Source organism: Rhineura floridana, chromosome 3 (genome assembly GCF_030035675.1).
Source record: "Rhineura floridana isolate rRhiFlo1 chromosome 3, rRhiFlo1.hap2, whole genome shotgun sequence".
NCBI classification, from domain to species: Eukaryota; Metazoa; Chordata; class Lepidosauria; order Squamata; family Rhineuridae; genus Rhineura; species Rhineura floridana.
In genome coordinates, this window is record NC_084482.1 from 210,624,149 (window position 1) to 210,742,332 (window position 118,184).

Here is a 118,184-nt window from a genome sequence, read left to right on the forward strand (position 1 = left end):
AAACCGTTGTCTTAATACCAAGAAAAGGCACTTTAATTTTTTAATCCAACAATCCCCCCTTTCAGCCCTGAGAGAATCTCTGTTCTCTCAGGTAGCTGCATTCTCATGCCTTGCTTTCCATAAAGGCCTTAATGTCATTTCTACAAAATTTGTTTGTGGTTTCCTAGAAACCGAGGAAACAGACTTCTGTATACAGGAGGAAGCAAGCCGAACCAAGTTTGGAATACATTGTAAACAACAAGTAATGAAAAGAAAAAATACTATAATCACATAAACAAATGCAACAAATGCTACCATCTCAAAAGTCATATTACCTTGCCCACTGTTTATGTCCCATTCTTCAAAGTCCAATTGCCATTTCCAAGTGGGAATATCACATTTATCAGTCGCACAGACCTCACCCCTTACTAAACCGCTTATCACCAAGCCCCCCTTTACCTCCTTCAAGCTGTGGCAGGAAGCAAGGGAGACGTACTCCTTAAGTAACAAAGGGGACTCCCGCTTATCCATGTGGTGAAGTGTGTATTCCTTGTTTTTGGTTGCCCCTGTCTTCTGTAAAATCCAGGCCATCGGGGGTGTCAATATAAGAAAACCCCCTACGTCTGTATATATTTTCCTGCATGTGTGCTTCTAATCAACACTAAAACACTAAAGATCTTTCTAAAGAGCAATGGAATTCACGGTAGGTGGGGTGTATCCGCCAAGGAATAAGATAACATTTATGCAACAGCGTTTAACTTTGCCCTTGCTTTTCCTGCGCACAAACCTCTAGAACGCATTACCAGCCATACCAACATTTGGGGTGTGTGAGAATGGGGGTGGGAGTTATAGCTCTTGGCCTTTGCACCTCTCAGATTCCACTTGAACCAAACTGGGGTTAGCCAAGCATTATCACTCCCCCCCTCTTTGAAATGTAGACATATAGTCCTTTCACAGTTCTGCCCCCAGGCTCCAATGCTGACTTCCAGGGTGTAACTGTGCCATATGAGATGGATCCATATTACAAGGGCCAAATACCAAAATCACCACAATGGGGTGCATTATAAGGGTTAAACCTCCTTTGGCGTCCTTACCCCAGCCAAACTGGGAATTCGAAAACATCCATGTGCCTATATCTGTGAGTGCTTATCTATAATGTAAGTGACTGTATGGAAATCAGGTGTTATCTAGAATGTAGCTTGCTCTCCCATTTGTCTAACTGCTTCTAATTGTTTCTGTACATAGGATGAGAAAGTAACTTCTGGAGATCAGCTAGGCAATAACTTAATGCAATGGGTTTGAGGTGTTGAAACAAATCTGGATTAACTAATATTCTCTGGATGATCCATACAGGGACTTTAAATGGAAAATCACATCCTACCATTTCCTTAATACCACAAAGGCATCTATTGAAATGTTAGCATAGGTTGTGTATAGTACTTATCAATAACAACATAATAATATAATAAGATACAATAGTTGAACTTGATTCAATGCTTAGCATGAAAGAGCAATAAGATACAGCAATCATTTTGAGAGAAAAGCAATCTTGATGGGATTCCAACCTATCATCTTCACAAACAAATCCTGGGTGAGAAAATAAACAAATGGGCCAAAACTGTACACTGATGAATCCCAGAAGGGTTTGAAAAGTAAAAACATCTAAAGAACAGAACAGCCATAACATATAAAATATTTCCTAACACAAAACAACAGAACAGCCATAACATATAAAATATTTCCTAACACATAATCCCCCATTTACAGCGAATTTAAACAAGGCCCTTTAAATTATAGCTGCATCATTGTATCCTAACCATTTGGAGTCACTCAAAGAAGTAAAAGGTCGGCTTTGGAGGCGAAATTCGCTTGGGCAAGGGGACCTCCTTAGACACTGATTTCCAAGAGTTGAAAAGAGGGAAAATAAATAACATAAGAAAATAATACCAGAAATTCCCAGAAAAATTTACAACATTCGCTACCAATCAAAAGGAAAACAATAACAACAGCACATCCTTAAAGGACAATGCATCAATAAAATATTACAATGGAAATAAAACGAGTATCATGGTCTTGAATCATACTGTGGGATGGCTTGCACACAGTTCATCCTGTTCATGTTCAGAGGAAGCTGTAACTGAACTTGTGTGTCTCTTGTAGATGCTAGGCAAAGAAACTGGAATAATGAAAAGAATCTTCATTCCCCCCTCCCCCCGAGTGACTGTATAAAAAAATTGCAAACTCGCACAAGGTGTCCGTTTCAGGTTGCTGGCCAAAATAGGCCCGAAAATAGTTCTGTGGTTGGGTAGAATGAAGTAGGCCCTTATGCTGTTATTGCAGCAATATAGGAAAATAGCATGTCAGTTGCATATCGTGTCCTGGAGCAATTCAAGATCTAGTCAAAAATGCCTCAAAAATAAAATCTTCTGTGATATACACGCGAAAAGAAAACGTTCCTTGGGGAGAAAACACTTCAGCGCAGGAAAGAAATATAAAAATAAAAATAAAACACATTCATGGCCACAGATGATGAATGACTTCTGAACAAAAGTAACAAAAACTAAGATATTGTGTTGCAACTATCAATTTAGCAACTTTGTACCTGGAACTGAGCATTCCCATTATTGGTGGAAAAAAAAGAATATAATCAAAGGGATTCAGACAGAAAAACACATAACAACACAACGCATTAGAATTTTGAGTTTCCTAAGCTTCTGGCCAGGTACAGTTCACTGGAAAGACACGCGAATACTAGAAAAACAAAACAAACAGAAAGAGAGAGAAAACCCTAGAGAAGAGGAAAAAAAGTTTCTTCTTGCAAGATGCAAATCCATTTGTAGGAGAAAGTTTACAGATATAGGAAAGGAGAGAAGCCGGCATTGTGATAAGAAGAACATTTTTGTAGCTACTTGAACATAAATTAATAAGGCCTTTGTACAATTCTCCAAATTCCTCTTGTTGGTCATGACTTGGCTGAAAAGAAGAAGCATTGTTAATAAATTCAAATATCACTGGAAGAAATGTTAAACTGAAAGGATTGAGGCTTAAATCATAATAAAATGTCTTTCCGTTTTATGTCTAAATATATATATACTTCAGAGTCAGTTCAAAATAAAAACAATTGTTTCAAAAGGACTAGAGAGAGGAGGGGTTGCATTTACCCTCAGCCTTGAGTCTCAGAGAGTGGGAAAAGGAGGAGGGGTTAAACTGTTAGCAACTAACGTTTGTCAATAAAGCATTACTTAAAACCTTTAAAACCCTTGTTTTCTGCAAAATAAGATAAGCAGGACAATAGTCACCTTTTCCAATCCCTCAACACAGCTCTCCAGCCTCCTTTACGCACCCTCTTCGCAACATGCTATATTCCAACATACTTAAAAGCCTTACCTTCCCTTTCCCTGTAATGGGCACAAGGGGCTTTCTGTAGGAAATACCTAGCTTTACACTTTTATTCTTCGTTCCCTGGTTTTTAACTCTATCCATCCTTACACACATGCTCTTGCCTTCCCTACCTTACTTAAATCACCTTGGCAAATCTATGCAGCAGACAGCAAAAGTCAACACAAAACAATTATTTTTAATTTTAAAAGGAGATAAAACATTACAACAGGAAGGAAGACACACACAAGTAATTTATAGCAGCAAACTGAATCCTAAAACCATACACCCAAACGGGCAAGGTGTGGGATAAGTAAAATAAAGGTAAATTCTCAGCATGAATCAAAATAACAAAGCCATCTGCCTCAGCTGTACCGACAAGGACATAGGATCTTCTCAATAGATAACCTTCTTCCCCTCTGGTGCTGCACCAAAGCGAGACCCCAACCCCGAGATCTAAGCCTCCTCTTGTGGAGGGAAATTCCCTCCCAACAGGAGACAACTATTTAATATAATCAAATCTTGCACAGAGGAATACAGAGAGAGGGAGACGATTTAAAGTTGCATTCATAAATTGCCAAAACATACTTATGCTCTAAATTAGACAGTAGAAAACTTCTTAATTCTTAACACTATACCAGAATAACGAAAAGGAGCTCCAAAAGATTAAAAAATTAAAGATAAACATAAACAAATGAGCAAAACTAAATATTTCAAAACTATACCTCCTTTTCAAAGTGCCAAAAGGAGAACGGAGGAAATTTCCCTATTTCCCATACAAAACAAAACAAGCATTGTTAATGTATAAACAGTTAGCGAACAAGACAGACAAATAAGAAACCCTTAATAATCTAGATTCATGTCAAGTAAGGAGGAAGGGAAGAAGGGGTTATAATTTTTGACACACACCTACACAGAAAACAGACTGCAGCTTTGAAAACAAACCCAGTCAGGAAGAAAAGAAACCCTGATATTCTAAAAAGAATCGCTTGATTCAAATCCTATACTCTCTCTATAAAAAAAAATGCTAAGAATTACTAGAAGAACAGATGGGCAGCGCAGCCGATCCAAGCAGCTAAAAGAGGAGAAAATAAAATCAACATGATTTAAAAACGACAGTAATGGAAGGAAAGTTCCCTTGAAAACAAACCCAGAGAAAAACTTTCATACATAAACTCAAAAAAAAGCTACACGCATACAACCTCACACTTGGGTACCCAACTCATACACATTTCGTTTATGCAAATCATTCCTAATAGCGTTCTTACGTTCTTACTTCCCGGGAAAACACAAGCCTTACACACTTAGGAGCCTGACGGCCGACTCCGTTCCTTTTCTTTCTCCTTATCCCCAGTTAAATCCGCTACCTCTAGAATCACAGTCACAGCTTCTCCTCACCAACCCGGTCTGTAATTTAAAAAAATAATCTCGTACAGGCGGTTGTGCCTGATGGACAAAGACCAAGTCCTTTGCTCTACTACCTCCGTGTGCAAGACCTGTCCCTGGGCGTCCAATCAATGCACAATCAATGGCGTTTCCTTAGTCAATAACCGTTTCTCTTTTTCTCTTTTTCTCAAGCGCGTGACCGTTCCCCCCTGAGGGCCCCTCTCCTGGATCCTTCTCTTCCGGCTCAACACTTGAATCGGAAGAGACTTGTTTCCGCGCCGGCCGAGGAGCCCCGCCTTCGGGGCTGGAAGGTGGCGCCGGCGCAGAAGTCATAATAGAATGACTTAAAATCATTCTTCTATCTGAGTCATCCTCAGAAAAATAACTTGGAGGGGGGTCCTCACCGGTCAAAGATCTGACTTTCAGCATTGTAAAAACCCCTTACTCTAGGACTTCCGGGAAGGGTGACTTCGCTTGTGCCTGCTTTTGGGACGGGCTCCCGCCTCAAAAGAAGCTTATTCAGATATAAATCAGTCAGAACATTTTTTTTTTTTGACTGATGAAATTTCTCCCGGGCAGGGAGAAACGTAGAGATCAACCTCAAAAGCCTGTTTTTGTTGGGAGGACTGGATTTCATTAATTTATGAGATAAGGTCCAGCCAACAATGCCGGACGGACTTCCGAACAAGCTCTATCTGTATAAGCGATACGTTTATCTTTTCTTTAAAGAGAGAACGGACTAACAGGCAAGCACCCTTCTTTCTATTATTTTTTTACTTGGTTTAAATTGTTGCAGCAAAAGGAGATTTGTCAGATTGATCGGCTTTGGAAAACTTCTGGGTGAGCTATAACTCTTCTCTGTTATTCACGAAATTAACAGCTTATCTCTGTTTCTGTCGCAAAAAGCTGTCCTGGAAGTGCATTCTAAAGATAATAAACAGAAGAGGGATTTCTATTCCTGATTTCTATTCCGAGGAATATTATATTGTTTGGGACTATTCTCTTTTTGGTCTATTTTATTTTGACGAATCTGCTTCTTCACGACGCCACTAACTGTTTTGATGCTGGGAACTAAATTTGTTTTGCATTCTTGAACATAGAGAGATAAGGCAGGCTGCTCTGTTTATACTGTGATGTCATCAAGCCTGGAATATTAACCCAATTGTTGCTGAAATAAGAAGTGGTTCTTCTTTATTTTTGTTTTGCTTTGTTTTCGTGGTTTTAAAAATGGCAATCAAGAAAGTGGCTGAGAATCTGGAAGTAACTATGTTTCAGAAAATAATGGATGAGATTGAGATAACGAAACAAACCCTGCGACAGGGTAGTAAGGAGCTGAAAATTGAACTGAGCAAAATGACGCAGGAGCTTAAAGAAATAGGGGATCCTGTGAGAGAGGAGAATGAGATCAGAGATGAGAAAAGAAAAAATAAAGGGAAGATACAAGCCCTGGAGATTGGAACAAATGTGGAATTGGAAAAAGATCTGGAGTTTATGGATTTTAGAAATAAAATCTACTGTTTGGAATTTAACGTTATCTTTGAAGAAATTAATGAAGATATTAGAGATAAAGTTATCAATGGCTTGGACTGGAATGATGTGATGGAGCTTGATATAGAGAAAATCTATGGAATTAACTGCAGCCATGTGACAATGGAAAAACTCTTAAGAGATGAGCCAGTGCATTTTGTAAAAAAGAAGAACACAGATATGACTTTACAACAGTATTTCAGCAACTTATTCAGAATGGATGGCAAGAAAATATTTGGGATAGAGGAAATTCCCATCAGACTCTTATTATATGACTATGGCTACAACAGCAAGATTATTATGGAATACTGATAATGGAAGATTGGACATTGAAATTACTGGACTTAACAGGACTATTGAAGATGGAAGATGGAACTAATAGGGATAATGGAATAATGGCTATTGAAATTATTGGACCTAACAGATTCTGATGAGATGGATTAATCGAAATGTTTATTTGGACTATGGTTATGACAATAAGATTATTATAATTATTAACGAGATGGATTAATTGACATGTTTATTTGGAGAAAAATTGATAGATATATTTCTTAAAGAATTGAAACCTCTCTTTGACTTTTTGTGGAAAGAATAAAGTAATGTTTATGAGATTTGATGATTAATTAAGATAACTACTGGAGGAAAGTGATTTTATAATATGATTTAAGAGACAGGATTATTATATATTGTAGACCTATAACTGATTTGATATGTGACAAATGGGAAGTCAACATTTTATTTTTTTTGTTTAATCATTTTTGTTTTGTTTTGTTTTTTGTCTTTGAATGTTTTATGATTTTGTTTTCTATGTTTTATGAAAATTTGAATAAAAATTATTGTAAAAAAAAAAAAAAAAAGCATTGTAAAAACCCCTTACTCTCTGTACTCCCATCTTCCATAGGAGCCAGAAATGCAATTAATCAGGATGGTTTACCTCAATCCGTTCCCCTACTCTTCTTAAAGGAACGGGTTTAAAGGAGCCACCCTTTGGCCACCGTTCACCCGGTGCCAACACTGCAGTTACCCGCGGCCTCACTACCGCACAGAGCTCAATCATCTTTTTCTTTTTCAAGCCTCTCTTGCGCACAGGCAATTCCTTGTCTTCCCACAGTTTACACATAACTCCCAAAGAGCTGTCCTTTACCGGCATGCTCCCTTTGTTTCCCATGGCGTCTGATAGAGGTTTCCTCAACTGTGCTTTATCCCTGCAATGCCAGTCAACCCGCTTTACCTGACAACCGAGAGAACTCTCTCGTGGCGCCTGTTGTCAAAATAAGGGGTGCAATGGCAATACAGGGGTCTGCACAAGGGATCCCGGACAAGCCCCCAATTTGTTAGGTCCAAACCCAACACGCAAGTTGTCTCTGGCTACCCCAGCTCACATTCACCCGGGAAGGGTGCGGAGTTGAGTGCAAATAACCCACTATCAGAGACCAAGTAATACAGACACAATTCCTTTGCAAAGGGGAACCCAATACTTACAAGCCAAAAGCCTTTCAGAATGGGAACCCCGTTTATTGATACATGAGAGAATATATAGCCTTTCCCCAAAGTTTACAATATTGGGGAGCAGCGTCACAAACTACAAAGAAATATTTGATTGTCACTATAGGAAAAAAAAGAAAAGCAGGAGGAGGAAAGGGGGTGTAGAGGAAGGGCATAAGTGGAAACATCAGAATATCTTTCAGACTATGGGTTTGCATATTTCACACGTCCATGAGATAAGCATTTAGCAATTACAGAACAAAGAGAGATACAGAGGAGGTGCCCCTAGCTGCAACCGGGCGCCCCTCGAGTGGCGACAAATTAATATTGCTATACTTGCATATCAAGACTTACATGTCAAGGTTTATGGGTCAGCAGGGAAACTTTAAGATTTCTATACATGTTATGGTTTGCAACTATATGCAAGGCAATGAGTTTGAATGTGATACAAGAATCAAGGAAAGAGGGAGGGTTTCTAGCTTAAACCGGCTTTTATTCTCTGAGCCACTGGAATGTGAAAAGGTCAGGTCACCAGGAAATAAACCGTTGTCTTAATACCAAGAAAAGGCACTTTAATTTTTTAATCCAACAATAGCAATAATCCATCGTAGCTCCAACTAAATCTTTCCAGTGAAATGGAGATATGAGAACAAAGAGTGATGGCGAAGGAAGCCAGCAGATGAAACCTCAGGTGCCTCCAGGCCCTGCAGGAACAATGCCCACTGTCAGGGCAGGGGGGTTGCCACGGTAACACTGAATGTGACATCATTTGCTGCTGGTATAACAGCTGCCAGCCAGAGGTGTCCAGCCTGGGTTTTAGAGGAGGAGTTAGAGGTGTGGAGGAGAGTAGGAGGCGTTGGGAGAGAGGAGAGGCGGCGTTTGGTTTTTATTTGAATTTTGTTTCTTTTTATTTTGATCTTTCTTTTTATTTCATTTTTTGTTTCTTTTCATTTTTGTTTCTTTCGATTTAATTCTTCTTGTTAGGGTTTAGGGTCAGGGTCAGGGTCAGGGTAGATTAGGGTTAGGAGGGGCGGCTGCGCTCCAAGAGCTTCAGTCATGCAGAAGATGTAAGGAGGGTTTCCCCTGCTTTTCTTGATATCCTGGGGGGAGCGCCCGGGGTCCCTCACGTGGCCTTCACCCCTGGAGGTTACAGGGTCGGTCGTCCTCCTGCTCTGTTGAGTCCAGACGTCCCTCCACCACCTCCTGAGCTGCAGAGACCAGGACGACTCTCCTCCAAAGGCTTCTCTGAGCACATCCGCCCAAGAGGAACACAGCCGGGCCAGAAGAAAGAGCCCCCTCCCCCAACGCTCCCGCCTGCGGTCCTCATTCGGTCCTCTCCCTCCTCTCTTCTAGCTTGACATGCCTGCAGGGTCTCCTGGCGCGCACTGCCAAGCTGACCCCTTTACGGGCGGCTTCCCCCCCCAAGGCGGCAGTGCACCTGCTTCACATGGAGGAAAGGTTTGCTCCTCACATACGTTATTCTACCCTCTTCCTGCTCATCCTCCCGCTGCAACTGTTTAGTCTACCCCCTTTGTGCCAAACCCTCTCAACCCTCTCCGTGGCTCCATCCCTTCCCTCCTTCGGCTTCTCCTCGGACCCTTTGCTGGGCAGGGTCTTGCCATCCCCTGGCTGAGCTTGAGGGGGTCCCCTCTGCTCCCCCCTGCCACCTTCCCTCCCTCAAAGGCCTTCCCTTGGGCTGGGCATCCAACTCCTGTTCCGCCATTACACATCTGGCACCCTCCTCCTTCCTCCTCCCCGCTTTTTCTCTCTTTCATGTGTCCTGTTATTCTGCATCGTAAGGCGGGAGGCGTGTAAAATGGTGCATGGAGTGGACAGGGAGAGCTTTCCCCCCCCCATAATGCTAGAACCCGGTGGGGTCTTCCAGGGAAGAGGAAGGGCGGGAGATTCAGGACACACAAGAGGAAGGACTGAAGGACGGAACTCCCTGCCACTAGATGTGCTGATGGGGGCTGCTGGAGAAGAGAACTATGAAATGACGGAGGAGACTTCCAGCCAAGTTGGCCATATATTCCACCCAGAAGAAGAGACATTGTGCCTCTACATAGGAGCAGTTATTGGGGATCCCAAGTGCGAGAGGGCTCCTGTTGTGGGTTTTGTCCCTGCGGCGTCCGGTTGACTATTGTGGGAACCGACTGCCGGGCTAGATGGGCCTTTGGCCTGATCTAGCAGGGCTCTCCGTATGTGGAAGACCTGAGCCCCAGGTGGCCATCATTGCAGACGCTGCCACGCCATCCTCACCTTCCCCCTCCCCCCAAAAAGGGACGCCTGCTCACCTGGCCTGGCTTCGCGGAGAGGGGCCACTTGCTTCCTCCTCCATGTGAAGCAGGTGCACTGCCGCCTTGGGGGGGGAAGCCGCCCGTAAAGGGGTCAGCTTGGCAGTGCGCGCCCCTCCTAACCCTGACCCTGACCCTAAACCCTAACAAGAAGAATTAAATCGAAAGAAACAAAAATGAAAAGAAACAAAAAATGAAATAAAAAAGAAAGATCAAAATAAAAAGAAACAAAATTCAAATAAAAACCAAACGCCGCCTCTCCTCTCTCCTCTCTCCCAACGCCTCCTACTCTCCTCCACACCTCTAACTCCTCCTCTAAAACCCAGGCTGGACACCTCTGGCTGGCAGCTGTTATACCAGCAGCAAATGATGTCACATTCAGTGTTACCGTGGCAACCCCCCTGCCCTGACAGTGGGCATTGTTCCTGCAGGGCCTGGAGGCACCTGAGGTTTCCTCTGCTGGCTTCCTATGCCATCACTCTTTGTTCTCATATCTCCATTTCACTGGAAAGATTTAGTTGGAGCTACGATGGATTATTTACTATCGAAAGGCCTCGTTCCTAGTTCCTAGCATTATGGGGGGGGGGGGGAACAGCTCTCCCTGTCCACTCCATGCACCATTTTACACGCCTCCCGCCTTACGATGCAGAATAACAGGACACATGAAAGAGAGGAAAGAGAGGAAATACACTGAAGAACTCTGTAAAAGAGATGCCAGGATGACAGATTCATTCACGGAGGAACCGTATGATGAAGAACCACAAATTTTAGAATGTGAGGTGAAAGCTGCTCTTAAAATACTTGGAAGAAACAATTCACCAAGAATAGGTGGCATATCAATAGAGTTGCTACAAGTTACTGAGATTGAATCTGTCCAAAGTTTGACAAACATCTCTCAAGAAATATGGAAAACTAAACAATGGTCCACAGACTGGAAGCGTTCCATATACATCCCAATTCCAAAGAAAGGGGATCCCAGGGAATGCAGTAATTATTGAACTATTGCCTTAATATCCCATGCAAGTAAAGTAATGCTCAAGATTCTACAACAAAGGCTCTTACCATATATGGAGCGAGAAATGCCAGATGTCCAAGCTGGATGTAGAAAGGGAAGAGGCACCAGAGATCATATTGCAAACATATGTTGGATACTGGAACGGAACAAGGAATTTCAGAAGAAAATCACCCTGTGCCTTATAGTCAGTAATATTTCCATACCCAACATAGATTACAGCAAAGCCTTTTACTATAGATCATGAAAAACTATGGAATGCGTTAAAAGAAATGGGGGTGCCACAGCATCTGATTTTCCTGATGTGCAACTTATACTCTGCACAAGAGGCTAGTGTAAGGACAGAATATGGAGAAACCGATTGGTTCCCCATTGGAAAGGGTGTGAGATGGGTGTATTTTATCACCCTATTTATTTAATCTATACGCGGAACATATCATACGGAAAGCAGGATTGGCCCAAGATGAAGGAGGTGTGAAAATTGGAGGTAGAAATATCAATAATTTAAGATATGCAGATGATACCATACTGCTAGCAGAAACCAGTAATGATTTGAAATGAATGTTGATGAAAGGAAAGCACAAAAGCAGGACTACAGCTGAACGTCAAGAAGACTAAAGTAATGACAACAGAAGATTTATATAACTTTAAAGTTGACAATGAGGACATTGAACTTGTCAAGGATTGTCAATACCTCGGCACAGTCATTAACCAAAATGGAGACAATAGTCAAGAAAATCAGAAGAAGGCTAGGACTGGGGAGGGCAGCTGTGAGAGGACTAGAAAAGGTCCTCAAATGCAAAGATGTATCACTGAACACTAAAGTCAGGATCATTCAGACCATGGTATTTCCGATCTCTATGTACAGATGTGAAAGTTGGACAGTGAAAAAAGCGGATAAGGGAAAAATCAACTCATTTGAAATGTGGTGTTGGAGGTGAGCTTTGCGGATACCATGAACTGCGAAAAAGACAAATAATTGGGTAGAAATAATTAGAACAAATTAAACCAGAACTATCACTAGAAGCTAAAATGATGAAACTGAGGTTATCATACTTTGGACACATAATGAGAAGACAGGATTCACTAGAAAAGATAATAATGCTTGGAAAAACAGAAGGGAGTAGAAAAAGAGGAAGGCCAAACAAGAGATGGATTGATTCCATAAAGGAAGCCACAGACCTGAACTTACAAGATCTGAACAGGGTGGTTCATGACAGATGCTCTTGGAGGTTGCTGATTCATAGGGTCGCCATAAGTCGTAGTTGAGTTGGAGGCACATAACAACAACAACAACAACAACTTTAATGTTTCAGACAGGGAATCCTTCCCAGCCCTACCTGGAGACGGAACCTGGGACAGCCTCATGTGCTAAGTTCAGCCTGACCCAAGTCCCAATCCTGACGTGGAGAAACTTAGCAGGGTTTTTTGCTGCCCCCTCCCCTCTCCCCCCTCCCCTCACGCAAATCGGTGCTGCAAACTTGAGTAGGTGTCAGTGCTTTTGAAGCCATCCGCAAAGACCCGAGGCAAAAAGGCCCGCGAGGCTGTGCAGGTGGAGAGGGGCAGGGGCAGGAGGGGGGAAGGCCTCCAATGGGTCCAGGAACAGAGCTGTGGCTCCTAGAGAGGCAGCATGTTTCAGAGGAAAGGGGGGAGAGAGAGCATACAGAAGGGGAGGGGGGCTCTTCATTCCTGACCCGGGAAGAGGAGGGAACGACAGACTCGCCTGTGGGATCGGCCCTTCCGGATAAGCCTCTTTGGGGCTGGGAGATTTCTCTGCCGGTTTGTTAAGGCTGCCAGGCTCTGGGCAAGGCTGCGACGATGTGCTAAAGCTTTCTGCCGGCATTTGCCATTAAGAGGAAGGAGGAGCGAGAGAGGATTTGATTTTTCCCTTCTGAATCCACAGGCAATGAAGTGGGGAAGGGAGAACAGGGGGAGGGAAAAGGAGGGGCCTTGGGGGAAAAGGAGGGGACACCCCCCCAAGCTCATGGACAGAAAGTCCCACCCGCGGCATCCGTCTCCGGCAGGGAGAGCCGCTGCCTGTCAGTGTCGACAGCACTGAGCTAGAGGGACCCCAGTGGTCCGCCTCCTCAGAAGTGGCTTCCTAGATTCCCTGCCCCCTTCTGCTGTAAAGAGCCCGAAGGGCTGCAGGGTCCCCACTGCAGGGTCCTTCTTTTGAAGCCCTCCTGGGGGGAGGGAAAAAGGGACCGCAGGTGTAGAGGAAGCAGTTTTATTGGGGGGCACTTCCTGGGGGTGGAGCTGGAAAGGAAACAGCCTTACTGGGGGGGGACTTTGGGGGAGAAAAAGGGGGTTTGTTGTGATGCCTTTGGGCCCCAGATCTGGAGGAAATACATGGGGTTAAGGGCCTTCTCCAGACCTCCCCTTGGGAATCTGCTGGAGGGGAATATCAAAGCCCACCAGAATGGATCTGGGCTTCTCTGGCAGGCTTGGCCCAGCGGAGGGGCTGAGGGTCTTGCTTTGCTGGTGCTGCCTGCCGCCCTCCTGCCCAGCTTCACCCCTTGCCTTGGGATCACCCACCTTGGCAGGAGGGACTCTGGGTGCTACAGAGAGTCCAAAGTACAATGCCTAGTTGGCAATGCGTGCAACAACCCTGTAAGGTGGGCCTAGATGAATGGCTGGGTATAATGCAGTGGTTAGTGCTTGAGGGCCGCATTCCAGCCTGAGGGCCACGTTCTTTCAGGACCAGCTTGCCAGTGGCCACTTTCCAATGGTGGGCAGTGCCAGGGTCAAAAATGGTTGGAGCGGAGCATTGGAGGAGACAGCAGAGTACTGCACTTGCACTAGACTACAGAGTAGAGATGTGAAGGCTTTGGGGGGGGATCAGAAAAAAAGTTTTTTTCTCACTGGTATTTTTTCTGGGCATTCACATCTCTACCAGGGAGACCCAGAATTAACCCCCCTACTGGGTCCCTGTCCCGGGGACACAGCTTCCTGGGTCACCTTGGGCCAGTGATTATTTCTGCCTCTCTCACTGGATTGTTGTGAAGTTAAAGGTGGATAACTTTATCTCCCACTCTAAATTCTGGACATCCACTATGTGTGACCTTTCACATCTGTGCAAATGTTTGTGTGTGTCTTATTATTAGAATTACTTCCCATTTAATACTGAACTATGTGCCAAGGGCCCAGGTTCAAATCCCCGCTCAGGAGTGAAATTCATTTGTTGACCTCAACCCAGTGACAGTGTTGTCATGAAGACAAAGGGACAGGGGATCAACCTATATTTCCCACTGTTAGCTCTTTAGAGGAAGGCCTGGGTAAAAAAACCCCATGAAACACCATAAGATATGAGGGTAAAATGTAATAATATACATATATATGTAAACCTCTTATCTCAGTCACCCAGACTACAACCCTATAAGGTAGGCAAGAATGCTGTTAAGCTTTGAACCACATATATCCCCTGATCAACTCTGAATCACGTTCTGGAACTTGGTGGCCTCCAGAGGTTGCTGGACTACAGCTCCCATCAGCCTCAGTGAGCATGGCCAATGGCCAGGGATGATGGAATTTGTAGTCCACAACATCTAAAGCAGGTGTGAGGAAGCTTTGGCCCTCCAGATGTTGCTGAACTACAACGCCCATGATCCCTGGCCATTGGCCATGTTTGCTGGGGCTGATGGGAACTTTAATTCTGTAAAAGCTTCCCCTCACTGAATCTAAAAGCTAACTCAGATTATTAAAATAAATAACAGCCATTCGCCCAGCTCTTTCTGAAGTAAATGTGTTGCAAGTAGTTCCAACACTTTTCATTGCCCAGTGGGCTGGACTGGGTTGAATGCAGCTCAGTATTCCTCTTCTACTGTTTCCGATGGAAGTGGTAGAGGCTTTCCGCATCCCGAAGGAGCTGCAAGATGGAGCCATTGTCCTCATCTGCTCCTGCCTTGCAGCATATGTACAAAGTGTACTGACTGCTAACTGTCAGGGACCTGATATTTGATTGAAATGCACACATGTTACATTTTTATGACAGGCTTATAGGACTGTGGGGTTGGGATGGATGATATCTTTGAGTCCCCTTTCCAGCCTCTGATTTGGAATCTTTCTAGGGTAAGTTGTAGGCAAAAAACCTGCTTCACTAGTAAGACTAGTTCCTTTCATAAGCTAATGGGTCCAGCCAGATTTGTCAAGTGGTACCCATTAGCATGTGTAAAGATTTGGCAGTGGAGCAATGTGTTGTCATAGGAACTCTTGCAGGATAGAGGTGCTCCTCCCCTGGCTGGAGGCTCCCTCATCCTAGAGCTGAGAAGTGGTCTGTGGTAGAGTTAGTCTGAAGCGACATTGAAAGACACAGACACCTGCTGTCTGTGCTCAATCCCAAAACTATGGCTTTGGGGGACTCCTCTAGAAACCTGATGGGGAACCAAGATCTGTTGGCCTGTTAATGCTGAGAAGCCCTCCATCTTACGCTCAGGTTGTATAAATGTGTAAATGAAACCATATATCCTAAAGACACCAGAGTCTCCGCTTACCTGCATTCCAGGGAAACCAAACCCTGGGTAAGCAATGGAGTATCTGGAGATCTCTCCCCTCATCTTGGAGATTGAGATGTGCTCAAAAATATGCATGAGACATGATGAAGGGGGCCCAATAACACAGCCTGAAATGGGTGACAGGTTGGAGGAGAGACTCCGTGGTGGGCAGGAAGGAGAGGCTTTGCAGAAGCCAGATTGGAGGAGAGATGGGAGGGGACCGAGGTGGCTGGGTTGACTGGTGGTAACAAAGGAGGTGAGACCCCCCACCCCCTGGCATGGAGGACAGTCTGGAAGAAAGTGGGGATGTCTCTGAAAGAGACATACCGACCAAAGGTTAAGGCCCTGTTTAGGTCGGGCATCCAGAAGCAAACAGCATGAAGGGAAACATCCGAGGAAAGTGACATGCCTCATATTTGATTATGGCCTTTATCTTTCCGCACAGCCTTTGGGCCGCTTGTAATATTTACACCCCTCATCTCCACATTTGTATGAAGGAGAACATTCCTCCCATCCCCTATTGCTCCCCACAGGCTTTTGAAAGCGGTTCCCCATTGTGGCAAAATCTGTGAGAGTCCCAGAGGTGGCCTAGTTGACAGAGAGGACAGCCCAGGTGACTCCCCTTTCTTCCCCACAGGCAGCGCAATGGCCTCAGAGGCACCGTCTGGATTGTCTTTTCCTTGGAGAAGAGTGGGAAGAGGTGCAGGGCGGACACCTCAGGTAAGTGAAAGATCTCTGGGGTAAAGACAGAGAGGACAGCCCAGGTGCCTCTCTTTGGGTTGGGTGGCATGGAGAGAATCTGCCTTTTTGCCTCTACTTTTAACGCTACCGAAGAAGAGCCCTGAAGCTGGACCAGCCAAAGGCCCACCTAGTCCAGCATCTTGTTCTCACAGTGGCCGACCAGGTGCCTACAGGAAGCCCTTGAGCAAGCAGGACCCGAGAGCAACAGCGCTTTCCCCTCTTGTGATTCCCAGCAACTGGTATTCAGAGGTAGAACATAGCCGTCAATGCTAGTAGCCCTTGATAGCCTCATCCTCCATGAATTTGGGTAATCTTTTAAAGCCATCCAAGTTGGAGGCCATCACTGCAAGATCTCAAAGTGGCCTAGTTCTAGGGGCTGATACATCTAACAAAAGCCCTCATGCAACTACCCTGTGACCCCGTCCCCTTTCAGACTGGGAGAATGGAGCATGTTGGAGAAATTACATTTTCCTCTTCTTCCTCTTACAGGCTCCCTTGACCTTTGAGGAGGTGGCTGTGTATTTCTCCGAGGAGGAGTGGGCTCTGCTGGATCCTTGATAGCCCTTGATAGCCTCATCCTCCATAAATTTGCCTAAACTTTTAAAGCTGTCCAAGTTGGCGCCTTCACTGCAAGAGCACAAAGTGATCTAGTTGTAGGGGCTGATAAGTCAACAAAAGCCCACATGCAACTGCCCTGTGACCCTGTCCCCTTTCAGACTGGAAGAATGGCGCATGTTGGAGAAATTACATACAGTAGGGCCCCACTCATATGGCGGGTTATGTTCCGGACCCCCCACTGTAAAGCAAAAACCTCTGTAAAGCCCGGAAACCGTCATAAAAGCGGAACAAGCGCCGTATGAGTGGGGCTTTAGTCTAATTGCATCTAATTGAGACTGCTGTATTAGCGAATTGCTGTAAAGTGAAGCACTGTAAAGCGGGGCCCTACTTCTTCCTCTTCCAGGCTCTCTTGACCTTTGAGGAGGTGGCTGTGTATTTCTCCGAGGAGGAGTGGGCTCTGCTGGATCCTGAGCAGAGAGCTCTGCATAGGGAAGTCATGGAGGAGAATTACCAGACGGTGGCCTCTCTAGGTAAGGGCACTCTTTGGTTTCTTCCCTGATAAATGTGGAAGGTGTGAATTTAGTATTTGTGCCATTGAACCCTGCACTGCAGGGATGTTGTGATGGAAATGGGTGTCTGGAGCTGAGTGGGAGAGCACCTGCTTTGCATGCAGAAGAATCTTGGTTCAATAGCTGGCATCTCCAGTGGGGAGTGGGGGAATGATGAGGTAAAAGGTGGTGAGAAAGATCTTTGTCTGCCTGAGATCCTGGAGATCCCGTATTAGTTGCAGTAGACAAGGCTGGACTAGATGGAGAAGGACTCTGACCTGCTATAATGCAGTTTCCTACATTCCGGGGGCTTTTTGATCATTCCGTGCATCCCAATCTGTGCTTCCTAATATTGGAAATTGTTCTACAGTGAGAACTCTGTAATTGCAAAAGAGACAGTGAATCCTGAGGATAGCATCCCATCTGCATCATCAAGCAGTTTGGAAGCAGCAGGAGATAAACACTTAGACAGTGAATTCAGAAATTCAAGCAGAATCTCTGACAGTGAGACAGCACTATTAAATTCTGATGGAACAGCAGAGGGCAGTATTCAAGCCTGACCAGATTATTCTATAGTCTTAGAAGATTGCATCATCTTAGAAGGGGGCGTGGCTGTGAACGGACCCTATATTTGTGAAGTTGCCTTCAGTCTTCCCTTCTTAAGGGTAAACACGCCCAGTTCTGTCAGCCTCTCCTCAGTGCCTGTATCTATGATCTTCCCCACTGCACTCCTCCCCCCCGCTGAGTGACTCTCAGTCTCCTACCCCAGTCTCCCACCCTGCAGCACCTTCCTTCCCTGACTCCCACTCAGGGAACCGTCCAGCCATTCTCATGAGGGTGCCGCATCTCTCTCTCTCACTTTCACACAGACACATACACGCACACACCATTTGAAGGGCACCCCTGGCATGCTAACTGGGACAGGAGGAGGGACAGCTCCCAGGGTGATTTTGGCTTTCGGTGTGATAACATGACACGGCCCTAAACAAAACAGCTGCCTTTGGAAAGTTCTGCAGTGTCATCCCCAACAGGCTTTTCAAGCTACGTTTTATGTCCAGTGAATGCATGTTTGCAAGAGGCAGACTCATCCGGCTGGGTCCACAGGGTCCTGTCCTATTCATGGGGTGCAGGAGTTACACAATCAAAACTAGACCTCTTCTTACCTTTAAATGGCTCTGTTTGAAGTGGCCGAATATTTGGGGGTCAAAAGTAACTAGTCTTGTCCATTTCCTTGAAAGGGTCGTACCTCTCTTCCTGTTGTGAAGAAGGAGAAGATCCAGTGATCCAGGATCCCAAAGAAGTGGAGACATCAGCAGGTAGATGCTTAGCTGTGTTGTGGGGCCCTTTTGGGTCTGGGGTTTTTCAGTTCCTGTGTGAAAGCAATGATGGTGGATTAACCCATCAGGATGGCAGTTCTACTGGAGGACATCTTAGATGTTTGTAAGAACGTTAAGAAGAACTTGTGGGATCAGGCCAGTCGCCTATCAGATTGAGCATCCAGTCCTCACGGTGGTCAAGCAGATGCCTATGAGAAGTGCGCAATCAGGACCTGAATGCAAGAATTGCCCCACTGAGAGCATAGTGATGGTCTTAAAGGGGCAGAGTCCTCTTTGAACCAGCCTCCTCCCTCCTTTAAAAGAGCGGTGTCTAAAGGAGGGGGTTAGGCTGCTTCAAAGGCCGCTTTTGCTGATCCACAAGAGGACCTCTTATTCCATGACTTGTAAGATATTCAGGAGGCTTTGGTGAGGAATTTTGTCAAAAGCTTTTTTACAGCCCAAGTAAACTACATCCACTGGATCACCTCTATCTATATGCTTATTTACACTCTCTAGGAAGCGAGACAGGATTTCCCCTTGCAGAAACTATGTTGAAACTACACTAAGCCTTGTTCCTCTCTACTCTTGGTAATTTTATCTTTAGCAAATACTTTCCTCCAGTTTTCCCAGGACAGACGTTAAGTTAACCGGCCTGCTATTTCTACGATTCCCTCTGGATCCCTTTTGAATAATTTGTAGTACATCGGTCATTTTCCAGTCCTCAGGCATGCAGTCTGACCTTAAGAAGAAGTTACTTTTTGTTAGCACATCAGCAATTTCACATACGAGTTCTTTGAGAACTCTTGGGAGGAAACTATCTGGACCTTGCGATTTGTCAGTTGTTGTTTGGTCAATAAGGCTTGGATTGTCATCTCTCGTTACCATTATTTGCCTCAGTTCCTCAGACTTGCTTCCTGCAAACGTTGTTCAGGCACAGGGATCTGTCCTCATTTGGAACCCTGCAGAGCAGCTGCCAGCCAGTGTAAACAGTACGGAGCTAGAGGGTCCCATGGTCTGATTAAGCATGAGGCTTCTCACTGTGTTCCTATATATCTATATGACCACCACTTTCGAATTCATAGAAACAAATGAGCAGTGAGCACTGCCAAGTTTGCCTCTTCCACAGCCTTGCTGCCCTTCTCTTCCCGCTCACCCTGTTGCTTGTGGCATATTATTTTAGAAATGTATAATGAAGTTGTGTTGCAGTAGGAAGAAAACCCAGACACATCTGGGCCTAGTGACATCAAGTGGTATGCGGAGCAGAAAGGAATTCATGCTGTTGGATGACACTGTAGGATATTCAGGGAAACTTTGGTTCAGCTGGGCATACAGGGAGAAATGGGGAGAATTGTGGAGATATAAACGTCCGAGAGGCAGCTAATTGAGGTTGACTTGTGATGAGATCCTTTGTTTTTGACTTGAAAATCCAACATATATTTATTTTCTCCTTCCTCCCCCTCAGCAGATAATTGGCAGAAGAATGAGAATTATACGGAACCACAAAAGATGTTGTTATTGGTAATAGGAGAGTGTGAATCACAAAAAGAGGTGTTTAGATATCATGGGGAACCAAGAAAGTCTGAAACAAACGAATCAAAGAATGGGAGGAAGAAATCATCTACTTCTCAGCTTTTGCTTCGAAGAACCCACACAGGGGAGAAACCATTTGAATGTATGGAGTGTGGAAAGAGCTTCAGCCGTAGAGGTCAACTTACTGTACATCAAAGAACCCACACAGGGGAGAAACCATTTAAATGCATGGAGTGTGGAAAGAGCTTCATTTACAGTAGTGAGCTTTCTGTACATCAACGAACCCACACAAGGGAGAAACCACTTAAGTGCATGGAGTGTGGAAAGAGCTTCAGCTGCACCCGTAACCTTACTAGACATCACAGAAGGCACACAGAGAAGAAACCATTTGAATTCATGGAGTGTGGAAAGAGCTTCAGTGTGAGCAGTAATCTCACTGAACATCACAGAACGCACACAGGGGAGAAACCATTTGAATGTATGGAGTGTGGGAAGAGCTTCAGCATGCGTGGTAACCTTACTGTACATCAAAGAACCCACACAGGGGATAAACCATTTGAATGTATGGAGTGTGGAAAGAGCTTCAGCCAGAGAGGTCATCTTACTGTACATCAAAGAACCCACACAAGGGAGAAACCATTTGAATGTATGGAGTGTGGAAAGAGCTTCAGTGAGGGAGGGAAACTTACTATACATCAAAGAACCCACACAGGGGAGAAACCATTTAAATGCATGGTGTGTGGAAAGAGCTTCAGCTGCAGCAGTAGCCTTATTAACCATCACAGAAGGCACACAGGGGAGAAACCATTTGAATGTATGGAGTGTGGAAAGAGCTTCAGCCGTAGAGGTCATCTTACTGTACATCAAAGAACCCACACAAGGGAGAAACCATTTGAATGTATGGAGTGTGGAAAGAGCTTCAACGAGAGAGGGAAACTTACTATACATCAACGAACCCACACAGGGGAGAAACCATTTAAGTGCATGGAGTGTGGAAAGAGTTTCACCTGCACCCGTAACCTTACTACACATCACAGAAGGCACACAGAGAAGAAACCATTTGAATGCATGGAGTGTGGAAAGAGCTTCAGTGTGAGCAGTAAGCTTACTGAACATCACAGAACACACACAGGGGAGAAACCATTTGAATGTATGGAGTGTGGGAAGAGCTTCAGCATGAGTAGTAGCCTTACTGTACATCAAAGAACCCACACAGGGTTGAAACCATTTGAATGTATGGAGTGTGGGAAGAGCTTCCGCCGTAGAGGTCATCTTACTGTACATCAAAGAACCCACACAAGGGAGAAACCATTTGAATGTACGGAGTGTGGAAAGAGCTTCTGCGAGAGAGGGAAACTTACTATACATCAAAGAACCCACACAGGGGAGAAACCATTTAAATGCGTAGTGTGTGGAAAGAGCTTCAGCTGCAGCAGTAGCCTTATTAACCATCACAGAAGGCACACAGGAGAGAAACCATTTAAATGCATGGAGTGTGGAAAGAGATTCACTGTGCACAGTAACCTTACTGAACATCACAGAACGCACACGGGAGAAATCATTTAAATGCATGGTGCGTGGAAAGAACTTCAGCTAGAGCAGTATACTTACCTTGTGAGAACAGAAACAGGGCTTTACTCTATACTCTATACAATCCTCTGTTCCCGCTGCACTTGCCACCTACTGGCTGAGGCTGGTGTGTAGGAGTGCCTCCTGTCTCCCAAAGAAATGCCTTTTAGAACAATTACAGGCCCCATCCCTTGGTTGCTGGATAAATTTAGTTATACCTATTCTGGCTGCTTATGGGATTAACATGGAAATTCTACCTTCTCACCCCTCTCCTAATGCGAAACAGCTCCTCAAAGAAAGAATCTTTTTCTACTCTAAAAGATGGGACCTCCACGCAGCTACCCAATCATCTTTCTCTACCTGGTTCTCCCTGTATAAAACTACCTTCGGCCTGGAGAAATACTTTTCTTTCCTTACAGTTCCATCTTTGAGAAAATCTTTTACCGCCTTACGTTTGCAGTCCATGCCCTCGACTTTCAGGGAGGGGAGGTATGCAAATGTTCCAGTCCATCAAAGGCTCTGTATCTGCCAAAACGATGTGGTTGAAGATATTGTTCATTATTTACTAGGCTGTCCCTTATATAAATCTCGAAGGCGGAAACTTTTCTCGGCTATTCCCCACCTCCTGTGAAATAGACCCCCCTTGGAACAAATATGCAGTTTACTTGTGGGCAATGACATATTTGTAACCACTCAAGTGGCAAAATTTGCCCTAGCGGCAGGGAAAATGAGAACTAGATATCAAAAACATTTAGTAGAAGCCCCAATTTTATCCTCATTTTAGCACTTTTTGTTTGGTCTGATAATTTTAATTGAAATGATTTTATATAATCTTCTATTTGCTCTTTTCCCTTGAATTTTTGTAATTTTTAACCTCGAAATGCTTATATATATTCTCTGTTTCAACTGTCCTCTCTTGAAATTCTTGTATTAATATTTCATTGTGACGGCCAATGGCTATGAACAATAAAAGGAAACATACATACTGTACATCAACGAACACACACAGGGGAGAAACCATTTATGTGCATGGAATGTGGAAAGAGCTTCAGTGTGAGGGGTACCCTTACTAAACTTACTATACATCAAAGAACCCACATGAGGAGAAACCATTTAATTGCATAGCTTGTGGAAAGAGCTTCAGTGTATGCAGTAAGGTTACCCTACATGAACGAACACACACATCGGGGAAACCATTTAAGTGCATGGAATGTGGAAAGTGTCATGAATCGATCCCGGTTCAGTCCCAGGACTCAACTGCCAAACCTAGGGCAATTGATCCTGAGAAGGCACAAACATCAGCCCTACGAGGTAGGTAGACTGCCACCACCCCTTAACCTGGTCACCCACTCTGGGCCAAGGGGAAATCCAAAGTGCCAGGAATGCACCTGCCAAGGATTCCAATCAACAAGAGCCCAAGGTGCACTCCTTGTCTTGGAGCCTTAGGCAAAATGTCTAGGCAAAATTAGTTTGCGACTAATTGGGCAAGGTGCTGGATCTAAAGCCAAATCTCCCCTACGGTGAACACACACTGGTAAATAAGAGATAACTTTATTAAATAAAATATAAGTGCACAAAAGTAGCAGCAAAAAAAGTTCCTTAAAACCCACACACCCGAGGGCTACGTAAAAGAGAGAGCTACATTCACAAAACAAAATAAAACTGTCTGGCCTAGTCTATACTTACAAAGAGGTAAACAGCAAAATAACTTCATGGTTCCACTTCTCCCCAGAGATGGATAACCTGCATAGCAGATGAAAGATGGTACCCCACAGAGGTAGCATCAGCAACCAAAAAGGGAACAGTGGTGAACAAAGGCTAAGGTCTGGATCCTGTTCTTTTGTGGAAATGCCCAGCAACAGCCAAGATTTAATTAGCCAATCGGGGCTTTTTGATGATGAAATCTGGAGCTTTTGTGCCTCATGATCACGCACTCATCAGCCTTCCCAGGCCCGTGGCCTTGGAGTGGATAAATGTGGAGATGAGCTGTGTAAATATTATAAGCGGCCCGAAGGTGGTGCGGAGAGATAAAGGCCATAATCAAATATGAGGCACGTCACTTTCCTTGGCTCTTCCCTTCATGCTCAGTTTGCTTCTGGATGCCTGACCTAAACAGGGCCTTAACCTTTGGTCTGTAAGTCTCTTACAGACCCCTCCCCACTTTCTTCCAGACTGACCTCCATGCCAGGGGGTGGGGGGGTCTCGCCTCCTTTGCTACCTCCAATCAACCCAGCCACCTCGGTCCCCCTCCCATCTCATCTCCAGCTTCCGCAAAGCCTCTCCTTCCTGCCCACCAGAGTCTCTCCTGCAACTTGTCACCCATTTCAGGCTGTGTTACTGGGCTCCCTTCATCATGTCTCAGGCTGGAGGGAGTTTCCAGCCAGGGGAGGAGGGCCTCTATCCTGCCAGAGTTCCTGTGACAACACATTGCTCCCTGCCAAATCTTTACACATGCTAATGGGGGCCACTTGATAAATCTGGCTGGACCCATTAGCTAATGAAAGGAACTAGTCTGACTAGTGAAGCAGGTTTTTTGCCTACAACTTACCCTAGAAAGTTTCCAAATCAGAGGCTGGAAAGGGGACCCAAAGGCATCATCCATCCCAACCCCGCAATCCTATAAGCCTGTCATTAAAAATGTAACGTGTGCATATCACTCAAATTTCCGGTCCCTGACAATTGGCAGTCATTACACTTTGTACATATGCTGCAAGGCAGGAGTGGATGGACAGGAGTAGGTTGTTCATGGCAACCAGGAATATGATGTACAATATGCCAGTGCCTTTTAATGCTGTGTTGTAATATGTTGGTAACATGGTCAAAAGTCAAATTGCAGTTTAAACTATCAGGAGCTTTCTGTATCGTTTGCTGTAAAAGATCAGTGCATTCTCTGTAGGAAACTTTCTTGAAACTTTCCTCAACAATGTTTCTAGGATAACCCCTCTTGTATAAATGATTTTTCAAAATAAGGGATTGCTGTAAAAAATATTTTCCAGAGGAACAATTACATTTGATCCTTAGAAATTGTCCATATGGTAGGTTCTGCCTTAAGGGTTTTGGATGGGAGCTGTCAAATCTTAGATAAGTGTTCTTGTCTGTGGGCTTCCTGTATATTGTGGTGCACAAATGATCTCGTTTCCTAATTAATAAATCCAAAAAATTGACTTCCATGCTATGGTGGAAATTAAATTGGATATTGGCACTCCTGCTGTTAACCCAATCAAAAAGTTTTTGTAGATGTTCAACTGATCCCCTCCAAATCAGAAACACATCGTCTATAAATCTCTAACACACGAGCTGTTCAGAAAAGGAATTCGATGACATAGTGACATCATAAGAACATAAGAAGAGCCTGCTGGATCAGGCCAGTGGCCCATCTAGTCCAGCATCCTGTTCTCACAGTGGCCAACCAGGTGCCTGGGGGAAGCCCATTATTTGTTGTATACCGCCCTGAGAGCTTTCTGCTATAGGGCGGTCTAGAAATGTAATTAAATAAATAAATAAATAAATAAGCCCGCAAGCAGGACCCGAGTGCAAGAACACTCTACCCTCCTGAGGCTTCCGGCAACTGGTTTTCAGAAGCATGCTGCCTCTGACTAGGGTGGCAGAGCACAGCCATCACGGCTAGTAGCCATTGATAGCCCTGTCCTCCATGAATTTGTCTAATCTTCTTTTAAAGCCATCCAAGCTGGTGGCCATTACTGCATCTTGTGGGAGCAAATTCCATAGTTTAACTATGCGCTGAGTAAAGAAATACTTCCTTTTGTCTGTCCTGAATCTTCCAACATTCAGCTTCTTTGAATGTCCACGAGTTCTAGTATTATGAGAGAGGGAGAAGAACTTTTCTCTATCCACTTTCTCAATGCCATGCATAATTTTATACACTTCTATCATGTCTCCTCTGACCCGCCTTTTCTCTAAACTAAAAAGCCCCAAATGCTGCAACCTTTCCTCGTAAGGGAGTCGCTCCATCCCCTTGATCATTCTGGTTGCCCTCTTCTGAACCTTTTCCAACTCTATAATATCCTTTTTGAGATGAGGCGACCAGAACTGTACACAGTATTCCAAATGCGGCCGCACCATAGATTTATACAGCAGCATTATGATATCGGCTGTTTTATTTTCAATACCTTTCCTAATTATCGCTAGCATGGAATTTGCCTTTTTCACAGCTGCCGCACACTGGGTCGACATTTTCATCGTGCTGTCCACCACAACCCCGAGGTCTCTCTCCTGGTCGGTCACCGCCAGTTCAGACCCCATGAGCGTATATGTGAAATTCAGATTTTTTGCTCCAATATGCATAATTTTACACTTGTTTATATTGAATTGCATTTGCCATTTTTCCGCCCATTCACTCAGTTTGGAGAGGTCTTTTTGGAGCTCTTCGCAATCCCTTTTTGTTTTAACAACCCTGAACAATTTAGTGTCGTCAGCAAACTTGGCCACTTCACTGCTCACTCCTAATTCCAGGTCATTAATGAACAAGTTGAAAAGTACAGGTCCCAATACCGATCCTTGAGGGACTCCACTTTTTACAGCCCTCCATTGGGAGAACTGTCCGTTTATTCCTACTCTCTGCTTTCTGCTTCTTAACCAATTCCTTATCCACAAGAGGACCTCTCCTCTTATTCCATGACTGCTAAGCTTCCTCAGAAGTCTTTGGTGAGGTACCTTGTCAAACGCTTTTTGAAAGTCTAAGTACACTATGTCCACTGGATCACCTCTATCTATATGCTTGTTGACACTCTCAAAGAATTCTAATAGGTTACTGAGACAGGACTTTCCCCTGCAGAAGCCATGCTGGCTCTGCCTCAGCAAGGCTTGTTCTTCTGTGTGCTTAGTTAATCTAGCTTTAATAATACTTTCTACCAGTTTTCCAGGGACAGAAGTTAAGCTAACTGGCCTGTAATTTCCGGGATCCCCTCTGGATCCCTTTTTGAAGATTGGCGTTACATTTGCCACTTTCCAGTCCTCAGGCACGGAGGGGGACCCGAGGGACAAGTTACATATTTTAGTTAGCAGATCAGCAATTTCACATTTGAGTTCTTTGAGAACTCTCGGGTGGATGCCATCCGGATGCCATCTTTTTCAAATGATTCCATATACAGATTGGCTATTTCGAGGGCCATGCGACATCCCATGGCAACCCCCTTAATCTGCCAATAATACGAATTACCAAATTTAAAATAATTTTTACACATTGCTATTTCTGCCAATGTGCATAGAAAATAGGTAGGGGGGTGTCTGTCAGTGCGCTTCTCCAAAGTACGCCGAATGATGTCTAGGGCTTGTTCCTGAGGAATATTGGTGTAGAGAGATCTAATGTCCATAGTCACCAGGATGTCCAAAGGTTCTATAGGGGTGGACTGTATTTTGTTCATGAAATCTGTGGAGTCTCGTATATAAGATGGAATACTGGGTATAAATGGTTTCAAAAAATGATCGACAAATAGAGACAGAGGTTCTAAAATGGAATTACTGTACAACCTGAAACAATAGGACAACCAGGAGGAGGCATGGTACCTTTATGAATCTTAGGTAGGGTTGTAAAACAATGGAACCCTAGGATTCTTATTAAACAGGAATCTATACTCATCATTGGTGATGTGATCCAGGCTAAGACTTTCCTCAAGGACAATTCTGATTTCATGAGCAATGCTGGAAGTAGGATTGTTAGAACATGTCATATATGCTGTTCTGTCTGATAGTTGGGAAAGAATCTCCTTATATTGTTGGGCATACTGAATGACTATGGCACCACCCTTGTCAGGCCTGTGGAGAGCATGCCCATCTCTTCTGCACGTTTTGCAATGAGTGCAACATCACAAGAGCCCTGCAGTTGGGTCAGGCCAAAAGCCCATCTAGTTCAAGACCCACCTTGAACTTGATGATGAAGACACACACACCCTTGATGGTGATGATGATCTGGGTCTGGGAAGACCAATCTATGCACTCCCTTGTCATGAACAGATCACCACCTGGTCAGGTTTAGGCTGACAGGGACTCCTAAGCTATGCAGGCCTTGAGGAGCTAAGGAGAAAGGTCTGCCCCTGGAGTCTGATGGGTCTGGATGCTTGCCCGACTGCTCTGGGGGATTTCATTTGCCACGTCAGCAGGCCCTTCTGCCCAAGATCTGGTCCATCCCAGGAAGAGAAAAACAGTAACAGAAGTGGCTGTCACAAAATGACTCCAGAACGTCACCTTGTTTGGGTAAATTAGGGGTGCCAGTGATGCGCTGCCAGAAAATAAGAAAAGACATAAATTTGCATAAAACCCACACTTTCTAATTTATATGCTTAGATATGAAAATTTAGAAATAACTAGATGTCCAAGGCAGCTAAAACCATCCTTAACATTTTAATGCAGGTATGAAAAATTTAACAACATATCCTCCAAATGCTGAAAATGGATAGGTAATTGCCATAGAGCATCTGTTTTGTACACAGAAGGTCCCAGGTTCAATTCCCCCCCATCTCCAGGTAGGGTTGGAAGAGAATCTTCTTTGAAATTCTGGAGAGTCGCTGCCTGTCAGTGTAGGAAATATTGACCTAGATAAGACCCATTGTCTGACTCAGTATAAGGAAGCTTCCTAGCCTCCTAGACAGAAAATACAAATTGTCTTCACCAAATTGCAGCACTAGCTGGGAGAATGAATGAATAAACAAGGCTGGCCGCTGGCTGCACAACTGGGGGATCAAATGTCTCCTGCTGACGCAAAATCACACCCATCAGCTTCACGAAAGCTGAGGAAGCGAAGGCAGGCACCTGCGCTAGTTCAGCCTGACCCAAGTCCCAATCCTGAGGTGCTGGATCATTAAAGGCAGGAGGATCTTATTAGGGAGAGCAGAGAGCTGAAAGGGGGGGGGACAGAGCGACATTTTTTGCCGCTGCAAATGCTCACCTGCCCCCGCTGCAAACCTCAATGGGGTCCAGAGTGTTCTTGAAACCAGTAACAAGACATGAAGCAGGGGGAGAGGGGAAGGGGCGGGGTCCCCTTGCAGCTGGAAGGAGGGAGGAGGGAGGGAGCCTGGGAGACGCCAGCCCCACTGATCACCCCCCTCCCCCAGCCCCACTGATCACCCCCCTCCCCCAGCCCCACTTATCTACCATCGCCAGCCGCCAGACCCCTTTCAATTCCAGACAAAGAGCAAAAGCGGATCCCAGAAGTGAAAAAACTGCAAGGGCTGCCCAGTATGACGGGGGGCTGGCCAAATGTACCCCCCAGGAGCCCCAACGCGACAGAAGGGAGGATTAAACTGGCGGGAAAGAAGAGTGGCGGAGAGGGGGCCAAGCCCGGAGGGGGAAGGAGGTCCTGCCATTCAGCCCTCCAATGTTTCAAGGAACCGAGATCTTGCTCCTAGAGAGGCAGGAAATTTTAGAGGAGGGGGGAGAACAATATTGAAGGCGAGGGGGTAGAGAGGTCTCCCTTCGTCACCTGAGGAGAGGAGGAGGAAGAGCGCAGACGACGAAGGTGCGCCATGCGGGGGCGGGAAGAGGAGGGAGAGAAAGGATTTTCCAGGGAGGGTTGAGACAGGCCGCCTCCCCCCCCCCCTTCGCTCAGGGAATCTTTAGGCGAAGGACAAGCATCAAGGCGCGTGGGGGGGGGCTCTCCTGGCCTTCTGAAAAGCTTCGAGGCAGAGGCTGCAGGAAATAAAAAAATGACCCCCCCCTTGGGAGTGTGTCGGGAGGAGAAGGCCACAGATGGGGGGAGGTGGAGCTCAGCTTCTCCGGCAGGCTTGGCCCAGCGGAGGGGGCGGAGGGTCTGCTTCTGCTGGTCCTGCCCAGCTTCACCCCTTGCCTTGGGAACACCCGCTACAGAGGGTCTAAACTGTATGATGCGTAGTGGACAATGCTCACAACAACCCTGTGAGGTGGCCCCGAGTGTAACGCTCAGCACGTTCAAAGAAGCTGAATGTTGGAAGATTCAGGACAGACAAAAGGAAGTACCTCTTTACTCAGCGCATAGTTAAACTATGGAATTTGCTCCCACCAGACGCAGTAATGGCCACCAGCTTGGATGGCTTTAAAAGAAGATTAGACAAATTCATGGAGGACAGGGCTATCAATGGCTACTAGCCGTGATGGCTGTGCTCTGCCACCCTAGTCAGAGGCAGCATGCTTCTGAAAACCAGTTGCCGGAAGCCTCAGGAGGGGAGAGTGTTCTTGCACTCGGGTCCTGCTTGCGGGCTTCCCCCAGGCACCTGGTTGGCCACTGTGAGAACAGGATGCTGGACTAGATGGGCCACTGGCCTGATTCAGCAGGCTCTTCTTATGTTCTTAATGCTGTGGTTAGTGCAGGCGGGGGAGAGCTTCCTCTCTGGGCTCAGCTATGGCTTTGAGGGACTCCTCTAGAAACCTGATGGGGAACCAAAATCTGTTGGAATGTTATGCCGAGAACCCCTCCATCTCACACTCAGGTTGTATACTGTATATATGTATGTGAAACCATATATCCTAAAGACAGCTCAGGCTCTGCTGACCTTCATTCCAGGGAAACCAAACCCTGGGTAAGTGGTGGAGCCTCTGGAGGTCTCTCATCACTCAATTGGGGTGCCTGCAAAAAGATGCATAAGACACAATGAGGAGGGTCCAATAACAAAGCCTGAAATGGTTGACATTTTGAAGGAGAGACTCTGTGGTGGGGATATCGATGTGAAGACCGGGGAAAAACCCAGAAAAAATCAGGAAGAATGGTTTTTTCGCATTTTTTTCCAAAGTTGTTTTTGGTTTTTTTCTGAAAAATTGAAAAAAATGGCATGTGTTATTTTAGCATGATGAATAAAATGTTTCATTGAATCTGCTTGACACTGGAGGACTAGCGGAGACATAAATAATTTTCTTTGTTATTAAAGTTGATAGTTTCTTCTGTATTTTTTTAAAAAATGTTTTTTGCCTGCTCCTCATAAACGGGCAAAATGAAAGAGGTTCCTTACAGTTCAGGATCTTGTAGATCCATTTGTTACAAAAAAAAGTAAAAATTTTAAAAAGTAAATTCAGTTTGTAATAATTGTTTGAATAAAATGTACTTTTAATATACCAAATGTGATAATTTTATGCCAAACCAACTTGTACATAATTACATTTCATGTTCATGAAGTAACAAAGTGACTTTCAATCTGTAGAATACATAGCATTTTTTTTTAATTTTCCCCAAAATTTCCATTTTTTTTCTGCCATGTCTTCAAAATTTCCAGAAATTTTACATCTCTAGGTGGGGAGGAAGGAAAGGCTTTGAGGATGCCAGAGTGGAGACAAGATGGGGGGCAAGATGGCTGGCTTGACTGAGGGTGGTGAAGGAGATGAGACCCCACCCCCGCAAGGAGGACAGTCTGGAAGAAACTGGGGAGGGGTCTGGGAGAGATCTAGGGCCTAAAGGTTAAGGCTGTTTTTTGTCAGGCATCCAGAAGCAAACTGAGTGTGAAGGGAAACAGTTGGGGAACTTTTATTTTTTTAGAGCCTTTATCATTCCGCACAAGCTTCAGGCCACTTATAATATTTACACCCCTCACCTCCACATTTGTATCAAGGAGAACATTCCTCCCACCCCCTGTCACTCCCCTGCAGGCTCTTCAGAGCTATTCCCCATTGTGGCAAAATCTGTCAGAGTCCCTGAGGTGGCCTAGTTTATCCCTCCTCCTTCTCATCCTCCATCTCCCTCACAGGCATCGCAATGGCCTCAGAGGCACCGTCCGGATTGTCTCTTCCTTGGGACACAGTGGAAAGAGGTGCTGGGCAGCCACCTCAGGTAAGGGACAGAAGAAACAGCCTGGGCGCATATCTCTTTGGTGAGAGAGATGGAGTGTCCTGCCCAGAGACGAAGGAACCAGACTGAGGCGAGGTTTACTCTGTTTCTTGTTTTATTAATGTGATGGTCACAACCAAAGTGGTGCACTTCATAAATCTGTCTACCCCGACTCACTACTTTCCCTAACTAATCTACCTAAACAGTCTCTGCAGAGTGTGGGGAGAGTTGACTCAGCACTAGAGTCTTGGAGGGCACCTGCTTAAGTAGGGAAGGTCTTTGCATGTAAACGACGGCTCCGCCAGAGTTTCACCCTCTGAAAGTCTCTCTTCTCACACCATCCCATGCAGAACGAGGGGCCCCCGAGCCTCTGACAGCCCATGTGACAGCGGTGCTTTGCTAGGTGACAGCGTGACCTCAGGAAGCGGGAATCTGTTTGGCGGGGAAGTGTTTGAAGGGCCAGGCGGGGATTCCTGAGCGGGAGGGGTTGGTGCACGCGAAGGATCGCTTCCCAATGGTTCAGGTGGGGAACTCGCAGGTGGCGCTGGACCTACCTCAATAGGGGTGCAGGCCGAGGAAGTCTGTGGGCTGGCAGAGTCCCCCCCCCTCCAACGCCTCCAGGAACCTCGTCCTTGTCTGACTCCTGCCCCTGGAGCGCAACAGGAGCTCTGAAGGAATCTGCCTTTTTGCCTCTACTGTTAACGTGGCTTAAGAAGAGCCCTGAAGCTGGACCGGCCAAAGGCCCACCTAGTCCAGCATCCTGTTCTCACAGTGGCCGACCAGATGCCTACGGGAAGCCCATGAGGAATCAGGACCCGAGAGCAACAGCACTCTCCCCTCTTGTGATCCCCATCAACTGGTATTCAGAGGCATACTGCATATGACAATGGAGGTAGAGCATAGCCATTGTGGCTAGTAGCCATTGGTAGCCTCATCTCCATAAATATGTGCAATCTTTTAAAGCTGTCCAACTTGGAGGCTTCACTGCAAGATCACAAAGTGGCCTAGTTCTAGGGTCTGATAAATCAATAAAAGCCAGGATGCAACTGCCCTATGACTTCCTCGCCTTTCAGACTGGGAGAATGGCGCATGTTGGAGAAATTACGTTTTCCTCTTCTTCTTCTTCCAGGCTCCCTTGACCTTTGAGGAGGTGGCTGTGTATTTCACCGAGGAGGAATGGGCTCTGCTGGATCCTGAGCAGAGAGCTCTGCATAGGGAAGTCATGGAGGAGAATTACAAGATGGTGGCCTCTCTAGGTAAGGGCACTTTTGGGTTTCTTTCCTGTGTGAATTTAGTATTTGTGCCATTGAATCCTGCACTGCAGGGGTGCTGTGATGGAAATGGGTGTCTGGGAGAGACTGCAGCTGACTGGCATCTCCAGCAGGGGGTGGGGGGATTGAGCAGGTAGCAAGTGGCGAGAAAGGTCTTTGCTTGAACTCCTGGAGATCCCCTGCTAGTTGCAGTAGACAAGGCTGGACTAGGTGGAGAAAGATTCTGACCTCATATAAAGCAGCTTCCTAAAGTCCCTGTTTTTTTTATCATTCTATGAGACCCAGTCTATGCTTCCTGCTATTAGAAATTCTCATTCAGTGAGAATTCTGTAATTGCAGAAGAAGAGACAGTGAATCTTAATGATAGCATTTGATCTGCGTCATCAAGCAGTTTGGTAGCAGTAGGAGATAAACGCGCTCATACTGAATTCAGTAATTCAAGCAGTATCTCTGATAGTGAGAAAGGACTGTTAAATGATGATGGAAAAGCTGAAAGTGGTACTCAAGTCAAGCCAGATTGTTCTACAATCATAGAAGGGAACACATCTGTGGACTCTGCACTTCTGACTTTGCCACTGCACTACTGAATAACACAGTGCATCACAACACACAACAAACCACTGAATGACAACTACACCCCTGCTGTTATTTTTACCATTTTTATCTATGTATTTTATTTTAAACTGCCCCTGTGTACTGTGCAAAAGATGGTGTGCAACAAATCATCCAGGTAAATAAAAATCAATTTATAGCAGAGCTACAAAAATACAACAAAATGATCATCTAACAATAGTTTATTATTACACTGATATTATTACACAATATCACAACTCTTTTCTCTTTACTCCCTGGGTACCAGCAGCAATATATGTGCATGTGAGTGTGATGAAGGATATAGATCATTTAGTGTCTGTGTGTTACATGTGAAAAGTGATGTGTGCAGGATAAAAGAGCTAAACTACCATCATTTCCACAAATGCTTCCAGTGCCTGCGTTTATGATCTTTCCCACTGCATTTCCTACCCTGACCTGGCTGACTCTCTCAGCTCCCACCTTGGGAGTCTTCAGCCCAGTCTCCCATCCTGAGCACCTTCCTTCTGTGACTCCCACTCAGGGAACCTTCCATCTTCAAACCATCAGCCATTCTCAGAAAGGTGCCGCATCCATCGTTGCTCTTGAAGTAACACTGCCCGTCCTCGTAGCAATCACTGTTCAGGTGGCTGTCAACTGGCGTCCGTTGTTGTTATTGACAGGAGTAGGGGGAGCAGACGTTGCAAAGGTTCCTTCCCTGCTCTTGCTGCCTTGGCTGCTGCTGCTACCTCTGACACTGCTTCCCTGTATAAGACGGGAGCATTCATGTGAAAAGTGGCATTTTTTTCTCTTTCAGAAATCTAACATGTATGTTTTTCCTTGCATACTATGCATTGCCTCTCTCTCCTCTCCTATACAGTGTGTTTATTATACACACATGCACACACACACCACAAACATTATATACATATTTCTAGTGCTGCAACTGATTTTGTTTTATACCATGACTCTAAAAAGTGGATGGGGTTGATGCAAGTATTTCTGGCTATGTAAATATGTTGCAGTGGCTTCAATCTTAATTGCCATGAAAGATTTCCCCAGAATTACTGATTTGAAATGCACCCCTGGCTTGCTGATTGGGGGAGCAAGAGGGACATCTAGGATGATTTTGGCTTTCGGTGTGTAAAATAAATGGGCCAAAAGAAAACAGTTGGCTTTGCAAAGTTACACACAGTCATCCCCAGCAGGCTTTTCAAGCTGAATTTTGTGCCCAGTGAATGCATGTTCACAAGTGCCAGACTGATCCTGCTAGGTCCACCGGGTCCTATCCTGTTTATAGGTTGCAGGAGTTATAAGATCAAAATTATACTCTTCTTCCATTTAAATGGCTCTGTTTGGAATGGTTGAATATTTTGGGATCAAAAGTAACTAGTCTTGTCCATTTCCTTGAAAGAATCAGACCTGAATTCCTGTTGGGGAGAAGAAGATCTGGTGATCCAGGATCCCAAACAAGAGGAGATATCAGCAGGTAGATGCTTAGCTGTGTTGTGGGGCCCTTTCTCTGCTGGGATTTTGCAGTTCCTGTTTGATATCATTCATTGCAGATTAACCCATTAGGTTATGAGTTCTCCTGGAGAACTCCTGTAAGAACATACAAATGGCCCATCTAGTGGAGCATCCAGTCCTCACAGTGGCCAAGCAGATGCCTATGAGAAGTCTGCAAGCAGGACCTGAAGGCAACAGTTGCCCCATTGAGAGCACGCTGACTATTTTAAAGGTGCAAAACCCTCTTTGAAGCAGACTCCCCCCTCCCTTCAAAGAGTGGTGTTTAAAGGAGGGGGGAGAGGCTGCTTTTGCTGACCCAGAAGAGGACTGTTCCCCTTGTTCCATGACTGCCATGCTTACTCAGGAGTCTTAGGTGAGGTACCTTGTCAAAAGCTTTTGTAAGTCCAAGTACGCTATGTGCAGTGGATCACCTCTATCTATATGCTTGTTCCAAAGAAGTGAGGCAGGAATTTTCCTTTGCAGAAACTGCTGAAACTACAGCGAGCCATGTTCTTCCCCACACTTGGTGATTCTATCTTTAACAATTAGTTTCCACCACTTTTCCAAGGACAACATTTACATCTCGCACGACATTCTGGGAGTCATTTCAGATTAAGTCCGGGGTTGCCATCCCTCTGGTTGATTCCATGGCCAACTGTTCTAGGATACAGTCATATATAGAGTGTCTAGAGATTTTACCTCTGTTGTGAGTGGAACACAGATGTACCCATCTAGGTGAGGGTAGTTGAATTCACCCATTACTACAGCATTTTCTCCTTTGGATGCTTCCTTGATTTATTCCTTTATTTATTGCAAAGCGCCTTTTCACTATTTGCTACCTCTGAAATCAGGGGAAGAGCAGCTGGAGATGGATGGTGCCTTTATGGGCTCCTTGTGGACTTCCACAGGAGTGTTTCTACTCAGGCACTGTGAGGATCCTGGACTAGCTAGGCTTTTTGTGTGATCCAGCAGGGCTGTTCTTATAAGAGAAGTGTTGAAGTTTTCATCTCCCGAGAAAATCCCCTAATTACGATGGCTGGATTGGTTTCCAGAGTGCCACTGAGTGGTGTGTGAGGATCCCACCTCAGACCACCACCTGTCAGGTCCCTCCAGTCAGGATCCTGGGTTTTATTTGTTCTCTCACTGGCTCTAGAACAGATCTCGCAAGATCCCACTCCCAGGCAGCACCACCAGCCACTCCCTGTTTCACAATATTGCCTTAGGACTTTGCCTTAGTCCCCTTCTGGCTTATTGTTACTTTGTGTCTGGGTGCACTTGCAGGCCACAACCCCCCTGTATCTTTGTGCCAATAAAGCATACAGTAGGGCCCCGCTTATACGGCGGGTTCCGTTCCGGACCCCCGCCGTAAAGCGGAAATCACCGTAAGGCGGAACCCCATTGATTTTAATGGGGCGCATCGAGCGAAAATGACGCCAAAATGCCGCAAAAGCGGCTTTTAAAGAGGGGAGGAAAGCCACCGCATTAGCGGAGCGCCGGGAAGCGGAGCCCTGCTGTACAACCCTGGGTTGCCCTGGATACTTGATGATACACTATCTCTTCACCGCTGCCACCATTATTACTGTTTCCCAACCTTGGTAATTACCCTGCCCACCCTTCTGGTCTGTGAAAGCCCCAGCCAAGGATCAGGCTTTTGGTAAACCAATAAAATATTTATTTATAAACACCAGGAAATAACAAGATTACTTTAGGTATATTTAGCAAACGTATGGTTTCATATAGTGTCACTCTTTATGTTTCCAGTCATATATAATCTGCCTTAATACCAGCCAAATATAATCCAACCCACAACCAACTCCACAACCAACCGACCACCCAACAGTCATCCTCTCATTTATACCTTCAGCCACTCAAACGCTCAGCCAATCATCATACAGCATTCTCCAGCATTCTAGCCCATGTACTCCCCCCTCTCACTCAATCCACTTACCATGTATACTTTAATAAACCTGCACTTACCATATTTACAGTTATCAAAATACAGGAGCATCACATGGTGCTGTATGCATAGTTGCTTTTTCACAAGTGCCAATTGGACCCACATGCCTTGCCCTATTTATCACAAGAATATCTTGCTTTCCTTTGCTGTTTGGAGGGGGCTATAGCAATGCGTGGACATTATTATTATAATTATCATTATTATTGTTGTTATTGTCATCATCATCATCATTATTATTATTATTATTATTATAGTTTATTTATACCCCACCTTATGGCCGAAAGTGACATGAAGTGCCTGGGTATTTGGGTTCATAGCTAAATAGCTTGTCTGTTTCGTGGAAAGAAATTTCAAAACCCACTTTAATCTATTGCCTGGGAGGACAAGACCCAATTGGCTGGGGCTCTGATGAAGGGGAGAGACCAGCAGATATAGACTTTAAAAAGTAACTTGGGAAAAGTTATATGAGTTACAAAATGATGATGCAATATCTGTGCCTAAATTAAAAAATTGCCAGTGAAAAATATATCCTGCTGTGTGATAACTGCTGAGGGATTCCCCTCAAAGTTCAGCGTATCATTGCTACCCTATGTAATATTGGTATTGGGCCATTCCTGTCTCCGCTCAGTGATATAGTACATGAGTTCTGTGAAGAAGTTCCTATGTTTAATCCCTGGAATCTTCAGGTAGTTCTTGGAAGGGTCCTCATCAGAAATCCTCTTAGAGAAGGTGCCAGGCAGCGTACACAGTACTGAGGTAGAGAAATGTCTGATTCAGTATCAGGCAACTTCCTCTATTCTATATGACCACCACTTTTGACTGCTGTCAGATTCATAGGAATATATGAGCAGTGAGCAGTGCCCAGATTGTCTCTTCTTCAGCCGGATTCCTCCCTTCTCTTCCCCCTCACTGCATTTCTTTTTGCATATTATTTTAGAAATGTATATCACAGTTGCATTGCAGTAGGAGGAAAAACTAGACATATGTGGGCTTCATGACACCAAGTGATATATTGATTGAAAGGAATTCATGAAGAATATTCAGGTAACCTTTGTTTTACCTTAACATACAGGGAGATATAGGGAGAATTTTGGAAATGTAAAAATCTGAGAAGCAGCTAATTAGGGTTAACCTGTGGTGAGATCTTATGTTACTGGCTTGAAAGTCCAACATGTATTTCTTTTCTCCTTGCTCCTCTTAGCAGATGATGGGCAGAAGAATGAGAATTATATGGAACCACAGATGATGTCATTGGTAATAGTCAAATGTGAACCACAAAAAGAGGTGTTTGGAAATGATGGGGAACCAAGAAAGTCTGAAGCAAACCAATCAAAGAATGGGAGGAAGAAATCCTCTACTTCTCAACTTTTGCATCGAAGAAACCACACAGGGGAGAAACCATTTAAATGCATGGAATGTGGAAAAAGCTTCAGCCGTAGAGCTAAACTTACTGTACATCAAAGAACCCACACAGGGGAGAAACCATTTGAATGTATGGAGTGTGGAAAGAGCTTCAGCCAGAAAGGTCAACTTACTGTTCATCAAAAAACCCACACAGGGGAGAAACCATTTAAATGCTTGGAGTGTGGAAGGAGTTTCAGAGAGAACAGTACACTTATTTCACATCAAAGAACCCACACAGGGGAGAAACCATTTAAGTGCATGGAATGTGGAAAGAGCTTCAACCAGAGAAGTCAACTTAGTGTACATCTAACAATCCACACAGGGGAAAAACCATTTAAATGCATGGAGTGTGGAAAGAGCTTCAGCCGTAGATTTAAACTTACTGTACATCAAAGAACCCACACAGGGGAGAAACCATTTAAATGTATGGTGTGTGGAAAGAGCTTCAGCCAGAAAAGTCCACTTACTGTACATCATACGATCCACACAGGGGAAAAACCATTTAAATGCATGGAGTGTGGAAAAAGCTTCAGAGTGAGTTATGGGCTTACTGTACATCAACGAACCCACACAGGGGAGAAACCATTTAAGTGCACGGAATGTGGAAAGAGCTTCAGTTGCAGCAGTAGCCTTACTTCACATCAAAGAACACACACAGGGGAAAAACCATTTAAATGCATAGCTTGTGGAAAGAGCTTCAGGCACATGAATTCACTTACTGTACATAAAAGAATCCACACAGGGAGAAACCATTTAAATGTATGGAGTGTGGAAAGAGCTTCACGGTGAGTTATTAGTTAACTCTACATCAACCAACACATGCAGGGGAGGAATCTTTGAGTGCATGGAGTGTGAAAAGTGCTTCAGTGTGAGAAGTCTGCTTACTATACAGCAACAAACACACAAAGGGAGAAACCATTTAACTGCATGGAATGTGGAAAGAGCTTCAGTTGCAGGATTAATCATACCATCAAAGAAGCCACATAGAGAAAAATGCATTTAAATGTATGGAATGTGGGGGGAAAATTAAGTGTGAGTAATCAGCTTAGTATACATCGACAAACACACGTAGGGGAAACTGTTTAAATGCATGGAGTGTGAAAAGAGCTTCAGCAAGAGATAAACTTCCTGTACATCAACAAATGCACACGGGAGAAACTATTTAAGTGCATGGAATGTAGAAAAAGCTTCATTGTTATTAGTGACCTTGCATGGAATGTAGAAAAAGCTTCATTGTTATTAGTGACCTCACTGTACAGCAAAGAACCCACACGGGAGAAACTATTTAAATGCATGGAGTGTGAAAAGAGGTTCAGTTGCAACAATAACCTTACTAAACATCAAAGAAGCCACACTGGAGAGAAACCATTTAAATGCATGGATTGTTGAAAATGCTTCAGAGGTAGGGAAACGAGAACTAAACATCAACAAACATACCCAGGGGAGAAATCATTCAGATGTATGGATTTTGGAGAATGCTTTAGTCAGAATGATAGCCTTACTTTACATCAACAAGCCCACATAGGAGGGAACTGTATATATGTATGGAATGTGCAATAGCAACTTTACAAACCATAAAAGAATCCACGTAGGAAAAAACCATGTAAATGGAGTGTGGAAAGAGTTTCAATATACAACATCATTGCCTTACTTTACATCCAAAAACACACACGGGAGAGACTATTTAAATTCCTTGAGTGTGGAGAGAGCTTCAGTAGGAGTAATGAGCTTACTATACATCAACAAACACACATGGGAGAAACCTTTGAAACTGATAGCTTGAGGAAAGAGCTTCCGTCAGAATTGTCATGTTACTGTACATCACAGAACATGCACAGGAGAGAGTCATGTCAAATACATGCAATGGGGAAGGAGCTTAAGCCAAGCAATAGCCTTCCTCTACATGAAAGAATCCGTACAACGAAGAAGTGAGTTAAATGCACTGAGTGTGGCAAAATCTGGGCAGAGCAATCCTACATCAAGGAAGCCAGCGTAACTTTAGCTAGGCTGAAGTTAGTCCGTCTTAACGTATGGCAGATCCTAACATCATTCAGGAGCCCTTGGGAGGGGACAATTCCAGCTCAGCCAGCAGAGGCCAGTGGAAAGAAAATAAAACCAGCAAGATACAGAGCTATTGTGTGTTTTTCCTTAGACCACCCTTTTTCCTTATGCCGGGATTGGGACCCGCAGGGGCAAGCTGAACACATGTAGGATACAGCGTAAGTCCTCTTCCCCTTGTTTCAGCTGCTGAAACAGACCCAGAATGCCCCTTTTGTGGGGATCTACACTGGTGTAACTTAATGCCGGTATTGGTTGAGCCAGCTGAATTCTGGTTGAGCTGGGTGGGGCTGGCTGAGCCATGGCTGAGCCGGGATGAGGGACTTATACCAGAATAGCCTGGCTGAGCTGAGACCTACCCAGCTCAGCTGGAGATCTGCTGTATCCTCCCTCAGCCCGGCTGAAATACCTGTAGGATTGTGCCCTTAAGTGTGAGCAGTAGCCTTACTAGAAATAACAACTCCATTCAGATGCATGGTGTGTGGAAAGAACGTCAGTGTGAGCCTTACTTTAAATCTTTAAACTAGTGGACTGGAGGAATTCAGGTGGGCCAGTGTAGAATTTAGCAATGTTAGGTTTGTAGTTCATTTTAGTCTTGCGGGCTGCAAAGATTAAAGCCCTGTGCATCTTGACACCAGCATACCTAAAAGATCATCTCGCTTTTTGTATACCCAACCAATGATTGGACACTACAGGAGAGGACCTCTTGCATATACCATCTCCATCAGGAAGTACATTCTGTGTGGTATAGGAACGGTCTTTAAAGTGGTGGCACCTATCCTTTGGAATTCTGTCACTACATATCAGAAAAGCACTGTCTCTACTTTCTTTTATGGGCTTATTGAAGACCTTCCTTTTTCAACAAACCTTTTAAGTGGAGATTTTAATCCCAGTCTATCTTTATTGGCTTTTAAAATGTTTTTAATTGTTTTGATGTATGAAATGTTTTTTGTTTTCATTATTGGTTTTCGAGATATTTTATGGGAAGTGATTAATAAATGGAAATAAATAATGCTAATCCTTGTTGTTGTTGTTATGTGCCTTCAAGTCGACAATGACTTATGGTGACCCTATGAATCAGCGACCTCCAAGAGCATCTGTCATGAACCACCCTGTTCAGATCTTGTAAGTTCAGGTCTGTGGCTTCCTTTATGGAATCAATCCATCTCTTGTTCGGCCTTCCTCTTTTTCTTACATATGGTTCTCAGGCAGTCTCCCATCTAGGCACTGACCAGATCTAACCTTGCTTAGCTTCAGCAGGGTGTTGGTCTCAGTTGCCTTCAAACCATAGCCCTTCTTCCCAGAAGCCAACAACTGAAATGATGGTATTTACAGCCAAGGTCTCTGTCTCTCTCTCTCCCCCCCCCCCCCAGAAATGAAGCACTATTACACACAGGGCCTGCTTGTAGGCTTCCCCTTGGGGCATTTGGTTGCCCATTGTGAGAAAAGAATGCTCGACTAGATAGGTCTTTGGCCTGATTCAGCAGCCCGGCTCTTCTGATGTTGGAAGGAAGGAAGGAAACAAGGAAGGAGAGGTTGTATTCTTCTCCCACAATGCCTTTTCAGGCTCGCTCAGCCTTCCACTCCTTTTGCCATCTCCAGGATTGTTGGGAAAGAGAGGCAGTGTGGTGTGGTGGTTAGATTGTCAGACCTTCGGAGACCAGGGTTCAAATTTCAGCTCAGCCATAAAGGTCGCTAGACCACCTTTGATCAGTTGCTGTCTCTAAGCCTAATCCACCTTGCAGGGTTGTTAGCAGGGTAAAATGGGGAGGGGGAGAACCCTGTTTACCACCTTGAGCTCCTTGCAGAAAAGGTGGGAGATAAATGTAATAACAACATTAATTCTGGGGAGAGATGAATATTTTTCTCTGAAACACCGAGGTCCTGATCCCAAGAGAGCCAGCCTTCTGCAGTGGTTGTATTGCACACAATTAGTGACTCAAGACTAGAGCGATGCAGTTTCCAGTCTGCGTTTCAACACAGATCCTCCCTTCACAACCTGCATGAGTATTTTTCGAAGTAGCTACCAGAGCAATCCTGTGCCTGTCTACTCAGAAGTAAGTGCCACTGAGTTAAATTGGGCTTTCTCCTAGGTCAGGGTGTATCAGATTGCAGCCTATCGGTCTCTGCCACCACATGTATAGATCATGGTACATTGTGGTGGTTGTGACCACACCTGCAATGTGAAGATTACAGAGTGAGGAATACGTCATTTACTTATCTGTTTGAGTTCATTTTTGAATAGTTTCTCAAAAAATATCTTGGGCTGCTTTCACACTCCACTTTATTCTGTTATTCTGACTATTTCTAACATGGTAATTTGCACATTGTATTTGATCTTTCACACGAGGTACAAACTAGTTCTGGAATTCTAGTAGAATATAGTGCAAGTTTAGTGCTAATTTTTGTGATAAACGATACCAGAAACAATCCGGGTGTAAGCTTGGGAACCTGGAAAATTGCAGGAGTTTTTCGCTAGCTGCTGCTGCTCACTTAATAGGCATCCCAGCATTCAGTGTGTTCCGGTCTTAGGTGTGTGTTTGTTTTCTTGCCAGATGAAAATTTTACCACTATTCTGGCATAGGGGCAGGTAGCAGCAGCCTTTCCAACAAAGTCCAATGTGAAAGGGAGAGGGGTCACATGGCGATAGGATGAGATGTTAGACTTCCTACACCAGCCTTTCCCAACCAGTGTGCCTCCAGATGTTGTTGGACCACAACTCCCATCTTTCCTGACCATTGGCAACGCTGGCTGAGGCTGATGGGAGTTGTGGTCCAACAACATCTGGAGGCACACTGGTTGGGAAAGGCTGTCCTACACAGTGGGGAACTACAGTGCGCATGTGTATAACAGGTGAGGGACAAAAACAAGACCTTCGTCATTGCAGCCATGTGAAACATGGTTGCACAAACTGCCGGTATATTGGCTGAAAAAACTACTGTTTCTTAATACTGCAGTGTGGAAGGAATTTTAGAAATTTTAAGTGAAAAGGGCTGGAAGTTACATGACAAAGCTGAACAGATGTAGGATACGGTGCAAGTTCCCTTCCCCTCCATCCCACGCCACCATACCTCTTTGGGGACTTACGCCGAGCTAACTTTAATCAGTCTCAGCCGAGCAGGCTGAACCCCAGCTAAGCCAGGAGGGGTGGGGTTTTGCTGGCTGAGCTGGGATGAGGGACATGCACCAGCACAGCCTGGTTGAGATGGGACCCAGCCAGCTCAGCTAGAGATCTACCATATTCTAACTCGCACCAGCCTGGCATAAATACCTACAGGATTGCGCCCTAATTCAGATTTCACTTTGTGCATCTAATAAAGGGGGCTTGAATCCATGAAAGCTTATTTTTATTTATTTTATTCCATTTATGAACCACTTTCCATAAAATAATAATAGGCTCAAGTTACAGGAAGCCAGGTTTCGAACCAATGACCTCAGGAGGTGGTGGGCTCTCCAACCCTGGAGGCCTTCAAGAGGCAGCTGGACAGTCACGTGTCAGGTATGCTTTAAGTTGGATTCCTTCGCTGAGCAGGGCTTGGACCCGATGGCCTTATAGGGGCCTTCCAACTCTACTATTCTATGCAATTCACTACAATACTATACATTTATTTATTATATTTGCACCCCACTCTTCAGCTAACCCCCCCTCCCAGAATAGTTTACATACAATCAGTTAATACAAGACTGCCCCTACCCTCAGGCTCAGTCTAAAAATCACAACACACAAGGGAAAGGGGGCAGCGAGGGAAGAGGAAAGAAGCAAACGCAGGCACCAATTCTTCAACAGTAGTTGTAATGACTAGCCATCCTAGAAATAGTTCAGGGGCAGGAGGTGCCTGATGGAGCTGGTCTTCCAGCTGAACAGACGGAATCAGTCCTGCTTCCCGCCTCTCCCAATGAGGCAGCCTGGTGGCACGGCAGAGCTGTCTTTCGATGACTGTGGGGAAGTGCCCACAGCTCAGTGAGGGAGCACCTGCTTTGCATGCAGAAGGTGCCACTTTCAACCCCCACTTAGAAAAAGGCCAGGTAGCAACCGATGGGAAAAGGCCCTTATCTACCTAGAGGTAGGGTTGCCATATTGCCCGGTTAGCTGGGTTTTACCTGGATTCTTTGCATGCCACCCGGCGCCCGGCTAGCCCCTTAGGTGGCCCGGATTCTCACCTTTAATTTAAAAAAAAAAAAAGTTTCTAGGTGGTCCGGTTCTCGAGATATACATAAAAACGTCAGCCGCCCCCCAACTGTTAAATCTTTCTTTAAACAGTACTAGTCATTCGTAGCTTTAACCCCGCCAGTTCAGCATTGCAGCCAATCAGAAAAGCCAGGATTGTTTCAGTTTCATTGACCTGAGGCAGTGTCTAGAAAACAAAATGGTGGTTTCACCCCCTGTTTATCTGAAAATCTCATAAATTGGGTAAGTATATACATTTCAGTTTCTTTTCCTCTTGTGTGCAGGAGTCAGATCTTGGGCAGTGTTTTGAAAACCTTCCCAATCCTTGCTTTTTGTAAAAGCAATGCTAATCCCATATGTTGCTTATCACGTGAGGTTGCATTTCTGCCCCTGTTTGAGTAGGCCCCACTGAATACACTGGGACTTGCTTCTGAATAAATAAACCTAGGATTGCACTATAAATATCTTTACAGTTTGTGTAAATAATAAATATATTTGATAGTCATGCTTATATAAATATTTCTTCATTTATCATATTTTTGGTTTTTGCTTATGAATCCTGACTGGTTGTGAGATGCTTAGTTTTCTGCCTTACTCACAGGAATCTTGTTGTGGTTGGTATGGTATTACATTTAGGAAAGTGATACTGCCTTTTGTGTTTTTTTTTCCTATTTGCATTTCACTTATCTTTAACCTCACTCCGTTACAGCCATAGAAGCAACAGCAGCATATGCAAGATAATTAACTCCCATTAGTGATAAGAGCAAGAATTTATAATTATTATTTCAATTAAAACAAGAGACTTATCAATACTTTGAAGAGGACCAGATATTTATTTTCTTTCTGAGCCCAGGACTGGGTCTTTCGTGATGCCCAGTGGAGGGGGGGGAGCAGGAGAGTAGTCGATAAGACAGACATCCTGGCATTGGTAATCTAATTAGCAAGGTATGTGAGGGGTTGTTGCACACTTCCAGGCCCAGTTTCATTTTGAGTATGGGGGTGGAACCTGTGTAGATGTGGTTGATCAAAGGGAGAAGAAATTTTGAGTTAAGCAAAGCTGTGCTTTTATAAAACCTAAGAAACATACAGATACTTTGAATGTCTGAGTGCCTGCACCAGTGGAATACTGGAGGAACTTGTAAAACTTGCTGCAACAGTATTTAGAACTGAGCATGTGGTGTGAAAGACTCCTTTTCCTAACATTTTGGTTTCTTGTTTTTCTCCACCCACCACATCTTTGAAATGTATCGTATATGGTTAACCGTACTGCTGCGCTGACTTACTTTATGTTTGTTGCTATTTTGTGTTTTTATTATGTTTTTATATTGATTGTGTATTTTTATTGTTTTTATTATATTTGTAAGCTGTGCTGAGCCCTGTTTTTAACAGCAGAAGGGCAGGATATAAATCCTCTTAATCAATCAATAAATACTCCATAGTGTTGGAAACTAGAGTCTAGGCATTTAAGGCTGAAAATGTTGCTTTTAAAAAAAAGATTTCTCACATCTTTCCCCAGTTTTTGGTGGTAATTCCTAGGCACAAAAACAAAACAACTGGACAATCCAAATATTAATACGCAAATAACATGCATAATATCCAAATTAGCCTGCCCGGATTTGTGGAACTGGAATATGGCAACCCTACCTAGAGGACCCTGGCAGAGGAGTGCTGCCAGTCAGAGCTAGCAACACTGGGCTATATGAAGCAGAGAGCTGACCGGGGGGGGGGGGGGGGAGGGGCAGGGGCTTGCCTGGAGCTCCTGCCATTCAGTCCTCCAACGGGTTAAGGAACAGAGCTCTGGCTCCTAGAGAGGCAGGACGGTTTGGAGGAGGGAGGGAAGAGCATATTGAATGGGAGGAGGGGGGGGACTCTTCGTTCCTGACCCAGGAAGAAAAGGGAACGACAGACTCGCCTGTGGGATCGGCCCTTCCGGATAAGCCTCTTTGGGGCTGGGAGATTTCTCTGTCACTTCGTTAAGGCTGCCAAGCTCTAGGCAAGGCTGGGAGGGTGTGCTGCGAGCTTTCTGCCGGCAGGTGGCGATAGAGGGGCCTCTCCTTGGTCTCCATTCGCCATTGAGGAAGGAGGGGGCGGAGCCTGGAGTGCGCCGAGGACAGAGAGGTGCACAAGGGGGGGGAGCGCGATAGAGGTGTTGCTTTTTTGCTTGCTGAAGGAGAAAGATGGGGGGGCGTTGGGGACAAAGGAGCTATGGGGCAGGGCGCGTGCTCTGCATCCAGAAGGTCCTACCCGCGTAATCCATCTCCGGGCAGGGCTGGGAGAGAAGAAGGGGCATCCCACGTTCCCTGTCCCCTTCCATAGGCGGCGGGGGGGGGCTGATCCATGCAGGCCCGCTGTAAAGGCCCCGTGGGCTGCAGGGTCCTTCTTTTGAGGAAATCAGCCCAGCCAGCCCTCCCCTCAGGGGATCTGCAGCCTCGGGAGGGAGGGGGCAAGGGCACCTTGGTGCAGAGGAAACACTCTTCTTGGGGGGGCACTTCTTGGGGGGGTGGATACTGCTGTGTGCCGTGTTCTTGGGGGGCAGGAATAGAGAGAGATTGGTAGGAAGCATCGTCCTTGTGAGATTCCTTGGCAAGGGGTGGAGGTTGGAGGACGGTTGGGGGCCAAGAATGAGCTTGGAGGGGAGAAGAGTCTCCCCTTCTAGGTCCCCTGTTGCAATCCACAGATAAGGGGCTGATCTGGTGAGACTGCCTTGTCGGAAAGGAAAGAGCCTTACGGGGGCACTTTGGGGGAGAAAAGGGGGGCTTATTCTGATGCCTTTGGCTTTGGGCCCCAGAGCTGGAGGAAAGAGGACAACGGGGGGGAGGGGCACTGAAACTGACCAGGCTGTTCCTGGACTTCTAAAAAATCTGAAGGCAGCAACTGGAGTGAATGAATGAATGAATGAATGAATGAAAGCGGGGACCTGGGGGGGTTAAGGGCCTTCTCCAGACCTCCCCTTGGGAATCTGGTGGAGGGGAAGATCAAAGCCCACCAGAGTGGATCTCAGCTTCTGTGGCAGGCTTGGCCCAGGGGAGGGGGCTGAGGGTCTTCCTCTGCTGGCGCTGCCCGCCTCCCTCCTGCCCGGCTTCGCCCCTTGCCTTAGGATCACCCACCTTGGCAGGAGGGCCTCTGGGTGATGCAGAAGGTCCAGCGTATAATGCGTAGTGGGCAATGCTTGCAACAATCCTGTGAGGTGGGCCCAGGTGAAATCTGGATGTAATGCTATGGTTAGTGCAGGTGTGGGAAACCATTCTAGCCTGAGGGCCACATTCCTTCATGAGCAGCCTTCCAGGGGCCACTTTCCAGTGGTGGGCAGGGCCAGGGGCAAAAGGGGGGGAGGGAAGGTTGTAACTCTTACTGTAGGCTACATTTTAGCCATTGAAAAGTCAGAAGTTTTGTCTACACAAACACACTGGAGCATTGGAGGAGCACTGGAGGAAGGTGCAGAGTACTGCACTTGGACTATGGGGTAGAGGTGCGAAGGCCCAGGGGAAAAATCAGAAGAAAAATACTGTTTTCTCCTGGTATTTTTTCTGGGCATTCACATCTCTACCAGGGAGACCCAGAATCAAATCCCAGTACTCAGCTGCAGAGCTCCGTGGGCCAGTGACTTTCTAACCCCAAACTACCTCACTGGATTGTTACGAAGTTAAAGGTGGATAACTTTATGTCCCACTCTAAATTCTGGACATTGTGTGTGTGTGTGTGTATTACCATATAACAGCAAAATGTGTCCCAATGGACCCAGGTTCAAATCCCTGCTCAGGAGTGAAAATCAGTTGGTGACCTCAGACCACTAACAGTGTTGTAAAGACAAAGGGAAAGGGGTCCCTTTGATAAAGATATGCGTAAATAAACTTCTTATCTTAATAGGTCAAACTACAACCCTATAATGTAGGCAAGAATGCTGTTAAGCTTTGCACAACGTGCATCCCCTGCTCAACTCTGAACCACATTATGGAACTTGGTGCCCTCCACATGCTGCTGGACTGCAACCCTCATCAGCCCCAGCCAGCATGACCAACAGCCAGGGATGATGGGAGTGGCAGTCCACAACATCTAAAGCAGGTGTGAGGAAGCTTTGGCCCTCCAGATGTTGCTGAACTACAACTCCCATCAGCCCTGGTGTTGACCATGTTTTCTGGGGCTGCTGGGAGCTGTAATTCTGTAAAAGCTTCCTGCCCTCGATTCATTGGCCCTGCTTTTTTTTTTTTAAGTAGATGTGTTGCAAGTAGTTCAAATTTTTTCTTTCCCCAGCGGGGTGGACCAAACTGAATGCACCTCAATATTCCTGTCCTCATATTTCCAATGAAAGGGGTTGAGGCCTTCCCCATTCCCAATATGGAGCCATTGACCTCATCCTACCTTGCAGGATATGTAGAAAGCGTACTGACTGCCATCTGTCAGGGACATGATATTTGATTGATATGCACATAGGTTACATTTTTAATGAAAGTGTTATAGGATTGTGGGGTTGGGATGGATGATATCTTTCATCCTTCCAATAAGCTAATAGTTCTAGCCAAGTTTGTCAAGTGGTCCCTATTAGCATGTGTAAAGATCTGGCCAATGGAGCAATGTGTTGCCATAGGAACTCTTCACAAGAGAGGCTGTCCTCTCCCCTTCCACTGGCTAGAGGCACCCTTATACTAGAGCTAAGAATTGTTCTGTGTTAGAGTTAGTCTGAGGTGAAGCTTGAAAGACACACAGGGAGGCCTGCTCTCTCTGCTCCATCCCGAAGGTATGGCTTTGGGAGACTTCTCTAGAAACATCAGGAAAAACGTCCTAACTGTTAGAGCCATACGACAATGGAACCAATTAGCTAAAGAAGTAGTGGGCTCTCCGACAGTGGAGGCATTCAAGAGGCAGCTGGACAGCCATCTGTCGGGAATGCTTTGATTTGGATTCCTGCATTGAGCAGGGGGTTGGACTTGATGGACTCATAGGCCCCTTCCAACTCTACTATTATGTGATTCTAAACCTGATGGGGCACCAAAATCTGTTGAATTGTTAATGCTGAGAAGCCCTCCATCTTACACTCAGGTTATTATATATGTGTAAATGAAACTGCATACCTTAAACACCACAGTCTCCGCTGATCTTAGTTCCAGGGAAACCAAACTGTGGGTAAGTGATGGAGCCACTGGAAGTCCCTTATTGCTTGAAGATTGAGGTGTGCATAACAATATACATATGACATGATGAGGAGGGCCCAATGGCACAGCCTGAAATCATTGACTACTTGATGTAGAAACTCTTTGGTGGGCAGGAAGGAGAGGCTTTGTAGAGACCGGAGTGGAGATGAGATGGGGACCAAGATGGGTGGGTTGACTGGAGGTGGCAAAGGAGGTGAGACACACACACACACTGGCATGGAGGATAGTCTGGAAGAAACTGGAGAGGAGTCTGACAGAGATTTAGGGCCTAAAGGCCTTTTGTAGGCCAAACATCCAGAAGCAAACTGAGCATGAAGGGAAACAGCCAAGGAAAGTGATGTCCCTTTTATTTGTTTAGAGTCTTTACAGTTCTGCACAACCTTTGGGCCACTTATAATATTTACAGCCCTCCACATTTGCATAAAGGAGGAAATTCCATTCCCTGTCTCTCCCCAGCAGGCTCTTGAGAACTATTCCACATTGTGGCAAAATCTGTGAGAGTCTCAAAGGTGGCCTAATTGACTCCTCCTTCTCCATCTTCCCCATAGGCAGCACAATGGCCTCAGATGCCCCATCCGGATCGTCTCTTCCTTGGAAAAGAGTGGAAAGAGGTGCTGGGCGGCCGCCTCAGGTAAGTGAAAGATCTCTGGGGGAGAGACAGAGAGGACAGCCCAGGTGCCTGTTTCTGGGTTAGGTGGCAGGGAAAGAATTTGCCTTTCTGTCTCTGCTTTTAACGCTGCCTAAGAAGAGCTGAGAAGCTGGACCAGCCAAAGGCCCTCCTAGTCCAGCATCTTGTTCTCACAGTGGCCGACCAGATGCCTACAGGAAGCCCCTGAGGAATCAGGACCCGAGAGCAACAGCACTCTCCCCTCTTGTGATTCCCAGCAACTGGTATTCAGAGGTAGAACATTGCCATCGTGGCTAGTAGCCCTTGATAGCCTCATCCTCCATGAATTTGTGTAATATTTTAAAGCCATTCAAGTTGGAGGCTGTCACTGCAAGATCTCAAAGCCACAGACCTGAACTTACAAGATCTGAACAGGGTGGTTCATGACAGATGCTATTGGAGGTCACTGATTCATAGGGTCGCCATAAGTCGTAATTGACTTGAAGGCACATAACAACAACAACAAATATGTCAACAAAAGCCCTCATGCAACTGCCCTGTGACCCCGTCCCCTTTCAGACTGGGAGAATGGCGCATGCTGGAGAAAATTACGTTTTCCTCTTCTTCTTCCAGGCTCTCTTGACCTTTGAGGAGGTGGCTGTGTATTTCTCCGATGAGGAGTGGGCTCTGCTGGATCCTGAGCAGAGAGCTCTGCATAGGGAAGTCATGGAGGAGAATTACAAGACGGTGGCCTCTCTAGGTAAGGGCACTCTTTGGTTTCTTGCCTGATAAATGTGGAAGGTGTGAATTTAGCGTTTCTGCAATTGAATCCTGCACTGCAGGGGTGCTGTGATGGATATGGGTGACTGGAGCTGAGTGAGAGAGCACCTACTTTGCATACAGAAGATTCTTGGTTCAATAGCTGGCATCTCCAGTGGGTGAGCAGGTAGCAGGTGGTGAGGAAGGTCTTTGCCTGAACTGGAGATCCCCTGCTAGTTGCAGTAGACAAGGCTGGGCTAGGTGGACAAAGACTCTGACATGGTATAACGCAGCTTCCTAAATTCCTGGGTTGGGTGGGTGGGTTGATCATTCCGTGCGACCCGATCTATGCGTCCTGCTATTAGAGACTAATTCAGTGAGAATTCTGTAATTGCAGAAGAAGAGACAGTGAATCCTGATGATAGCATCCCATCTGCATCACCAAGCTGTTTGGTAGCAGTAGGAGATAAATGTGTAGACACTGAATTCAGTAACTCAAGCAGTATCTCTGACAGTGAGAAAGGCCTTTTAAATGGTGATAGAAAAGCAGAGAGCAGTATTCAAGCCTGGCCAGATTGTTCTATAATCTTAGAAGGGGGCATGGCTGTGAAGATACCCTGCACTTCTGAATTTGCCACTGCACTACTGAATAACACAATCCATCAAAACTCACAACAAACCAATGAATGACAACTACACCCCTGATGTTATTTTTATCGATATTTTTATCTACCTCTTTTTATTTTAAACTGCCATGTGGACTGTGCAAAATGTGGTTTGCAACAAATTATCTAAGTAAATAAAAATAAAATTTAAAAAATCAGTTTATAGCAGAGCTGAAAAGATACAACAAAATGATCAACTAATAATAGTTTATTATTACATTGAATTATTACACTGATATTATTACACAGTATCATTACTTTTCTGGCTTTACTCCCTGGGTACCAGCAGCAGTATATGTGCATGTGAGTGTGTTGCAGGATATAGATCATATAGTGTCTGTGTGTTATATGAGAAAAGTGATGCATGCAGGATAAAAGAGTTAAACTACCACTGTCATGAACCTGTCCCAAACTGGAGCCGGTTTGTCCCAGGACTCAATCCCCACCCAGGGCAATTGATCCTGGTAAGGCACAAACCCAGTGCCTCCCTTACCAGGGCTGAGTAAGCTAACAACAATCCTGCAAGGTAGGTAGGCTGCTACAACCCCTTAAACTGGTCAACCCTTCTGAGTTAAGGGGAAACCCAGAGTACCGGAAATAAGTCTGCCAAGGATTCCAAAAGTTGAGCCAAAAGAGCACTCCTTGCCTTGGAGCCTTAGGCAAATAGCCAAATACACGGTAGTCTGTGGTCAGTAGCCAAGGTACCAGATTCAGAGCCAAACTTACCCTGCAATGAACATACACTGGTAAATAAGAAGTAGCTTTGTTAAATATAAGTGTACAGTTAATAGCAGCAAAATGGTTCCTTAAAACCCACACCCAGAGGACAAGGTAAAATACAGAGAGTTCAGTCACAAAACAAACTATCTAACCTACCCTATACTTACAAAGAGGTATTGGCTAAAGATTTCCCTCCTATACTTATGGCAAAGATCCTAGCAACAGTCCAGAATTAATTAGCCAATCAGTGGGCGTTCTCATGATGTAATGTTCCTTGACGTTTTCGTGCCTAACAGTCACGTACTCCCAAAACCCTCCCAGGCCAACTGGCCTTGAGTACCAGGCTCCTAGCTGATAAGTAGGTGTTCTTGCTTAGCCTCCCAATTAGCTTCAGCTGTGAAACGAAACTGCAAAGTCATTGCTCTCACACAGAGGCCCCATTTTAGACAAGATGAAATCCCCCAATTCTTTACCAAGAGCCATTTTAAATCCGTGGTTTCTTGGCAACCACCATTTCCACAGTTGCTTCCAAAGTCTGTGTCTGTGATCTTCCTCACTGAACTTCCTCCCCTGCCCTGGCTGACTCCTGGGAGTCTCCCACCATACCACACCTTCCTTCTGTGACTCCCGCTCAGGGAACCCTCCATCTTCAACCCATCAGCCATTCTCAGAAAGGTGCCATATCCTCATTGCACTTGAAGTAACACTGCCCCTCCTCGTAGCCATCACTGTTCAGGTGGCTGTGAACTGGCATCCATTGTTGTTATTGATGGGAGTAGGGGGAGCAGACGTTGCAAAGGTCCCTTCCCTGCTCCTGCTGCCTCTGACACTGCTCCCCTGTTTAAGATGGGAGCGTTCATGTGAAATGTGTCATTTTTTTCTCTTTCAGAAATCTAACATGTAAGTTTTCCTTTACCTACTTTGCTTTGTCTGTGTCTCCTCTCCTATCCCTATATATATAATAAACAAACACATGTACACACACCCCACAAACATTATACACATATTTCTAGTGCTGTGACTGATCTTTTTTTCATATGAAGACTCCAAAGAGCTGATGGTGTTGATGGGAGTATTTCTAGCTATGTAAATATGTTGCAGTGGCTTCAATATTAACTGCCATGAAAGAAGATTTCTCCAGAACTACTGGTCAGAAGTGCACCCCTGGCTTGCTAGTTGGGGGAGGAGGAGGGACAGCTCTCAGGGCGATCTTGGCTTTCGGTGTATAAAATGAAAGGGCCAAAACAAAACAGCTGGCTTTCCAAAGTTCCACAGTGTCATCCCCAACAGGCCTTTCAAGCTTGTATGCCCAAGGATTGCATGTTCACAAGTGCCAAACTGAGCCTGCTGGGTCCCCTGGGTCCTATCTATTTATGGGGTGCAGGAGTTGTGCAATCAAAATTATATCTCTTCTTATCTTTAAATGGTTCTGTTTGGAATGGCTGAATTTTTTGGGATCAAAAGTAACTAGTCTTGTCTGTTTCCTTGAAAGAATCGGACCTCAATGCCTGTTGGGAAGGAGAAGATCCGGTGATCCAGGATCCAAAAGAAGAGGAGATATCAAGAGGTAGATGCTTAGCTGTTTTGTGGGGCCCTTTCTAGTTTGGGAATTGAAGAGTTTTCAGTTCCTGTTTGATATCATTCATCACAGATTAACCCATTAGATTGTGAGCTCTCCTGCATGACATCTTAGATGTCTGTAAGAACATAAGAATGTCCCATCTAGTGGAGCATCCTGTCCTCACAGTGGCCAACCAGATGCCTCTGAGAAGTCTGCAAGCAGGACCTCAATGCAGCAGTTGCCCCACTGGGAACACGGTGACTGGCTTAAAGGTGCAAAGCCCTCTTTGAAGCAACCCTCCCCCTCCTTTAAAAGAGTGGTGTTTAAAGGAGGGGGAAGACTGCCTGAAAGTCCACTTTTGCTGGGCAGGATATAAATATTATAAATAATAAATAAAGGACTGTTCCCCTTCTTCCATGACTGCTGAGCTTACTCAGGAACCTTTGGGGAGATACTTTGTCACAAACTTTTGAAAGTCCAAGTATGCTATGTCCACTGGATCACGTTGATCTATATGCTTGTTTCAAAGAAGTGAGACAGGACTTTTCCCTTGTAGAAACTGTGCTGAAACTACAGCGAGACTTGTTCTTCCCTGCACTTAACGATTACTTTCAATTGGTTTTCCCAGGGCAGGAGTTAAGCTAACCGGCCTGTTACTGTATTTCCACAATTGCCTCTCGATACTGATATATTTAAATATTTTTGTGGTTGGTCTTTATGTTTTTAGCAATATCCTCATATTCTTCTTTGGCATCTCATGTTGACTGCTTGCATTTCTTTTGCCAAGGTTTGTGTTCCTTTTTATTGTCCTCATTCGGACAAGAGTTCCTTATTTTGAAGGATGCCTTCTTGCCTCTAATAAACGCTTTGACTCTGATTGTTAGCCACGCTGGCATTCTCTTGGCCCTGGTGGTACTTTTCCAGATCTGCAGTATACATTCCAGCTGAGTTTCTGACACTGTGATTTTAAACAATTCCCAAACATTTTGGAGTTACTTCATCCTCTTGACTTTGCCTTTCAACTTCCTTTTTACCAGTCCCCTCATTTTTGGGAAGTTCCCTCTTTTGAAGTGAAATGTGACCAAGTTTAATTTTCTTGGCAATGGGCCATTTACAGGAATGTTTCATTTAATAACACAATGGTCACTGCTCCCAGTTGGTTTGACAGCATATATATCTCGCACAAGGTCCTAAGCGTCACTCCAGGGTCCAGGGTCACCATCCCTCTGGTTGGTTCCATGGCCAACTATTCTAGGATAGAGTCATATTTAGGGTCTCTAGAGATTTTACCTCTTTGTTGTGAGTGGAACACAGATGTACCCTGTCTAGGTGAGGGTAGTTGAATTCACCCATTTCTATAGCATTTTCCCTTTTGGATGCTTCGTTGATTTATTCCTTTATTTATTGCAAACACATTTTGGCTATTTGCTATCTCTGGAATCAGGGGAAGAGCCACTGGAGAGGGCTGGTGCCTTTATGTCCTCCCGTCCAAGGGGGTGCTTCTACTCAGGCACCGTGAGGATGCTGGACTAGATGGGCTTTTGGTCTGATCCAGCAGGGCTGTTCTTATGAAGAGGAGAGGTGGCCTCCAGGTTGAAGTTTCCATCTGCTGAGAAAGTCCCCTAATTATGATAAGTGGGTTGGTTTCTATAGTGCCACTGAGTGGAGCTGTATGTGTATACGTTGTGTATGCCTGTTCACAAGTGCCAATTGGATCCACGTATCGTCGTATCTGTTACCAAGAGATCGAAGATCTTGCCTTCCTTTTGTTTTGGGAGGGTGGACATGAAATTACAAGGTATTTGGGTTCAGAACTAACTAGCTTTCTGTTTCTTGGAAAGAAATTTCAAAACCGGATTTCCTCTCTTGGCTTGGAAGGACAAGATCCAGTTGGATAGGGCTCTGATGAAGGGGAGAGACCAGCAGATATGGATTTTAGAAATAAATTGGGAAAGGTTATACTGGGAACAAAATGATGATGCAATACCTGTGGCTAAATTCAAAAGTTACCAGTGAAATACATACCCCACTGTGCGTTATCTGTTGAGGGATTCCCTTCACAGTTCAGAGCATGATTGCAAACTCCTGTAATATTGGTCTTGTGCCATATCTGTCTTAGCTCAGCAATAAAGGATATGAGTTCTGTGAAGAAGTTCCTATGTTTAATCCCTGGAACCTTCAGGTAGATCTTAAAAGGGTCCTCATCTGAACCCTGCAGAGCAGCTGCCAGCCTGTATATACAATACTGTGTCAGAGGGACTTATAGTCTGATTCAGTATCAGGCAACTTCCTGTGTTCCTATTTTTCTATCTGACCACCACTTTTGACTGCCATCAAATTCATAGGAACCAGTGAGCAGTGCCCAGTTTGCCTCTTCTGCAGCCTTGCTGCCCTTCTTTTCCCCCTCACCCTGGTTGATGTTCCGTATTATTTTAGAAACATATACTGCAGTTACATTGCAGTAGCAGGAAAAACCAGACACATCTGGTCTTAGTGACATCAAGTGGTATGTGGAGCAGAAAGGACGTCATGCTGTTGTGTGAGACTTTAAAGTATTAAGGTAAACTTTGTTTCAGCTGGGCATACAGGGAGAAACTGAGAGAATTTTGGAGATGTAAAAATATGACAAGCAGCTAATTGTGGTTGATCTGTGATGAGATCCTGTGTTTTTGGCTTGAAAGTCCAACATATATTTCTTTTCTGTTTCCTCCTCCTCAGCAGATGATGGGCAGAAGAATGAGAATTATAAAGAACTGCAGAGGATGTCATTGGTAATAGGCAAGTGTGAAGTACAAAGAGAGGTGTTTGGAACTCATGGGGGACCAAAAAAGTCTGACAGAAACCAATCAAAGGATGGGAGGAAGAAATCTTCTACTTCGCAGGATTTGCATCAAAGACCCCACACAGGGGAGAAACCATGTAAGTGCATGGAATGTGGAAAGCGCTTCAGCTGGAGAAGTAAACTTTCTGTACATCAAAGAACCCACACAGGGGAGAAACCATTTAAGTGCATGGAATGTGGAAAGAGCTTCAGTGAGAGCAGTACACTTACTGTCCATCGAAGAACCCACACAGGGGAGAAACCGTTTAAATGCATAGCTTGTGGAAAGAGGTTCGGGAAGGGCAGTTCACTTAATGTACATAAAAGAGCCCACACAGGGGAGAAACCATTTAAGTGCATGGAGTGTGGAAAGAGTTTCAGAGGGAGTTATCAGCTTACTTTACATCAACGAACACATACAGGTGAGAAACCATTTAAGTGCATGGAATGTGGAAAACGCTTCAGTGGCAGCAGTGCACTTACTGCACATCAAAGAACACACACAGGGGAGAAACCCTTTAAATGCATGGAGTGTGGAAAGGGCTTTAGTCAAAAAGGTAATCTTACTGTACATCAAAGAACCCACACAGGGGAGAAACCATTTAAATGTATGGAGTGTGGAAAGAGCTACAGTGGCAGCAGGTCCCTTAATTCACATCAAAGAACCCACACAAGGGAGAAACTTTTTAATGGCAAGGAATGTGGAAAGAACTTTAGCAACAGTGGTAAATTCAGTGTACATCAAAGAACCAGCACAGAAGAGAAAACATTTAAATGCATTGCTTGTGGAAAGAGCTTCAGGAAGAGCAGTTCACTTACTGTACATAAAAGAACCCACACAGGGGAGAAACCATTTAAATGCATGGAGTGTGGAAAGACCTTCAGTATAAAGTATCATCTTACTTCACATCAAAGAACGCACGCAAGGGAGAAACCATTTAAATGCATGGAAAGTGGAAAGAGCTTCAGCTGGAGCAGTGGACTTACTTCGCATAAAGGAACCCACACAGGGCAGAAACCATTTAAGTGCATGGAATGTGGAAAGAGCTTCAGACAGAAAATTTCACTTACTTCACATCAAAGAACCCACACAGGAGAAACCGTTTAAGTGCATGGAATGTGGAAAAATATTCAGTGGCAGCAGTAGCCTTAATTCACATCAAAGAACCCACACAGGGGAGAAACATTTAAATGTATGGAGTGAGGAAAGAGCTTCAGTATTAAGCATTATCTTACTTCACATGAAAGGACCCATACAGGGGAGAAACCATTTAAATGCATGGTGTGTGGAAAAACATTCAGCCACAGGAGTAGCCTGACTTTACATCTAAGAACACACACTGGAGAGAAACCATTTAAGTGTATGGAATGTGGAAAGAGCTTAAGCCAAAACAGTCAATTTACTGGACATCAAAGAACCCACACAGGGGAGAAACCATTTAAATATATGTAGTGTGGAAAGAGGTTCAGGGAGAGCAGTTCACTTACTTCAAATCAAAGAACCCACACAGGGTAGAAACCATTTTAATATATGGAATGTGGAAAGAGCTTCAGTTGGAGAGATCAACTTACTGTACATCAAAGAACCCACACGGGAGAAACCATTTAAATGGACGGAATGTGGAAAGAGCTTCTGTGGCAGCCATAGCCTTGCTCAAAATCACAGAACCCACATAGGGAAGAAGCCATTGAAATGCATGGAATGTGGAAAGAACTTCAGTGTGAGACTCACTGTAAATCTTTAACATTTTGAAGGTAAAGTTGCTTGCCTCCGTAGCAGTCTTTTTTTTTTTTAATATATTTTTTTTATTTTTTATTTTGTTTCTTCACAGGTATCTTTATATGAGATGAATTTTCTCATTTACATCAGATACCAGTATAATTAAGAAGCAATAGTTATCCAACAACAGTAAACAAGCATTCAAATGCTAACAAAGAAAATAAAATCTCTCAGACACCCAACCTCTGACTAAACTGATATGCAGTCTAAATGATTGTGAATAAAATTCTGTTTCCTTTCTGTTAGGCCATTACATCGTTTATAAGTGTCTCCATATCCTCCAGGCTTCCACTGATGGACAATGCACAAACGTATCTTCCGAAGTGTATTCAATAAAGGAGTGCCAAGTTAAATAAAAGGAGTCTGGTTTTTCCTTACCCTGTCTTAGTTTTAGTTCATGTGTAAGTTTTTCCATTGTGGCTATATTCCAGAGGGAGTTACACCATTGTTTTATTGAGAGGTCATTTGCTGCGATGCAATTGTTAATTTTGCTGCTCAGGTCATGGAGATGATCAATTCTTTGGAGAGCAGTTTTGCATGTGTAGCATCAAATATGTTTAATAGCAATAATTTTGGCGTAAAATCAAAGCGTTCTTTAGAAATCAACAACATTTCATCATATACCCTGAGCCAAAAAGCTTGTATTGTTTCACATTCCCACCAGAGATGAAAATATGTTCCTTTGTTCCCACTGGCCCTCCAGCATAGTGGAGAGGCCGTGGAAAACATGCGTGATATCTGGACAGGTGTGCGATACCATCGATGTATCATTTTCAGTGAATGTTCTCTGACATAGCTAGAGACACTTTTAAACGGTTTCGTTTCCCATTACCTATCCCAGTCTCGAAGTTGTATTTCAGAGCCCAGATCTGTCTCCCATATTTCCTTGAGTGAAAGAGTGGATTTTAGAGATGAGTTAAGCAAAATGGAGTAAATTCCCTGTCAGTAGTATAAAATTTGGGATGAAAGGCAATAGGTATCAAAGGTGAAATTATGGGGGCCAATCTATTCTGCCATAATTTCCAGATCTGAAACATACATTTAGTAAATGGATTGGCCATGTTATTGATAGTTTGCTGTCTTACTGAGAGAAAGGGTAAGGACCTAAGTGAAGCATCAGTGGCAAGGTTGATTTCCATCTTCACCCAGTGTTTCTCCTTTATGTTTTTAATTAAGTACACCATTTGACAAATTTGAAAGGCATTGTAATAATATGTTAGATTTGGAATGCTCCATCCCCCTAAATTTGATTTTCTATAGATTAAAGTTTGGGCTAATCTAGATTTTTTCTGTTGAAAAATAAATTTGATGATTGTACGTTGCCATGATTTTATGACATCGCTAGATATATGGATAGATAAAACCTGAAATAGAAATAGGAATCGAGGAAGTAGCATCATCTGTAATGCAGCTATTCTGCCGAGCATTGAGAAAGAGTTATTTTTCCAAGATTTGAGATTACTTTTTTCTAATAATTGGGTTATAGTTTAAATAAAACAATTTATTTATATTTTTTGATATAATGACCCCTAGATATTTAATTTTTTTAGCACAAACAGAGATTCCCAGTGCTGCTTTACCTAATTTTTGTTTATTAGGACCTATGTTTATAAACAGGGATTGGTGAATCACGACATGTCATATTTTTGAAATAAGTTTTTTAAGCTATCTTAGGACACTAGTGGATCTGAGAGAAGGAGGGCCACATCATCAGCAAACAGGCTTATTTTGTGAGTGGATCCATTAAAGTTGTATCCTTCAGTGGTGGATTCCTCTCTCACCGCTTGAGCCAAAGGTTCCATGGTTAAGGCGAATAAAAGTGGCGATAGGGGACATCCTTGTTTTGTTCCCTTTTCAGTTTTTATAAATCCTGATTCATATGCATTAATTCTGATGCTGGCTAAGCCTTGTTTATATAGGCCTTGTATAATATTAATGAAGGTATTTCCAAACTTGTAGTGTTGCAAGACCTGAAAAAGAAAGTCCCAGTGTAGCGAGTCAAATGCCTTTAGGGCATCTAGTTTAAATATTGCTAATAGTTTATAATATTTTTTGCTATGCCAAATAAAGTTCAATAGCCATCTGATTGGGTCTGAAATTTGTCTGCCTTTAATAAAGCCAGTTTGGCCCGGGTTGATAATAGCGGGCATGATGAGGCTAAGCCTGTTTGCTAGAACTGAGGTAAAGATCTTTTGGTCTTGGTTCAACAGGTTAATTGGTCTATAGTTATTCTTGTCATTCAGATTTTTCCCTGGTTTGGGAATTACTATTATGCGTGATATTTTCCAAGTTAACGGGATCTCTTTACCCTCCCAAATAGTGTTAAATAACCGTGATAGATGGGGGACCAGTTGTGCCTTGAATTTCTTATAGAAATCTGTAGAAAAGCCATCTGGCCCAGGGGATTTATTATTTTTAAGTTTCTTGATGACTTCATTAATTTCAGTCTCGGTGAACTTTTGGTTTAGAATAGATTGTTGGTCTTGATTTAGCTTTGTAAGCTTTAAGTTTTGGAGAAAAGGCTGTATATTTGTATTCTTAGGTTCTGGGGCTTTGTATAGTGTTTGGTTGTAAGACATGAATTCAGACAATCTTTTGGGTTTTATATGTTAGTTGGCCATTTTCTTGTTGCACACACCATATTTTGTTTGAAGAAAGTTTATGACGTAGTTGATTAGCTAGAAGTTTGGAATTTCGATTACCTTTTTCATAAAAATGTTGCTTAAGATAAATCATGGATTTTGAGATTTTTGAGATTTCTAGGGCTTCTATTTTTGTAATACAGCATCCTCGTATTTCCGCTTTCATTGCATCCAAAATGATATTTTCTTTAACTCCTATCCCTGTATTTTGTGTAAAGTAATCCTTAATGGCCAATTGGATAGCATCTGTTGCTAATTGATTGGTAAGTAAAAAGTTATCAAATTGCCAGGTAGGTGTTATTTCATCTTTCTCTCTCATAGTTAATATTGCCCATATTGGGGCATGATCTGATATTAAGAAAGACCCAATCTGTGATTCCTGTAAAGTAGTTTGTAAAGTGTCAGTTATGAGGAGGTAATCTATTCTGTAGTAATGTTTATATCTAAAGTAGTAAAAAGAGTAGTCCCTGTCCATTTTATGTAAAGATCTCCAAGCATCCCCTAAGTTGAATTTAGATAGGATATCTTGAAAGTTAGTTTTGTTGGTAGACTGAGTAGGTATAGCTGAAGCAGTGTTTACTGATTTGTCCCATATTGGATCAGCAGCCCAGTTTAAATCTCCCCCCACTATCAATTCACCTTCTGCAAATTCAGATAATTTTGATAAGGAGGAGGTAAGGAAATGCAATTGTTTTTTGTTGAGTGCATATAGGGATGCTAAAGTCAACTTTTGATTTCCCAGTTGTCCTTTAACAAATATTAGACGACCTTCTGTGTCTTTATAGGTCTGTATGTGTTTAAAAGGGAGAGATCGTGCTATCAGTATAGCTACTCCTCTGCTTTCGGATGAACCATGAGAGGAATATTGCTCTTTATAATAGTTATGGGGTAAGAGTCGTGAAATCTCTTTGCTATGGTGTGTTTCTTGGAGAAAAATTATGTGTGGCTTATCTTTTAAAATAAAATTGGAAATTCTTCTTCTTTTGACTGGGTTGCCCAAACCTTTAGCATTCAGAGTGTAAATTTTTACACTACCTTCCATAATCAGATTAAGGATGATATGAGGGATGCATCAATCCCCAGCTTCGGCTCACATAACTTATGTCCCATAGTATCAGCAAATTCAGTTTGCCAGATATGTGCCAGAGAGAAACAATAACAACTATTAACATCATACAGAATAGAACCATTGAACCCACTTTTGGCAGAGTCCCTATTTCTTGGTGGGACTCTGTAACACCTCTTTAAGAGTGTGTTATCCTATGCAGGTAAAACCGTTATAAAATAAAAAACCACTAGTTAACATTATTTCCCCCCCGTTCCCACCATTTATAATTTGACTTGTTTTATTTATTTATTTTTATTTTTTCCCCTCCCCTTACTTCTCCCCCTTTTTATAATTGTTGTATGTTTAATATTGTTAAATAACATATATATTTTACAACAGAATGTCTTAAGCCCTAACATGGCTAAATTGAAAAACCAGGTCGCATTTAAAAGAAAAGGTGACCTGTAATAATGAAATTTGCTTAAGTGAGGTGTTAAACATGACATAAACCTTGTTATAGTAGACCTGCGGATTTGGTTATGAATTTCATTTTCCTCTCTGAGTGAAAGAGTTGGATCGTAAAGGATGTGGAGTGCAGAGTGGTTAAGAACATAAGAACATAAGAACAGCCTGCTGGATCAGGCCAGTGGCCCATCTAGTCCAGCATCCTGTTCTCACAGTGGCCAACCAGGTGCCTGGGGGAAGCCCGCAAGCAGGACCCGAGTGCAAGAACACTCCCCTCCTGAGGCTTCCGGCAACTGGTTTTCAGAAGCATGCTGCCTCTGACTAGGGTGGCAGAGCACAGCCATCACGGCTAGTAGCCATTGATAGCCCTGTCCTCCATGAATTTGTCTAATCTTTTAAAGCCATCCAAGCTGGTGGCCATTACTGCGTCTTGTGGGAGCAAATTCCATAGTTTAACTATGCGCTGAGTAAAGAAGTACTTCCTTTTGTCTGTCCTGAATCTTCCAACATTCAGTTTCTTTGAATGTCCATGAGTTCTAGTATTATGAGAGAGGGAGAAGAACTTTTCTCTATCCACTTTCTCAATGCCATGTATAATTTTATACACTTCTATCATGTCTCCTCTGACCCGCCTTTTCTCTAGACTAAAAAGCCCCAAATGCTGCAACCTTTCCTCATAAGGGAGTCGCTCCATCCCCTTGATCATTCTGGTTGCCCTCTTCTGAACCTTTTCCAACTCTATAATATCCTTTTTGAGATGAGGCGACCAGAACTGTACACAGTATTCCAAATGCGGCCGCACCATAGATTTATACAACGGCATTATGATATCGGCTGTTTTATTTTCAATACCTTTCCTAATTATCGCTAGCATGGAATTTGCCTTTTTCACAGCTGCCGCACACTGGGTCGACATTTTCATCGTGCTGTCCACTACAACCCCGAGGTCTCTCTCCTGGTCAGTCACCGCCAGTTCAGACCCCATGAGCGTATATGTGAAATTCAGATTTTTTGCTCCAATATGCATAATTTTACACTTGTTTATATTGAATTGCATTTGCCATTTTTCCGCCCATTCACTCAGTTTGGAGAGGACTTTTTGGAGCTCTTCGCAATCCCTTTTTGTTTTAACAACCCTGAACAAATTAGTGTCGTCAGCAAACTTGGCCACTTCACTGCTCACTCCTAATTCTAGGTCATTAATGAACAAGTTGAAAAGTACAGGTCCCAATACCGATCCTTGAGGGACTCCACTTTCTACAGCCCTCCATTGGGAGAACTGTCCGTTTATTCCTACTCTCTGCTTTCTGCTTCTCAACCAATTCCTTATCCACAAGAGGACCTCTCCTCTTATTCCATGACTGCTAAGCTTCCTCAGAAGCCTTTCGTGAGGTACCTTGTCAAACGCTTTTTGAAAGTCTAAGTACACTGTGTCCACTGGATCACCTCTATCAATATGCTTGTTGACACTCTCAAAGAATTCTAATAAGTTACTGAGACAGGACTTTCCCTTGCAGAAGCCATGCTGGCTCTGCTTCAGCAAGGCTTGTTCTTCTATGTGCTTAGTTAATCTAGCTTTAATAATACTTTCTACCAGTTTTCCAGGGACAGAAGTTAAGCCAACTGGCCTGTAATTTCCGGGATCCCCTCTGGATCCCTTTTTGAAGATTGGCGTTACATTTGCCACTTTCCAGTCCTCAGGCACGGAGGAGGACCCGAGGGACAAGTTACATATTTTAGTTAGCAGATCAGCAATTTCACATCTGAGTTCTTTGAGAACTCTCGGGTGGATGCCATCCGGGCCCGGTGATTTGTCAGTTTTTATATTGTCCATTAAGTCTAGAACTTCCTCTCTCGTTACCACTATTTGTCTCAGTTCCTCAGAATCCCTTCCTGCAAATGTTAGTTCAGGTTCAGGGATCTGCCCTATATCTTCCACTGTGAAGACAGATGCAAAGAATTCATTTAGCTTCTCTGCAATCTCCTTATCGTTCTTTAGTACACCTTTGACTCCCTTATCATCCAAGGGTCCAATTGTCTCCCTAGATGGTCTCCTGCTTTGAATGTATTTATAGAATTTTTTGTTGTTGGTTTTTATGTTCTTAGCAACGTGCTCCTCAAATTCTTTTTTAGCATCCCTTATTGTCTTCTTGCATTTCTTTTGCCAGAGTTTGTGTTCCTTTTTATTTTCTTCATTTGGACAAGACTTCCATTTTCTGAAGGAAGACTTTTTGCCTCTAAGAGCTTCCTTGACTTTGCTCGTTAACCATGCTGGCATCTTCTTGGCCCTGGCGGTACCTTTTCTGATCTGCGGTATGCACTCCAGTTGAGCTTCTAATATAGTGTTTTTAAACAACTTCCAAGCATTTTTGAGTGATGTGACCCTCTGGACTTTGTTTTTCAGCTTTCTTTTTACCAATCCCCTCATTTTTGTGAAGTTTCCTCTTTTGAAGTCAAATGTGACCGTGTTGGATTTTCTTGGCAATTGGCCATTTACATGTATGTTTAATTTAATAGCACTGTGGTCACTGCTCCCAGTCGGTTCAACAACACTTACATCTCGCACCAGGTCCCGGTCCCCACTGAGGATTAAGTCCAGGGTTGCCGTCCTTCTGGTCGGTTCCATGACCAACTGGTCTAGGGAATAGTCATTTAGAATATCTAGAAACTTTGCTTCTTTGTCATGACTGGAACACATATGCGGCCAGTCTATGTCCGGGTAGTTGAAGTCACCCATTACTACCACATTTCCTAGTTTGGATGCTTCCTCAATTTCATATCTCATCTCCAGGTCTCCCTGAGCATTTTGATCAGGGGGACGATAGATCGTTCCCAGTATTAAGTCCCTCCTGGGGCATGGTATCACCACCCACAACGATTCTGTGCAGGAGTCCGCCTCTTCTGGGGTTTCGAGCTTGCTGGATTCGATGCCTTCTTTCACGTATAGAGCAACTCCTCCACCAATACGTCCTTCCCTGTCCTTCCGATATAGTTTATATCCAGGGATAACCGTATCCCACTGTTTTTCTCCATTCCACCAGGTCTCCGTTATGCTCACTATATCAATGCTCTCCTCTAAGACCAAGCACTCCAGTTCTCCCATCTTGGTTCGGAGGCTCCTAGCATTAGCGTACAGGCACTTGTAAGCAGTGTCTCTCTTCAAGTGTCTTTGGCACTTGTGGTTTGGCCTATGGTAATTTTGCTCTTCTGAATTTATATCCTGTGCCCCTGCTCTCACAATGCCTACTTCTAGGCCTACCCCTTTTAAAATTTCATCATTTCTGTTTGTTGAGTCTGAGGCGCTTTTTCTTGGAGAAGACTGTATTCCACTTTTGAGAATCTTGGAAATCTAGCTGTTCCTCTTCTTTATCCAGTTCTTCAGTGTCCCAAGGAATTTCTAAGTTTAATAGGCGAAGGATGTGGCATGTTTCTTTTTTTGTGGTAGCTGTGTGTAATATGCCATCTACTTCAACTCAGAGACGAAAAGGAAAACCCCAGCAATATTTTAGCAGTTTGCAGTTTTTCTGTTGCTGGCCTCAGTTCTCGTCTTTTCCTCAGAGTTTCCAATCTCAGGTCTTGGAGAACCATGATTTCTTTATTGTCGTATCTCAAGCCGCCTTTGTCTCGAATGGCTCTCATAAATCCGTCTTTTAATTGAAAATGAGTAAAAGCCACTATGATATCTCGTGGCATTGCAGTACTTTTAGGTTTGGGTGCTAAGCTACGGTGAGCACGCTCCAGATCTAGTGCGGTGACAGGGACTTCAGGGAGTACTTTGGACCACCATGTTGTAAGAAAATGCAATCATGTCTCCCTGTTCCTTTTCTTCGGGGACCCCACGAAAGTGTACATTCCGACGTCTTGCTCTATTCTCCTGTTCATCCAATTTTGTGTTTAATTCTCTATTAGCTTGTAAAAGTAGTTGGACTTTGTCAGAGGTTTTAACACTTAATTCCATGGCTTCGTTAGCTGTCGTTTCAATAGCCAGCGTTTTTTGTGCTAAATTATCCAGTGTATCCTTTGTGGAATCAAAGGCTTTTTGCCATTCAGCTATTAATAGGGTATGCTAATAGGGTATGCATGCTCTGAACTCGAGTCATTACTGTTTCCAACAGGTTTTCTATGTTAACAGATGCCATTTCCCCTTGCCCTGCTTTTCTGTTTTTCGCTGCCATTTTGGGCCTTCGTTAGGTGTGATTTTTTAAAATGCTAAATTAAGATAGTAAAAGGTCTTAAAGCTTAGCAAATTGTGCTCGCAGACCTGCTACAGGGCTTCATTTAACAGGGGTCGAAGAAAGAAACAAGAAGCGTTACCACAAAGTCATTGTAGTTGCCGTTAAGTGCTTGGCGGGAATCAGAGCAGTCGTTCTAAGCTGCAGTCAGGTTTCACGCGCACCCCCCCTCCGTAGCAGTCTTGATGCCCCATCCACATCTACTGTAGTCCCCAATGAGATGTCCAATGCAATGTCTGCTGCAACTTCTTGGGAACAGTTTCAATTGATGCGGCCTGATGACGTAGACAAGGTGCTTGCGATGATGCAGCCAGCAATGTGTCCTCTTGACCCTTGCCCTTCCTGGCTTATTAAAGCTGGCCGAGGGAGTTTGACCGAGTGGATCCAGGGTGTGGTCAGTGCATCATTGTGGGTGGGAGTGGTTCCAGCCACCCTGAAAGAGGTGGTGATCCGACCGCTCCTGAAAAAGCCCACCCTGGACCCATTGGTCTGGAACAATTACCCGACCGGTCACAAATACCCCTTTCTTAGGAAAGGTGATGGAGAGGGTTGTGGAGCAGCAATTGCAAGTACTCTTGGATGAAACAGATTATCTTGACCCATTCCAGTCTGGGTTCAGGCCTGGTTATGGGACTGACTCAGCCTTGGTTGCCCTGATGGATGACCTTTATTAGGAGAAGGACAGGGGGAATGTCTGTTATTCCTGTTATAACAGCGACCCTGTTATTCTTACTTGATCTCTCAGCAGTTTTTGATACCAGTGACCATGGTATCCTTCTGGGCCGACTTGGTGAGATGGGTATTGGAGGCACTGTTTGAGAGTGGTTCTGGTCCTATCTCCAATGTCGTTTTCAGAGAATAGCATTGGGTGATTGTCTTTTGGCCCCCTGGCAGTTGTGCTGTGGGGTGCTACAGGGTACCAACTTGTCCCCCATGCTGTTTAACATTTATATGAAGCCCTTGGGAGCAGTCATCAGGAGATTTGGGGTGAGGTGTCAGCAGTATGCTGATGACACCCAGCTCTATATCTCTGTAACATCTGAATCGGGAGAGGCTGTGTAAGCCCTTGACCACTGCCTGGACTCAATGGTGGGCTGGATGAGGGCCAATAAACTGAGTCTGAATCCTAGCAAGACAGAAGTGCTGTGGGTTGGTGGTTCCCGAGTTCAAATAATTGGTCAGTTGCCTGCTTTGGATGGGGTTGTATTCCCTGCAAAAGAGCAGGTCTGTAGTCTGGGGGTGCTCCTGGATCCATCTTGGTTGCTAGAGGCCCAGGTGACCTCAGTAGCTAGGGGTGCCTTTTACCAGCTTTTGATTGTAAGATGGCTGCAGCTGTTTCTGGACCAGGATAGCCTGACCAATGTTGTCCACATACTGGTAACCTCTAGGCTCGATTACTGTAATGTGCTTTATGTTGGGCTGCCCTTGAGGTTGGTCTGGAAGCTGCAGCTGGTGCAAAATGCAGTGGCGAGACTGCTCACTGGGGCAGGGTATCGCCAACATGTCACCCTGCTGCTGAAAGAATTGCACTGGCTGCCCATTTGCTACTGGGCCAAGTTCAGGGTTCTAGTCTTGGTGTTCAAAGCCCTTTACAGCTTGGGACCAGGATACCTGAAAGACCGTCTTATTCCTTATATACCCAGTTGATCACTGCGCTCTGTGGGTGAGGGCCTCCTGCAGATACCATCTTATCAGGAGGTTCATTCTGCACAATATAGGAAACGGACCTTTAGTGTGGCAGCACCTACCCTGTGGAATTCCCTCCCCTTAAATATTAGACAGGCACCATCTCTGTTGTTTTTTTCGGCACCTACTCAAGACCATCCTCTTTCAACAAGCCTTTTAAGTTGAGACCTTATCCAAGTCTGCTTCTGTGTTGGAATTGCTTTTTAATATGTTTTTAAACCTTTTTTTAAAAAAACTATGTTTTTAATCTTTTTTTTAAAAAAAGACCTGAAAGCTTTTTAAAAAAATGTTTTTAAAGATGTTTTGTTTTAATGTATTTTAAAGTCTGTTTTTATGATGTTTTAAAGTGTTTTTGGTGCTTTTGTTTGCTGCCCTGGGCTCCTGCTGCGAGGAAGGGTGAGATATAAATCAAATAATAAATGAATAACCTAGAATACTGGAGGAATTTAGGTGGGCCATTGTATAGAAACTGCCAGCATGGTCTCTTATGAGTAGACAAGGTTGGGGTATCTTACGTTCTCCGCTTTGCTTGTGAGCTATTCAGATTCCTTATTGTCAGACTTTGTTCAAAACTATGTGGGTACGTTTAGTGTCAGCAGTTGTCTGAATGGATAGACAAATGTTTAGAAATCCCAAGGAGACCTGGGATTTGGGACAGATCAGGAAATTTAGAAAGAGATTTGGGAGTCCCACAGCTGATAGTTTTCTATTTATTTCTTAAACATTTTTATAATTAATACATACCATATAGAGTATATCAGAATCATTCCGGGTACATGGTACATGGTAATAAATGAATATAATACATGTAAATCAGATAATCATGTCATACATGAAAGATAGGCTTAGCAAACTTTAACTCCTATTCTTCAGTTTAGTATCTCAAAGACCAGGAAAAAAATGCTCAGGAAGGAAATATTATCTCACCCGGTATCTGAGTCAGCAGAAGCACATCTTCAACCAGTCAAGAAAGACTGGTAAAAAAAGTTTACATTTCATATTTATAGCACACTGTGTTATCTACTGGTGTCACCTTTGTATGCTTCATGGAGTTATTCACTGTATCTCACAGTGAGACATCAGTCTGTATTCCCAGTAAGACCTGTAAAGATATCTGGACCAGGTTATTTCCATGTTTTTGGCTCCATTCTCCTCCTCACTGCAGTTTCATACAGCTACATTTGGCTTTGGTGCCAGCTTTCTAATCTTTCTTTACTACTAACCTCACAAACTGCCTGGACATCAAAATGCAGGCCGAACAACGGAGGGGGAGAAGTACCCAAGTCTCTGATTCTAAGCTTGTTTATCATAACAGCATTATAAACAATATGCATTTATTGTACACATGAGAGCCTGAGGGGATAAAAATACATAAGAAATGGGGACAGCCCATGACAGAAGAATTTAGCAATGTTAGGTCTGTAGTTAATTTTAATCTAGCAGGCTACAAAGATTAAAACCTTACAGGCAGTGTCTCTTGTTTTCTTTTGTGGGTCTATTTAAGATGTTCCTTTTCCAACAAACCTTTTAGGTGGAGTTCTTTATCCCAGTCTGTATCTGTATTGACTTTGAAAATATTTTTAATCATTTTGACATATGAAATGTTTTTTGTTTCCATTGATGGTGTTTTGACATTTTATGGGAAGTGATTAATAAATAGAAATAAAAATAAATAATGCTCATCCTTGTATGTAACGGCCACTTTAGCAAGTGCATTCATATTTTGCTTTTCTAAACTTGTTTTTTAAATATTGATTTCTCTCTATATTTTTGTCAGTTTCACATTGCGCTGCAGTTCACTGGGCCACAGTCAGGTGGTGCTGTGAACTTATTTATTAAGTGTCATGATGCAGTTCACTTGGCCAGAGACATATGGTGCGGGACCCACAAGACTGAGTAGAGAGTGGGAAAGTGAGCAGCAGCCTGGCTGACCCATTGGTATCGCTACCACGAGGCTTCCCTTTACTCCATACTGGATGTCATGCATTCTTCAGAGGAGTCAACAGATGATGAAGGAAAATGGGAGACTTCAGTCCCAGGAGAAGGGACGAGCAGAGAGGCAGCTCAAGACCCTTCGCCCTCAGATAAGGAGAAGGACCCTGCTGGAGCCATCCTGTCAGATTCAGAGAGCGACCAGGAAGCTAATCTGATCCCAGCGGAGAGGAGACTCCAACAGGTGTTGGAACAATGGAGGCAGTCGGCCTGTTTAAGAACCACAAGCTCTCGAAACTGGGAAAGCTGATTGTAAACACCTGGACTCAGATTCTGAGCTTAAAAGACCGTGAGTGTCTTGGGCTCTTGCTGGAAACGTCAGGTGTCCCTTCCCCTGTATCAATATAGAGTCCTTCCATGTCGAACATTAGTTCACCTAAGCTCACAGGCTATCAACAGCAGTCATCCAGTGCTGGCAGAAGATAGAGGAGGCCCCACTCAAGCTTTCTTGAGTCTAGGGAGGCTCCAGACATTTTCTATTTGGGAGTCAGACTTCCGACAGCAGAACAGTCTTTGTAATACAGTATATGCTCTTTATTAATATCTTGCACACAACTAATAAAACACATTCTAAGTGGCCCTAGCCAACACTGCAGAAACAGAAAAATAGAAATATACATGGAAATAAATGTCATAATACATCACCTATCAGATGTCATGGATGGAATAGATGGGTGGTTCCTCTTGTTTTCTTCAATCCCCCACTCCAGCAGAGGTCAGGGGTAATGAGTGCTATGAAACCTGGCCTTTTATACACTTTCTTATCAAAGGCAAGGCGTGTTCCCGTGGCCTTATCTGCTTCTGCCTGTTCTTGCACTCTTTATCGCACTGCTCTGTATGCAACCACTTCAGCCTCTTCATCAGGTTGTGAACCAGACACTTCTGGTGGATCTTGTAGTAGGCCCCTTTAAATAATGTATGTATCATGTAAGTCTATATAGTTAAGAGTGTTTTGACCCCTTCAGAGTAGAAATAAAATGTACTTTTTAAAAGACAAACAGCTGGTATAGCACAGTGGGGAGGAGAGCCTCCCTGGGAGTCCAGAGTCTGTGAGTTCCAATCCCCGCTCGTGTCTCCTTGGTGTCAAGGGCCAGCTAAAGATCACCCCCACAGGGAGTGGCTCAGGGGTTACGTGCCCTGCCACCTGTGCAGCCGTGGGCAAGCTGCATAGACCTGAGGAGCCCAGTTGCCCCCCAGCTGGCAGTTGGGGACAAGGAAGAGGCTGGCTCAGCAATACGACATGTGAGAAGGATCTTGGAATTGTTGTTGTTCACAAGCTGAATATGAGCCAACAGTGTGATGTGGCTGCAAAAAAGGCAAATGCTATACTAGGCTGCATTAACAGAAGTATTGCTTCCAAATCGCATGAAGTATTAGTTCCCCTCTATTCAGCACTGGTTAGGCCACATTTTGAATACTGAGTCCAGTTCTGGTCTCTGCACTTCAAGAAGGATGCAGACAAACTAGAACAGGTTCAGAGGAGGGCAACAAGGATGATCAGGGGACTGGAAACAAAGCCCTATGAGGAGAGTCTGAAAGAATTGGGTATGTTTAGCCTGGAAAAGAAGACTGAGGGGCGATATGGTAGCACTCTTCAAGTATATGAAAGGTTGTCACACAGAGGAGGGCCAGGATCTCTTCTCGATCGTCCCAGAGTGCGGGACACAGAATAATGGGCTCAAGTTCCAGGAAGCCAGATTTCAACTGAACATCAGGAAACACTTCCTAACTGTTAGAGCCATACGACAATGGAACCAATTACCTAGAGAGGTAGCGGGCTCTCCAACATTGGAGGCATTCAAGAGGCAGCTGGACAGCCATCTGCCAGGAATGCTTTGATTTGGATTCCTGCATTGAGCAGGGGGTTGGACTTGATGGCCTTAGAGGCCCCTTCCAACTCTACTATTATATGATTCTATGGCTTGTGCAGCTGTGGCAAGCTGAGCAGGCCCTGGCCAGCTTGATCTAAATTGTGTAAGTATATTGTGTGAAATTCTTAAAGCATATATTAAATTACTTAATAACCTTTGGTTTTGTATTGTATTCTTAATTCTGATTTATTAATTTACTGGCTGTGGCCAGACTTGCGTATGCTCATGTACAGTGCCTTGCAAAAGTAATCAGACCCCTGACCAATGCTCTCATATTACTGAATTACAGATGGTACATTGTAATTTTGTTGTGTACGATATTTTATTTTGAGATCAATTATTGTAAGGTGACAAGAAGAGATGGATTGATTCCATAAAGGAAGCCACAGACCTGAGCTTACAAGATCTGAACAGGGTGGTTCATGACAGATGCTCTTGGAGGTCGCTGATTCATAGGGTCACCATAAGTCATCGTCGACTTGAAGGCACACAACAACAACAACGTGACATTGGTTTTATGTTGGGAAATGTTTGTAATAAATATAAAAAACTGAAACATGTTGCTTGCATAAGTATTCAACCCCCACATTAATATTTTATAGCCACCTTTCACTGCAATAACAGCTTTAAGTCTGTTGAGGTAGGTATGTACCAGCTTTGAACACAGTGTCGGAGGGATTTTGGCCCATTCTGCTTGGCAGATTCACTCCACGTCGTTCAGGTTGGTTGGATGTCGCTTGTGGACCGCAATTTTCAGAAAGCGTCACAGATTCTCAATGGGATTGAGATCAAGACTTTGACTGGGGCACTGTAGGACATTCCCCTTTTTGTTCTTGAGCCACTCCAATGTTGCTTTTGGCCTTGTGCTTGGGATCATTGTTCTGTTGAAAAGTGAATTTCGTCCCAAGTTTCAGTTTTTTAGTGGACTGAAGCAGGTCCTCTTACAGTATTTCCCTCCATTTTGCTCCATCCATTCTTCCTTCCATTTTAACAAGATGTCCGTGCTGATGAAAAGCATCCCCACAGCATGATGCTGCCACCACCATACTTCACTGTAGGGATGGTGTGTGTTGGGGCATGGGCAGTGTGAGGTTTGCACCACACATAGCACTTGGAGTTTTGGCCAAAAAGCTGTATCTTGGTCTCATCTGACCTCAAACCTTTTCCCACATTGTCTGGCAAACTCCAGAAATGCTTTCAGATGATACTTTTAGAGTAACGGCTTCTTTCTTGCCACCCTCCCATACAGGCCAGTGTTATGCAGAGCTCTTGATATGGTTGTCTGGTGCACCATTACTCCACTCCCAGCCACTGAACCTTGTAGCTCCTTCAAAGCGATTGTTGGCCTCTCTGTGGCTTCTCTCACAAGTCTCCTCGTCTGAGTGCTGAGTTTTGAGGGATGGCCTTTTCTTGGCAGTGCCTGGCTGGTGTGATGCAGTTTCCACTTCCTGATTATTGATCCATCTTTTCTCACTGGGCTATCTAGACACTTGGATATTAGTTTGTCCCCTTTTCCTAATCTATGCAGCATTTGTATTACATTATCTCTCACTTCTGTAGAATGCTCTTTGGTCTTCATTTTCCTTCAGATCCACAGTCTGACCAATGATTCTTCAACAGTGGCGTTTTTATCCTGACAGTGTGACAGCAACTTTAATGGTTCACAGATTGAGGCCAATGGTAAGGTAAATGTGTCCTCCATAGGGCAATATCTTTCATCTCTGTAAACTGGGAGCTTCCACAGCACAGGGGTTGAACACATATGCAAGCAACTTGTTTCAGTTTTTTATGTTTCTTACAAACATTTCCCAACATAAAACCAATGTCACCTTACAATAATTGATTTTGAGTTTCACTGTTTGAAAATAAAATATACAGAATGAAATTACAGTGCACCATTTATAATTCAGAGATATGAGGGCATTGGTCAGGGGTCTGAGTACTTTTGCACGGCACTGTATATCCATACAAAAATGTTTAGTCAATAAAAAGCATAATCTCCTTCCACTGTGCAATGCCGTTCTTTTTTACCCTGATTTTTCCCCAGTCCTGAGATAAGTCTCTGGTGGTGTTTTCTCTTTAAGTCTGCCTGTTTAGATATACAGCTAGGACAATGGCACAAGCCTAAGTAAGTGCAGTGGCGAAATACAAAGACTCTGAACAGCTCTAGGCTTATGGGAAAGTGAAGAACCCTTGAATCTGTGCATGGGCGCGTAAGAGGTAGTACATAACAACAACAAAACTCCACAACTAGTTAGCTTAACTTCTCCATATAAGGGACTTCCTTATCTAAACAGCCGGAGTGTTGGCTAGCTGTGTAGACTCCTTATCTCCATGTATGTTCCAGCTGCTTTCATGGGAAAATTACAGCTTTAGTCAGAAGATGGAAGCAAGGGGGGAGCAGTTTTAAACTAGTCCTTTTGTACCATTTGGTTCCTATGCATTATATATGCATTGCTACAAGCAGACTTTATAAGCTATAAACGAAGCAATACAAGCAAATGTAAATGATTTCAGCACATTTTATGCTTATTTTAAGCCATTATCTAGGCTGGCCCATTACACCTTTATTGGAAGAAAGACAGGAGTGCGACCCTGTTATTCTTACTTGATCTCTCAGCAGCTTTTGATACCATTGCCATGGTATCCTTCTGGACCAACTAGATGAGATGGTATCGGAGGCACTGTTTTACAGTGGTTCCGATCCTATCTCCAGGGTTGTTTTCAGAGAATAGCACTGCACGATTGTCTTTTGCCCCCTGGCAGTTGTGCTATGGGCTGCTGCATGGTACCATCTTTTCCCTACTGCTATTTAACATCTATATGAAGCCCTTGGGAGCGGTCATCAGGAGATTTGGGGTGAAGTATCAGCAGTATGCTGATGATACCCAGCCCAATTCCTCGGTAACATTTCAATCAGGAGAGGCCGTGCAAGCCCTGGATCAGTGCCTGGACTCAGTTGTGGGCTGGACTCAGGCCAATAAACTGAGTCTGAATCCTAACAAGACGGAGGCACTGTGGGTTGGTGGTTCCTGAGTTCGGATAATTTGTCAGTTGCCTGCTTTGGATGGGGTCATGCTCCCTCTGAAAGAGCAGGTCTGTAGTCTGGGGGTGCTCCTGGATCCATCTTTGTCGCTAGAGGCCCAGGTGACCTCAATGGCTAGAAGTGCCTTTTACCAGCTTCGGCTGGTAAAGACAGCTGCAGCCGTTTCTGGACCAGAATAGCCTGACCACTGTTGTCCACACACTGGTAACCTCTAGGCTGGATTACTGTAATGTGCTCTATTTGGGCTGCCCTTGAGGTTGATCCAGAAGCTGCAGCTGGTGCAAAATGCAGCGGCGAGACTGCTCACTGGACAGGATCTGTCTTCATCCCATCTTGATTCCCAATATTCTGTTCCATATCTAGAAACATATTGCTTTCATGCAACACCTGACAGACTTCCTCATCACTTTCTCTCTTCAACACATGCACTGCTGAAAGAGAGAAACGTGACATAAGTGAAAATAAGAAATGAGGCAAAATTGGGCTGCCAGTTGAGGCTGTCTATTAGCTACCAGGCAAGTTCAAAGTTCTAGTTTTGGTGTACAAAGCCCTATACAGCTTGCGACCAGGATACCTTCAAGATCATCTTACTCCTTATATACCAAATCGGTCACTGCGCTCTACAGGTGAGGACCTCCTGCAGATATCGTCTTATCAGGAGGTCCGTTCCGCACAACATAGGAGGCTCACCTTTAGTGATGTGGCACCTACTCTTTAGAATTCCCTCGCCTTAAATATTAGACATGCACCATCTACTGAAGACCTTCCTCTTTAAACAGCCTTGTAAGTAGAGATCTTATTTATTAATTTATTATTTTATTTATATCCCACCCTTCCTCCCAGCAGGTATTGCCAGAACATAAGACAAAAGACAAATTTGCATAAAACTCACATTTGCTAATTTATATGCCTTAGATATGAAAATTTAGAAATAACTAGGCATTTAGATATACAAGACAGCTAAATCTATCCGTAACATTTTAATGCAGGTATTGGAAAATTTAACACTATATCCCCCAAACACTGAAAATGGATTGGTAATTGCTGTATCTCAGTGGTAGAGCATTTACTTTGTACCCAGGAGGTCCCAGGTTTAATCCCCCCCATCTCCAGGTAGGGCTGGAAGAGAACCTTCTCTGAAATTCTGGACTGGAGAGTCACTGCCTGTCAGTGTAGGAAATATTGACCTAGATAAGACATGTGTCTGACTCAGTATAAGGTAGTTTCCTAGCCTCCTAGACAGAAAATACCAAACCACCAAATTGCAGCACTAGCTGGGATAATGAATGAATGAATAAACTAGGCTGGCCGCTGGCTGCACAACTGGGGGATCAAAGGCTCCTGTTGATGCAAAATCACACCAGCCAACTTCACTGAAGCAGAGGGAGCTAAGGCAGCCCCCTGTGCTAGTTCAGCCTGACCCAAGTCCCAATCCTGATGTTCGATCATCACAGGCAGGAGGAACTTAGCAGGGCGGTCAGAGAGCTGAAAGGGGGGGAGGCAGAGCCGGGTTTTTTGCTGCAAACGCTCACCTCCCCCCCCCCGCAAACCTCAATGGAGTCCAGTGTTTTTTAAACCAGTAGCAAAGGCCTGAGCCAGGGGCAGAGGTGGGGGTCCCCTTGCAGCTGGTAGGAGGGAGGGAGCCTGCAGCCCCACTGATCACCCACTTCCCCAGCTCCACTTATCCGCCATCGCCTGCCGTTGGGCCCCTTCCAATCCCGGACAAAGAGCAAAAGGGAAAGAGCTGGAAATGCAGGGGGTGCCCAGTATGATTGGGGGGGGTGAACTGGACAAACGTACACTCAGGAGCCCCAACACGACCGCAGGGAGGAGGAGGATTAAACTGGCGGGGAAGGAGGGGATCTCAGCCCATCTGACAAAGCCGGGAAGGGGGGGCGGACGGATGACGAAATCTTCGGCTTTCCAAGGGGGGCTTTCCTGCCATTCAGTCCTCCAATTGGTCAAAGAACCGAGCTCTGGCTCCTAGAGAGGCAGGAAGTTTTAGAGGGGGGGGTAAAGAGAATATTGGAGGGAGTGGGGAGGTCTCCCTTCGTCACCCAGAGAGAAATAGCCCGAGGAGGAGGAGGAGAGGCTGGGGCGCCCAGAGGACAAAGAGGTGCAACATGCGGGGGGGGGGAGAGAAAGGAATTTTTTTTGGGGGGGTGAGGGAAAAGGAGGGAAGAAACTCTCCCTCTCAGGGAAACTTTAGGCGGAGCAGGAAAAAGCATCAAGGGGTGTGTGGCGCGGGAGGGGGGAGGCTCTTCCTGGCCGGGGGGGTTAAGGGCCTTCTCCAGACCGCCCGTTGGGAGTGTGTCGGAGGAGGGGAAGGTCAATCCCACGGAGGACGGGTGTGTGTGTCTCAGCTCTTCTGGCAGGCTTGGCTCAGCGGAGGGTCTGCCTCTGCTGGCGCTGCCCGCCTCCCTCCTGCCCGGCTTCACCCCTTGCCCTGGGATCACCCGCGCTGGTGCGAGGGCCTCCGGGTGCTGCGGAGGGTCCAAAGTGCAATGTCTAGTGGGCAATGTTTGCAACAACCCTATGAGGTGGGCTCGGGTGAAAGGCTGGACAAAATACAGTGGTTAGTGCAGGTGGGGGAGAGCTTTCTGCAGCCTGAGGGCCACATCCCTTTATGAGCAGCCTTCCAGGGGCCAGTTTCCAGTGGCTGGTGGGGCCAGGGGCAAAAATGGGCGGAGCGAAGGATGTGACTCTTAACTGTAGGGTACATTTTAACCATTGAAAAGACAAACGTTTTGTCTACAAATACACACTGGAGGAGCCCTGGGGGAGCGTGCAGAGTACTGCTCTTAGACCAGGGAGTAGACATGTGAAGCGTCAGGGACCAAAAATAGAGTGGGGGGTAATCCCCCCTGCTATTTTTCCAGGCATTCCCATTTCTGCCAGTGAGACGCAGAATCAAACCTCCATACTCAGCTACACAGCTCCTAGGGCCAGCTTGGACCAGTGACTGTTTCTAACCCCAACCTACCTCACTGGATTGTTGTGAGGATAAAAGTGAATGACTTTATCTACCACTCTAAATACTAGACATAGTGGACACCTCTCTGTGTGTGTGCGTTTTCAAATCCCCACTCAGGAGTCAAATTCAGGTGGTGACCTCTGCCCAGTGACAGTGTTGTTGTGAAGACAAATGGGGGAGGTCAAATTATATTTCCCACTGTTAGCTCCTTAGAAGAAGGCCTGGGAAAAATATTCAAACATAATAAAACTGCCACTAAAAATATATGTAAATAAACCTCTTATCTCAGTCGCCCAAACCCTATAAGGTAGGCAAGAATGCTGTTAAGCTGTCCAGCTTGTATACCACCTGCTGAACTTGGAAATAACTTCTGCAACTTGGTCCCCTCCAGTTGTTAATGGACTGCAACCCCCATCAGCCTCAGCCAGCATGACCAACAGCCAGGGATGATGGGAGTTGCAGTCCACAGCATTTAAAGCAGTTGTGAGGAAGCTTTGGCCCTCCAGATGTTGCTGAATTACAACTCCCATCATCCCTCACCACTGGCCATGTCTGGGGCTGATGGGAGTTGCAGTTCAGTAAAGGCTTCGCCACGCTTGATCTTAAGGTTAACTCCGATTATACGTGTAGATGATACTGGCCATTGGCCCTACTAAAGTAGATCTGTTGCCAGTAGTTCAAATTCTTTTCATTGCCCAGTGGTCTGGAGTGGACTGTATGCAGCTCAGTATTCCTTTCCCCATATTTCTGATGGAAGGAGTGGAGGCTCTCTCCATGTGTAAAGAATTGGCAGTGGAGCAATGTGTTGCCATAGGAACACTTTCAGGAGAGACCCCCTGTCCCCTCTCTGACTGGAGACTCCCTCATTCTAGAGCTAAGAAGTGGCCTGTGCTAGAGTTAGTCTGAGGTGAAGCTGGAAAGACACAGGGAGGCCTGCTTTCTGTGCTCAATCCCAAAGTTATGACTTTGGGCGACTCCTTTAGAAACCTGATGGGGAACCAAACCCTGGCTAACCTGTGGAGCCTCTGGAGGTCTCTCATCACACAGAGATTGGGGTGTGTGGAAAAAGAAGCATAAGACACAGCGAGGAGGACCCAATAACAAAGCCTGAAATGGCTGACATGTTGAAGGAGAGACTCTGTGGTGGGCAGGAAGGAAAGGCTTTGAGGATGCCAGAGTGGAGACAAGATGGAGGGGACCAAGATGGCTGGCTTGACTGAGGGTGGTGAAGGAGATGAGACCCCACCCCCGCATGGAGGACGGTCTGGAAGAAACTGGGGAGGGGTCTGGGAGAGATTTGGGGCCTAAAGGTTAAGGCCTTTTGTAGGTCAGGCATCCATAAGCAAATTGAGTATGAAGGGAAAGAGCTGAGGAACTTTTATTTTTTTAGAGCCTTTACCGTTCCACACAAATGTCAGGTTGCTTATAATATTTACACCCCTCACCTCCACATTTATAGAAATGTCTCTCCCCTGCAGGCTGTTCAGAGCTATTCCCCATTGTGGCAAAATCTGTGAGAGTCCCAGAGGTGGCCTAGTTTATGCTTCCTCCTTCTCCTCCTCCTCCCTGACTGGCAGTGCAATGGCTTCAGAGGCACCGGCCAGCTCATCTGTTCCTTGGGAAACAGTGGAAAGAGGTGCTGGGTGGCCACCTCAGGTAAGGCAAAGATCACTGGGGGAAAGACAGAAGAAACAGCCTGGGCGCTTCTCTGGTGAGAGGGAGGGAGCTCTGAAGGAATCTGCCTTTTTTTGTTTACTGTTAATGCTGCCTAAGAAGAGCCCTGAAGCTGGACCAGCCAAAGGCCCACCTCGTCCAGCATCCTGTTCTCACAGTGGCCGACCAGATGCCTACAGGAAGCCCTTGGGCAAGCAGGACCCGAGAGCAACAGCGCTCTCCCCTCTTGTGATTCCCAGCTACTGATATTCAGAGGCATACTATGTCCACCAATGGAGGTAGAACGTAGCCATCGTAGCTAGTAGCCATTGATGACTGTGAGGCGTCCTTCCCTGGCTCTCCCAGGTTCCTACCTGCGCATGGCTACTGCCTGTCACTAGGCACCACCAGGGACTCCACCAGTCCGGACTGTCCTTTATTTTATTTTTTCTCTCCCCGCTCTAGCACAGATCTCAACAGATCCCCCTGCTAGGCAACCACCAGTCACGTCCTAATACTAGTATTCCCAGAGACTCTGAATACTGGTATTGTTATTCTCTTCACCGCTGCCACCATTTGTTACAGTTCCCCTTCAGCCTTGGTCATTACCTTACCCTCCCTTCTGGTCTGTGAAACCCCAGCCAAGGATCAGGCCTTTGGTAAACCAAATTAAGTATTTATTAAAGATAACAAAGCTAACAAGATTAACAAGATTTCTTAAGGCACATAAGCATATGGTTTTACTCAATACTAATCCGAACTCCAGCCCCCTCCTTCTCCACTCTCTCCTGGCAAACAACTCTCTAAACCCCACCAAAACCACCCACTCAGTTCACCTCATTCTTCCTTTTATACGCTCAGCCATTTTTAAACACTCAGCCAATCATCTAGCATTCTACTGCCCATTCACTCCCCCTCCTCTTTCACTCCACTTACCATGTATCTTCTAAACAACAACACTTACCATATATACATTAATATAGGAACATCACAATGACCTTATCCTCCATAAATATGTGTAATCTTTTAAAGCCATACAAGTTGAAGACTATCACTGCAAGATCACAACATGGCCTCGTAACAGGGGCTGATGCATCAACAAAAGCCCTCATTCAACAACCCTGTGTCCCCATCCCCTTTAAGACTGGGAAAATAGCACACGGAGAAATTACGTTTACCTCTTCATATTATTTTTCCAGGCTCCCTTGACCTTTGAGGAGGTGGCTGTGTATTTCACTGAGGAGGAGTGGGCTCTCCTGGATCCTGAGCAGAGAGCTCTGCATAGAGAAGTCATGGAGGAGAATTACAAGACGGTGGCCTCTCTAGGTAAGGGCATTTTGTGGTTTCTTGCCTGATAAATGTGGAAGGCGTGAATTTAGTATTTCTGCCATTGAATCCCGCACATCAGGAATGATGGTTTGGACATTGGTGTCTAGAGTTGAGTGGGAAACCACCTGCTTTGTATGCAGAAGATTCTTGGTTCAATAGCTGGCATCTCCAGCAGGGGGTGGGGGGATGAACAGGGAGCAAGTGGCGAGAAAGGTCTTTGCCTGAACTCCTAGAAATCCACTGCTAGTTGCAGTAGACAAGGCTGGACTAGATGGACAAAGATTCTGACCTTGTATAAAGCAGCTTCCTAAAGTCCCAGTTTTTTTTTTATCATTCAATGCTACCCGATCTATGCTTCCTGCTATTAGAAATTGTCATTCAGTGAGAATTCCCTAATAGCAGAAGAAGAAACAGTGAATCCTAAAGATAGCATCCCATCTGCGTCATCAAGCAGTTTGGTAGCAGTAGGAGATAAACATGTTGACACTGAATTCAGCAATTCAAGCAGTATCTCCGACAGTGAGAAAGGACTGTTAAATGGTGATAGAAAAGCCGAAAGCGGTATTCAAGTGAGGCCAGATTGTTCTATAATCATAGAAGGGGGCATGTCTGTGAAGAGACCCTGCACTTCTGACTTTGCCACTGCACTACTGAATAACACAATGCATCAAAACTCACAACAAACCACTGAATGACAGCTACACCCCTGCTGTTATTTTTACCAATTTTTATGTATATATTTTGTTTTAAATTGCCCAGTGTACTATACAAAAGATGGTATGCAACAAATCATCCAGGTAAACTCAAATAAATAAATAAAAATCAGTTTATAGCAGAGCTGAAAAAATAAACCAAAATGATCAACTAATAATCGTTTATTATTACACTGATATTATTACACTGATATTATTACACAATATCATAACCGCTCTCGCTTTACTCCTTGAGTAGCAGCATCACTATATGTGCATGTGAGTGTGTTGAAGGATATAGATCATTTAGTGTCTGTGTTTTATGTGAAAAGTGATGTGTGCAAGATAAAAGAGCTAAACTACCACCATTTCCACAGCTGCTTCCAGTGCCTGTGTCTATGATCATTACTCCCCTCTCTTTACTCCCTTAGTAGCAATACTATATGTGCATGCGACTTTGTTGCAGGATATATTTCATTTAATGTCTGTGTGCTATATGTCAAAAGTCATATGTGAAGATAAAAGAGCTAAACTACCACCATTCCCACAGTTGCTTCTAGGGCCTGTGTCTATGATCTTCCCCTGCACTTCCTTCCCTGCTCTTGCTGATTCTCTCAGCTCCCACCTTGGCGTCTTCACCCCAGTCTCCCATCCTGAGCACCTTCTTTCCATGACTCCCGCTCAGGGAGCCCTCCATCTTCAACCCATTAGCCATTCTCAGAAAGGTGCGACATCCTTGTTGCTCTTGAAGTAACACTGCCCGTCCTCGTAGCAATCACTGTTCAGGTGGCTGTCAACTGGGATCCGTTTGTTGTTACTGACGGGAGTAGGGGGAGCAGATGTTGCAAAGGTTCCTTCCCTGCTCTTGCTGCCTTAGCTGCTGCTGCTACCTCTGATACTGCTTCCCTGTTTAAGATGGGAGCATTCATGTGAAAAGTGGCATTCTTTTCTCTTTGAGAAATCTAACATGTAAGTTTTCCCTTATATCGTCTGTGTCTCCTGTCCTATACAATGTGTTTATTATACACACATAGTGGTATCACACACCACAAACATTATATGCATATTTCTAGTGCTGCAACTGACTTTCGGTGGATAAAATGATAGGGCCAAAAGAAAACAGCTGGCTTTGCAAAGTTCCACAGTGTCATCCCCAACAGGCCTTTCAAGCTGAACTTTATGCCGAGTGAGTGCATGTTGACAAGTGCCAGATCACAAGTGATCCTGCTGGGTCCACCAGGTCCTATCCTATTTTCGGGGTGCAGGAGTTATACAATCAAAATTATACCTCTTCTTACCTTTAAACAGCTCTGTTTGAAATGGCTGAATATTTTAGGAGCAAAAGTAACTCGTCTTGTCTGTTTCCTTGAAAGAATCAGACCTCAATGCCTGTTGGGAAGAAGGAGGTGATCTGGTGATCCAGGATCCCAAAGAAGAGGAGAGATCAGCAGGTAGGTGCTTATGTGTATTGTAGGGCCCTTTTTTGGGTGGGATTTTTCAGTTTCTGCTTGATTTCATTCATCAGAGATTAACCCATTAGGTTGTGAGTTCTCCTGGAGAACATCTTAGATGTCTGTAAGAACATATGCATGGTCCATCTAGTGCAGTATCCAGTCCTCACAGTGGCCAACCAGGTGCTTCTGAGAAGTGCACAAGCAAGACCTAAACTCAACAGTTGCCCCATTGGGAGCACGGAGACTGACTTAATGGTGCAAAACCCTCTTTGAAGCAGCCTCCTCCCTACTTTCAAAGAGTGGTGTTGAAAGGGGGAGGGAGCCTGCTTAAAAGGCTGCTTTTGACTGCCATGCTTACTCAGGAGTCTTTGGTGAGGTACTTTGTCAAAAGCTTTTGAAAGTCCAAGTATGCTATGTCTACTGGATCACCTCTATCTATATGCTTGTTTCAAAGAAGTGAGACAGGACTTTTCCTTTGCAGAAACTGTGCTGAAATTGCAGCAAGCAGCCTTCTTCCTTACGCTTGCTGATTCTATCTTTAACAATTGCTTTCCACCAGTATTCCCAGGACAGACGTTAAGCTAACTGGCCTGCTATTTCCACGATTCCCTCTGGATACTGATGCATTTAAATATTTTTGTGGTTAGTCTTTATATTTTTAGCAATATCCTCCTCATACTCTTTTTTAGCATCTCATATTGTCTGCTTCCGTTTCTTTTGCCAGGGTCAGTGTTCCTTTTTCTTCTCCTCATTCGGACAAGCGTTCCATTCCTTTTGAAGGACACCTTCTTGCCTGTAATAGACCGTTTGACTCTGATTGTTAACTACACTGGCATCCTCTTGGCCTTGGTGGTACCTGTCCTGATCTTTGGTGTACACTCCAGTTGAGCTTTTGATATTGTGCTTTGAGACAATTCAAAAGCATTTCGGGGTGATTTCTCCCTCTTCACTTTGCCTTTCAACTTCCTTTTTACCAATCCTCAAATTTTTGGAAAGTTCCCTCATTTGAAGGCGGCCTTGTTTGATTTTTTTGGTAATGGGCCATTTACAGGAATGTTTCATTTAGTAACACCATGGTTACTGCTCCCAGTTGGTTTGACAACATTTACATCTCACACAAGACCCTGGGCTTCACTTCAACTAAGACCAGGGTCACCATCCCTCTGGTTGGTTCCATGGCCAACTGTTCTAGGACACAGTCATATTTAGGGTCTTTTTTGTGAGTGGAACACAGATGTACCCTGTCTAGGTGAGGGTAGTTGAAGTCACCCATTACTACAGCTTTTCCTCTTTTGGATGCTTCCTTGATTTATTTATTTCTTTATTGCAAACACCTTTTGGCTATTTGCTATCTCTGGAATCAGGGGAAGAGCAACTGGAAATGGGTGGTGCCTTTATGGCCTCCCTGTGGACTTCCAAGGGAGTGCTTCTACTCAGGCAATGTGAGGATGCTGGACTAGATGGGCTTTACGTCTGATCCAACAGGGCTGTTCTTATAAAGAGGAGAGGTGGCCTCCAGGTTGAAGTTTCCATCTCCTGATAAAATCCCCTAATTACGATAGCTGGATTGGTTTCCAGAGTGCCATAGAGTGGTGCTGTATGCATAATTGCTATTTTGCAAGTGCCAGTTGGATCTATGTGCCTCATCCTATTTATCACAAGAATATTTTGCTTTCGTTTGCTGTTTGGAGGGGGCCATAGCAATGGGTGGACATGAAATGCCTGGGTATTTGGGTTCAGAGCTAAATAGCTTGTCTGTTTCGTGGAAAGAAATTTTAAAACCAGTTTTCATCTCTTGCCTGGAAGGACAAGATCCAACTGGCTGGGGCTCTGATGAAGGGGAGAGACCAGCAGATACAGACTTTAAAAAGTAACTTGGGAAAAGTTATACGAGTTACAAAATGATGATGCAATATCTGTGCCTAAATTCAAAAGCTGCCAGTGAAAAATATATCCCACTGTGTGATAACTGTTGAGGGATTCCCCTCACAGTTCAGAGCATCACTGCAAACCCATGCAGTATTGGTCTTGGGCCATCCCTGTTTTCGCTCAGTGATATAGTACATGAGTTCTGTGAAGAAGTTCCTATGTTTAATCCCTGGAATCTTCAGGTAGTTCTTAGAAGGGTCCTCATCAGAAATCCTCTTAGAGAAGGTGCCAGGCAGTGTACACAGTACTGAGGTAGAGAAATGTCTGATTCAGTATCAGGCAACTTCCTGTGTTCCTCTATTCTATATGACCACCACTTTTGACTGCTGTCAGATTCATAGGAATATATGAGCAGTGAGCAGTGCCCAGATTGTCTCTTCTGCAGCCGGATTCCTCCCTTCTCTTCCCCCTCACTGCGTTTCTTTTTGCATATTATTTTAGAAATGTATACTGCAGTTTCATTGCAGTAGGAGCAAAAACTGGACATATAAGGACATCATGACATCAAGTGGTATATTGATAGAAAAGAATTCATGTAGAATATTCAGGTAACCTTTGTTTCACCTTGACATACAGGGAGAAATAGGAAAATTTGCAGATGTAAAAATCTGAGAAGCAGCAAATAATGGTTAATCTGTGATGAGATCCTATGTTTTTGGCTTGAAAGTCCAACATATATTACTTTTCTTCTTGTTCTTCCTTAGCAGATGATGGGCAGCAGAATGAGAATTATACAGAAGCACAGGTGATGTCATTGGTAATAGGCGAGTTTGAAGCACAAAACGAAGTGTTTGGAAATGATGGGGAAGCAAGAAAGTCTGAATCAAACAATGGGAGGAATAAATCCTCTACTTCTCAGCTGTTGCATCGAAGAAGCCACACAGGGAAGAAACCATTTAAATGCTTGGAGTGTGGAAAGAGCTTCAGCCGTAGAGGTCAACTTACTGTACATCAACGAACCCACACAGGGGAGAAACCGTTTGAATGTATGGAGTGTGGAAAGAACTTCAGCCAGAGAGGTCAACTTACTGTACATCAAAGAACCCACACAGGGGAGAAACCATTTAAATGCATGGAATGTGGAAAGAGCTTCAGGGAGAACAGTACACTTATTTCACATCAAAGAACCCACACAGGGGAGAAACCATTTAAGTGCATGGAGTGTGGAAAGAGCTTCAGCCAGAGAGCTCCACTTACTGTACATCAAACAATCCACACAGGGGAGAAACCATTCATGTGCATGGAGTGTGGAAAGAGCTTCAGAGTGAGTTATGAGCTTACTGTACATCAACGAACCCACACAGGGGAGAAACCATTTAAGTGCATGGAATGTGGAAAGAGCTTCAGTTGCAGCAGTAGCCTTACTTCACATCAAAGAACACACACAGGGGAAAAACCATTTAAATGCATAGCTTGTGGAAAGAGCTTCAGGCACATGAATTCACTTACTGTACATAAAAGAATCCACACAGGGGAGAAACCATTTAAGTGCATGGAATGTGGAAAGAGCTTCAGTTGCAGCAGTAAACTTACTAAACATCAGAGAACGCACACAAGGGAGAAACCATTTAAATGTATGGAGTGTGGAAAAAGCTTCAGAGTGAGTTATGAGCTTACTCTACATCAACCAAAACACACAGGGGAGAAACATTCAAATGCATGGCATGTGGAAAGTGCTCCAGTGTGAGAAATGAGCTTACTATACATCAACAAACACACAAAGGGGAGAAACTAAGTGCATAGAATGTGGAAAGAGCTTCAGTTGCAGGATTAATCTTACTAACCATCAAAGAAGGCACACGGGAAAATTCATTTGAATGTATGCAGTGTGGAAAGAACTTAAACGTGAGATGTCACCTTAGTATACATCAATGAACACACGCGGGGGAAACCATTTAAATGCATAGCTTGTGGAAAGTGCTTCAGCTGCAGCTCTAAACATACTGTACATCTGAGAACCCACATGGGAGAAACCATTTAAATGCATGGTGTGTGGAAAGAGCTTCAGCCAGAGAGGTTACCTTACTGCACATCAACAAATGCGCACAGGGGAGAAACCATTTAAGTGCATGGAATGTAGAAAGAGCTTCGTTGTCATTAGTGACCTCGCTGTACATCAAAGTACCCACACAGGAGAAACTATTTAAATGCATGGAAGTGTAGAAAGAGCTTCAGTTGCGGCAATAACCTTACTAAACATCAAAGAAGCCACACTGGAGAGAACCATTTAAATGGTTTGTTGAAAATGCTTCAGAGGTAGGGATATGAGTACTAAACATCAACTAACACACACAGGCGAGAAACTATTCAAATGTATGCATTTTGGAGAGAGCTTTAGTCAAAATTATGGTCTTACTTTACATCAATGAGCCCACATACGACGGGACTGTATATATGTATGGAATGTGCAATAGCAATTTTACTAAGCATAAAAGAATCCACAGAGCAAGAAACCATGTAAATGAGTGGAGTGTGGAAAGAGTGTCAATATGAAACATTGCCTTATTTCACATCCAAAAAAACACGGGAGAAACCATTTAAATGCATTGGGTGTGGAGAAACGTCCTAACTGTTAGAGCCATACGACAATGGAACCAATTGCCTAGAGAGGTAGTGGGCTCTCCGACACTGGAGGCATTCAAGAGGCAGCTGGACAGCCATCTGTCGGGAATGCTTTGATTTGGATTCCTGCATTGAGCAGGGGGTTGGACCTGATGGACTCATAGGCCCCTTCCAACTCCACTATTCTTGAGAGGGCTTCAGTATGAGTAGTGAGCTTCCTATACATCAACAAACACACATGGGAAAAACCACTGAAATGGATAGCTTGAGAAAAGAGCTTCCGTGAGAATTGTCACCTTACTGTACATCACCGGAGAGAGACCAGTTAAATGTATGCAATGGGGAAAGAGTTTAAGCCAAGCAATAGCCTTCCTTTACATGAAAGAATTGTTACAACAAAGGAATGAGTTAAATGCACTGAGTGTGGCAAAATCTGAACAGAGCAATCCTACATCAAGGAAGCCAGCGTAACGTTAGCTAGGCTGAAGTTAGTCCGTCTTAACGTGTGGCAGATCTTAACCCTTGGGATGGGACAATTCCAGCTCAGCCAGCAGAGCCCAGTGGAAAGAAAATAAAAGCAGCGAAATACAGAGCTATTGTATGTTTTTCCTTAGACCACCCTTTTTCCTTATGCTGGGACTGGGACCTGCAGGAGCAAGCTGAACACATGTAGGATACAGCGTAAGTCCCCTTCCCCTTGTTTCAGCCCCGGAATGCCCTTTTTTGGGGGGGGGGGATCTGCGCAGGTTTAACTTAACGCCTGTATCCGTTGAGCCAGCTGAACTCTGGCTGATCTGGGTTGGGCATGCTGAGCCATGGCTGAGCCGGGATGAGGGACTTATACCAGAATAGCCTGGCTGAGCTGAGACCTACCCAGCTCAGCCGGAGATCTGCCGTATCCTCCCTCAGCCCGGCCAAAATGCCTGTAGGATTGTGCCCTTAAGTGTGAGCAGTAGCCTTACTAGAAATAACTGAACTCCATTCAAATGCATGGTGTGTGGAAAGAACGTCAGTGTGAGCCTTACTTTAAATCTTTAAACAAGAGGACTGGAGGAATTCAGGTGTAGAATTTAGCAATGTTAAGTTTGTAGTTCATTTTAATCTTGCGTGCTACAAAGATTAAAGCCCTGTACATCTTGGCACCAGTTTATCTAAAAGATAATCTCACTTCTTATATATCCAACCAATCATTGGACTCTACAGGAGAGGATCTCATCAGGAAGTCTGTTCTTTATGGTGTAGGAATGGCCTTTAAAGTGGTAGCACCTGCCCTTTGGAATTCCCTCACATATCTGACAGGCACTGTCTCTCTTTTGGGGGCTTATTGAAGACCTTCCTTTTTCAACAAACTTTTTAAGTGGAGATTTTAATCCCAGTCTGCATCCTTACTGGCTTTTAAGATGTTTTTAATGGTTTTGATGTATGAAATGTTTTTTGTTTTCATTGGCGGTGTTTTGAGATATTTTATGGGAAGAGATTAATAAATAGAAATAAATAAATAATGCTAATCCTTGATGTAATGACCACTTTATAAGGTGCTTTCTAACAGTTTAGCATACTTTTATCCATTGATTTTATTCATTTTCCTTTCGTAATTTTTGTAAATGTTGATTTTAATTGATAATTTTAATTTAATACTGCTGAATTATACATTAAACCTCATTGTAAAGTGGTTTACAAAGAATATAAAATATACAGTGCTGCGAAAAAGTATTTGCCCCCTGATTTTCTGCATTGTTGTATATTTTTGGCTTTGAATGTTGTCAGATCTTGAACCAAACCTAATATTAGGGGAAAGGGATCCTGAGTGAACCAACAACACAAAATTTTGACACTTACTTCATTTATTTATTAAAGAAAGTTAGGCAACACCCAATGCCCCTGTGTGAAAAAGTATTTGCCCCCCTATGAACTCAACCCAATAAAAGGGATTATTAGGGCCAGGTGTTTGAATACCTAGGTAAACAATCAAGCCTGATTTGGGCCAGCCCTGCCCAATATAAATCTGACTAACTTTGGCCTTTGCCATCAGATTGAAGTTGGAAGCACACAGGTTCCAAAGCCACATCGTGTCACGATCAAAAGAAATTCTTGAACACCTCCGGAAAACATTTGTTGATGCATATCAGTCTGGAAAGGGTTACAAAGCCATTTCTAAGGCTCTGGGGCTCCACCAAACCACAGTCAGAGCCATATTCACCAAATGGAGAAGGTATGGGACAGTAGTGAATCTTCCCAGAAGTGGCCGTCCTGCCAAAACCCCTCCAAGATGAAGGCATAAAACCATCTGGGAAGTCACAAAGGACGCCAGAACAACATCCAGAGATCTGTAGGCCTCTCTCGCCTCAGCTAAGGTCAGTGTTCATGACTCCATCAGAAAGACACTCTGCAAACATGGGATTCATGGCAGAGTAGCAAGGTGGAAACCACTGCTCACTAAGAAGAACATGAATGCTTGTCTAGAGTTTGCCAAAATGCATCTGGATGATCCTCAAGAGTTCTGGAACAATATTCAATGGACAGATGAGTCAAAGATGGAACTTTTTGGGTGACATGGGTCCCGTTATGTCTGGTGAAAACCAAACATTGCATTCCACATGAAGAACCTCATACCAACAGTCAAGCGTGGTGGCAGAGTCATGGTTTGGGGATGCTTTGCTGTATCAGGAACTTGGACGACTTGCCATCATTGAAGGAACCATGAATTCTGCTTTGTCTCAGAGAATTCTACAAGCAAATGTCAGGCCATCTGTCCATCAGCTGAAGTGCAGCAGGGTCATGCCGCAAGACAATGATCTGAAACACACAAGCAAGTCTACATCAGAATGGTTGAGGAACAAGAAATTTAAAGTTTTGGAATGGCCTAGTCAAAGTCCAGACCTAAACCCCATTGAGATGTCGTGGCAGGACGTGAAAGGAGCAATTCATGCTTGAAAACCCACAAATGTCACTGAGTTAAAGCAGTTCAGCATGGGGGAGTGGGCCAAAATTCCACCACAGCGCTGTGAGAGACTGATCAGGAACTACAGGAAGCGTTTGGTTGCAGTCATTGCTGCTAAAGGTGGCATAAGCAGGTTTTGAGTGTAAGGGGGCAATGACTTTTACACACAGGGGCATTGGGTGTTGCTTAATTTTCTTTAATAAATAAATGAAATAAGTATCAATGTTTTGTATTGTTTGTTTACTCAAGCTCCCTTTTCCCTAATATTAGGTTTGGTTCAAGATCTGACAACATTCGTGCCAAAAACATGCAACAATGCAGAAAATCAGACGGGGCAAATACTTTTTCACAGCACTGTATATTTTTTGTTCTTTGTACACCACTTTACAATGAAGTTTAATTTGTAGTTCAGCAGTATACAAATTTGGTAAATACATAAGTAAAATAAATAAATAGTTTTGTTCCCTTTATTTCCCCATGTAATCATGGTATCATAACATTTTTCCTGTATAATGGGATTTTGATTTTAGTCCTGAGGGTTTCCCATCGTGGATTTCATGTTGATGTGAGCATGCGAGAAATGGACGTTCTGTTGAAATAATGAACTCTTGTATAGTATTTTTAAAAACTACATTTTTAAAACCTGTGGATTAGCACGTTTTTTCTATTTCCTCCCAATATGCCCCTGAAGACGGCTCACTTGAGCAAAATATGTTAAGCTAACTTAGCAATCATTCATTCTTTCCCACATCTGTGAAATACACTTCTCTCCCCCACCCTTTTTGATTTCTGTTGACATGCATTTGCAAATGCTGTCTTCAAAGAGGATTAAATTTATATCCTGCCCTTCTTCCCAGAAGGAGGCAAAAACTGAAACGATGTGATATACAGCCAGGGTCTCTCTCACTCTCTCCCCCCCCCATGAAGCACTATTACATGCAGGGCCTGCTTGGAGGCTTCCCCTTGGGGTATTTGGTGGCCCTTTGCAACTAGATGGGTCTTTGACCTGATCCAGCAGCCAGGCTCTTCTGATGTTGGAAGGAAACAAGGAAGGAGAGGTTATATTCTTCCCCACAATGCCTTTTCAGACTCGCTCAGCCTTCCACTCCTTTTGTCATCCCTAGGATTGTTGGGGAAGAGGGGCATGTCATGGTCTCGGCCACCCCATGGGTGCCAGGCGCATGCTTCGGACCCAATTCTCCACCCTGGGTAATTGATCCGGAACCCAACTCCCCTTGCCAAGGCTGTGCAAACCAACACCAACCCTGCAAGGTAGGAGATAGACTGCCACCACTCGTTCTACTGGTTCACACTCTGAGTCAGGGGAACCCAGAGCCCAGATATAGGTACACCAAGGATTTCTAAAGATAAGAACCAAACAGGCACTCCTCATCCAGAAGCCCTCAGGTAAAGCCAAACACACTCTTTTGGTTTGTGGTCAGTGGTCAAGGTGCTAGATCCAGGACCAAAGGTATTCTCACTCAATGAACACACATGGGTAATTAAGAAGTAGCTTTATTAATAAAAATATAAGTGCACAATTAATAGCAGCAAAACAATTCCTCAAAACCCACATCCAACCAGGGATTTAGGCAAAACATGTAAGAGAGTTCAGACACAACCAAAAGAACAAAACTAACTGACCTATTCTACTTGCATGAAGAGGTAGTTGTAAATCTCACCTCTCCTCAGAGAGGCATAAGCAGGGTAGTGAAGACTGGAACGCTACTCAGGTAACCACCCGTCTAGAGGGAACCCAGGGGAACAAAGGCTATAGTTTTCACCCCCTATACTTAAAGAAAAAAACCTAGCAACAGTTCACAGTGATTCAGCCAATCGGGGCTTTCTAATAAAGTAATTTTCCCAGGGCTGGTGCTGGCGTGTTCGACGCGCCCCAGCAAATTATAAATCGGCGCCCTTACCTTTTATAATTTTTTTTGGTTCATTTTTCAATTCAAATGTTATAAAAAATGTAACAAGGCAAATAAGGGCAAATAAGAAAATCATTATGGAGTAGGAACATGTTTTGTGTGAATAGTAAAATAAAGCAAAAAGAAAACAACCTTTTTGTATGGCCTTTATGCAAAGATACATAGTTACACAAATTTAGCCTTACATGCTTTCATGTTTGTGAACTTATGAATTTTCATTCATTGGCGAACTTATGAATTAGTTCACTAATGTTTAATTGGGAACACACTTCATTTTCACATCCTTTCCTATTGGGAACCAATCGGTTTCTCCATATTCTGTCCTTACAGTAGCCTTGTGTCCAGAGTATAGGTTGCGCATCAGGACAAACAGATGCTGTGGCACCCCCATTTCTTTTAAAGCATTCCATAGTTTTTTGTGATCTACACAATCAAAGGCTTTGCTGTAACCTATAAAGCCCAGGATGACTTTCTTCTTAAATTCTTTGGTCCGTTCCATTATCCAATGTATGTTTGCAATATGATCTCTGGTACCTCTTCCCTTTCTGAATCCAGCTTGGACATCTGGCATTTGTCACTCCATATATGGTAAGAGCATTTGTTGTAGAATCTTGTGCATTACTTTACTTGCATGGGATATTAAGGCAATACTTCAATAATTACTGCATTCCCTGGGATCCCCTTCCTTTGGAATTGGGATGTATATGGAACACTTCCAGTCTGTGGGCCATTGTTTAGTTTTCCATATTTGTTGACAATTTTTTGTCAAAATTTGGACAGATTCAGTCTCAGTAACTTGTAGCAACTCTATTGGTATGCCATCTATTCCTGGTGATTTGTTTCTTCCAAGTATTTTAAGAACAGCTTTCACCTCACATTCTAAAATTTGTGGTTCTTCATCATACGGTTCCTCCGTGAATGAATCTGTCATCCTTGCATCTCTTTTATAGAATTATTCAGTGTATTGCTTCCATCTTTTATTTTATTTCGGTCAGTCAGTGTGTTCCCCTGCTGAGTATTCAACATCCCTACTTTTGGTTTAAATTTCCCTTTCACTTCTCTAATCTTTTGGAATAGGGCTCTTGTTCTTCCCTTTTTGTTGTCCTCTTCTATTTCTATACAATAACTATTGTAATAGTTCTCTTTGTCCCTATGTATTCGTCGCTGTATTGTTGCATTTAGGGTTCTAACCATGTTTCTAGCTCCTTTTGCTTTTGCTTTCCTTCTCTCTTTAACCATTTTAAGAGTTTCTTCAGTCATCCATTGAGGTCTTTCTCTCTTTTTAACTAGAGGTATCGTCTTTTTGCATCTTCCCTGATGATGTCTCTGACTTCACTGCATAGTTCTTCTGGTTCTCTGTCAACTAAGTTTAAAGCCTCAAACCTGTTCCTTATTTGATCTTTGTATGCTTCTCGGAAGTTATTTAAATTGTATTTTGGCGTTATGATTGTTTTGTTGGTCTTCTTTAGCTTTACTCTGATTTTCGATATGACCAGTTCATGATCTGTACCGCAGTCTGCTCCTGGTCTTGTTTTTGCAGAAAGTATGGAACTTCTCCATCTTCTGCTCCCAATTATATAATCAATTTGATTCCTATATTGACCATTTGGTGATGTCCACATGTATGGTCATCTTTTTGGTTGATCAAAAAGGTGTTTGCAAGAAACAAATTATTGGCTTCACAGAACTCAGTAAGTGTTTCTCCTGCCTCATTTCTGTCTCCTAAGCCCCATTTTCCCACAATTTCTAGTTTTTGTCTGCTCCCTACTTTTCCTTTCCAGTCCCCCATGATTATCAGCACATCTTGTTTTGGTGTGTGATCAATTTCTTCCTGTACTTCTGCGTAAAATCTCTCTACTTCCTCTTCTTCTGTGTTATGCTGTTGGAGCATAGACTTGGATGATGGTTGACAGGTTTTCTGTTAAACCTATTAATGGGGGCGGGGAGGCAATAAATTACAGGTACTTGTCTACCACCACCATCAGCCTTCTGCTGCTTGTAGTAGCTTCAGGTGGGTGGGAGCAATTTAAGTCAGCAAAGCCACACATAGAGAGAACATAAGAACTGAGCCCTGTTGGATCAGGCCAATGGCCCATCTAGTCCAGTATCCTCTTCTCACAGTGGCCAACCAGATACCCATAGGAAGCCCACAAGCAGGACCCGAGTTCAACAGCACTCTCCCCTCCTGGTATTTCCAGCAACTCTATTCAGAAGCATACTGCCTCTGGCCATGGAGGCAGAACATAGCCACCATGGCTAGTAGCCATAAGTAGCCTTATCCTCCATGTATTTGTCTAATCCTCTTTTAAAGCCATCCAAGTTGGTGGCCATCACTGCTTCCTTTGGGAGTAAATGCCATAGTTTAACTATGCTCTGTGTGTAGAAATACTTTCTTTTTTCTGTCCTAAACAGGAGTGTAGTTGTCCAGGGTCTCAGGGAGTCTTAGACCCCTTACTTTTTGGGGAGCAGGCTCCCAGCAGGGTCCCTGTGTCTCCAGCATATTACGAGCCAATCAACTTGAAAGGGGAATGTGTTAGCCAGCGAGAAGAGTCTTCTAACATGCTTCCTTGCCCTTTACTGCTGATTGGAGCCAATGAGAGTGAAAGGAGGTAAGGCAGCCACTGAGAACACTCTTCTCAGTAGCTAACACTCTTCTCTTTCTTGCTTATTGGCTCCTAGGGACTTCTGTTGTTGTGGGAGAAGGTGTTAACAAGGATGTCATTCTCAACCCAGCAGCAAAAAAGGGGGGGAGGAGCGTGTTTGCGACTAACATGAAGAGACCCCACACCTCTGCATATGCCACTACACTACTGGTTCTGAATCTTCCAACATTCAGCTTCTTTGGATGTCCACAAGTTCTAGTTTTATGAGAGAGGCAGAAAAACTTCCCCTTCTCAATGCCACGCATAATTTTATACATGTCTATCATGTCACCTCTTACTGACCTTTTCTTTGAACTAAAAAGCCCCCAATGCTGCAACCTTTCCTCATAGGGGAGTCCCTCCATCCCCTTGATTGCTTTGGTTGCCCTTATCTGAATCTTTTCCAACTCAATAATATCCGTTTTGATGTGAGGCGATGAGAACCATACACAGCATTCCAAACGCCGTCCCACCACAGAGAGAGAAAGAGTTGACAGATCCTTCCCCAGTGCTGCGACCCTAATCTAAATCTCAACTCCGGCTCATACAGCTGCTTTGAACCAGAGACAAAGCGATCGATCACCCCGGTCCCGTCTAGTTTGGCCCTCAGAAGGGAGCTGGAACCCAGACGCTTCACCAAAACCTGGCGGCTCGCACATGCCCAGAGGCACAGGTTCAGAGAGGCACACGTCAGGGACGTCACCAGCCGGGTGCAGCAGGTGCGGGCCGCACCCGGGTGACACCATGGAGGGGGTGACACCAGAGCTGCCCGGCCCTGCCCCTAGGCTGCGGCACCAGGTCCAGAAGAAGCAGGACAGGTGGACGCCGCTGACGGCGGGCGGATTGCTGAGCTGCCTGCCCGGCCTGTGCGGCACGGCATGCACGCGCAGACGTTATTGGAGGCACTGCGTGAGGGAAGGGCACCGGTGGCCTGGATGATCTCCCACGGGGCAGGGCCTCAGGGTCCAGGATTTAATCACTGGGAGAGAATGCCAAGAGAACGCCGAGGCCCTGCCCTTTTTCTGCAAGGCTGTTAGGACTTGTGACCAAACTGAGAGGGGTTTGGAATAGGTGTAAGTTTGCCTGTCCCACATCCACTATGCCCCTGGAGTACCCCCTTTTTGGCTTATGTTCCGCCTGCTGAGCCCTGACTGAGCTGGGGTGAAGGACTTATGTTGCATAGCCCCAGCTGAGCCTGGAAAGCCCAAGTTCTGTTGAATCCCGACTCTCAACTGGCAGAACTTAGGTCTGGCTTGCGCTGTTAATCAATGCCCATTGTTCACTCCACTGGCAAAAATCACCATCCCCAAGGGGCTAAATGGACCGGAATCTGCCTGTTGGTATTCTACTTACTGGGATTCAGTGTAGCCTAGTATCTTTTTTTTTTTTTAAAGGATGCCTCTCCAAATCTAATTGGCTGTTACAGTAGATGTGGGAAGTTCATCAGGGCTATGCATTCTGTACCAGAATGAGGGGAGCATTTCATCCACAGTGATCAAGCATCAAGGTGGCCAGTGAGTTGAGAAGCTGTGCAAATTTAGCAGGAGGGTGAATACACCAGGGCAGTCTGCCCCCCCCCCATTGTATTGATCTCACAAACCCCAACTTCCCAAGTAAAGGAACCATTTCCTTTGTGCTGATATACACCATGACTGCTGACTCCTCCCCATCTCTATCTACCTGACATTTTGGACAGTGCATGGCATCCATAACCATAACACCAGCCAGGAAAGTGACCAGCTACCTATGTCTCCCATGGTCGAGTTGCCAATTACCAGGGCCCCCATCCTTAAAGACATTTCCTTGGCACAGGAATGTATCAGGTTGTCTCAAAAGGAATGGGTCATTTCCTTTCATTCTCTCTTTCCCTAAGACCCACATTTTTAAAAGGGTTTTGCACTATGCTGTGCTCAGTGGTTTTGTGTGTGTGCATCTTTTGTTTGCCTTTTCCCTCTTTCTTTTGCCAAATTTCACACTTCTTTCCCCCCTCCTCCTTAATTGGGTAAGACTCCCTCTTTGTGAAAGAATCCCTGTTGCCTCAAAGAGGCCTTTTGACACTGGTTGCTAACCAGTAGAATAGTGGCAAATTGAGAAGTGCAGGGTCCCTGCACGTTTGTCACAGCTCATCCTTTTCTTGCTTCTGGGGTGAGGATGAGAACCTTGTTAACGCCTTCTCCCACAAAAACAGATGTCCCTGGGAGCCAATGAAAGGGGAGAGTGTTAGCTGCTGAGAAGAGGCTTCTCAATGGCTGACTCACCTCCTTTTGCTCTGATTGGCTCCAATCAGCAGGAAAGGACAAGGAAGCATGTTAGAAGACTCTTCTCAGTGGCTAACACACTCCCGCTTTCATGCTGATTGTCTCATAGGATGCTGAAGACACAGGGACCCTGCTGGTCTAAGACCCCCTAAGACCCTGTCCCATGTCCCCAAACCACACAAAATCTTTACGCAAACTGAGAACATCCCTTGGTTTCGGGGTACAGAGCTAGTAAGCACCCGTGAGTTTTGGCACTTTTTTAAAATAGAAATTTACCATTGCTGTTAGACTTGGCGCAATATGATCCCCAGTGCTTAATTTCTAAAAAAGGATAGGTTTCAGTTCAATTCTGTGTGGAAATGACATTGCCTCTTCTGTCCCTGTAATCCTTGATTTGGAGATACTCTGAAGCCAAAACAAAACTGCGCAGACTTGGGAAGGGGACCTATTGAATCAGGATGTCTGCACCCCCTGCCCTGTTTCACTTGTGGCTGCTCATTAGAATGGGGGGGGGGCGAGGACAGCTCAGGCCCAGGGACCAAATGTGGCTATCCAAGCCTCTCTAACTGGCCCTCAGAATTATCCCCAGGCCACTCTTTTTACTGGCCCTCCTTCACACCTTAAGCATCCTGGCTGGGACATGTCTGTGACCTCTAATGCCTCTTGGTTGCCTGAACAGAGAGGGGTACATACAGAAACTACCCACCTATACCAGTACATTCCCACCTTTTTTTCTGCATGGACCTCTTAAAAATTGCTGTTAGTCCCACCCCTACCTTAGATGATGACTTTAGCAGTCAGGTAGGTTTGGCTGGCAGCAGCTGAAGGCCATGAATACACTAGTTGCCAGAGCAGAGTGTTTCCATTGGTCACAAGGGGGAAAGGGTTGATCAGCCAATCAGTTGTGAAATCTCTTTGAAGCTGAGTTTTTTTAAAAAAATAACTGATAAAGCTGCTCCGACCAGGTTTTACAGTAAAAAGGGGTGGGAGTACTATTGTGTGTTGCAAATTTATGGAGGATAGGGCTATCAATGGCTACTAGCCATGATGGCTGTGCTCTGCCACCCTAGTCAGAGGCAGCATGCTTCTGAAAACCAGTTGCCGGAAACCTCAGGAGGGGAGAGTGTTCTGCACTCGGGTCCTGCTTGCGGGCTTCCCCCAGGCACCTGGTTGGCCACTGTGAGAACAGGATGCTGGACTAGATGGGCCACTGGCCCGATCCAGCAGGCTCTTCTTATGTGCTTATTTGCAGAAGAAAGTGGTGGTGAAGCACTAGAACCAGCAGAACAGTGAGTGCTTTTCTACCCTATATCTCAGTGGTAAGGTTGAGCATGTGGTTTGCATGCAGAAGATCCTGGGTTCAATCTTTTGCATGTCCTTGTGAAAGGGAAAAATATTCTAGGTTGTTTGTGTGATGATCCCACAGCTGGCTGTGTGTGTGTGTGTGTGTGTGTGTGTGTGTGTGTATGCAGAACTATTTGCGATCTACCATGGGACAGTCAAGGCTTTCTGATCTTGCGATATTATCCATTGAAAGTGAGTTGGTGGAAGGCATTGATTTCGATGAAGTGATTCACAAGGTTGCAGCTTTGAAGGCCAGGAAAGGAAAGTTCTGATTTAGTCGAGATGTTCACTAAGTGCTGAAATGTTTGTGTTTGTTCCTGTTTATGTTTTTGGTATTATTTCATTTATGAGTATATTTCCACTTCTACATTATTTGGGCCATTATTGATTATGCAAACCTAATCCATTAATGTATCTCATGTAACAGTAAAGTTTAATGTTAAAATGAACATAATTTTGATGTAGTTCTTAAACGTTTTTACTTCGAATTCTATTGTTTTCTTACAGAATTTTCACTTTAACCACATGAGACTATGTATAAATGTAAATACATTTAGGCTGTGCGTATGATACTGTAATTTAAAGGTGTAATTTTAATTTTGCTAGTTGTTTATGTCACTGCTATTGCTATTACATTCAGTGATATACGGGAATTACGATTTACGAATAACATTAGTACAAAAAACATTACTAAGGATTCTGTATGGTCTGGTACGGGAGGAGGTCCATGGGGGTGACACCATGAGTTACCACACCGGGTGACACCAACCCTAGTGACGCCACTGAATCTCCCCAAGGTACAGGTCTCTTCCCTCCCCCCCCCATAACCTTCCCCATCCCTTCTCTCCTGATGTCGCCTCCGTTCCTGCCTACGCGCAAAGTGCAAACCAGCCAGCAAGCAGCCTCTGCCGAGGGAGAGAATGACAGAGGTCCGCACGCCCCAAGGCTGCAGACGGCCTCCGAGGACGCACTCCTAGGGCTGGGAATCGTCCAGTGTTTTTGAAACCAGTAGCAAACGCCTGAGGCAGGGGGAAAGGGGCAGGGGTCCCCTGGCAGCTGGTAGGGAGCCTGGGAGACGGCAGTCCTACTGATCACCCCCTCCCCATCTCCACTAATCCGTCATCGCCTGCCGCCAGGCTCCTTTCACTCCCGGACAAAGAGTGGGAGAGGGATCCCCTTGCAGATGGAAGGAGGGAGGGAGGGAGCCTGGGAGACGCCAGCCCCATTGATCCCCCCTCAGCCCCACTTATCCGCCATCGCCTGCCATGGGGCCCTTCCAATCCCGGACAAAGAGCAAAAGAGAAAAAGCTGGAAATGCAGGGGGTGCTCGCCCCGTATGATGGGGGCGACTGGCCAAATATGCACCCCTCAGGAACCCAACACGACAGCGGGGAGGAGGATTAAATTAGCGGGGAGGGAGGGAGAGGGGGAGGGAATCACCCTCACTGACTAAGCGGGGGGGGGGGGAAGAGGAGAAAATCTTCAGCTTTCAAATGGGGCGACTCTTGCTATTCAGTCTTGCAATGGGTTAAGGAACCGAGCTCTGGCTCCTAGAGAGGCAGGAAGTTTTAGAGGAGGAGAGAATAGTGAAGGGAAGGGGGCGGAGAGGTTTCCCTTCGTCACCGGGGACAGATATCAAGACCGGAGAGGAGGAGGAGGAGGAAGAGGCGGCTGGAGAGGCCGGAGGACAAAGAGGGGGAGGGAGGGAGAGAAAAGGGGTGGGGGGAGAAAAAGGGGAGGGGAGAGGAGGGGGGAGAAAAATGATTTTTCAGGGAGGGTTGAGGGAAGAAGAGAGCCAGTGTGGTGTAGTGGACTGCGACCTGGGAGACCAGCGTTCGAATCCCCACATAGCCATGAAGCTCACTGGGTGACCAGGGCCAGTCACTGCCTCTCAGCCTCAGAGGGAGGCAATGGTAAACCCCCTCTGAATACCGCTTACCAGGAAAACCCTCTTCATACGGTCAGGATCGACTTGAAGGCAGTACATCATCAGCATGAGGGGAGAAACTCCCCACTTCCTCCGCTTCCCTTCCGCGGAGGAGGAAAAAGCATAAAGGCGTGTGCCGGGGGGGGGGGAGAGACTGTTCCTGACCTTCTGAAAAGGCTCTTGGCAGAGGCTGGAGGACTTACATATATAAAAATGGTCAGGAAGATGGGAGTTGTGGTCCAACAACATCTGGAGGCACACTGGTTGGGAAAGGCAGCCTCAGCTGGACCATGTGAGGGGGGAGAGCATAAAGGGCCTTCGCCAGACCTCCTTCCGAGTGTGTTGGAGGGGAAGGTCAAACATGGAGGGAGTGGATCTGAGCTCCTCTGGCAGGTTTGGTCCAGTGGAGGGTGCTGAGGGTCTTCCTCTGCTGGCACTGTCCGCCTTCCTCCTGCCCTGCTTTGCCCGTTGCCTTGGGAACAGCCAGGTTTTTGGGAGGGCCTCCGGATGCTGCAGAGGGTCCAGAGTACAATGCCTAGTGGGTAGTGTTCACAACAACCCTGTGAGGTGGGCCAGGGTGAAAGGCTGTTTGTAATGCCGTGGTTAGTGGAGGTGTGGGACAGCTTTCTCCAGCTTGAAGGCCACATTCCTTCATGAGCAGCCTTCCAGGGGCCACTTTCCATTGGTGGGCAGGGCCAGGGGTAAAAACGAAGGATGTGGCATAGTGGTTAAGGTGTTGGACTATGATCTGGGAGACCAGCGTTCTAATCCCCACATAGCCATGAAGCTCACTGGGTGTTGTTGGGCCAGTCACTGCCTCTCAGCCTCAGAGGAAGGCAATGGTAAAACCACCTCTGAATACCGCTTACCATGAAAACCCTATTCATAGGGTCGCCATAAATCAGGATCGACTTGAAGGCAGTCCATTTCCATGTTCACATTTTAACCATTGAAAACACAGAGGTTTTTATTTATTTATTTATTATTTAATTTATATCCCATCTTTCCTCCCAGCAGGAGCCCAGGGTGGCAAGCAAAACACTAAAAACATTTTAAAACATCATAAAAACAGATCTTAAAATACATTAAAACAAAACAGCGTTAAAAACATTTTTTTAAAAAACAACTTTAAAAAAGGGTTAAAAACATTATTTAAAAATATATTAAGCAATTCTAACACAGATGCAGACTGGGATAGGTCTCAACCTAAAAGGCTTGTTGAAAGAGGAAAGTCTTCAAAAGGTGCTAAAAAGATAACAGAGATGGCGCCTGCCTAATATTTAATGGAATTCCACAGGGTAGGTGCTGCCACACTAAAGGTCCGTTTCCTATATTGTGCAGAACGAACCTCCTGATAAGAGGGTATCTGCAGGAGGCCCTCACCTGCAGAGCGCAATGATTGACTGGGTATATAAGGGGTACGACGGTCTTTCAAGTATCCTGGTCCCGAGCTGTACACCAAAACTAGAACCTTGAACTTTGTCTATACAAATACAGTACACTCTGGAGGAGCCCTGGAGGAGGCTGCGGAGTACTGCACTTGGACCAGGAAGTAGACATATGAAGGCTCAGGGAGAAAAAAAATCAGAACAAAAGTTTCCTTCCCCCCCCTTATTTTTCAGGCATTCCCATCTCTACCAGGGAGACCCAGAATTGAACCTCCATACTTTCTTTCACAACTCCCTGGGTCACTCAGGGCCAGTGTGTATTTTGAAGTCCAGTCTAACTAATTGGATTGTTGTGATGTTAATGTGGAAAACTTTGTCTCCCACTCTAAATGCTGGCCATAGTGAACATCTCTGTACCTGTGTGCGTCTGTGTGTTGTTACTATAATAACCTCCCAGGTTCAAATCCCCGTTCAAGAGTGAAATGCATTTGGCGAACTCAGCCCAGTGACAGAACTGTTGTGAAAACAAAGAGGGGGTGTCAAATTATACTTCCCACTGTTAACTCTTTAGAGGAAGGCCTGGTAAAAATATTAAAACAAAATAAAAATGCTGCTACAAATATATGTAAATAAACCTCTTATCTCAGTCACTGGAACCCTATAAGGTAGGCGAGAATGCTGTTAAGCTGTCCACTTTGTATACCGCCTGCTCAACTTGGAACTGACTTCTGCAACTTGGTCCCCTCCAGTTGTTAATGGACTGCAACCCTCATCAGCCCCAGCCAGCATGACCAACAGCCAGGGATGATGGGAGTTGCAGTCCACAGCATTTAAAGCAGTTGTGAGGAAGCTTTGGCCCTCCAGATGTTGCTGAATTACAACTCCCATCATCCCTGGCCATTGGCCATGTTTGCTGGGGCTGAATGGAGCTGCAGTTCAGTAAAAGCTTCCCCACACTTTATCTAAAGGCTAACTATGATTATACGAGTAGATGATACTGGCCATTGGCCCTGCTGTTTCTAAAGTAGATGTATTGCCAGTAGTAGAAACACTTTTCATTGCCCATTGGTCTGGAGTGGGCTGTATGCAGCTCAGTATCCTTTTCCCTATATTTTTGTTGGAAGGGGTGGAGGCTCTCTCCATGTGTAAAGATTTGGCAGTGGAGCAATGTGTTTCCATAGGAACTCTTTCAGGAAAGATACAATGGCTGATATGTTGAAGGAGAGACTCTGTGGTGGGCAGGAAGGAAAGGCTTTGAGGATGCCAGAGTGGAGACAAGATGGAGGGGACCAAGATGGCTGGCTTGACTGAGGGTGGTGAAGGAGATGAGACCCCACCCCCGCATGGAGGACGGTCTGGAAGAAACTGGGGAGGGGTCTGGGAGAGATTTAGGGCCTAAAGTTTAAGGCCTTTTGTAGGTCAGACATCCAGAAGCAAACTGAGATGAAGAGAAACAGCTGAGGAACTTTTATTTTTTTAGAGCCTTTACCGTTCCACACAAACATCAGGTCGCTTATAATATTTACACCCCTCACCTCTACATTTATAGAAATGTCTCTCCCCTGCAGGCTCTTCAGAGCTATTCCCCATTGTGGCAAAATCTGTGAGAGTCCCAGAGGTGGCCTAGTTTATGCTTCCTCCTTCTCCTCCTCCTCCCCGACGGGCAGTGCAATGGCTTCAGAGGCACCGACTGGATCGTCACTTCCTTGGGACAGAGTCAAAAGAGGTGCTGGGCAGCCACCTCAGGTAAGGGAAAGACAGAAGAAACAGCCTGGGCACCTCTCACTTGTTGTGTAAATTTGTATAGATATTATCAGAGATTGTCAACGGTCAGAAATGTGTGTGTGCCAGTGTGTGCGTTTACCTAAGAAAGCAGGCTTTTACCCTGCATTGAGATCACTGAGACTTAAGACTAGTAAAATAAGGAAAGCTACTTTATTTATAGAAATACATAGTAGATAGAAAGGCATACATAGTTCTAACTAACTAAGTTGGAGGCGCAACACCCATGCTTGGGAGTTGCCCTCATGGCTCAGGAGAGATAGCAGAGACAAAGGTGTCTCCTCTCTCTTGGACAGTCGTGGAAGAGAGAGAAGGGAAAGGGCGGAAGGAGGAGGGGCGGATAAGCTTCCCTAAGCATATCAGTCTAACGACAAAAGGAAGTCAGTCAGAGCATCACAGGTAAAGGTAGTCAAGCCTAGCCATCTGGAGGACCCTAACTCTTATCTCCCTTCTGGAACATAAACAAAAGAACAAAACAGGAGTTGCTCTTGCCCCACTTCTAATACCGCTACTCAACAAGTGTTTGGTTCAGCCCACGAGGTCCATCTTGTCTTGCAGTTTGCAATGTCTGACTTTGCCCGAAGCCTTCGCATCTGCAGTCATGCCTTCTGTTGGACAGTACTCCATCTTGAACAGTCCTCTGCGGTAGGTATCTCTAATGAAATGGTGCTTCATGTCTATGTTCTTGGTCCGTGAACTCACCCCTTCTGACTCCATGAGTCTGTTGCATCCTTGATTGCTTCCCAGTCCTTCTTCGGTGGTGAGCTGGTTTTTCTGCACAAGTATCCCACTGCTACCACCACATCTGGCCTGGTAACAGTACTGATATACTGATGTTTCTGATGGCTTATCTTGTATCTCTCAGCATTTCCTTTACCATCTGGCATTTTGCTAAAATTTAGCTTTTTTAAAAGAATTTCCTCTTGTAGCCTACAGCTTTCCTTTCTTGAGGAAGTTTGGTCAGTGTCCAAGTTTTACTATTGTGTAGAGCTTCCAGCTCTTCCTTGGCTGCCTGTCTCCACCTCTCAGCTTCAGCTTTGGGTAAGGCTGCAATCTCTTTCCAGGTCTCTGGCTCTGGAAGTTCATCTGTCACAAGGTAAGCAAGTCTCTCTGGTGGTACACCTCTGTTGGTATGTTCAGAGCGTCTGGGTGCTGGTGCTTCGGCTGCCCTTCTGGCTCTGTTGCCTCTTCTGGCTCAGATTCATCGCCTTCCTCTGCAGGTGTATTATTGTTATACCTTCTGTGGTGGAAGAATAACTCAGCTTCTTTTCGCTGTCATCTGTTTGGTGTGGCACCCCTTCTGGTTGGTGTGCGCACTTTTCTTCATCAAAGTGGACAGCTCTGTACACTCCAACTTCACCAGTTTTGGGATCTATGACTCGGTATCTCTTCTGCGCTGAAGAATATCCAATTAATATTACTTCCTTGGCAGTGTTAAGTTTTCACCTTTTTTGTTTTGGGATGTCCACAAAGGCCTTGCACCCGAGTACACGAAGGTGAGACACACTTGGAGTCCTAACATGCCATAGCTCAAATGGTGTTTTGTTGGTTGCAGATGCAGGAAGTCAGTTCTGCAGGTAGGTACTTGTTCCCAGTACTTCTGTGGTAACTGTGCATCTTCCAACAAGGAACAAATTATCTGTCCAAGGGTCCTGTTCATGCATTCCGTGACCCCATTCTGTTCCAGACTGTAAACAACTGTAGTCTGGTGCTCTATGCCTTCCTCACAGAGAAAGTCTTGCATAGCCCTGGACACATGTTCTCCTTCATTGTCAGATCTTATGATCTGTGGCTTTCTGTCAAATTTGTTGGACACAATTCTGACATAGTCCTTCAATTTTTGAAGTACTTGACTTTTCTCTCTCAGCAGGTACATTGTAGTATACCTTGAGTAATCATCTATAAAAGTCAGCATGTGAAAATTTCCACCCTGGGATGGCACTTTAATTGGCCCACAACGATCCGTGTGAATTAATTCTAGAAGCGTTTTGGTTTTCCTCTCACTTTTCTTAGGAAATTTTGGTTTCACACTCTTTATCTTTATACAGCACTCACATCTTTCTGTGCATTTGCATTGTCTCATTTTTATGCCTCTTGCTAAATTCTCTTTCTCTAGAGCAGTTACTCTGGCTAAGCTGGCATGTCCCATTCTTCTATGCCAAATATGCAAACATTTAGAATTACAGGTTTCCTTGACCATATTTGCATGCATAGCTTCTTGCTCCCACAAGATGCAGTAATGGCCACCAGCTTGGACGGCTTTAAAAGAAGATTAGACAAATTCATGGAGGACAGGGCTATCAATGGCTACTAGCCATGATGGCTGTGCTGTGCCACCCTAGTCAGAGGCAGCATGCTTCTGAAAACCAGTTGCCGGAAGCCTCAGGAGGGGAGAGTGTTCTTGCACTCGGGTCCTGCTTGCGGGCTTCCCCCAGGCACCTGGTTGGCCACTGTGAGAACAGGATGCTGGACTAGATGGGCCACTGGCCTGATCCAGCAGGCTCTTCTTATGTTCTTAAGGTATTCTGAATGCAAAAGTCCATCTTTCAATTTTGCAGTGCAACATATTTCTCCTTCATCTAGAACGTGGCACAATTCTCCACTCATATAAACTTCACCCCCCAATTCCATTATCTTAGTAACACTTATTAAGTTGTCTTTGAAATCTGGAACCTATAGGCAGTTTTTAAGTTCAAGCTGTCTTCGCCTTCTGACGTTTTGCAAAGCAGTTGGACTGTGCCTATTCTTTGAGTATGGAATGTATCTCCAGAGGTGGTTGACACCCTCTCTGTATAGTTTTTTAAATAAACAAATTTTTATCTTTTATTAAGTGGGCTGTACACCCTGAATTGATTAAAAAACTTTTTATAATCATCTTTCATCAGATACATGGTAACTAGAAGCCTTGGTTTTTGCCCTTTCAGTCTGTCTTTGTTTAAAGTCAGGCTTTGCTCCTGTCTGACATCTATTGCAATCTCTTTCAAGATGATTTGGAGATCTGCACTTAAAAGAGAGCATCCTTCTGTGTCCTGTGCCCTCCTGTGGATTCAGGCAATGCCTCATGTCACTATTCTTTGTTTGTTTTTCCTGCCCATAGTAAGTGTTGCCTTCTCAGACAGAATTTGTTCCTGTCTGTCTTTAAAATCCTGGTCTTTTAAATATGATATAATCTGATTCAAATTCTGGTCTCTGTGTTGTAGCACACAAGCAGTTAATTTATGATGCTCGTGGAGAGAGCTCAGGAGCAGTGTTTTTTGCATCTCTTCCTCGAGTTCCCGCCCACATCTTTGAAGTTCTCAGAGCAGACATGTAAACTTTTCAAGATGTTTATTCAGATTGCCTCCCTCAGAGTAAACAATTCCTTGTAAAGGTACATTACATGATTTTTAGACTTTCTGTCATATATTTCTTCTAGCTTCTGCCACATTTCTTTCACATTCTTACATCCTATGCAAACATTTAGTGCCTCATCTGATAATGCAGTAATAAGAAGAGATTTCAGTTTTGCATGCTTACGTCTCCAGGATGCTGTAGCAGTTTCATCTTCTGCTGAGGGCTCAGGATCAGTCAGGATTTTATACAGATCCTCTCTTTCCAGGAGCGCAGTCATTCAAAGACTCCAAACCTCATAATTGTCCTTCTCCGGCCTCTGGATGCTCGTCTTAAGTGTTGATTCTTCAGCCATCATTTCCTATCTTTCGTTCTGCTTTTCTTTCTCTAACTTAAAGTCTCCCTTTGTTGATCTCTTTGTAAATCACACACAGTATTTAGCCTTTCTAGCTTTTAGGCACAACTTGCAATTCAACTTAGCTTACTAGGCCAGCTTATTGTTGTATAAATATGTATAGATATTAGCAGAGATGGTCAACGGTCTGAGATGTGTGTGCGAGTGTGGGTTCATTTACCTAAGAAAGCATGCTTTTACCCTGCATTGAGATCACTGAGACTTAATAAAATAAGAAAAGCTACTTTATTTATAGAAATACATAGATAGAAAGGCATACATAGTTCTAACTAACTAACTAAGTTGGAGGCGCAACACCCATGCTTGGGAGTTGCCCTCATGGCTCAGGAGAGATAGCAGAGACAAAGGTGTCTCCTCTCTCTTGGACAGTCGTGGAAGAGAGAGAAGGGAAAGGGCGGAAGGAGGAGGGGCAGATAAGCTTCCCTAAGCATATTAGTCTAACGACAAAAGGAAGTCAGTCAGAGCATCACAGGTAAAGGTAGTCAAGCCTAGCCATCTGGAGGACCCTAACTCTTATCTCCCTTCTGGAACATAAACAAAAGAACAAAACAGGAGTTGCTCTTGCCCTACTTCCAACATCTCTGTGGTGAGAGGGAAGGAACTGTGAAGGAATCTGCCTTTTTTTGTTTACTGTTAATGCTGCCTAAGAAGAGCCCTGAAGCTGGACCAGGCCAAAGGCCCACCTGGTCAGGCATCCTGTTCTCACAGTGGCCGACCAGATGCCTATGCAAAGCCCATGAGAAGGTAGGACCCGAGAGCAACAGCACTCTTCCCTCTTGTGATCCCCAGCTAATGGTATTCAGAAGCATATTGCACACGACAATGGAGGTAGAGCATAGCCATTGTGGCTAGTAGCCATTGGTAGCCTTATCTCCATAAATATGTGTAATTTTTTAAAGCCATGCAAGTTGGAGGCTGTCACTGCAAGATCACAAAGTGGCCTAGTTATAGGGGCTCATACATCAACAAAAGCCCTCATGCAACTACCCTGTGACCCCGTCCCCTTTCAGACTGGGAGAATGGAGCATGTTGGAGAAATTACGTTTTCCTCTTCTTCTTCTTCCAGTCTCCCTTGACCTTTGAGGAGGTGGCTGTGTATTTCTCCGAGGAGGAGTGGGCTCTGCTGGATCCTGACCAGAGAGCTCTGCATAGGGAAGTCATGGAGGAGAATTACCAGACGGTGGCCTCTCTAGGTAAGGGCACTCTTTGGTTTCTTGCCTGATCAATGTGGAAGGTGTGAATTTAGTATTTGTGCCATTGAACCCTGCACTGCAGGGATGCTGTGATGGAAATGAGTGTCTGGGAGGGACTGCATCTGAGCGCGAGAGCACCTGCTTTGCATGCAGAAGATTCTTGGTTCAATAATGCAGCTTCCTAAATTCCCAGGGGGTTGATCATTCCATGCGACCCGATCTGTCTTCCTGTTACTAGAAATTGTCATTCAGTGAGAATTCTGTAATTGTAGAAGAAGAGACAGTGAATCCTGATGAGACCATCCCATCTGCGTCATCAAGCAGTTTGGTAGCAGTAGGAGATAAACATGTTGACACTGAATTCAGCAATTCAAGCAGTATCTCCGACAGTGAGAAAGGACTGTTAAATGGTGATAGAAAAGCCGAAAGCGGTATTCAAGTGAGGCCAGATTGTTCTATAATCATAGAAGGGGGCATGTCTGTGAAGAGACCCTGCACTTCTGACTTTGCCACTGCACTACTGAATAACACAATGCATCAAAACTCACAACAAACCACTGAATGACAGCTACACCCCTGCTGTTATTTTTACCAATTTTTATCTATATATTTTTATTTTAAATTGCCCAGTATACTATACAAAAGATGGTATGCAACAAATCATCCAGGTAAATAAAAATAAATAAAAATCAGTTTATAGCAGAGCTATAAAAATACAACAAAATGATCAACTAATAATGCTTTATTATTACACTGAATTATTACACTGATATTATTATGCAATGTCATTACGCCCCTCTCTTTACTCCCTAAGTAGTAGCAATACTACTCCAGAGATTCCTGGATGATAACGGATTATCTGGATCCATTTCAATGTGGTTTCAGGCCTGGCCATGGGACAGAGACGGCTTTGGCCGCCTTGGTGGATGACCTACGCAGAGAACTGGACGGGGAGTGTGTCTCTGCTGGTTCTACTGGACCTCTCAGCAGCTTTCGATACCATCGATCATGGTATCCTTCTGGGCCGCCTTGCCGAGATGGGACTTAGGGGCACTGTGTTACAGTGGCTCCAATCCTTCCTGGAGGACCGAACCCAGAAGGTGGTACTGGGGGACTCCTGCTCGACCCCTTGGCCATTGACCTATGGGGTCCCTCAGGGTTCCGTTTTGTCCCCCATGTTATTCAACATCTACATGAAACCGCTGGGAGAGGTTGTCCGGGGTTTTGGGGTTCGGTGCCATCAGTATCCTGATGACACTCAACTCTATTTCTCTTTTCCACCTGAAGCCAAGGAAGCCGTACAGGCCCTAAACCAGTGTCTGGCATCAGTGATGGACTGGATGAGGGCAAACAAGTTGAGATTAAATCCTGACAAAACAGAGGTACTCCTGGTCAGTCGGAGGGCAGATCAGGGAATAGGGATTCAACCGGTGCTGGATGGGGTCGCACTCCCCCTGAAGTCTCAGGTTCGCAGTTTGGGTGTACTCCTGGACTCAGCTTTGAATTTGGAGGCCCAGATTGCTGCTGTATCCAGGAGCCCATTTGCCCAATCAAAACTGGTGCGCCAGCTGCGCCCGTTCCTGGAGCTACCTGATCTGACTAGGGTGATGCATGCCTTGGTTACATCCCGCTTAGACTACTGTAACACGCTCTACGTGGGGCTGCCTTTGAAGACTGTTCGGAAACTTAAATTGGTACAAAGAGCTGCAGCCAGAGTGCTAACCGGGGCTGGTTACAGGGACCATACAACTCCCCTGTTAGAACAGCTCCACTGGCTGCCAATTTGTTTCCGGTCACAATTCAAAGTGCTGGTTTTGACCTACAAAGCCCTATACGGCTCAGGTCCAGACTATTTGACAGATCGTATCTCCCTACATGAACCTTTCCGGGATTTGAGATTTTCAGGTGAGGCCCTTCTTGTGTTCCCCACACATTCGCAAGCACATATGACGCAGACACAAGATAGGGCCTTTTCGGTGGCCGCCCCTAGGCTGTGGAACTCCCTTCCGAGTGAGGTGCAATCAGCTCCCTCCTTGCCGTCTTTCCGGCAACAAGTAAAGACTGTTTTATTTCAATGGGCATTTGGGATAGAGAATGACCAGGATTAAGTGTCATAGGTTTGGTGATTACATTATATGATTTTATTATTTTAAATTGTCCGCTGTTTTTAACCTATATTTTATGGTTTTAATTTTTCTCATAGTTTAATTCCTTTTTAATAATATACTCTGTATGTTTTAATGGTGTTGTTTTTAGTTGTAAGCCGCTCTGAGTCCTATTGGAAAAAGGGCGGGGTAGAAATAAAGTTGTTTATTATTATTATTATTATTATTATTATTATTATTATACTATATCTGCATGCGACTTTGTTGCAGGATATATATCATTTAATGTCTCTGTGTTATATGTCAAAAGTCATATGTGAAGATAAAAGAGCTAAACTACCACCATTCCCACAGTTGCTTCTAGGGCCTGTGTCTATGATCTTCCCCTGCACTTCCTTCCCTGCTCTTGCTGATTCTCTCAGCTCCCACCTTGGCGTCTTCACCCCAGTCTCCCATCCTGAGCACCTTCCATCCATGACTCCCACTCAGGAAACCTTCCATCTTCAACACATCAGCCATTCCCAGAAAGGTGCCGCATCCATGTTGCTCTTGAAGTAACACTGCCCCTCCTCGTAGCCATCACTGTTCAGGTGGCTGTGAATTGGCATCCGTTATTGACGGGAGTAGGGGGAGCAGATGTTGCAAAGGTTCCTTCCCTGCTCTTGCTGCCTTGGCTGTTTCTGCTGCCTCTGACACTGCTCCCCCATTTAAGATGGGAGCGTTCATGTGAAAAGTGGCATTCTTTTCTCTTTCAGAAATCTAACATGTAAGTTTTCCCTTACGTAGTTTGCATCATCTGTGCAGTGTGTTTATTATACACATATGCACACAGACACCACAAACATTATATACATATTGTTAGTGCTGCAATTGATTTTTTTTTATACCAAGACTCCAAAAAGTGGATGGTGTTGAAGGGAGTATTTCTGGCTATGTAAATATGTTGCTGTGGAAACAAGTCTTAATTGCCATGAAAGAAGATTTCCCCAGAATTACTGATTTGAAGTGCACCCCTTGCTTGATAACTGGGGGAAGAGAAGGGACAGCTCCCAGGGTGATTATGGCTTTCAGTGTATAAAATGAAAAAGCCAAAACAAAATAGCTGGCTTTGCAAAGTTCCGCAGTGTCATCCCCAACAGGCCTTTCAAGCTGAATTTTGTGCCCAATGAGTGCATGTTCACAAGTGCCAGACTGATCCTGCTGGATCCATCGGGTCCTATCCTGTTTATGGGGTGCAGGAGTTATACAATCAAAAGTATACCTCTTCCTACCTTTAAACGACTCCGTTTGGAATGGCTGAATATTTTGGGATCAAAAGCAACTGGTTTTGTCTGTTTCCTTGAAAGAATTGGACCTCAATTCCTATTGGGAAGAAGGAGAAGATGTGAAGATCCAGGATCCCAAAGAAGAGGAGACCTCAGCAGGTAGATGCTTAGCTCTGTTGTAGTGATTTCTTCCTCTAGACTTTGCTTTTCAACTTCCTGTTTACCAATCCCCACATTTTTGGGAAGTTCCCACACTTGAAGTGAAATGTGGCCGTGTTTCATGTTTTTGGCTATGGCCCATTTACAGGAATGTTTAATTTAATAACACCATGGTCACTGCTCCCAGTTGGTTTGGCCTCATATACATCTCGCACAAGGTCCTGGGCGTCACTCCAGATAAAGTCCAGGGTCACCATCCCTCTGGTTGGTTCCACGGCCAACTGTTCTAGGACCAGTCATATTTAGAGTCTCTAGAGATTTTACCACTTTGTTGTGAATGCACCCTGTCTAGGTGAGAGTAGTTGAATTCACCCATTACTACACAATTTTCTTGTGTGGATGGTTCCTCGATTTATTTCTTTATTGCAAACACCTTTTGGCTATTTGCTACCTCCAGAATCAGGGGAAGAGCAGCTGGAGATGGATGATGCCTTTATGGACTCCCTGTGGACTTCCAAGGGAGTGCTTCTACTGAGGCACTGTGAGGATCCTGGACTAGATAGGCTTTTGGTCTGATCCAGCAGGGCTGTTCTTATAAGAGAAATGTTGAAGTTTCCATCTCCTGAGAAAATCCCCTAATTATGATGGCTGGATTGGTTTCCAGAGTGCCACTGAGTGGTGCTGTATGCATAGTTGCTTTTTCACAAGTGCCAATTGGATCCATGTGCCTCGTCCTATTTATCACAAGGAGATCTAAGATCTTACCTTCTTTGCTGTTGGAAGGGGGTCATAGCAATGAGTGGAGATGAAGTGCCTGGGTGTTTGGGTTCAGAACTGACTAGCTTGTCTGTTTCTTGGAAAGAAATGTCAAAACCTGCTTTCATCTCTTGCCTGGGAGGACAAGATCCAATTGGCTGGGGTTCTGATAAAGGGAAGAGACCAGCCGGTACGGATTTTAAAAATAACTTGGGAAAACCTATATGAGGTACAAAATGATGATGCAATATCTGTGCCTAAATTCAAAAGTTGCCATTAAAAAGTATATCCTGTTGTGTGTTGAGGGATTCCCCTCACAGTTCAGAGCGTCATTGCAAACCCATGCAGTATTGGACTTGGGCCATCCCTGTTTTCGCTCAGTGATATAGTACATGAGTTCTGTGAAGAAGTTCCTATGTTTAATCCCTGGAATCTTCAGGTAGTTCTTAGAAGGATCCTCATCAGAAATCCTCTTAGAGAAGGTGCCAGGCAGCGTACACAGTACTGAGGTAGAGAAACGAGTGGTCTGATTCAGTATCAGGCAACTTCCTGTGTTTTTAGTTTCCTATACGACCACCACTTTTGACTGCCATCAAATCGACAGGAATATATGAGCAGTGATTGTCTCTTCTGCAGCCTTCCTGCCCTTCTCTTTGTCATGAACCTGTATATTTCTCTGAATTGTTGAAATTGAATGTTAATATCATGGCTGAGTGCAAAGAACTCTGGGAGTTACATCTTGCCAGAAGACAGGCCACAGGAAAGGCAAAAATGTTAAGTTTCGTTTCCCAGTTGAAGGCAGTTAGGGAGGCCTGAATAGAAACACCTGGTTATCTTTGCTAATCAGTGGGAGCCTGGTACTCAAGGACATACAGGCCTGTGAAGGTTAAGAACACAGTTGGGAGGGGGGCCTGCGAGGCGCGAAAAAGTGAAGCATCGAGAAGGGATTACATCAGAAAGCCCCTGATTGGTTAATTAAGTCTGGACCGTTGGGTTTCTTTTTCCTTAAGTATAGGGCTTGAGACCCATAGTCTTTGTTCCCCCTGAGAGGTTCCTTGAGAGGTTCCCCTTGAGAGGTTTTCCTGGATGATGCCTATGGGTGTCCATCTTGCTGGTGGTCACCTAAGTGGGGTTCCATTGCTTTGTACCTGATGCTATTCTCTCTGAGGAGAGATGAAATTACAACCAACTATCTCCTAAGTAAGTAGACAGGCTAGATAGGTTGTTATTTTCTTGTTGTGTGTGTGAATGCTGTTATGTATACCTAAACCCCTGATTGGGTGTGTGGTTTTGAGGAATTGTTTTGCTGCTATATTTTGATGTGCACTTATATTTTTGAATAAAGCTACTTCTATTTAACCTGGTGTGTTCATTGAGGGTAAGGGTGGTTCTGAATTCAGCACCTTTACCAATTGACCACGAAACTACCAAGGATAAAGGAGTTAACCCTAAATCTATTTTGGGGGTTTTACCAGAGGTTTCTTGACAAGGAGTGTAAGTTTGGCTCTTGTCTTATAGGACCTTGGTTTACCTATTTTCTGGGCTCTGAGTTCCCCTAGCTCTGAGTTGAACCAGTGAAGGGGTGGTGGCAGCCTATCTTCTACCTTGCAGGGTTGGTGTTGGTTTGCACAGCCTTGGCAAGGAGAATTTGGTGTTTGGATTCCAGAACAATTGCCCTAAGGGTGGGAATTGGGTCTGAAGCTTGGTCTCCGTGCCCTGAGGGGGTGCAAGACCATGACACTCTTCCCCCTCACTGCATTCCTTTTTGCATATTTTAGAAATGTATACCACAGTTGCATTGCAGTAAGAGGAAAAACTAGGCATATGTGGGCTTTGTGACATCAAGTGATATATTGATTGAAAGGAATTAACTGGTAACCTTTGTTTCAGCTTGACATACAGGAAGAAATAGGGAGAGTCCTGCAGATGTAAAAATCTGAGAAGCAGCTAATTAAGGTTTATCACTGATGAGATCCTATGTTTTTGCCTTGAAAGTCTAACATATATTTCTTTTCTGGTTGCTCTTCCTTAGCAGATGATGGTCAGAAGAATGAGAATTATATAGAACCACAGATGATGTCATTGGTAGTAGTTGAGTGTGAAGTACAAAGAGAGATGTTTGGAAATGATGGGGAACCAAGAAAGTCTGAAACAAATGAATCAAAGAATAGGAGGAAGAAATCCTCTACTTGTCAGCTTTTGCATCGAAGGAACCACACAGGGGGAAAACCATTTAAATGCATGGCATGTGGGAAGACCTTCAGCCATAGAGGTAAACTTACTATACATCAAAGAACCCACACAGGGGAGAAACCATTTGAATGTATGAAGTGTGGAAAGAGCTTTAGTATGAGTAGTCACCTTACTGTACATGAACGAATCCACACAGGGGAGAAACCATTTAAGTGCATGGAATGTGGGAAGAGCTTCAGCCAGAGATGTCACCTTACTATACATCAAAGAACCCACACAGGGGAGAAACCATTTAAGTGCATGGAATGTGGAAAGAGCTTCAGACAGAGAGGTCCACCTACTGTACATCAAAGAACCCACCGAGGGGAGAAACCATTTAAATGCATGGAGTGTGGAAAGAGCTACAGTGACAGCAGTTCACTTACTTCACATCAAAGAACCCACACAGGGGAGAAACCATTTAAATGCATGACGTGTAGAAATAAAATTTTATTATTATTATTATTATTATTATGACATGTGGAAAGAGCTTTAGAGAGAGAGGTTCACTTACTTTACACAGGGGAGAAACCATTTAAGTGTAATGAATGTGGAAAGAGCTTCAGGCAGAGAGGTCAACTTACTGTACATCAAAGAACCCACACAAAGGAGCAATGTATGGGGTACATGCTATGTGAAAAGATCTTCAGGAAAAGCAGTTCACTTACTGTGTATCAAAGAACCCACATGGGGGAGAAACCCTTCAAATGCATGGAGTGTGGAAAGAACTTTAACCGGAACAGTTCACTTACTTCACATAAAAGAACGCACACAGGAGAGAAACAATTTAAATGTATTGATTGTGGAAAGTGCTTCAGAGTGAGTTATGGGCTTATTTTGCACCAACGAACACACACAGGAGAGAAACCATTTAAGTGGATGGAATGTGGAAAGAGCTTCAGGGAAAGCAGTTCACTTACTGTACATAAAAGAATCCACACAGGGGAGAGACCATTTAAGTGCATGGAATGTGGAAAGAGCTTCAGTTGCAGCAGTAGCCTTACTTCACATCAAAGAACACATACAGAGGAAAAACCGTTTAAATGCATAGCTTGTGGAAAGAGCTTCAGGGATAGCATTTCACTTACTGTACATAACAGAATCCACATGGAAGAAACCATTTAAATGTATGGAGTGTGGAAAAACCTTCAGATGGAATTATGAGCTTACTTTACATCAACGAACACACACGGGAGGAACCTTTAAATGCATGAAGTATGAACAGTGCTCTAGTGTGAGAAGTCAGCTTACTTTTCATCAACAAACACATGAAGAGACAAACCACTTAAGTGCATGGAATGTGGAAACAGCTTAAGTTGCCAGATTAATTTTACTAACCCTCAAAGAAGCCACATGGGAAAATTCATTTAAATGTATGTAATGTGGAAAGAACTTAAGTATGAGAAGTCAGCTTAGTGTACATCAACACATACGGGGGAAACTATTTAAATGCATAGCTTGTGGAAAGTACTTCAGCCAAGGCTGTAAACTTACTGTACATCAAAGAACCCACACTGGGGAGAAACTGTTTACATGCATGGTGTGTGGAAAGACCTTCAGGGAGAGCAGTTCACTTAGTGTACATCGAAGAATGGACACTGGAGAAACCATTTAATGCATAGTTTGTGGAAAGAGCTTCAGGCACAGGAGTTCAATTACTGTACATGAGCTTACTATACATCAACAAACACACATAGGAGAAACCATTGAAATTGATAGCTTGAAGAAAGACCTTCTGTCAGAATTGTTACCTTACTGTACATCACAGAACATGCACAGGAGAAAGTCCAGTTAAATATGTGTAATGGAGAACGAGTATAAGCCCAGCAGTAGCATTCCTTTACATGAAAGAATCCGTACAACAAAGAAGTGAGTTAAATGCACTGAATGTGGCAAAATCTGGGCAGAGCAATCCTACATCAAGGAAGCCAGAATAACTTTAGCTAGGCTAAAGTTATACTGTCTTAACGTATGGCAGATCCTAACATCATTCAGGGGCCCTTGGGAGGGGACAATTCCAGCTCAGCCAGCAGAGGCCAGTGGAAAGAAAATAAAACCAGCAAGATACAGAGCTGTTGTGTGTTTTTTCTTAGACCACCCTTTTTCCTTATGCCGGAATTGGGACCCACAGGGGCAAGCTGAACGCATGTAGGATACAGCGTAAGTCCTCTTCCCCTTGTTTCAGCCCCGGAATGCCCTTTTTTGGGGGGGGGATCTGCGCAGGTTTAACTTAACGCCTGTATCCGTTGAGCCAGCTGAACTCTGGCTGAGCTGGGTTGGGCATGCTGAGCCATGGCTGAGCCGGGATGAGGGACTTATACCAGAATAGCCTGGCTGAGCTGAGACCTACCCAGCTCAGCTGGAGATCTGCCGTATCCTCCCTCAG

The 118,184-nt window shown here is 44.5% G+C and overlaps 5 protein-coding genes across 13 annotated transcripts; all 5 read left to right on the forward strand.

Moving 5' to 3' along the window:
- The first annotated feature begins 12,563 nt into the window (after positions 1–12,563).
- LOC133381433 (gastrula zinc finger protein XlCGF57.1-like) lies at positions 12,564–24,261 on the forward strand. The gene is made up of 5 exons (XM_061620540.1): positions 12,564–12,613; positions 16,189–16,271; positions 17,254–17,380; positions 18,637–18,714; positions 20,177–24,261. Exons 2-5 carry the CDS (start codon positions 16,197–16,199, stop codon positions 21,808–21,810), a joined length of 1,914 nt encoding a protein of 637 aa, XP_061476524.1. The 5' UTR covers positions 12,564–12,613; positions 16,189–16,196; the 3' UTR covers positions 21,811–24,261.
- Positions 24,262–29,088: 4,827 nt separating this feature from the next.
- Positions 29,089–58,071, forward strand: LOC133381441 (zinc finger protein OZF-like). 6 transcript variants are annotated; one of them, XM_061620558.1, is made up of 7 exons: positions 29,117–29,287; positions 31,479–31,561; positions 32,688–32,814; positions 50,191–50,273; positions 50,883–51,009; positions 53,886–53,960; positions 56,676–58,071. In XM_061620558.1, the coding sequence occupies exons 2-7, from the start codon at positions 31,487–31,489 to the stop codon at positions 57,881–57,883; spliced, it is 1,695 nt and encodes a 564-aa protein (XP_061476542.1). In that variant the 5' UTR covers positions 29,117–29,287; positions 31,479–31,486; the 3' UTR covers positions 57,884–58,071. The 6 variants fall into 6 exon arrangements, with proteins under 6 accessions (XP_061476546.1, XP_061476545.1, XP_061476542.1 ...); XM_061620556.1 differs by having other exon boundaries at positions 29,124–29,287; positions 56,673–58,071; XM_061620562.1 differs by lacking the exons at positions 50,191–50,273; positions 50,883–51,009; positions 53,886–53,960; positions 56,676–58,071 and adding exons at positions 34,814–34,888; positions 38,067–41,318 and having other exon boundaries at positions 29,089–29,287.
- On the forward strand, positions 57,888–58,895 carry LOC133378936 (zinc finger protein 41 homolog). The gene is made up of 2 exons (XM_061613549.1): positions 57,888–57,918; positions 57,981–58,895. The coding sequence occupies exons 1-2, from the start codon at positions 57,888–57,890 to the stop codon at positions 58,226–58,228; spliced, it is 279 nt and encodes a 92-aa protein (XP_061469533.1). The 3' UTR covers positions 58,229–58,895.
- Positions 58,896–77,567: 18,672 nt separating this feature from the next.
- LOC133381451 (zinc finger protein 664-like) lies at positions 77,568–89,661 on the forward strand. Its single transcript, XM_061620582.1, has 5 exons — positions 77,568–77,653; positions 79,990–80,167; positions 81,364–81,490; positions 83,559–83,636; positions 86,273–89,661. The coding sequence occupies exons 2-5, from the start codon at positions 80,093–80,095 to the stop codon at positions 87,253–87,255; spliced, it is 1,263 nt and encodes a 420-aa protein (XP_061476566.1). The 5' UTR covers positions 77,568–77,653; positions 79,990–80,092; the 3' UTR covers positions 87,256–89,661.
- Positions 89,662–99,049: 9,388 nt separating this feature from the next.
- LOC133381452 (zinc finger protein 665-like) lies at positions 99,050–116,277 on the forward strand. Of its 4 annotated transcripts, none has more exons than XM_061620583.1 (6): positions 99,050–99,191; positions 104,130–104,307; positions 104,902–104,988; positions 109,155–109,281; positions 112,733–112,810; positions 115,599–116,277. In XM_061620583.1, the coding sequence occupies exons 1-6, from the start codon at positions 99,139–99,141 to the stop codon at positions 116,273–116,275; spliced, it is 1,200 nt and encodes a 399-aa protein (XP_061476567.1). In that variant the 5' UTR covers positions 99,050–99,138; the 3' UTR covers positions 116,276–116,277. The 4 variants fall into 4 exon arrangements, with proteins under 4 accessions (XP_061476567.1, XP_061476570.1, XP_061476571.1 ...); XM_061620586.1 differs by having other exon boundaries at positions 115,602–116,277; XM_061620588.1 differs by lacking the exon at positions 99,050–99,191 and adding an exon at positions 101,074–101,159.
- The last annotated feature ends 1,907 nt before the right edge of the window (positions 116,278–118,184 follow it).

Bases quoted from the DNA above. Each gene is read 5' to 3' on its own strand.
- LOC133381433 (XM_061620540.1), top strand. From the start codon at position 16,197: ATGGCCTCAGAGGCACCGTCTGGATTGTCTTTTCCTTGGAGAAGAGTG. The intron at 16,272-17,253 runs GTAAGTGAAAGA...TTCCTCTTCCAG, and splicing joins GTGCAGGGCGGACACCTCAG to GCTCTCTTGACCTTTGAGGA. The intron at 18,715-20,176 runs GTAGATGCTTAG...CCTCCCCCTCAG, and splicing joins AGAAGTGGAGACATCAGCAG to CAGATAATTGGCAGAAGAAT.
- LOC133381441 (XM_061620556.1), top strand. From the start codon at position 31,487: ATGGCCTCAGAGGCACCGTCCGGATTGTCTCTTCCTTGGGACACAGTG. The intron at 31,562-32,687 runs GTAAGGGACAGA...TTCTTCTTCCAG, and splicing joins GTGCTGGGCAGCCACCTCAG to GCTCCCTTGACCTTTGAGGA. The intron at 53,961-56,672 runs GTAGATGCTTAG...CCTCCTCCTCAG, and splicing joins AGAAGAGGAGATATCAAGAG to CAGATGATGGGCAGAAGAAT.
- LOC133378936 (XM_061613549.1), top strand. From the start codon at position 57,888: ATGGAATGTGGAAAAATATTCAGTGGCAGCA. The intron at 57,919-57,980 runs GTAGCCTTAATT...GTATGGAGTGAG, and splicing joins AAAAATATTCAGTGGCAGCA to GAAAGAGCTTCAGTATTAAG.
- LOC133381451 (XM_061620582.1), top strand. From the start codon at position 80,093: ATGGCTTCAGAGGCACCGGCCAGCTCATCTGTTCCTTGGGAAACAGTG. The intron at 80,168-81,363 runs GTAAGGCAAAGA...TTATTTTTCCAG, and splicing joins GTGCTGGGTGGCCACCTCAG to GCTCCCTTGACCTTTGAGGA. The intron at 81,491-83,558 runs GTAAGGGCATTT...TTTCCTTGAAAG, and splicing joins CAAGACGGTGGCCTCTCTAG to AATCAGACCTCAATGCCTGT.
- LOC133381452 (XM_061620583.1), top strand. From the start codon at position 99,139: ATGTGCTTATTTGCAGAAGAAAGTGGTGGTGAAGCACTAGAACCAGCA. The intron at 99,192-104,129 runs GTGAGTGCTTTT...TCTCCCCTGCAG, and splicing joins GCACTAGAACCAGCAGAACA to GCTCTTCAGAGCTATTCCCC. The intron at 104,308-104,901 runs GTAAGGGAAAGA...CTTGTCTTGCAG, and splicing joins GTGCTGGGCAGCCACCTCAG to TTTGCAATGTCTGACTTTGC.